The sequence below is a fragment of the Heterodontus francisci genome, chromosome 1, assembly GCF_036365525.1.
Source record: "Heterodontus francisci isolate sHetFra1 chromosome 1, sHetFra1.hap1, whole genome shotgun sequence".
Lineage (NCBI taxonomy): Eukaryota > Metazoa > Chordata > Chondrichthyes > Heterodontiformes > Heterodontidae > Heterodontus > Heterodontus francisci.
In genome coordinates, this window is record NC_090371.1 from 26,597,694 (window position 1) to 26,741,872 (window position 144,179).

The window sequence follows — 144,179 nt, forward strand, 5'->3', positions numbered from 1 at the left end:
GATTGAAATCAGTCTGCATTCTGCTTCACACGTTTGCCATAGGTGGTCAATGCTGAGTCATAGATGGCGCCTCTGATGTGGGCCCACTTGGTCTCTGCATCCCCTGTGTTTTGAAGAGCTTTCAAGTGAAGTTAGAAACTTATGTAACAGCTGTGGATAAGAAACTCTGCTAGTGTTGATGCGCGGGGTATCAATAAACAAATAAATAAATAAGACTAGAGATAGCAGGGCAGGTTTTGTGTCAGAACTTTAGTATATGAGAACTTGTGCCCAGCAAGACTGTCCCAGAATGCCAGATCTGCAGGAAAAGTCTCTGCCTTGACTCACTCTGGCTCAGAGTCTTTGAGTTGGAGTGTGAGCTAGAGAGACAATCCAAAAAATGAAGGAGGCAGAGAAATTTCTGGATCGTTTTATCCAGAAGACCATCACAGTTCAGAGGAAAGCCCAGGTTTAGGAGGAGAGGGCAACTGTATCCATCTGAGGCAGTGGAGAAGGAAGCTGCTCAGCTGCTTTTCTTGGCTCAGAAAAAATGTCCATGCTTCTCTACAGTAAAGGAGGGTGCTGAGAACACAAGCCTGGTACACGTGGTGCTTTGTATTTTCAGTTAGTTTGCTGTTGGTTCACACTCGCCTTCTCAACTTTGGCATGACAGCTGCAGCCTTGGCAATCCTGTTGCTGATTTCGGCACCAAGGGAGAGGTTGATGGTGATTGTTGATCCAAGGTATGTGAAGCTGTCGATGACCTCCAGAGTGAGCCGGTCGATGTTGATGGAAGGTGGAGTCTCTGCGCCCTGGCCCATAACTTTGGTCTTTCTAATGCTGATCATCAGTCCAAACTCCTTGCAGGACCAGGAGAACCAATCTACAAGCGACTGAAAGTGAACTTCATTATGGGATGTCAGCTATCAGCAAACATAAACTTATGGACTAGGACTTTACACACTTTGGTCTTGGCGCGCAGTCATGCCAAGTTTGAACAGCTTGACGTCAGTTCTGGTATACAGATGGGCACCCCCGTTTGAGTCACCAAAAGTGTACAATAGCAGCATGGAGAAGAATATGCCAAAGAGAGTTGGCACCAGGACACAGCCCTGGCCAGAGGAGGTAGGTAAAGGGGATAAGGGAATGGAGTATTTACAATGTATACAGGACTCCTTTCAAACCCAATATGTAAGAAGTCCAACAAGGCTGGATTCGCTACTGGATCTCCTAATGGGGAATGAACCAGAGCAAATAAGAGAAGGAAAAGTAAGGGAACATCTAGGGGTGATTTGATTGAGTTCTTTAGCATTTTAGGAATTGATAAGAGTAGACAGATAAGAAGTTTTTTCGGCTGGCAGGGGAGTCTACGACAAGGGAACATAGCCTTAAAATCAGAATCAGGAGTGAAGGACGATTACAGATCAGCCATGAATAGCGGAACAGGCTCAAGGAGTTTATTGGCCTCTTCCTGTTCCTAAGGAAACATGGAACTACTTTGCGAATGTAATATTGTTTTTATATCACCAACTTTCCAAGTGACTTAAATTGAGTTATTTTAAACAAAATGGAACCATATTTTAAGAAAGACTTTTATCTCCATTAAACTGAATTTACTTTTGACATTGCAGAATTATCTCCCTGAGACTGCAGGTACAAATAGATCATGTATGGTGCACATTCTTCAGTGACCACTAGGTGCTGACCATATATAAATGACCAAGATGCATTGCGACAACCCACCAAGGCTCCTTCAATAGCACCTTCCAAACCCATGACCTGTACCACCTAGAAAGACAAGGGTGGCAGATGCATGGGAACACCACCACCTGCAAGTTCTCCTCCAAGTCACACACCATCTTGACTTGGAACTATATCGCCGTTCCTTCACTGTTGCTGGGTCAAAATCCTGGAACTCTCTCTCCCTAACAGCACTGTGGATTACAGCAGTTCAAGAAGGCAGCTCACCAACAGCTACTCCTGCGCTATGTGGGAAATCAGGGACGCTTCCAGTGTTCCTGATGACCATGTGTGCAGGAAGTGTATCCATCTGCAGCTACTGGCTACCTGCATTACGGAACTGGAGCTGCGGGTGGATTCACTGAGGAGCATCCGCGATGCTGAGGATGTCGTGGATAGCATGTTTAGCGAGGTGGTCACACTGCAGGTAATGGCTGCACAAGCAGAAAAGGGATGGATGACCACCAAGCAGAGGAGTAAGCGCAGGCAGGAAGTGCAGGAGTCCCCTGTGGCCATCCCCCTCTCAAACAGATATGCCACTTTGGATACTGTTGCGGGGGATGGCCTCCCTGAGGAAGGCATCAACAGCCAAGTTCGTGGCATCACGGATGGCTCTACTGCGCAGCAGGGGAGGGAAAAAGACTGGGAGAGCTATAGTGATAGGAGATTCAATTGTGAGGGGAACAGACAGGCATTTCTGTGGCCGCAAACGAGACTCCAGGATGGTATGTTGCCTCCCTGGTGCTAGGGTCAAGGATGTCTCGGAGCGGCTGCAGGACATTCTGAAGGGGGAGGGTGAACAGCCAGTGGTTGTGATGCATGTCGGTACCAAGGGCATAGGTAGAAAAAGGGATGAGGCCCTGCAAGATGAATTTAAGAAGTTAGGAGCTAAATTAAAAAGCAGGACCTCAAAAGGTAGTAATCTCAGGATTAATTCCTGTGCCACATGTTAGTGAGTATAAGAACAGGAGAATAGACCAGATGAATGCGTGGCTGGAGAAATGGTGCAAGAGGGAGGGATTTAGATTCCTGGGACATCGGGACCAGTTCTGGGGAAGGTGGGACCTGTACAAGCAGGGCGGGTTACACACAGGCAGGACCGGAAGCAATGTCCCCGCAGGGGCATTTGCTCGTGCTGTTGGGGAGGATTTAAACTAGAATGGCAGGGGATGGGAACCTGAGTGGGGAAACTGAGGAGGAGGAAACAAAGGAAATAAACGTTCGACAGGAAACAAAAGGCATAGAAATCAAGGGCAAGAAACAAATAGGGCCATTGTGCGAAATAATGCTAAGATGACTAAGAATGGTAAAAAGACAAGCCTGAAGGCATTGTGTCTCAATGCGCGGAGTATTCGCATTAAGGTAGGAGAATTAACCGTGTAAATAGATACATAAGTATATGATATAGTTGCGAGGTGACCAAGGATGGAAACTGAACATCCAAGAGTATTCAATATTTAGGAAGGTCAGGCAAAAAGGGAAAGGAGTTGAAGTAGCGTTGTTAGTAAAAGAGGAAATCAATACAATAGTGAGGAAGGATATTAGCTCAGAGAATCCTGATGTGGAATCTGTATGGGTGGAGCTAAGAAACACCAAAGGGCAGAAAACGTTGGTGAGGGTCGTATTTGGACCCCCAAACAGCAGTGGTGATGTAGAGGATGGCATTGAACAGGAAATTAGACATGCATGCAATAAGGGCGCATATATCTACATATAGATTGGGCAAACCAAATTAGCAATAATACTGTAGAGGAGGAATTCCTGGAGTGTGTAAGTGATGGTTTTTTGGACCAATACATTGAGGAACCAACTAGAGAACAGGCCATCCTAGACTGGGTATTGTGTAATGAGAAAGGATTAGTTAACAATCTTGTTGTGCGGGGTCCCTTGGGGAAGAGTGACCATAACATGATAGGATTCTTCATTAAGATGGAGAGTGAGAGAGTTGATTCCGAGACTAAGGTCCTGAATCTAAATAAAGGAAACTATGAAGGAATGACGCGAAGCCCACAGACAGCAGAGCCTCCCAGTCCTTCCTGTCATCTATCACAGAGGTCTTAGATGACAGCAGGAGGGAGAGACTGGACAAGCCGCTAACTCTGGACGAGCTGACAAAGGCCGTCGAGTTCTTCGAGACGAGTAAAACTCCCGGAAGCGACGGCTTACCGGTCGAGTTGTACTCAGCCCTGTGGGACTGGGTCGGCCCGGACCTGCTGGAAGTATACAAGAGTATGCTCCTGGCCGGCAGCATGTCAGAATCCATGAGGAAAGGCATCATACCCTCATTTACAAGCGGAAGGGGGAGAGGGCAGAAATCAGAAATTGGCAGCCCATCTCACTGCTTAATGTTGACTACAAGATTCTGTCCAAAGTCATAGCCAGTCGAGTCAAGTCTGCTCTGGAGTTGGTGATCCACCCCGATCAGACCTGCACTGTACCCGGCAGGAAGATATCTGATAGTCTCGCGCTACTCAGGGATACGATCGCCTATGTACGGGACAGGAGGGTGGACACCTGCCTCATCAGCTTGGACCAGGAGAAGGCTTTTGACAGGATATCGCACACCTACATGATGGACGTGCTTTCCAAAATGGGGTTTGGGGAGGGAATCTGCAATTGGATCAAACTGCTCTACACAAACATCAGTAGCGCAGTCTCAATCAACGGGTGGGAATCGGAAAGTTTCCCGATCAAATCTGGAGTCAGACAGGGCTGTCCTCTCTCCCCGGTCTTGTTTGTTTGCTGTATTGAACCCTTTGCTGAGTCTATTAGGAAGGATGCGAGCATAAGAGGGGTGACAATCCCAGGCAGCGGAGGCACTCAGGTTAAAACCTCACTGTACATGGATGATGTCGCCGTCTTCTGCTCGGATCCGCTGTCCGTGCGCAAACTGATGAGCATCTGCGATCAGTTCGAACTGGCCTCGGGAGCCAAAGTTAACCACGGAAAGAGCGAGGCCATGTTCTTTGGGAATTGGGCTGACCGATCCTTTGTCCCCTTCACCGTCAGGTCAGATTACCTGAAGGTGCTGGGGATATGGTTCGGAAGGGCCAGGGCGTGCACCAAAACCTGGGAGGAGCAAGTAGCCAAGGTACAACAAAAGTTGAGCATGTGGGGGCAGTGATCTCTCTCCATTGTGGGTAAGAACCTGGTCATCAGGTGTGAGGCGCTCACGTTGTTGCTGTACGTGGCGCAGGTCTGGCCCATTCCCCACTCCTGCGCTGTGGCGGTCACCTGAGCCATTTATCGCTTCATCTGGGGATCTAAAATGGACCGGGTCCGGAGGGACACGATGTTCAAATCTCTGGACTAGGCCGGGAAAAATGTACCCAACGTGGCCCTCATCCTGATGACCACCTTCGTGTGCGGCTGCATCAAGCTGTGTGTAGATCTCCAGTACGCAAACTCCAAGTGTCACTACGTGCTGAGGTTCTATCTGTCCACGGTGTTGCGAAGGATGGGTCTGGTCACATTGCTGCGGAACGCTCCATGCAGTTGGACCGTGCCGTACCACCTATCCTTCGTGGAGCAGTTTCTGCGGGAAAATACCTTTGACCACCGGTCCATCAGGCAGTGGTCTGCACGGAATGTCCTCAAGGCCCTACGGGAAAAGGAGACGGGGGATCCTGTCGGATGGTTCCCCGAGCAGACCGCCAAAGTCATTTGGTGGAATGCTTCATTAGCAGAACTTTCAAACAAGCACCAAGATGTAGCTTGGCTGGTGGTGAGAAGGGCCCTCCCCGTCAGATCCTTCATGCACGCCCGAAATCTCACCCCCTCTGCACAGTGCCCCCGCGGTGGCTGTGGTGGGGAAGAGACGGTTTCCCACCTCCTCCTGGAATGTGTCTTTTGCAAAGCAGGCGTGGAAAGAGATGCAGTGGTTTTTGTTGAGGTTCATCCCAAGCAGCTCTGTAACACAGGAGTCTGTGCTCTATGGGCTGTTCCCAGGGACGCACACCGAGACAAACATCAACTGCTGCTGGAGGACTATCAATTCGGTGAAAGACGCCCTTTGGTCTGCCAGAAACTTGCTGGTCTTCCAGCGCAAAGAGTTGTCCATGACTGAATGTTGCAGACTGGCACATTCCAAGGTCCAGGACTACGTGCTGAGGGACGCACTAAAGCTTGGGGCAGCCACAGCAAAGGCTCAATGGGGAAAGACCACTGTGTAAGGTCCCCCCACCAAGCTGAACGGAGGGGCTGGATTCATGGGAAACCCCTCGAACTGTATCGGGAAAATTTTGTGTGCTGTAAATATAAAGATGTATATGGCATGACAATGAAATGGAAGGGTTGTGAGGCAACTCAAAATTGTATAGAAGGAAACTGATCACCTTTGCACTGTTTGTATTTTTTGACTTGATGCTGTTTTAAACTGTTTGGGAATGTAATTTTTATAGATTTTTAAGAATAAAGTATATTTTGGAAAAAAAAAATGAAGGAATGAGGCGCGAGTTGGCTATGATAGATTGGGGAACGTTACTTAAAGGATTGACAGTGGATGGGCAATGGCTAGTGTTTAAACAGCACCTGGATGAATTACAACAATTGTTCATTCCTGTCTGGCACAAAAATAAAACAAGAAGAAGGGTGGCTCAAACATGGCTTACAAAAGAAATTAGGGACAGTATTAGATCCATGGAGTAGAAATATAAAATGGCCAGAACAAGCAGCAAACCTGAGGATTGGCAGCAGTTTCGAATTCAGCAAAGGAGGACAAAGGGATTGATTAAGAAGGGGAAAATAGAGTATGAGAGTAAACTTGCAGAGAACGTAAAAACTGACTGTAAAAGCTTCTATAGATAAGTGAAGAAAAAAAGATTAGTGAAGACAAATGTGGGTCCCTTACAGTCAGAAATAGAGTAATTTATAATGGGGAACAAAGAAATGGCAGACCAATTAAATACATACTTTGGTTCTGTCTTCACAAAGGAGGACTCAAATTACCTCCCAGAAATGTTGGGGAACATAGGGTCTCGTGAGAAGGAGGAACTGTATGAAATCAGTATTAGTAGGGAAATGGTGTTAGGGAAATTGATAGGATTGAAGGCCAATAAATCCCCAGGGCCTGATAATCTACATCCCAGATTTCTTAAAGAAGTGGCCCTTGAAATACTATATGCATTGCTGGTCTTTTTCAAAATTCTATAGACCCTGGAACAGTTCCAACTGATTGGAGGGTAGCTAATGTAACCCCACTGTTTAAAAAAGGAGGCAGAGAGAAAACAGGGAATTATAGACAAGTCAGCCTGACATCAATAGTGGGGAAAATGCTAGAGTCCATTATAAAAGATGTAATAGCAGGGCACTTGGAAAACAATGACATGATCGAACAAAGTCAACATGGATTTACGAAAGGGAAATTATGCTTGACAAATCTACTGGAATTTTTTGAGGATGTAACGAGTAGAATAGATAAGGGAGAACCAGTGGATGTGGTGTATTTGGACTTTCAGAAGGCTTTCGATAAGCTCCCACATTTGAGATTAGCATGCAAAATTAAAGCACATGGGATTGGGGGTAAGGTACTGACATGGATAGAGAACTGGTTGGCAGACAGCAAACAAAGTGGTTAGCACCGCAGCCTCACAGCTCCAGCAACCAGGGTTCGATTCTGGGTACTGCCTGTGCGGAGTTTGCATGTTCTCCCTGTGACCGCGTGGGTTTCCTCCGGGTGCTCCAGTTTCCTCCCACATGCCAAAGACTTGCGGGTTGATGGGTAAATTGGCCATTGTAAATATTGCCTCTAGTGTAGGTAGGTGGTAGGAGAATTGAGGGAAGGTGGGGATGGGAGAGGGAAAATGGGATTAATGTAGGATTAGTATAAATGGGTGGTTGATGGTCGGTGTGGACTCGGTGGGCCAAAGGGCCTGTTTCGGTGCTGTATGACTCTATAGAGTAGGAATAAACGGGTCTTTTTCCGAGTGGCAGGCAATGACTAGTGGGGTACCGCAGGGATCAGTGCTAGGTCCCCAGTTATTCACAATATATATTAATGGTATAGATGAAGGAATTAAATGTAATATATCCAAGTTTGCAGACAACACAAAGCTGGGTGGGAGTGTGAGCTGTGAGGAGGATGCAGAGAAGCTCCAATGTGATTTGGACAGGTTGAGAGAGTGGGCAAATACATGGCAGATGCAGTATAATGTGGATATATGTGCGGTTATCCACTTTGGTAGCAAAAACAGAAAGGCAGATTATCTGAATGGCGATAGGTTGGGAAAGGGGGAGGTGCAGCGAGACCTGGGTGTCCTTGTGCACCAGTCGTTGTAAGTAAGCATGCAGGTGCAGCATGCAGTTAAGCAAGCAAATAGTATGCTGGGCTTCATAGTGAGAGGATTCGAGTAAGGATGTGTTACTGCAATTATACAAGGCCTTGGTGAGACCACATCTGGAGTACTGTGTGCAGTTTTGGTCTCCTTATCTGTGGAAGGAATTTCTTGCCATGGAGGGAGTGCAGCAAAGGTTCACCAGACTGATTCCTGGGATGGCAGGACTGACGTATGAAGAGAGATTGGGTCGATTAGGCTTGTATTCACTCAGGATGAGAAGAATGAGAGGGGATCTTTAGATTAGATTAGAGATACAGCACTGAAACAGGCCCTTCGGCCCACCGAGTCAGTGCCGACCATCAACCACCCATTTATACTAATCCTACACTAATCCCATATTCCTACCAAACATCCCCACCTGTCCCTATATTTCCCTACCACCTACCTATACTAGTGACAATTTATAATGGCCAATTTACCTACCAACCTGCAAGTCTTTTGGCTTATGGGAGGAAACCGGAGCACCCGGAGAAAACCCACGCAGACACAGGGAGAACTTGCAAACTCCACACAGGCAGTACCCAGAATCGAACCCGGGTCCCTGGAGCTGTGAGGCTGCAGTGCTAACCACTGTGCCACTGTGCCGCCCTCATAGATCTCATAGAAACCTACAAAATTCTAACAGGTCTGGACAGACTAGATGCAGGAAGGATGTTCCTGATGGCGGGGCAGTCCAGGACCAGGGGTCACAATCTAAGCCATTTAGGACTGAGATGAGGAGGGATTTCTTCACCCAGAGAGTGGTGAACCTGTGGAATTCTTTACCACAGAAAGCAGTTGAGGCCAAATCATTAAATATATTCAAGAGTTAGATATAGTTCTTAGGGCTAATGGGATCAAGGGATACAGGGAGAAAGCGGGAACAAGGTACTGAGTTTGGACTATCAGCCATGATCGCATTGAATGGGGGTGCAGGCTCGAAGGGCTGAATGGCCTACTCCTGCTCCTACTTTCTGTTTCTATGTTTCTCAAGGGCAATTAGGGATGGTCAATAAATGCTGTCCTAGCCAGCGATGCCCACATCCCAAGAATGAATGAAAAAAATGTGTAACTTGGAGAGCAACTTGCAGGTGGTGGTGTTCCCAAGCACCTGCTGCCCTTGATGTTCTAGGTGGTAGACATCGTAAGTTTGAAAGGTGCCAAAGGACCCTTGCTGCATTGCATCTTGTAAATGGTACACATTGCAGCCACTATGTGCCGGTGGTGTAGGTAGTGGACGTTGAAGGTGGTTGGATGGGAGTACAGGATGTTGATAGTGGGGGATTCAGCGATGGTAATGCCATTGAATGTCAAGGGGAGATGGTTAGACTCTCTCTTGTTTGAGATGGTCATTGCCTGGCATTTGTGTGGCACGAATAGTGGGGTCAGGTACAGTGCTGGGTACCCGGGCAATGTTCTTCCCTCGCACCCCACTTACTGCTGCTTCCCCGAGTGTCTTGTGGAAGGAGGCAAGAGGATCCCCTCCCTCCAACCTGATTCCCCCTCCAGAGGTAGACGACCTTGGAGCAGCCCCTCATCCTACATCAAATTAAAGACTCTTTAATTTGGCTGTCTCACTGCCAACTTTGGGAGCAACTGTCCTTAAATGTCCTTTGTGCCTTTTCGGGTGTTGCACATTACCACCGCTTACTGCCCTCAGTCTGGTGGGCTCCTTCTTGACAGTGGGAATCCTGCCAGCAGCCCACCATATGTAAGGACTGAGAATGTGTCAGGGTTGGGGCAGCTCTGGTGGGGCAAGGTTTTGTTCCCCAGATGATCTCTGACCCGAAGAGGAAAATCCCTCCATCCTCCCCTTTCACCATCTGCTGCAATAGAACGCAAGAACTTTCATTTATGTAGCGCCTTTCACAACCTCAGGACTTCCCAAAGCATGTTACAGCCAATGAATTACTTTCAAAGCGTAGCCACTGTTGCGATGTAGTATTCAAAGCAGCCAATTTGTGCACAGCAAGATCCCACACACAGCAAAGAGATAATGGCCAGATAATCCGATTTAGTGATGCTAGTTGAGGAATAAATATTGACCAAGACTCTGCTCTTCTTCGAAATAATGCCATGGAATTTTTTTACATCTACCTGCGAGGACAGATGGGGCCTCAGTTTAAGATTTCATCTGGAAAACGGCACCTCTGACACTGTAGCACTCCCTCATTACTGCACTGGGAGGGCGGAACGTTGTGATGCCAGCAGGAATGGAGGTGTGGGGACTGGAGAATAGGGACGGACGTTTTCGCCCAGAAAACTGCTTCGTGATATTGATTCCAGATTTTGTCAGTGGCAGGAAATCTCAAAGGCAGCATCACAGCCCCTACGAGGTGGGACTGCCATTTAAATTGCTGAACAGCTCATTGTAATACATTTAGATGGGAGTGATCGCAATCCAGAGCTGGCGGGCAACCATAAAGGCAGGGCTAAAGCGTGGCGAGTCGGAGAGATTTAGTAGTTGGCAGGAAAAAAGACAGAAGCGCAAGGAGGGAGCCAACTGTTTAACAGCCCCGACAACCAATTTTTCTGCAGCACCTGTGGAAGAGTCTGTCACTCTAGAATTGGCCTTTATAGCCACTCCAGGCGCTGCTTCACAAACCACTGACCACCTCCAGGCGCGTATCCATTGTCTCTCGAGATAAGGAGGCCAAAGAAGAAGAAAGAAGATCACAATTCAATGGGGGTTTGGAATTCAGTCAGCAACAAGTGGGATCATGTGCCTGCTGAGCCCCAGCTGTTGAAAGGTGACGACACCGAGGCAGCCATGGGGAGCAGTGGATAGAAAAAGAGGGGACAGCGGAGGCCATTGTCGGTCTGCAGTGCTGGGCACGCTGCATGGATGGGCATAGTATTGGGTGACAGGGCTGGGTGGGCTCATTCTCAGGTGGGCATCAAAACGGGTGCTGGGCTCTCTGCAGGGGAATTAGTGGGTATTCTGAAGGAAGTAGCAAAGTGAAAGGTGCCAAGGCAAATCCGCCTCTGCAAGACAGCACACTGGAGGATGAATGATCAACTGGCATGGGTTTCGCACCTCGTCTGTTTACCCCATGGTGCGCAGCAGCGGCTCAGATGGGGAGAGGGCCAGGAAGCATCTGCGCCTGCCCGTGAAGGTCCAAGAGGAGAGCAGCAGCAACCAGCCATGCCAAGAAAGGCCCACCTGCGGCAGAGAGTGTACTGGATTCATCTGAGCTGCCTCCAAATGTCCGATCAGCAGTGTCAGTGAAGACTGTGCCGTGCTGCAAGATGACCTGCAACCCAAGGGCTTTGGTGGACACCCAATACCCGTGGGCCTGAAGATCATCATGGCACTCAACTTCTACACCTCTGGATCTTTCCAAGGATCCACTGGGGACATAGTTAAAGGGTTTAAAATTGATAAGGAGGACGTATTAGATAGGCACCAGGACCGAATGAGATGCATCCAAGGATACTGAGGGAAGTGACACTGGAAATTGCGGAGGCACTGGCCATAAGCAGACTGAAGCAACAATCTTCAGCCAGAAGTGCTGAGTGGATGATTCATCTTGGCCTCCTCCTGATGTCCCCAGCATCACAGATTCGATTCACGCCACATGATATCAAGAAATGAATGAAGGCACTGGATACAGCAAAGGATATGGGCCCGGACAACAGTCCGGCAATAGCACTGAAGACTTGTGGTCCAGAACTTGCCACGCACCAAGCCAATCTGTTCCAGTATAGCTACAACACTGGCATCTACCCAGCAATGCTGACATCAAGGCAGCATTTGATTGGGTATGGCATCAAGGAGCCCTAGCAAAACTGGAGTCAATGGGAATCGGGGGGAAAACTCACTGCTGGTTGGAGTCCTATCTAGCGCAAAAGGAAGATGGTTGTGGATGTTGGAGGTCAATCATCTCAGCTCCAGGATATCACTGCAGGAGTTCCTCAGGGTAATGTCCTAGGACCAACCATCTTCATCAATGACCTTCCTTCAATCATAAGGTCAGAAGTGGGGATGTTCGCTGATGATTGCACAATGTTCAGCACCATTTGTGATTCCTCAGATACTGAAGCAGCCCATGTCCATATGCAGCAAGACCGGGACAATATCCAGGCTTGGGCTGATAAGTGGCAAATAACATTTGCGCCACACAAGTGCCAGGCAATGACTATCTCAAATGAGAGAGTATCTAACCATCTCCCCTTGACATTCAATGGCATTACCATCTCTGAATCCCCGACTATCAACATGCTGGGGGTTACCATTGACCAGAAACTGAACTGAAGTAGCCATATAAATACCGTGGTTACAAGAACAGTTCAGAGATTAGGAATCCCGCGGCGAGTAACTCACCTCCTGACGCCCCAAAGCCTGTCCACCATCTACAAGGCACAAGTCAGGAGTGTGATAGAATACTCTCCACTTGCCTGATGGGTGCAGCTCCAACAACACAAGAAGCTCGACACCATCCAGGAATAAGCAGCCCGCTTGATTCGCACCCCATCCACAAACATTCACTCCCTCCACCACCGACGCACAGTGGCAGCAGTGTGCAACATCTACAAGATGCATTGCAGCAATGCGCCAAGGCTCCTTCGACAGCACCTTCCAAACCTGTGACCGCTACCACCTAGAAGGACAAGGGCAGCAGATGTATGGGAACATCACCACCTGCAGTTCTTCTCCAAGCCACACACCATCCTGACTTGGAACTAGGCGGCTGAAACCAACGACCCAGCACCTACCCAGCGCCCGGAAACCCCTCCTCCACAGACAGAATCAATGGAGGAGGAGGCAGCAGATGGACAAACAGGTCAGTGGCAAGTGGTCCAGAGGAAAACCACAAAGAAAAAACATCCCAAAGCCACCACCCAAACCAGTGGCAAGAGGAGGCTCTCTTCTGAATCAGACTGCAACAACTCCTCTTCACTGGACGGGGAAATGCTGGAACGACAGCCCCTTCAAAAGAGGCGGCAGAACTCCGAGATGGATGATAAAGCATCCCAGCCCCCGGGCACTGGAAGCTGTGATGGGCCCGGCGTGCCCCAACCCCAATTCCCCACACGTAACGACGTGGCCAACGCATCTCAGCTCCGGGACACCGGGAGCAAAGACACGTCTGGCGCACCTGAGCTCCGGGAGACCGGGAGCTGTGATGTTTTCGAGGAGGAACAGATGGAAGCAGCTGAGGACAACCCAATCCTCTCTGCCTACAAGACCCCCCCGATGTCACCCGAGCGGCACAAACCCTGCATGAAAAATCAGGAGGGGTTTCTGAGCCCAACCAACGTGAAACTGCTTGCGCATACGATGGGTATGCAGGAACATCCCGAAGGGGAAGGACTGGGACTAGCGAGGACAAATGGTATGGGAAGCAACAACTAATTTTTAGAAAAAAATGGGAGTAAGAATTGCTTCCATTAATGTGCGTAGCATTAAATCGACTACGCGATGTGTTTCAACCTTGGATTACCTTGCCAAGGTCAAAGCTGACCTACTGTTTCTGCAGGAGTGTGGAATACCACACCTCAGCACCTACAGGCAGTGGTCGCGATGGTGGTCCCACGGGCCATCGATCTGGTCGGGGGGTAATGACTGCCGTTCCTCCGGCCTGGGTATTCTGCTGCGGGGAGGTAACTTCACCATCTCCGAAGTTAAGGAGGTGGTGGGCGGCCGCCTCCTCGTAGCAGACGTGATGTACAACAACGCTCCGCTCCGGTTGATCAACGTGTACGCCCCGGTACAACGCAGCGAGCGGCTGACCGTCTTCCAGCAGCTCCCACTGCTGCTGGCGACGTCCAGGCCGGTCATCCTAGGCGGTGACTTCAACTGCATCATCGATGCGGCTGGACGATCCGGCAGTGACGACAGCAAACTGGACGCTACGTCCAGATTCCTAGTAGAAACAGTTAAGCATGCCAAACTGCACGACGTCTTCAGCAAACCTGCAGACGGAGCGCAGCGCAGATACACATGGTCAAGATCGGACGGGTCTGCCCGTTCCAGGATTGACTTCCTGTTTGTGTCCCGTGCTGTCACGGTCGGATCCACCGACGTCAAGCCGGTGTTCTTCTCCGACCACTGCCTCTTACTGGCCGACTGTCACTTACAGGACGACCAGCGGGTTGGCAGAGGGACGTGGAAGCTCAATGCGACACTGCTGACCCCAGAGAACGTTGAGGAACTCAAAAGGGATTACAATGGTTGGAGGACCGTGAAACCCCTCTTTGAGTCTCCAGTTCACTGGTGGGAAGCGATTAAGGAGAACATCAAGAGGTTCTTCATCCACAAAGGTGTTCAGAAGGCGAGAGAGAGACAGAGGGAACTGTCCCGACTCCAGAAAATTATGCAAAATCTACTCCGGTTGCAGTCAATGGGGGTCGAGGTCAAGGAGGACCTCCAAGAGGTGAAGAGCCAGCAGACCTCGCTCTTTGCCAAGGAGGCCTCCAAGATCATCTTCCGGTCCAGAGTCCGCTCCATCGAGCAGGATGAGACGTGCTCGCGTTACTTCTTCCAAAAGGTACACAGAGAGAGCTCTGTTATCAGCAGCCTGAAGGAAGAAGATGGCTCGGTAACGTCTTCGCAGTCCGACATACTAAGGATCAGCAAATCCTTTTATGCTGGGTTGTATGACGCGAAGCCCACAGACAGCAGAGCCTCCCAGTCCTTCCTGTCATCTATCACAGAGGTCTTAGATGACAGCAGGAGGGAGGGACTGGACAAGCCGCTAACTCTGGACGAGCTGACAAAGGCCGTTGAGTCTTTCGAGGCGAGTAAAACTCCCGGGAGCGACGGCTTACCGGTCGAGTTGTACTCGGCCCTGTGGGACTGGGTCGGCCCGGACCTGCTGGAAGTATACGAGAGTATGCTCCTGGCCGGTAGCATGTCAGAATCCATGAGAAAAGGCATCATCACCCTCATTTACAAGCAGAAGGGGGAGAGGGTAGAAATCAGAAATTGGCGGCCCATCTCACTGCTTAATGTCGATTACAAGATTCTGTCCAAAGTCATAGCCAGTCGAGTCAAGTCTGCTCTGCAGCTGGTGATTCACCCCGATCAGACCTGTACTGTACCCGGCAGGAAGATCTCTGATAGCCTCGCGCTACTCAGGGATACGATCGCCTATGTACGGGACAGGACGGTGCACACCTGCCTCATCAGCCTGGACCAGGAGAAGGCTTTTGACAGGATATCGCACACCTACATGATGGACGTGCTTTCCAAAATGGGGTTTGGGGAGGGAATCTGCAATTGGATCCAACTGCTCTACACAAACATCAGTAGCGCAGTGTCAATCAACGGGTGGGAATCTGAAAGTTTCCCGATCAAATCTGGAGTCAGACAGGGCTGCCCTCTGTCCCCGGTCTTGTTTGTTTGCTGTATTGAACCCTTTGCTGAGTCTATTAGGAAGGATGCGAGCATAAGAGGGGTGACAATCCCAGGCAGCGGAGGCACTCAGGTCAAAACCTCCCTGTACATGGATGACGTCGCCGTCTTCTGCTCGGATCCGCTGTCCGTGCGCAGACTGATGAGCATCTGCGACCAGTTCGAACTGGCCTCGGGAGCCAAAGTTAACCACGGCAAGAGCGAGGCCATGTTCTTTGGGAACTGGGCTGACCGATCCTTTGTCCCCTTCACCGTCAGGTCAGATTACCTGAAGGTGCTGGGGATATGGTTCGGAAGTGCCGGGGCGTGCACCAAAACATGGGAGGAGCGAGTAGCCAAGGTACGACAAAGGTTGGGCATGTGGGGGCAGCGATCTCTCTCCATTGTGGGTAAGAACCTGGTCATCAGGTGCGAGGCGCTCACGTTGTTGCTTTACGTGGCGCAGGTCTGGCCCATACCCCACTCCTGCGCCGTGGCAGTCACCCGAGCCATTTTCCGCTTCGTCTGGGGATCTAAAATGGACCGGGTCCGGAGGGACACGATGTTCAAATCTCTGGACATGGGCGGGAAAAATGTACCCAACGTGGCCCTCATCCTGATGACCACCTTCGTGTGCGGCTGCATCAAGCTATGTGTCGATCCCCAGTACGCAAACTCCAAGTGTCACTACGTGCTGAGGTTCTATCTGTCCCCGGTGTTGCGAAGGATGGGCCTGGTCACATTGCCGCGGAACGCACCATGCAGTTGGGCGGCGCCGTACCACCTATCCTTCGTGGAGCAGTTTCTGCGGAAAAACACCTTTGACCACCGGTCCATCAGGCAGTGGTCTGCACGGAATGTCCTCAAGGCCCTACGGGAAAAGGAAACGGTGGATCATGTCGGATGGTTCCCCGAGCAGACCGTCAAAGTCATTTGGCGGAATGCCTCATCACCAGAACTTTCAAACAAGCACCAAGACGTAGCTTGGCTGGTGGTGAGAAGGGCCCTCCCCGTCAGATCCTTCATGCACACCCGAAGTCTCGCCCCCTCCGCACAGTGCCCCCGCGTTGGCTGTGGTGGGGAAGAGACGGTCGCCCACCTCCTCCTGGAATGTGCCTTTGCAAAGCAGGTGTGGAAAGAGATGCAGTGGTTTTTGTCAAGGTTCATCCCAAGCAGCTCTGTAACACAGGAGTCTGTGCTCTCCGGGCTGTTCCCAGGGACGCACACCGAGACAAACATCAACTGCTGCTGGAGGACTATCAATTCGGTGAAAGACGCCCTTTGGTCTGCCCGAAACTTGCTGGTCTTCCAGCGCAAAGAGTTGTCCACCGCCGAATGTTGCAGACTGGCACATTCCAAGGTCCAGGACTACGTGCTGAGGGACGCACTAAAGCTTGGGGCAGCCGCAGCAAAGGCTCAATGGGGAAAGACCACAGTGTAAGGTTCCCCCACCAAGCTGGACTGAGGGGCTGGATCCATGGGAAACCCCTCGAACTGTATCGTTAATATTCTCAATTGCTGTCAATGTAAAACTGTAATTGACATGACAATTGTGAAACGGAAGGGTTGGGAAGAAACTCATGACAGTATTGAAGGAAACTGATCTCCCTTGCAATGTTTGTATTTTTTGGTGCTGTTTGGAAACTGTTTGGCAATGTAATTTTTACAGATTTTTATGAATAAAGTATATTTTGGAAATAAAAAAAAATATCACTGTTCCTTCACTTCGCTGGGTCAAAATCCTGGAACTCCCTTACTAACAGCACTGTTGGTATACCTACACCACATGGACTGCAACGGTTCAAGAAGGCAGCTCACCACCACCTTCTTAAGAGCAATTCGCGATGGACAATAAATGCTGTCCTCGCCACTGACGTCCACGTCCCATGAATGAATTTAAAAAAATCAGTCTTCCTTAGACACAGGGGTGGTGCCAGAGGACTAAGGAATTTTAAATGTTACACCTTTGTTCAAGAAATGATATAAAGATAAGTCCAGCAACTCCATGCCAGTCAGTTTAACTTCGGTTCCGATGAAGGGTCACTGACCTGAAACGTTAACTCTGCTTCTCTTTCCACAGATGCTGCCAGACCTGCTGAGTGATTCCAGCATTTCTTGTTTTTATTTCAGATTTCCAGCATCCGCAGTATTTTGTTTTTAGTTTAACTTCGGTGATGGGGAAGCTTCTAGAAAGAATCATTCAGGACAAGATTAATAGTCAAATGGACAAATGTGGGTTAATTAAAGAAAGCCAGCATGGATTTCTTAAGAGAAAATCATGTTCAACAAACTTGCTGGAGTTTTTTTTGAAGAGGTTGATAAGGGCAATGCAGTTAATGTGGTGTACACGGACTTCCAAAAGGCGTTTGATACAGTGCCACACAACAGACTTGGTGAGCAAAGTTATAGCTCATGGGGTAGAGGGGACGGTAGCAACATAGATACGGAATTGGTTGAGTGACAGGCAACAAAGAGTAGTGGTTATTGGATCTTTATCGGGCTGGAGGAAGGTTTGTAGTGGAGTTCCCCAGGAATCAGTATTTGACCCGTGCTTTTCCTGATATATATTAATGACCAAGACCTTGGTGTAAAAGGCACAATTTCAAAGTTTGCAGATGATACAAAACTTGGAAGCATTGTGAACTGTGAGGAGGATAGTGTAGTACTTCAAAAGGACATGGACAGGTTGGTGGAATAGGCAGACAAGTGGCAGATGAATTTCAATACAGAGAAATGTGAAATGATTCATATTGGTAGGAAGAACATGGAGAGACAATATAAAATAAAGAGCACAATTCTAAAGGGGGTGCAGGAGCAGAGGGACCTGGGTGTACATGTGCATAAGTCATTGAAGGTGGCAGGACACGTTGAGAGAGCAGTTAACAAAACATACAATAGCCTGGGCTTTATTAATAAGGGCATAGAGTACAAGAGCAAGGTGGTTATGTTGAATTTATATAAGACACTAGTTCGACCTCAACTGGAGTACTGTGTCTTTTGGGCACCGTGCTTTCGGAAGGATGCGAGGGCATTGGAGAGAGTACAGAAAAGATTCATAAGGATGATTCCAGGGATGAGGAACTTCAGTTAACTAGATAGATTGGAGAAGTTGGGACTGTTTTCCTCGGAGAAGAGAAGGTTGAGAGGTGATTTGATAGAGGTGTTCAAAATCACGAGGGGTCTGGACAGAATAAACAGAGAGAACAAGAAATGCTGGAACCACTCAGCAGGTCTGGCAGCATCTGTGAAAAGAGAAGCAGAGTTAACGTTTCAGGTCAGTGACCCTTCTTCGGACCCGAAACGTTAACTCTGCTTCTCTTTTCACAGATGCTGCCACACCTGCTGAATGGTTCCAGCATTTCTTGTTTTTATTTCAGATTTCCAGCATCCGCAGTATTTTGCTTTTATATAAATAGAGAGAAACTGTTCCCATTCATGAAAGGATTGAGAATGAGTGGGCACAGATTTAAAGTAATTGGTAAAAGAAGCAATAGCGACATGAGGAAAAAAATTTTCACGCAGCAAGTGGTTAAGGTGTGGAATGCAGTGCCTGAGAATGTGGTGGAGGCAGGTTTAATCAAAACATTCAAAAGGGAATTAGACTGATATATGAAAAGGAAGAATGTTCAGGGTTATGGGGAGAAGGCAGGGGAATGGAGCTAGGTAAATTGCTCACTCGGAGATCTGGTGCGGACACGATGAGCTGAATGGCCTCCTTCTGTGCTGTAACAATTCTGTGATTCTATTAATTCATGATTCTTTTAAACAACAGAATTGGTGCCAGCCTCCAGTTTAAACTCAAGTTACTGGTATGAATGTTGCTCATGACAGTTCAGCAAGTTTATTGAGTGAGTAGCGAACCAAACCAAGGCAAATACTGGCACATCAGACAGACCATAAACTTAGACAATCCATAACCCATAAACAGACAGACTTTGCCACAAACAGACGCAAATTATATTAAAAGATGAGAAGAGATAGGAAGAAACAAAGAGAAAATGAAAACAAAAAATAAGAGTGATGAATGAAGTGCGACAAATTTATTAATGTCATATTTATGCCACACCAAAGGTTGCAGTTTTGCTATATTTCACTGTGATACAAGTGAACGCAATGGGCCCAGATTTTACTACCCTGGTTGTCATGCTAGGCCCCAACCTGCCAAGAATAAGGCACATTAATTTTGTCATGAACATTGATTTTAAATTGTTACTGGAGTGAAGAATAGGATTTCATCCCATTACAGGGCGATGACCAGAACTGGCTCTTTCCTTGTTGGATTTAGAAATATACTGCTCGATGCCATGTTAGCAAGCGGCATAATGCAACACAGCTACACTGCTGTCCAACCTCTCTCCTCCCCCAGCCACCACTCCCCTCGACAATGCCAGGGGCTCGACTGTGGGAAAGTCACTGAGTTTTCTGTTTAATTTTCCACAGAGAACAATCAGGGTTTAAAGCATTCACACATCATCACACATTCCTCCAATAGCTACATATTCATTGTCAGCTTGCATTGAAATGCAAGCTTCAAACATGCAAAGCTTTTACCACAGAATGATTACATTTTAAAAAAGATTCACACTTCAACAAGCAAAAGAAACAGAAAATTGTGAAAAATACTCAACAGCCATGGAGACAGAGAGAGAGATGGAGTTAACCTTTCTTCGCACTTCAGAAAACGATGGCCCAGAAATTGGGTCATGCCACAGCTGGAAAGCAGGTGCTGAAGGGCCCAATGTGGCGAGAGTGCACACTCAGTCCGTACCAGCCAGGCACTGTGTGCCACAGAAAGAAGAAAAACTGGCATTTACATCACGCTTTTCTCAACCCAAAGCTTTTTACAGACAATGAGTACTTTTGAAGTGTTGTAATGTAGAAATCACAGTAGCCAATCATGCATGCAGCAAGCTCCCACAAACAGCACTGTGATTATGACCAGATAAACTGTTTTTGTGATGTTGATTGAGGGATAAATATTGGCCAGGACACCCGGGAAACTCCCTTGCTCTTCAAAACAGTGCAATGGAATCTTTGCCATCCACGTGGAAGGGAGGACAGGGAAACAGTTTAATGCTACATCCTAAAGACAGCACCTCCAACAATGCAGCACTTCCTCCATACTGCCTAGATTTAACACTCAAGTCTCTGGATTGGGGCTTTACCCACAACCTTCTGACTCAGAGAGTGTTACCAACTGAGCAAAGACTGATACCACATTGGTTAGTGCTCCTTGTTGACACACAGGGCATCTGCTGGAAACAAGTGTTAGACCAATTACCGATGCAGATCAGGGGCCTAAAGCCTTTTTCAGGCCCATTCGTGATATTGGTAGGTGTCTGATCATGCCTGATGTGCTCTGTTTTCTCAAAGACCTTCAAAGGGACCGCTGGGTGTTGCTACCAAAAGGGTAAGAAGGTGGAGCCACAATGAACATTCTTCCATTAAAACTGTGGGCCACAGCCAAGGTCGGTCCTGTTCCCAATGTCCTCCCCAACCACCGTCACATGGTTGCTCCAGTGCCAGCTTCCCAGCTGGCTGATCTTTATCCACTCCACGATCGAAGCGCTGCCTCTTGTGTGACAGGCATCCTCAGCACATGTTGCTCATGTTCAAATAATGTGAAAAGACCAATTTCGTGTGTACTACATTGGCTGTTGATCTGGCAAACAACTCAATTTTCCAATTCTCATCCTTGTGTTCAAATCCCTCCTTGGCCTCACCCCTCCTATCTCTGTAACCTCCTCCAGCCCTTCAACTCTCCCAGATTTCTGCATTCCTCCAATTCTGGCCTCTTGCAGTTCCCCAGTTTTAATCACTCCATCATTGGTAGCATGCTTCTAGCTGCCTGGGCTCTTATTCCCTCCCAACGCCTCTCTCTTCACTTGAAACCTACTCCTTTGACAATGCTTTTGGTCACCTGTCCTAATATCTCTTTATGTGGCTTGGTCTCAAATTTTGTTTGATAATGCTTCTGTGAAGGATGTTTTACAATGTTAACAACAACAAAAACTTGTATTTATATAGCACCTATATGTGACTCCAAAGCCACAGCAATGTGGTTGACTCTTAACTGCCCTCTGAAATGGTCGAGCAAGAGTCTTAGTTGTATTCAAGAAAGCAGCTCACTACCCCCTGCTCAAGTGCAATTAGGGACAGGCAATAAATACTGGTCTTGTGATGATGTCCACATCCTATGAATGAATAAAAACAATCCAAAGGAAGCTGAAAGGCGATCCTGATACGATGATGAAATGGACAATAATATGGCAGATAGAATGTGCAAAGTAATAATAATGATATTTTGAATAGAGAGGTTGATGTGGAAGGTCAGAGTGAGGTAGGGGTTGAGTTTCACAAAATATTAAACGCAGAACCTCAAGTGAATAAAACCATTAAAAATACCTAATAGAATACAGGGTTTCATGTTAAGCAGAATATAAAAGTCAAGATGTAATGGTGAATATGTACAAGACATAAGAATAAACAAACTTGCATTTATATAAAAGCAAAATACTGCAGATGCTGGAAATGCTCAGCATTTATAAAACACCTTTCACATCCTCAGGACATCTGAAACACTTTTACAGCTAATAAAGTTCTTTTGAAGTGTAGACAGTGTTGTAATGTTGGGAAATACAGCAATGGGATAAATGACCAGATAACCTGTTTGAGAGTGATGTAAGTTGAGAAATAAATTTTGACCGAGACACCAGGAGAACTCCCATGTTCTTCTTCAAAGCACAATAAAGAACACGGCAGCACATGAGATTAGATAGACTTCAAGAGGGCATAAACAGACTGGTGGAATGGGCAGGCACATGGCAGATGAACTTTAATGCGGAGAAGTGTGAAGTGATATATTTTGGCAGGAAAAGCAGGGAAAGGCAATCTAAAATAAAGGATACAATTATAAAGGGGTGCAGGAGTAGAGGGACCTGGGGGTATATATGCACAAGTCATTGAAGATGGCAGGACAGGTTGAGAAAGCGGTTATTAAGGCATACAGGATCCTGGGTTGTATAAATAGAGGCATAGGGTACAAAAGCAAGGACGTTATGTCGAACCATTATAAAACACTGGTTTGGCCTCAACTGGAGTATTGTGTCCCATTCTGGGCACCACACTTTAGAAAGGATGTGAAGGCTTTAGAAAAGGTGCAGAAAAGTTTCACGAGAACGTTCCGAGGGATGAGAGACTTCAGTTCTGAGGATGAAGTTATGAGGTGAAGCTGGGTTGTTCTCTTGAGAGAAAAGAAGAGTGAGAAGAGATTTGATAGAGGTGTTCAAGATCATGAGGGGTCTGGAAAGAGCAGATAGGAAGAAACTGTTCCCATTGGCGGAAGGATCCAGACCACAGAGGACACGATTTACAGAAGAAATTTGCAGGACTGCAGGGAAATGGCAGGGGAGTGGGACAAGCTGAGTAGCTCTTGCAGAGAGCCGACATGGACATGATGGGCCAAATGGCCTCCTTCTGTGCTGTAACCATTCTATAATGCTATGATTATTGGTGAATAGTTTGCCTGTGTGACGAAGAAACACAAACACAGACTGCTTAAGGGCCCAACACCCTGTTTCCATACTGTAAAGTCTATGTAACATCTCATTCACAAGACAGCAGCTCCAAAAATGTAGCATGCTCTCAATACTGCATTGAAGTATCAACCCAAATAAGGTGCATAAATACTGAAGCGGGGGGTTAGAACCCACAACCTTTTGACCCAGAAGCAAGCGTCAACAAATAAGCCAAGCTGTCACTGTAACTACAGGCCTTGAAAAGTGGTGTTCTGTAAAATGCAGGTAAGAAATGTTAGTGAAAAGAAGGTCATAAATTGAAGTGAAATTCCTGCTGTTTGCTCGTTTGGTGAAGGACCCTTGTTTGTTGAGCATCTGCAAACTACATTACATGTTAGGAAGGGAGCAGGAATCAGCAGCTAGCTGATAAATGGTTCTCTCTTCCTCTTTATGATCCCTGAGAAAACAGCATTCCTGAAATTAGTGAATTGTCAGACAAGTTACACACATCAAGTCAAAGAATGTTCTCAGTGCTAAAACAGTGTATCCTTCTTCACTGACCTGAATGATCAGTAATGAGAAACATCTCATCTCAGTTTCTTGAAATTTTAAAACTTTTTTAAAAAGCATCTTTCTCAGATATTGTTATTCTAAATTGTTGCTTTTATTTATGATTATGGCTTTCTATACCTTTTGAGGTATTTTGGTCAGATTTTATGATCTTCTTCTTCTTTGGCCTCCTTATCTCGAGAGACAATGGATATGCGCCTGGAGGTGGTCAGTGGTGTGTGGAGCAGCGCCTGGAGTGGCTATAAAGGCCAATTCTGGAGTGACAGGCTCTTCCACAGGTGCTGCAGAAAAATTTGTTTGTCGGGGCTGTTACACAGTTGGCTCTCCCCTTGCGCTTCTGTCTTTTTTCCTGCCAACTGCTAAGCCTCTTCGACTCGCCACACTTTAGCCCTGCCTTTATGGCTGCCCGCCAGCTCTGGCGAACGCTGGCAACTGACGCCCACGACTTGTGATTAGTGTCACAGGACTTCATGTCGCGTTTGCAGACGTCTTTAAAGCGGAGACATGGACGGCCGGTGGGTCTGATACCAGTGGCGAGCTCGCTGTACAATGTGTCTTTGGGGATCCTGTCATCTTCCATGCGGCTCACATGGCCAAGCCATCTCAAGCGCCGCTGACTCAGTAGTGTGTATAAGCTGGGGATGTTGGCCGCCTCGAGGACTTCTGTGTTGGAGATACGGTCCTGCCACCTGATGCCAAGTATTCTCCGTAGGCAGCGAAGATGGAATGAATTGAGACATCTCTCTTGGCTGACATACGTGGTCCAGGCCTCGCTGCCATAGAGCAAGGTACTGAGGACACAGGCTTGATACACTCGCACTTTTGTGTTCCGTGTCAGTGCGCCATTTTCCCACACACTCTTGGCCAGTCTGGACATAGCAGTGGAAGCCTTTCCCATGCGTTTGTTGATTTCTGCATCGAGAGACAGGTGACAGGTGATAGTTGAGCCTAGGTAGGTGAACTCTTGAACCACTTCCAGAGCATGGTCGCCAATATTGATGGATGGAGCATTTCTGACGTCCTGTCCCATGATGTTCGTTTTCTTGAGGCTGATGGTTCGGCCAAATTCGTTGCAGGCAGCCTTTCGTTGCAGATTTTATGATATTGTTAGTTATAATATGACTTCTTACATTTAGATGTTGTGGGCACTTAGAAGAGGCTCTCTTTTATTTATTCATGGGATGTGGGCATCGCTGGCCAGGCCAGCATTTATTGCCCATCCCTAATTGCCCTTGAGAAGGTGGTGGTGAGTTGCCATCTTGAACCACTGCAGTCCCTCTGGTGCAGGTACGCCCACATAGCTGTTATGGAGGGAGTTCCAAGGTTTTGACCCAGTGATAGTGAAGTGATGGTGATATACTTCCAGGTCAGGATGGTGACTTGGCTCAGCCATTTACACTTTACATTAATGACTTGGATGAAGAGACAGAGAGTAATGTATCTAAGTTTGCTGATGATACAAAGCTCGGTGGAAAGGTAAGCTGCAGGGAGGACATAGAGAGGCTGCAAAGAGACATAGACAGGCTAAGTGACTGGGCAACAAAATGGCAAATGGAGTATAATGTAGGGAAGTGTGAAGTTGTTCACTTTGGTCGTAAAAATAGTAAAGCAAAATTTTTTTTTAAAACGGTGTGAAGCTGGGAAGTGTTGATGTTCAGAGTGACTTGGGGGTACTCGTACAAGGAAGGCACAAAGTTAACATGCAGGTGCAGCAGGCGATTAGGAAGACAAATGGCATGTTGGCCTTTATTGTAAGGGGATTGGGTACAGGAATAAAGAAGTCTTACTAAAACTGTACAGGACTTTGGTGAGACCGCACCTCGAATGCTGTGTGCAGTTTTGGTCTCCACATTTAAGAAAGGATATACTTGCACTGGAGGTGGTACAGCAAAGATTTACTAAATTGGTCTCTGGGATGAGGGGGTTGTGATATGATGATAGGCTGAGTAAATTGGGCCTATATTCACTGGTGTTTAGAAGAATGAGAGGCGATCTAATTAAGACATACAAGATTCTGAAAGGGCTTGACAGGGTAGAAGCAGAGAGATTATTTCCGCTGGTCGGGGAATTGAGAACACGAGGGCACAGTCTCAGGATAAGGGGCCAATCATTCAGGGCTGAGATGAGGAGAAATTACTTCACTCAAAGGGTTGTGAATCTTTGGAATTCTCTACCCCAGAGGGTTGTGGATGCTCCATCATTGAATACATTTAAGGCTGGGATAGATAGATTTTTGGTCTCGCAGCGAATCAAGGGATATGGGGAGTGGGTAGGAAAGTGGAATTGAAGCCCAGGATCAGCCATGATCGTATTGAATAGTGGAGCAGGCTCAATGGGCCATATGGTCTACTTCTGCTCCTATTTCTTGTGTTCTTGTGTGTGACTTGGAGGGGAGCTTGCAGGTGGTGGTGTTCCCATGTGACTGCTGTCTTTGTCCTTCTAGGTGGAAGACGTTGCAGGTTTGGAAGCTGCTGTCAAAGGAGCCTTAGTGAGTTGCTGCAGTGCATCTTGTATATGGTACACACTGCTACCACTGTGTGTCGGTGGTGGAGGGAGTGAATGTTTAAGGTGGTGGATGGGGTGCTGATCAAGCAGGCTGCTTTGTCCTGGATGGTGTCAAGCTTCCTGAGTATTGTTGGAGCTACACTCATCCAAGCAAGTGGAGGGTATTCCATCACACTCCTGACTGTGCCTTGTAGATGGTGGACAGGCTTTGGGGAGTCAGGAGGTGAATTACTCATCGCAGAATTCCCAGTATCTGTCCTGCTGTTGTAGCCACAGTATTTATATGGCTGCTCCAGTTCAGTTTCTGGTCAATGGTAACCCCCAGGATGTTGATAGTGGGGGATTCAACAATGGTAATGCCATTGAATGGCAAGGGTAGATGGTTAGATTCTCTCTTATTGGAGATCGTCATTGACTGGCACTTAAGTGGCAAACAGCATTCGTGCCACACATCAGCCCAAGCCTGAATGTTGTCCAGGTCTTGCTACATATGCACAAGGACTGCTTCAGTATATGAGGAGTCGCGAATGGAACTGAACATCATACAATCATCAGCGAACATCCCCATTTCTGACCTTATGATGGAGGAAAGATCATTGATGAAGCAGCTGAAGATGGTTGGGCCCAGGACACTACCCTGAGGAAGTCCTGCAGCAAGGTCACCGGGCTGAGATGATTGGCCTCCAACAACCACAACCATCTTCCTTATATCATAGATTACAGAATTGCAGGTCATTCTGTCCATCGCCTCTGTGCCAGCTCTTTACTATAGCAATCTAATACCAATATACAATTTTCCTTATAATTCCTGTAATTTCTTCCGCTACAAGTATTTGTCCACTTTTCTTTTAGAAGATACAACTACTACTAATGGCAAGTATTCAAGTTCCACCAACTGTCTCCAAAAAAAAAAAAATCTTGGTCCTCCTCACTTTTACCTAAAGAAGACGAATGTTTCAGATGGAGGTCCCCTCATCAGAACTTCTACAAAAATGTTTATTTAGAGATACAGCACTGAAATCGGCCCTTTGGCCCACCGCGTCTGTGCCAACCATCAACTACCCATTTATACTAATCCTACATTAATCCCATATTCCTACCACATCCCCACAATTCCCCTACCACCTACCTATACTAGGGGCAATTTACAATGGCCAATTTACCTATCAACCTGCAAGTCTTTGGCTGTGGGAGGAAACTGGAGTACCCGGCGGAAACCCACACGGTCACAGGGAGAACTTGCAAACTCCGCACAGGCAGTACCCAGAATCGAACCCGGGTCGCTGGAGCTGTGAGGCTGCAGTGCTAACCACTGTGCCACCCTGTGTCCTGCAAACATTTTTTTTGAAGTTGGAGGGAGACATAGAAACAGACCTTTGTAGGGAGTTATAGTGTTGTGTATAATTAATTCATATAAAAATATTACTTTTGTTTTATTCCATATTTGTTTTATCAGATATAGTGAAGAAAACAAACTAAGGGTGTAAGGACAGTCCAAGCAACTACAGGCCCGTTAGTTTAACATCAGCAGTGGGTCAAAGGTTTTAGAAACTATAATCAGGGAAAATATCAACGAACACTTAGAGAGGTTCAAGTTAATTAAGGATAGTCAGCATGGATTTGTAAAAGGCAGATCATGCTTGACAAATCTAATTTAATTTTTTGATGAAGTAACAAAGGTGGTTGATGAAGGGAAGGTGTTGAATGTTGTTTACATGGATTTTAGGAAAGCATTTGATAAAGGTACCACATAAAAGGCTGGCTAAAAAAAATTGAAGCTCATGGAATAGGAGGGTCAGTGTACAATTGGATTAAAAAGTTGGCTTAAGGACAGAAAACAATGAGTCATAGTAAATAAAAACAGAAAGTGCTGGAAAAACTCAGTAGGTCTGGCAGCATCAGTGGAGAGAGAAGCAGAGTTAACGTTTCAGGTCAGTGACTCTCAGAACTGGCAGATACAAGAAATGTAAACGATTTTAAGCAAGTAAAGCGGGGGCGGGGCAAGAGATAACAAAGTAGGAGGGGTATTCATAGGACAAGGTCACAGAATAGTTGACCAGAAGGTCATGGAACAAAGGCAAAAAATATGTTATTGGTGTGTTGAAAGACAAAGCATTAGTACAGATAGGATGTTAATGGGCTGAAAACTGAACATCCACAAACACAAACATGAAAAAAAGTGGATATGCACAGTAGAATCAAACTGAACAAACTAAAAGAAAATAAACACAAAAAAGAAAAGAAAAAATAAAAAATAACTAAAGATAAAAGTAAAAAGGGGGGCCTGTCATGCTCTGAAATTATTGAACTCAATGTTCAGTCTGGCAGGCTGTAGTGTGCCTAATTGGTAAATGAGATGCTGCTCCTCGAGCTTGCGTTGATGTTCACTGGAACACTGCAGCAATCCCAGGACAGAGATGTGAGCATGAGAGCAGGGGGTTGTGTTGAAATGGCAAGCACCGGAAGCTTGGGGTCATGCTTTCGGACTGAGCGAAGGTGTTCAGCAAAGCGGAACGGTCACCCAGTCTGCCTTTGGTCTCTCCAATGTAGAGGAGACCACATTTTGAGCAGCGAATACAGCATACTTCATTGAAAGAAGTACAAGTAAATCACTGCTTCACCTGAAAGGAGTGTTTGGGGACTTGGATAGTGAGGAGAGAGGAGGTAAATGGGCAGGTATTATACCTCCTGCGCTTGCAGGGGAAGGTGCCATGGGACGGGGACAAGGTGGTGGGGGTAATGGAGGAGTGGACCAGGGTGTCACGGAGGGAATGATCCCTTCGGAATGCTGACAGGGGAAGGGAGGGGAAGATGTCTTTGGTAGTGGCATCACTCTGGACGTGGCAGAAATGGCGGAGGATGATCCTTTGGCTATGGAGGCTGATGGGGTGGAAAGTGAGGACAAGGGGAACCCTGTCACGGTTCTGGGAGGGAGGGGAAGGGGTGAGGGTAGAGGTGCAGGAAACGGGCCTGACATGGTTGAGTGCCCTGTCAATCACAATGGGGGGGGGGAATCCTCGGTTGAGGAAAAAGGAAGACACATAAGATCAGTCATAGTAAATGGTTGCTTTTCAAACTGGAGGTTGGTAGACATTGGTGTTCCCCAAGGGTCAGTGCTGGGACGATTGCTTTATTTGACATCTATAAATGACTTGGATCTTGGAATACAGAATAGAATCTCAAAATATGCTGACGACGCCAAACCTGGAGGTGCAGCAAAGAGTGAGGATGATATGAATCACCAGCAACAGGACAGATAGGCGAGCAGAATGGGCAGAGAAGTGGCAGATGGAATTTAATACAGAGTAGCGTGAGGTGATGTATTTTGGCAGAAGGAATAGGGAGAGGAAATATAGACTTAATGGCACAGTTCTAAAGAGTGTGCAGGAACAGTGGGACCCGGGAGTGCATGTGCATAGATCTTTGAAGGTGGCAGGACATAATGAGACAGTGGTTAGTGTTGTGTGATTGCCTTCAATAGTGATGTCCCTTTAAGATCTTAGTATTCTAATGAGCCGAGTACCAGGATGCAGTCATGTGAATACATGCCAGTCTCACTCTGTAAGTGTAACACCAAGAGGCAGCTTCTGTAAATAGCTAGCTCCGTGCTGTATATACTTGCTAGCTTTTTAATAAACTTGTTTGAGATTTTCAATCAACTGAACACCACGCATCTCATTTACGTTGCATCAGACAACATAAAAAGCATCTCATTGCATGGTGGTAGTTGTGAAGAGAATCAAAGATTGAAGACCACAAGAAAACAGCTTTCAAAAAGATCTACAGCTAAAAGAGAGAAAGTTAAAAGAAACATTGTCCCAAACAGTGTAAAGAATAAAAAACCCACCTCCTGCTGTAGCAGACAGAGCTGAACGACAGGCTGCAAATCAATCACTGTAATCGGGTGAGTCAATGTGCCATCGGTACAGGAACCCCAGTTTAAAAAAAAACTTCGAGGTGTGTTTTTAAAAAAAAGACTTACTGAAAAAAAAATAGGGAAAACCCTATCCCTATCTCAGGCTGATCGGTTGTTTTCAAAGACTCCCCCAGGCTGATCAGGTTGGCTCCATTACGCAGCTAGAGCTATGAAAAGAAACCATTAAATCACTCGAATGCTGAAGAACTTTCATTTACTCAGTTTTAAAAAACTCACATAACCACTCAAGCATGAGGAATTAGCTATTGATCTGCTGGATAAACAAACTCTAGCAGAGAAAAAAAACACTTGAAATATATATTGCACAGCTGTATAAACGAAAAGTCTACAGTGCTGGAAACTAGATTAACCGACAAGCTGCTTCTGTCAATCAAAGCAGCCAGTCTACAGAAGAGAATTTTTTGAAAGGGAAGCAGTACAGAGTCACAGAGCCAGGTCTTAAAGCACATCTTAAAGAAAAAAGAACAGCAGGAACATGGATATCAAATGCTCTAGCATGAACTGGAAAGCCTTGGCTATCCTATCTGAGTTCAAACTGTTCCAACAGAGAATGCAGTTATGCTTTACAGACCAAGTAATTGTAGAACTAGAAACACAGGCTGTAAAAATAATGATAGTGATTGGAAATGAGGGATTGCACAGAATCAATACTTTCTGGAGGACCAGAAAGATCCCATAAAGATATGGAAAGTACTGCAAGATCAGCTCCAATTACGAGTGAATTTCAGAATTCACCACCTGGAATTGATGTTCTACAGACAACAGCCACAGGAATCAATAGACCAGTTTGTCAGTAGATGCCAAAGCAAGGGCAATGAATGTGATTTTTCAGAAGCTGACCAAATAATGGAATTGGTGATTGTATCAACACCCATTAAAGCGTTTCAGAGGGACATCTTGGAGAAAAAGAAAGGTCACAGCATTGATGCACTGCTGTAAGATGACAGAAAATACGAAGCCATTGTAGCTGGACAACAGCACCTGCAAGCACTAGGTGCAACCAACAGTATCTGAACCATAACAAGGTTGAAAAGAGCAAGCATGCTGTGCGGTAAGTGCGGTCTGTCCCACTGACAGTGTAATTGCCCTGCATTCCGAGACCTGTGCAAGGCATGCGATACAAAAGGCCACTGTGCCCACCTATGCAAGAATTCTGGCTCAAAAGATGTAGCCAGAAGCCATGGTAGGACACAAGCCAACAGAAGACAGGTGCAGCAGCACTGCAACAGCAGCAAGGACAGCGCCAGAGACCTGTATAAATGCAAGCCGATACACGAGGTCCACAGCGAAACAGACATGATACAAGACTCAGACGAGTCAAAAGAAGATGAGCAAGCATTCCACAGAAACTCGAAGCTGTCACCGCTATTAACATCATATGCCCAAAGGAAGCTGGCAAACAACACTCGAGGTCAAGATTGACACCAGCGCTGATGCAAATTTCCTACCAGTCCGGAGTCATTGGAAATCCATGATACAACCAACAACTGCCAAGTTATCTGCATACAATGGATCACCAATCCCTTGCAGTAGCACATTAACAATATAATGCAGATACAGCAAGTCTACGTGGAAACTGCCAACATTCTACCTAGTAGACATGAGTGGACCAGCAGTGGCAGGATTACCAGCATGTAAGGGCCTCAACATCATAACTATTCACCAGGGTCACCAAGGTACTCATTACAGCAGAAGAGACTAAGGGTAACCACATTGAGTTGGCCCATGACCTACAACAAATGTACCCAGACAGGTTCAACGCCATAGGAAATTTCAAAGGTCATGTCGTACTGCACTCAGAGAGTGTGCAACTCCATCAATAGACCCTCCCAGAAAGTGCAGCGTGCACATACAAGAGAAACGTAAACGCGAGTTAGATGACATAGAACACAATGGCATCATCCGTTATGTGCCTCAACACAGACTGGTGCAGCTCAATTACATGCGTACTGAAGAAGGATTGAGCAATCAGGGTATGTCTAGATTCGAGGCGTCTAAACCTCTCCCTAAAGAGATGCCCCTACAAGATTCCGACATTAAAGGTATTGAATTCCACGTTCACAGGAGCCAAATTCTTCTCCAAGTTGGATGCCAAATGTGGATATTGATTGGTACACCTCACTGAGGAATCTCAAGAAGTCACCACATTCAGAACAGCATTTGGAAGATATTACTTCCAGAGACTACCTTTCAGCTTATCAGTCAGTCAAGATCTGTTTCAGCAGCATATGGACAGAATTATAGAAAACATGCTTGGATGCATATGCATTGCTGATGACATTACAGTAATGGGGACAAACCAAAGAAGAACATGATCGAAATCTCCATTCCCTGATGGCAGTAGCTCATCGTGAAGGGCTCGTTTTTAACAGCAAGAAGTGCCAGGTGAATGCAAGTCACATCAATTCCTTTGGCTCCATCTATTCTGGTTGTGGAATCCGTCCTGACCCACGCAAAGTCAAAGTTGGAAGGCATATGCCTATCCCATAGGACAAGGAAGATCTCCAGAGAAGTGTTGGATTTTTCAACTTATTTGACATTGCAAATTTTTCTGATTAAGCATCATCGCTGAGAGAGTTCTTAAAAAAGACATACCATTTCTATGGCAGGAGGACCATCAGCATATGTTTGAGTCTCTCAAACAAGCATTGTCAGCAGAAACCTGCACCCTGCAGTACTACGACCCAAGGAAGAAGATAATCGTGGAAGTTGGCGCCTCACAGAAAGGGCTAGGAGTGTGCATCTTGCAGGATGGAAAACTGATTACATTCGAGTTCAAATGTTTACACTTGCTCTGGTGTTTGGGATCACAAAATCCACACCTCCCTGATTGGCACAAACCACTGGAGATGATCTGGCACAAACCATTGACAAGCGCACCACCTCGACAACAGCGGCTCTTAGTGAAGGTACAGGGGTATGAATTTGACGTCTGCTACAAACCGGCTAAGCAGATTGCCAAACCCAAGCAAGAATGAAGAAGTTCCACTGGATCTACAGGTAAACAACATTGTCATTGAGGTGGAAGATGTGCTCAAAATCGACTCATTGCGAAGGGCCTGTTTCTGTGGTGTATATCTCTCTGACTCTATATCATTTTTGTTGCATCAGACAACATAAAAAAGCTTCTCATTGCAGTTAGTGAAGCATATGGGATCTTGGGCTTCATAGACGGAGGCATTGCGTACAAAAACAGGGAGGTTATGCTGAACCTAAAGCTCTGAATAGGCCCCAACTAGAGTACTGCATCCAGTTCTGGTCACACTTTAGGAAGGATGAGAGTGTCCTTGAAAGGGTGCAGAGGAGATTTACCAGAATGGTTCCAGGAATGGAGGATTTTAGTTACAGGGCCACTCAGCTCCTGACCTCATTACAGCCTTGGTTCAAACATGGACAAAAGAGCTGAACTCAAGAGGTGAGGTGAGAGTGACTGCCCTTGACATCAAGGCAGCATTTGAACGAGTATGGCATCAAGGAGCCCTAGCAAAACTGGAGTCAATGGCAATCAAGGGAAAACTCTCTGCTGGTTGGAGTCATACCTAGTGCAAAGGAAGATGGTTGTGGTTGTTGGAGGTCAATCATCTGAGCTCCAGGACATCACTGCAGGAATTCCTCAGGGTAGTGTCCTAGGCCCAACCATCTTCAGCTGCTTCATCAATGACCTTCCTTCAATCATCAGGTCAGAAGTGGGGATGTTCGCTGATGATTGCACAAGGTTCAGCACCATTCACGACTCCTCAAATACTGAAGCAGTCCGTGTAGAAATGTAGCAAGACCTGGACAATATCCAGGCTTGGGCTGATAAGTGGCAAGTAACATTTGTGCCACACAATTGCCAAGCAATGACCATCTCCAACAAGAGAGAATCTAACCATCTTCCCTTGACATTCAATGGCATTACCATCTCTGAATCCCCCACTATCAACATCCTAGGGGCTACCTTTGACCAGAAACTGAACTAGAGTAGCCATATAAATACCGTGGCTACAAGAGCAGGTCAGAGGCTAGGAATCATGCGGCGAGTAACTCACCTCCTGACTCCCCAAAGCCTGTCCACCATCTACAAGGCATAAGTCAGGAGTGTGATGGAATACTCTCCTCTTGCCTGGATGGGTGCAGCTTCAACAACACTCAAGAAACTCAACACCATCTAGAACAAAGCAGCCTGCTTGATTGGCACCCAATGCACCAACATTCACTCCCTCCACCACCGACACACAGTGGCAGTGTGTGTACCATCTACAAGATGCACTGCAGCAATGCACCAAGACTCCTTAGACAGCACCTTCCAAACCCGCGACCTCTACCACCTCGAAGGACAAGAGCAGCAGATGCATGGGAACATCACCACCTGCAAGTTCCCAGCCAGGTCACACACCATCCTGACTTGGAACTATATCGCCGTTCCTTCACTGTCGCTGGGTCAAAATCCTGGAACTCCCTTCCTAACAGCACTGTGGGTGTACCTACCTCACATGGACTGCAGCGGTTCAAGAAGGCAGCTCACCACCACCTTCTCAAGGGCAATTAGGGATGGGCAATAAATGCTGGCATAGCCAGTGACACCCACATCCCATGAATGAATAAAAAAAAGTTAGTTGGAAAAGCTGGGTTTGTTCTCCTTAGAACAAAGGAGATTGAGGGGAGACTTAATAGAAATATACAAGATTATGACAGGCAATGAAATGTTAGACAAGGAAAAACTGTTCCCATTAACAAATGGTACAAAAATTAAGGGACATAGATTGAAAGGTTTGGGCAAAAGATGCAGGGGGAATGTGAGGAAGCACTTTTTTTTTTAAACGCAGTGAGTGGTAAGGACCTGGAACTCGCTGCCCACAGCGTGGTGGTAGCGGAGATGATCGATGACTTCAAGAGGAGGTCGGATGGTCCCCTGACAGAAACAGACTTGCAGGGCTATGGGGATTAAGCTGGGGAGTGGGACTGACAACATAGCTCTGTGGAGAGCTGGCATGAACTCGATGGACTGAATGGCCTCTTTCTGTGCCGGAAATGACTATGACTAATATTTAAAATATATAAATTGCTTTAAAGTAATGGCTAATAATTACAATAAGTGCAGCTCATTTGAAAATGCAAGAATATGTTTGCAAAGAGTGGGGTATATTTTTAAATAGTGTATTATTGCGTTTAAAACTGCAACTCGTTTAGCAGAAGAATAAAATACTTTTTTTGCACCCAGCACTACGTTCTCCACAGCACTCCGTTAGCTCCAAAAAATGCAAAGCAGATATATGTCTTTAGGCCTGTTGGTGAGGGGAATGGGGACATACTTTTGTTTGTGGGTGGTTTGGGGCGCAAAGTTGTAGGTTGTCGCCTGTCACGCTCTGTTATGTCAAAACCTCCAATTCTCATTGATGCTTCTGAATGGATGGATACAAGTGGGACCACCACTCACTATTTCCACCCCTCCCCCTCTTTTATCCTGTCCCTTTTCCGCCAAAAATAAAATATAAAAAACATTTCAAAGGCTGTTTAAAGTGTACGGAGTATTTGAAAGTCCCAACCCTCCTGCAGAAGAAGACAAACTCGAAAAACATTTCCAAGTAACATATCAACATCGCCCTGAACAGCAGCAGTTTAAAATCTCTGCAACAGCTGTTTCCCGCGAGAAACTCGATACAAAAACCGAAGGCTCCATTCTTAACGGAGGGGTATCCTTTTAATATTAATTTCACTATATTAGAAAATACTTAAAGTCTAACTCCTGTAACTGGACCCGAAAACAATACACAGAAAATACCTCAAGAAACAATTCAATCATTTGTTTGCAGCTCGGTGTAAAAGACGTATTTTTATTTCTTTCGGGGAACGCCCCTCCTTTTCCTTGCCTAATGGTATAAGGACAGCGACCCTTCAATATCGCTTTATGTAACAGCCGTTGCTATTGGTCGACAAGCTGGTCACCGGGCCGATGATCTTATTGGTCATTCTTACTAGTCCCTGGCCACGCCCCTCCGATGAAAAGGGCTGTGATTGGCCGTGCCCCTCACGTGATGCAGCGGAATGGGCGGGGTCAGGCGCGAGTGTTATTTTTCGAAATAAAGGCGGTGGCGCGAGCAGCGGCTGGAGTCTGAGGCCCGGCGTCATGGAGGAGGAGATCGGCCGCTGAAGACCACCCCTCCTCCTGATCCTCATCCTTACCCCCGAGGCCTCTCACGCTGCTCATACTGACTGTCCGGGACCCGGGGGGGGAGGGAGGGGAGAGGAGAGCTGTCTCTCAACTTCACTCATCGCTAGCATCATTAACCCCCTCTAATTCCTGGCTTTTATTTCGCGGCCGATATTTATTTCCTTTCTTAAAGTCACCTCACCCCACAAAGTCCGGCAATGAGCGGACTCGGGGCGCCCAGTCCCTCCAGGCCCAGGCCGCGCAGGAGCCTCGGATCCGACTCTGGGCTGCCGCGCAGGAGCCTCGGATCCGACTCAGGGCCGACGCTCCCGCCACTTCACCTCGAGAAAGGCCGGTCGTGCAAAGCTCTGTTCGCCACGTCCGACACACCGGTGTTGTCTCCCGTCACCAACCTGGCACTCAACATGGTCAAGCTGACAGGCCTGGGCAGGTAAAGGCTGGGGTTGGGGTGGTGGAGGTCTCTGTCTGTCTGGGGTCACCTGTCCTGAGGCTGAGCAGCATTTGCTCCCACGGGGGGGGGGGGGCGGGGGAAACGTGCTTTTCCATTGTAGTTCAATAATCCTTAATAATTGTGGATTCCTTTTAAAATTATCCTTAAAAATATTTTTACTGTTTTCCTATAGCTGCACTATTTTGCATCTGTGTTAGTGCAAACACTGAAGATGAGTTAGTTTGTGCAGATAGTGTGAAAATGAGTTGATATTTGTGCAACTAATTCCCCACGTTACTTTTTAGTATTTTCAATGTTGACGTTTGCTCTCTCTCCAATATAGTAATTGTGACACACCGAAACGCAGGCTAAATGGGACCCCGTTGCTACTTAAAACGCTCTCATCTGAATCTGATGCAGGTTGGTAACACTGATGGGAGCCTGGTGTCGGCCAGAGCGGTGTTTTTTTTTTCCTGCTTGTGGTTCATTCTCTGTGTGCACGCACACAATCAGCTTAAAATATTGCAGGTAGCAATATGGCTTTGTGCAATGGCAGACTGATTTAAAAAAAATAAAATCCCATGGGATCCAGGCAAATGCAGCAAGGAGGATACAAAATTGGCTTAGTGGCAGGAAACAAAGGTGTTTTAGTGACTGGAAGGCTGTTTCCACTGGCATTCCGTAGTGCTAAATACAGGGTCCCCAGCTTTTTGTGGTATAAACGATTTGGATGTAAATGTAAGGGGCATGATCAAGATGTTTGCAGAGGACACAAAGATTGGCTGTGTTGATAGCGAGGAGGATAACTGTAGCCTGCAGGAAGATATTGATGGTCTGGTCAGATGGACAGAAAAGTGGCAAATGGAATTCAACCTCGAAGTGTGAGGGAAGTCAAACAAGGCAAAGGAATTCACAATAAATGGGAAAATACTGAGGTGTAGAGGAAGTGAATGTCCACAGATCCCTGAAGGTAACAGGACAAACTGATAAGATGGTTAAGAAGGCATATGGAATCCTTTCCTTTATTAGCCGAGGTATAGAATATAAATTCAGGGAGGTTATGCTGGAACTGTAGAACTGGTTGGTTAGGCTGCAACTTGAGTACCGTGTGCAATTCTGGTCACCTCATTACAGAAAGGATGTAATTGCGCTTGAGAGGGTACAGAGGAGATTTATGCAGATGTTGCCAGGACTGGAAAAATGCAGCTATGAGGAAAGATTGGATAGGCTGGGGTTGTTCTCCTTTTGAGTAGAGAACGCTGAAGGGAGATCTGATTGAAATGTACAAAATTTTGAGGGGCCTGGATAGTGTGGTGAAGGGTCTATTCATCTGAAGAGAGGTCAGTGACTAGGGGCCATAGATTTAAATTGAGTGGTACAAAAATTAGAGGGGAAATGAGGAAAAGCTTTTATGCCCAGAGAGTGGTGGGGGTCCAGAACTCACTGCCTGAAAGGGTAGTTGAGGCAGAGACCCTCAACTCATTCAAAAGGAGTCTAGATATGGACCTCAAGTGCCGTAATCTGCAGGGCTACGGCCCAAATGCTGGAAGGTGGGATTAGAATAGGTGGATTGTTTTTCAGCCAACACAGACACGATGGGCCAAGTGGTCTCTTTCTGTGCCTTAAACTTTCTATGATTCTACACATGTGCTATTTTAAAAAGTTTGCAAGCTGGAGGGTTGGAGACTGAGAGTGTGAGAGAGGAAAAACAAGATTGTTACTTCTGTGCATCTGACTTGTTTATTTGCTAAACTTTTATTTTGTTCAAGTTACATATCTCAACTTTTAGCAAAGGTGGTGAGTTCCCTAGATGTGGCTGGCAGGTTACTGGTCTGAATTCCCTTTTTTAAAAACTCGAGAATGTGTAAGTTTGTTCTTGATAATACTAGATACTCATGGCACTGTCCAAACAGACCCAAAGAGGAGCTGTATAGTCATTATAAAACACTGGTTTGGCCTCACCTGGGGTATTTTACCCAATTCTGGGTGTTAGAAAGGTTGTAGAAAAGTTTTGAGGATGATTCCATGGATGAGGAACTTCAGTTACATGGATTGATTGGAGAAGCTGGGACTGTTCTCCTTGGAGAAATGGAGGATGAGAGGAGATTTGTTGGAGGTGCTCAAGATATCTCATGATTTTGACAGACTAGATGGAGACCCTTCCTGTTGGTGGAAGGGTTGGGAACCAGAGGACATTGTGCTTTTTGCCAATCGCCTTGAAAATCAATGGCGACATGAGAAAAATCTTTGCAGTGAGTAGTTAGGATTTGAGGTACACCGCTTGAATACAGTGGAGGCAGATTCAGTTGTGGCTTTTAAAAGGAAATTACCTGAAGGGGAAAAAAATTGCAGGGCTACAGGGAAAAGGAGAGAGAGTGGGACTAGCTGAGTTGCTCTTGCAGAGAGCTGGCACAGACGCGACAGGCCAAATGGCCTCCTTCTGTGGCTTAACAGTTCTAGGATTCTATGGTCTGCTGAGTCAGTGGATACCTCCTCCCTGGGTGTCAGTGGCTACTATAGTTAGTTACAAAATGCCTCCAGTGGATTGGGGGGGGGATGGTATGGCGGCCTGAAAAAAAGTGAGTTGGTGGGGAGGTGGAAGGAAGATGTATTATCTTCCATTAGACATCTCCACAACCCTGCATGGATGTGTTGGGCACTGCTGGGGGAGGATGGTTGTTGAAAAAACTACCAGTTTTTGCTGTTGCCAATGGCGAAAGGGGTACTTGGGTGAGCACTTGCTGCTGGTGGTATTGTGCTACCATGCAGCATATGTTGGCAAGTAGGAGGTACAGAGAAGAAATTGCAAGGCAGCTATAGCTCTGGATATCAACTGTTTGGAAGGTCGCTATTGCTTTTTGCTGATATTTACACCTGCAAACTGGTAGTCAATTCCATCTAGTGATTAATCAGAAAGAAGAAATATAAAATTTCTGTATGTATTATATATGCACATCATGCAAGAAAGAAATATTCCAAAGGGAGGACCCACCAACTGTGGTTAACTAATAAAGTTAAAGATAGTATCAAGCTTAAGGCAAAAGTATAATTGTGCAAAGATGGGTGACAGGTCAGAAGATTAGATAGAATATTTAAAAAGCAGCAAAGAATGACTAACAGATTAATGAAGGAAAAATTAGAGTATGAGAGAAAGCTAACTAGAAACATAAAAACATAGCAAGAGTTTCTATAGATATTTACAAATGAAAAGTGTTGTTAAAGTGAGCGTTGGTCCAATAGAAAGTGAGTCTGGGGAATTAATAATGGAACGTACGAACATATGAATTAGGAGCAGGAGTAGGCCACTCGGCCCTTCGAGCCTGCTCTGCCATTCAATAAGTGCATGGCTGAACTGATTACTCCACATTTCCACCTACCCCCAATAACCTTCCACCCCCTTGCTTATCAAGAATCTATCTACTCCTGCCTTAAAAATATTCAGACTCTGCTTCTACCGACTTTTCAGGAAGAGAGTTTCAAAGACTCAAATCCTTGAGAAAAAGATTTCTCCTCATCTGTCTTAAATAGGCGACTCATTTTTAAACAGTGACCCCTAGTTCTAGATTCTCCTACAAGGGGAAACATCCTTTCCACATCAGCCCTGTCGAGACCCTTTCTAGAGTCCTTTCTCAAAGATTTTATAGCAGAACACTTGGAGAACAGTGGTAGAATCGGACAGTCAGCATGGGTTTACAAAAGGGAAATCATGCTTGACAAATCTACTAGAATTCTTTGAGGAAATAACTAGAGTTGATGAGGGGGAGCCAGTGGATGTGGTTTATTTGGACTTTCAGAAGGCTTTCGACAAAGTCCCGCATAAGAGATTAGCATGTAAAATTAAAGCGCATGGGATTGGGGGTAGTGTATTGTGATGGATAGAAAATTGGTTGACGGACAGGAAACAGTAGGGATAAATGGGTCTTTTTCTGAATGGCAGGCAATGACTAGTGGGGTACCGCAGGGATCGGTGCTAAGACCCCAGTTATATACATTAATGATTTAGATGAGGGAACTAAATGTAATATCTCCAAATTTGCAGCTGACACAAAACTGGGTAGGAAGGTGAGTTGTGAGGAGGATGCTGAGAGGCTTCAGGGTGATTTGGACAAGTGAGTGGGCTAATGCATGGCAGATGCAGTATAATGTAGATAAATGTGAGTTTGTCCACTTTGGTAGCAATAACAGGAAGGCAGATTATTATCTGGCTATAAACTGAGAGGGGAATATGCAGTGAGACCTGGGTATTCTCATACACCAGTCGCTGAAGGTAAGCATGCAGGTGCAACAGGCGGTTAAAAAAGGCAAATGGTATGTTGGCCTTCATAGCGAGAGGGTTCGAGTACAGGAGCAGGGATGTCTTGCTGCAGTTATACAGGGCCTTGGTGAGGCCACACCTGGAATATTGTGTGCAGTTTTGGTCTCCTTATCTGAGGAAGGATGTTCTTGCTATGGAGGGAGTGCAGCGAAGGTTTACTCGACTGATTCCTGGGATGGCGGGACTGACCTATGAGGAGAGATTGAGTTGGTTAGGATTATATTCACTGGAGTTCAGAAGAGTGAGGGGGGATCTCATAGAAACCTATAAAATTCTAACAGGACTTGACAGGGTAGATGCAGGAAGGATGTTCCCGATGGTGGTGGAGTCCAGAACCACGGGTCATAGTCTAAGGATACGGCGTAAACTTTTCAGGACTGAGATGAGGAGCAATTTCTTCACCCAGAGAGTGGTGAGCCTGTGGAATTCGCTACCACAGAAAGCAGTTGAGGCCAAAACATTGAATGTTTTCAAGAAGGAGTTAGATGTAGCTCTTGGGTCTAAAGGGATCAAAGGGTATGGGGCAAAAGCCGGAACAGGCTACTGAGTTGGATGATCAGCCATGATAATGAATGGCGGAGCAGGCTTGAAGGGCCAAATGGCCTACTCCTGCTCCTAGTTTCTATGTTTCAATCAAGTCATCTCTTACCCTTTTAAATTCCAGCAGATACAAGCCTAGCCTGTCCAATCTTTCCTTGTAAGACAGCTGCCCATTCCAGGTATTCGTCTAGTAAACCTTCTCTGTACTGCCTCCAATGCATTTACATCCTCCTTTAAATAAGGAGACCAATACTGTACACAGTACTCCAGATGTGGTCTCACCAATGCCCTGTATAGCTGAAGCTTAACCTCCTACTTTTGTATTCAATTCCCCTTGTGATAAACAATAACATTCTATTAGCTTTCCTAATTATGTGCTGTACCTGCATACTAACCTTTTGCAATTCATGCACTAGGACACCCAGATCCCTCTACATCTCAGCTCTGCAGTCTTTCACCATTTAGATATGCTTTTTTATTCTTGCCGAACTGGACCATTTCACACTTTTACACATTATACTCCATTTGTCAAGTCTTTGCCCACTCGCTTAACCTATCTATATAGGTTTGTAGCCCCCCTTAAGTCCTCTTCACAAGTTACTTTCTCACCTACCTTTGTGTCATCAGCAAATTTAGCAACCCTACCTTCGTCCCTTCATCTAAGCCATTTATATAAATTGTAAAAAGTTGAGGCACCAGCAGAGATCCCTGTGGCACACCACTCGTTACATCTTGCCAACCAGAAATGACTCCCTTATGCCTACTTTTTCCTGTTAGCTGGCTAATTTTCTATCCATGCCATTGTTACCCCCTACACCATGAGCTTTTATTTTCTGCATTAACCTTTGATGTGGCACCTTATCAAATGCCTTCTGGAAATCTAAATACAATACATCCACCAGTTCCCCTTTATCCACAGCAGATGTAACTTCCTCAAAGAACTCCAATAAATTGGTTAAACATGATTTCCCTTTCACAAAACCATGTTGACTGCCTGATTACCTTGAATTTTTCTAAATGCCCTGCTATAATGTCTTTAATAGCTTCTAACATTTTTCCTATGACAGATGTTAAGCTAACGGGCCTGTAGTTTCCTACTATCTGTCCCCCTTTTTGAAATAAAGGAGTTAGATTTGCTATTTTCCAATCTAACAGAACCTTCCCCGAATCTAGGGAATTTTGTAAAATTGAAACTAATGCATCAACTATCTCACTAGCCACTTCTTTTAGCACCCGAGGATGAAGTCCATCAGACGCCCGGGGACTTGTCAGCCCGCAGCTCCAACAATTTGTTCAATACCACTTCCCTGGTGATTGTAATTTTCTTGAATTCCTCCCTCCCTTCTATTTCCTGACTTACAGCTGATACTGGGATGTTACTTGTATCTTCAATAGTGAAGACCGATGCAAAATATCTGTTTAATTCATCTGCTATCTCCTTATTAATTCCCCAGACTCACTTTCCATAGGACCAATGCTCACTGCTCCTAATTCGTATGTTCACATTTCCACTCACTGTATAGGATTGTAATGAAGATTCTCATAGTTGAAAGTATGTGGCACTTGCTACCACAGGAAGCGATTGAGGTGAATAGCAGATGCATTTAAGAGGAAGCATGAAGGCAGGAATACAGGGCTCTGTTAGGGTGAGATGAAGTAAATGGGAAAGAGGCTTGTGTGGAAGATGGCCATCATCGAGCAGTTGTGCTGAATGGCCTATTTGTGCTGTAAATTCCGTGCTGCAGTTTGAGATTTTGATGAAGCCTCTTAAAATCGCTAGCAATCTGCCAATTCATTACATCATGCTCTGCTGCAGTGCGTGTTGGAGCAGGTGGGTTCTGTCCTGGCACAGTGCTGCTCGGCTGACGTGCCTCTGTTCCAGCTTACCAGCACAGCTGGAGGCAAATACTTGATGTCAAGTGTCCTGCCTATTTCTTCCCTGTGGTAGAGAGCAACTGTAGTCACAGGTGGATATAAAGGGAGCTTGTAAGCTGGCCATTCAGCTGTTCAATATGCTTGTTCCCAGCAGTAATGGAGATCAGCTGCAATTTATGATGTACAGTAGCTTGAATCTTTTGCTTTACTTCTCTTTTTATAATGGTGAAATTCGCTTAGCTCTTTTATTTTATTTAGAGATACAGCACTGAAACAGGCCCTTCGGCCCACCAAGTCTGTGCCGACCAACAACCACCCATTTATACTAACCCTACAGTAATTCCATATGCCCTACCACCTACCTACACTAGGGGCAATTTGTAACAGCCAATTTACCTATCACCTGCAAGTCTTTTGGTGGTGGGAGGAAACCGGAGCACCCGGAGGAAACCCACGCAGACACAGGGAGAACTTGCAAACTCCACACAGACAGAACCCAGAATTGAACCCAGGTCCCTGGAGCTGTGAGGCTGCGGTGCTAACCACTGTGCCGCCCGTATTTCGTATGTACGCAATCTGACATAGCTAGGGAAAGAGATACTTGCCTAAGAGGAAATGTAAAAAAAAAATTCACTTATTTCTGGAATATGAGGCTGTCTTATGACAGATTGAGTAGAATGGGTCTAATTCTCTGTCATAGAAGAATGAGGTGATCTCATTGAAAGGTATAAAATTCTTGGGCTCAACATGGTAGATGTTGAGGATCTTTCCCTGAGCTGGAGAGCCTGGAACTGCACTGGAGCATGGAAACAGGAGTAGGACATTCAGCCCACTGAGCCTGCCCTGCCATTCAATATGATAATGGCTGATAATCCACTTCAATCCCTTTTTCCCCACAATATCCTCATATCCCCTTATGTCATTTGTATTTAGAAATGTTTAAAGCAGTGATTGACATTTTTAAAAATTCATTTATGGGATGTGGGCGTTGCTGGCTAGGCCAGCATTTATTGTCCATCCCTAATTGCCCTCGAAGGTGGTGAGCTGCCTTCTTGAACAGCTGATGTCCATATGAGATAGGTACACCCACAGTGCTGTTAGCGAGTTCTAGGATTTTGACCCAGCGAGTGAAGGAACAGCGATTATAGTTCCCAGTCAGTGTGGTGAATCTTGGAGGGGAACTTGCAGGTGGTGGTGTTCTCATGCATTTGCTGCCCTTGTCCTTTTAGTTGGTAGAGGTCGCAGATTTGGAAGATGCTGTCTAAGGAGCCTTGGTGTGTTGCTGCAGTGCATCTTGTAGATAGTACACACTGCTGCCACTGTGTTGGTGGTGGAGGGAGTGAATGGCACCCCATCCACAAACAGTCAAGCGGGCTGCTTTATCCTGGGTGGTGTTGAGCTTCTTGAGTGTTGTTGGCGCTGCACCCATCTAGGCAAGTGGAGAGTATTCTATCACACTTGTGCCTTGTAGATGATAGACAGGCTTTTGGGAGTCAGGAGGTGAGTTGATTGCTGCAGGATTCCCAGCCTCTGACCTGCTCTTGTAGCCGCGGTACTTATATGGCTACTCCGGTTCAGTTTCTGGCCAATGGTAGCCCCTACCATGTTGATGGTGGGGGATTCAGCGATGGTAATGCCATTGAATGTCAAGGGGAGATGGTTAGATTCTCTCTTGTTGGAGATGGTCATTGCCTGGCACTTGTGTGGCGCGAATGGTACTTGCCACTTATCAGCCCAAGCCTGGGTATTGTCCAGGTCTTGTTGCATATGGACATGGGCTGCTTCAGTATCTGAGGAGTTGCAAATGGTGCTGAACATCATGCAATCATCAGCGAACATCCCCACTTCTGACCTTCTGATTGACGGAAGGTCATTGATGAAGCAGCTGAAGATGGTCGGCCTAGGACACTACCCTGTGGAATTCCTGCAGTAATGTCCTGGAGCTCAGATGACTGATCTCCAGCGAACATAACCATCTTCCTTTGTGCTAGGTATAACTCCAACCAGCAGAGAGTTTTCCCCCTGATTCCCATTGACCTCAGTTTTGCTAGGGCTCCTTGATGCCATACTCGGTCAAATGCTGCCTTGATGTCAAGGGCAGTCACTCTCACCTCACCTCTTGAGTTCAGCTCTTTTGGTCCATGTTTGAACCAAGGCTGTAATGAGGTCAGGAGCTTTGTGGCCCTGGTGGAACCCAAACATTGTCAATGACTGAGCTTCCACAGCCCTCTGGGGTAGAGAATTCCAAAGATTCACAATCCGCTAAGTAAAGAAATTTTTCCTCCTCTCTGTCCTAAGTGGCTTCTCCCTTATTTTGAAATTGTTGCCTGGTTCTAGACTCTCCAAGCAGGGGAAACATCTTAGCTGCATCTACCCTGTCTATCCCTTTAAGTATTTTGTAGGTTTCAATAAGATCACCTCTCGTTCTCCAAAACTCTAGAAAATGCAGGCCCAGTTTCCCCAGTCTCTTTACATAGGACAGTACTGCCATCCCGCGAACAAGTCTGATGAACCTTCGTCGCACTCCCTCTATGGCAATAATATCCTCCTTTTGGTAAGGGGACCAAAACTGCACACCATACTCCAAGTGCAGTCTAACCAAGCTTCTATACAGTTGAAGCATGACTTCTACTCCTGTACTCTAATCCTCTTGCGATAAAGGCTAACATACCATTAACCTTCCTAATTGCTTGCTGCACCTACATATTAGCTTTCAGTGACTTATTGACATGGACACCCAGGTCCCTTTGTACATCTACACTTTCTAATCTCTTGCTATTTAAGAAATACTCTGCACATCTATTCCTCCTACCAAATTGGATAACCTCACATTTTTCCACATTATATTCCATCTGCCACATTCTTGCCCACTCACTAAGTTTGTCAAAATCCCCTTGAAGCCGCTTTGCATCTTCCTCACAACACATTCCCACCTAGTTTTGTGTCATCCATGAACTTGGAAATACTACATTTGGTCTACACATACAAATCATTGATGTATATTGTGAACAGCTGGGGCCCAAGCACTGATTCCTGTGGAACCCCACTAGTCACAGCCTGCCAACTTGAGAATGACCTGTTTATTCCTACTCTCTGCTTTCTGCCTGTATATTACCTCCTATCCCATGTGCTTTAATTTTGATCAAGTCCCCCACTGGAAGTTGGTTATCAAAGCCTTCTGAAAATCCAAGTACACCATGTCCACTGACACCCCTTTATCAATTCTGTTAGTAACATCCTCAAAAAAAAAACTCCCAACAGGTTTGTCAAATATGATTTCCCATTCATAAATCCATGTTGACTATGCCCAATCATCATTATTATCTAAGTGCCCATTTATCACATCCCTTAGATTCTAGGAGGAGTAGGTCATTCAGTGTCTCAGCCCAGCTCCGCCATTCAGTAGGATTTAATGGCTTTAACTCCACTTTCCTGCCTGCTACCCATAACTCTTGACTCTCTCTTGTCAATTAAAAAACCTTCTAAAACAAGAAATGCTGGAATCACTCAGCAGGTCTGGCAGCATCTGTGGAAATAGAAGCAGCGTTAACGTTTCGGGTCAGTGACATTTCTTCGGAACTGACAAATATAAGAAAAGTCACAGATTATAAGCAAGTGGGGTGGGGCGGGAGATAACAAAGGAGAAGGTGTAGATTGGACCAGGCCACATAGCTGACCAAAAGGTCACGGAGCAAAGGCAAACAATATGTTAATGGTGTGTTGAAAGACAAAGCATTAATACAGATTAGGTGTAAATACACTGAATATTGAACAGCAGCAAGTGCAAACCTGAAAAAAAACAGTGGGTAAGCAAACTGAACAAACTAAGATGAAATGAAATAAATGCAAAAAAAATTGTAAAAAATGTAAAAAAAAAAATGTACAAAAAAGGAAGAAAAAATGACTAAAAATGAAAGTAAAATGGGGGGCTGTCATGCTCTGAAATTATTGAACTCAATGTTCAGTCCGGCAGGCTGTAGTGTACCTAATCGGTAGATGAGATGCTGTTCCTCGAGCTTGCGTTGATGTTCACTGGAACACTGCAGCAATCCCAGAACAGAGATGTGAGCATGAGAGCAGGGGGGAGTGTTGAAATGGCAAGCAACCGGAAGCTCGGTCCTGCTTGCGGACTGAGCGGAGATGTTCCGCAAAGCGGTCACCCAGTCTGCGTTTGGTCTCCCCAGTGTAGAGGAGACCACACGGTGAGCAGCGAATACAGTATACTACATTGAAAGAAGTACAAGTAAATCGCTGCTTCACCTGAAAGGAGTGTTTGGGGCCTGGGATAGTGAGGAGAGAGGAGGTAAATAGGCAGGTATTACACCTCCTGCAAAAACCTTCTAACTCAGCCTTGAATATATTCAATGACCCAGCCACAAGTGCTCACTGGGGAATAGAATTCCAAACATGAACGACTCAGACAAAATTCCTCCTCATCGCCATCTTAAAAGGGAGACCCTTTAATTTGAAACTGTGCCCCCTAGTTCTAGATTCCCCCACGAAGAGAAACATCATCTCAGCATCTACCCTGTTAAGACCCCTCAGAATCTTGTATGTTTCAATAAGATCTATTCTTAACTCCAGTGAGTTTGGGCCATCCTGCTTGACCTTTCTTCATAAAACAAACTCCTCATCCGAGGATAAAAACAGAAAGATCTGGAAATATTCGGCAGATCTCGCAGCACCTGTGGAGAGAGAAGCAGAGTTAACGTTTCAGATCAGTGACTTTTAATCAGAATCAGTTCTGACGAAAGGTCACTGACCTGAAATTTTAACTCTGCTTCTCTTGCCACAGGTGCTGCGAGATCTGCTGAATATTTCCAGATCTTTCTGTTTCAGATTTGCAGTATTTTGCTTTTATCCTCATCCTAGGAATCAGCTTAGTGAACCTTCTCTGAACTTCTTCCAATGTAATTATGTCCTCAAATAAGGTGACCAACACTGCACGTAGTATCCTAGGTGCGATCTCACCAATCCCCTGTACGGTTGAAATAAGACTTTCCTACTTTTATACTCCATCCCCTTGCAATAAAAGCCAACATTCCATTTGCCCTCCTAATTACTTGCTGTCTTTGTGATTCATGTACAAGAACACTTCGATCCCTCTGTACTGCAGCATTCTTCAGTCTCTCTCCATTTAAATAATCTGTTTTTCTATTCCTGCCAAAGTGGACAACCTCGCATTTCTGTGACACTCAGTTTGGGTTCAGTTAGGGCTACTCAGCTCCTGACCTTCATGACAGCCTTGGTTCAAACATTGACAAAAGAGCTGAACTTGAGGTGAGAGTGACTGCACTTGACATCAAGGCAGTATTTGACTAAATATGGCATCAAGGAGCCCCAGCAAAACTGAAGTCAATGGGAATCAGGGGAAAAGACTCTGCTGGTTGGAGTCATACTTAGCGCAAAAGAAGATGATTGTGATTATTGAAGGTCGATCATCTGAGCTCCAGGATGTCACTGCAGGGGTTCCTCTGGGTAGTGTCCGGGGCCCAACCATCTTCAACTGCTTCATCAATGACCTTCCTTCCATCAAGGTCAGAAGTGGGGTTGTTCACTGTCGCAAATGGTGCTGAACCTTGAGCAATCGACTCAGATACTGAAGCAGTCCATGTAGAAATGCAGCAAGACCTGGACAATATCCAGGCTTGGGCTAATGAGTGGCAAGTAACATTTATGCCCCACAAGTGCCAGGCAATGACCATTTCCAACAAGGTGCAGCTCCAACAACACTCAGAATCTCGACGCCATCCCAGGACAAAGCAGCCCGCTTGATTGGCACCCCATCCACAAAACTTCACTCCCTCCACCACCGACTGATCCACACTGCTGCCACTGTGCGTACCATCTACAAGATGCATTGCAGCAACGTACCAAGGCTCCTTAGACAGGACCTTCCAAACCCATGACCTCTATCACCTAGAAGGGCAAGGGCAGCAGATGCATAGGAACATCACCTGCAAGATTCCCTCCAAGCCACACACCATCCTGGCTTGGAACTATTTCTTCGTTCTAGCACTGTGGGTGTACCTACATGGACTGCAGCAGTTCAAGGTGACTCATCACCACCTTTCCCGTGGGCAATTGGGGGTGGGCAATTAATGATGGCCTAGCCAGTGATGCCAACATCCCGTGAATGAATTATATATTTTTTAAAAATTGCCTATTCACTTAACCTATCCCTTTGCAGTCAGTGTCCTCATAGCTTGCGTTCCTGCCTGTCTTTGTATCAAATTTGGCTAGTCTTCGAATAAGTGTCAGTCATTTAGAACTGATGAGAAACTTTTGTCACTTAGAGAATTGTAAATCTTTGGAATTCTCTATCCCAGAGGCATGCACGTGCTCAGTCGTTGAATATTCAAGACCGAGTTGGATAGATGATTGAACAAGAAGGGCATCGCGGGCGAGGGTGGGAATTAGAGTTGAGTTACACGCTCAGCCATGATATTGAATGGCAGAACCAGATCAAGGGGCGAGCTAGCCTACTCGTGCTTCTATTTATGGTCTTACTGAGGCAAGTAACGTCTGATCTTTGAATTGTCCTAATGTTTGTGTCTTACCCAGGGCTTTGTATGGATTCTCCGAGCCCAATGGATGAAAAGGCAATCACTGAAACGTAAGTTTCTATCTACCTTGTTCTTAAGTTAGTGATTATCGCGCATGTGGGTTAAGCAAGATTTGGAACAAATGCAAATGGAATCACAGAATGGTTACAGTACACGAGGCCATTCGGCCTGTCATGTTCATGCTAGCTCTTCACAAGAGCAACTCGACTAGTCTGTTGTAGCCTTGCAATGCTTTTCTCTTCAGATAATTATTCCGTTCCCTTTTGAAAGCCATGATTGAATCTGCCTCCACCACACTTGGGCAATGTCTTCCAGATACTTACCACTCATTGCATTTTATAAAGAGTTTTTTCTCATGATTAAGGATCATTATTGAGGATAATTAAGGGTTAATTTTATCTTCAGTCTAGTCTGTCTTTTATTTAGCAGATTAACTTAACAGTTGCTGTTTGGGTTGGAGGTGGTGAGTTTTAGACCAGCTTTAAACTGAGTTCACTCAGGCTCTGCTTGCAGCTGCACCTTGTTAATTAGAGAATTGGTTTAAACCAGTTTTCAGGGGCTAGAGTCAGTCAGTATAAAAGTGGGCCATCTTACAGTGCTAATGTTAGCACTGGAGTGCTGACTTGGGTTGCATTAGTGTTAAAGTGGAAGTTTGGTGACTGGGGAAGTTCTCAGAATGAGGGGAGCTGAGAGTTTCCATAGAGCTCAGCTGACTGGTGAGTAAGTCCTGGTGGGTATTTTTCAAAGTGGATTGAATGGCAAGTCATTGTTTTAGCAAGACTTAGTTGTTTTTTTAATTATAATCTTCTAAAGTTTTAAATTTAAAGGGTTTAGTCATGGCAGGAGAGCTTGAAGCCGTGGTTTGCTCCTCTTGCTGCATGTGGGAATGCGGGAACATTTCCAGTCCCTGGGACCAGCATGTGTGCAGGAAGTGTGTCCAGCTGCAGCTCCTGGAAGCTCGGGTTTCAGAGCTGGAACGGCGGCTGGAAACACTGGAGCATCCGCGAGTCTGAGAGCATTGTGGATAGCACGTTTAGAGAGGAGTTCCGAAGAAGGGTCACTGACCCGAAACGTTAACTCTGCTTCTCTTTTCACAGATGCTGCCAGGCCTGCTGAATGATTCCAGCATTTCTCGTTTTTATTACGTATAGAGAGGTGGTCACACCGCAGCTGAAGGGACTTGAGGAAGGGAATAGGTGATCACCAGGCAGTCCAAGAGAATCAGGCAGGTAGTTCAGGAGTCCCCTTGGGTCCCGCTTGTAAATTGGTATTCCATTTTGGCGGCTGATGAGGCTGGTTCCTCCAGGGAGTACGGACAGAGCCAAGCTTCTGGCACCACAAGCAGCCTGTCTGCACAGGAAGGGGAAAGAGAGGAAGAGCAATAGTAATAGGGGATTCTATAGTCGGGAACAGATAGGCGCTACTGTGGCCGTCAACGTGACTCCAGGATGGTGTGTTGCCTTCCTGGTGCCAGGGTCCGGGATGTCACTGAACGACTGCAGGGCATCCTGAAGGGGGAGGGTGATAAGGCAGAGGTCATGGTACATATTGGTACCAATGACATAGGTAGAAAGAGGGATGAGGTCTTGCATCAAGAATTCAGGGAGTTAGCCAGTAGACTAAAAAGCAGGACCTCTCGGGTTGTAATCTCTGGATTACTCTCAGTGCCACGTGCTAGTGAGGAAAGAAATAGGAGAATAGCACAGATGAATGCGTGGCTTAAGAGTTGGTGCATGAGGGAGGGTTTTAGATTTCTGGACCACTGGGATCGTTTCTGGGGAAGGTGGGACCTGTACAAGCGGGACGGTCTACATCTGAACCAGAGGGGAACTAACATCCTTGCTGGTGGATTTGCTAGTGCTGTTGGGAGGAGTTTAAACTAATTTGGCAGGGGGAGGGGATGCATACTCCTAGCAGAATAGGGACACAGCTAAACACAGGAAAGCGAACATGTCAGATGGAATACAGCAGAAGTAAGTTTCAAGGGAGTAAGACCAGGATGGAAGGCCTCTACTTTAATGCCAGGAGTATTGCAGGTAAAACGGATGAGTTAAGGGCAATGATTGACACGTGGAATTGTGATAAGTAGCCATCACGGAGACATGGTTGAGGGAGGGGCAGGATTGGCAGCTCAATATCCCGGGATATAGAATCTTCAGGTGAGACAGAGGAGGGGGCATCGCAATATTAGTTAAGGAGTCAGTTACTGCAGTAAGGAGAGATGATATCTTGGAGGGGGCATCAAATGAAGCTTTATGGGTAGAGTTTAGGAATAAAAAAGGGACAGCCACATTGCTAGGTGTTTATTATAGACCCCCCGATAGTCGTCAGGAAATTGAGGAGCAAATATGTGCGCAATTTGCAGAGGTGTGTAAATATAATAGGGTAATTATATTAAGCATTTTGGTGATAGCGACCACAACATGGTACAATTTAAGCTTGTTATGGAGAAAGAAATAAACAATTTGCGAAAAAAGGTTTTGGATTGGGGGAGAGCGAATTTTAGTAAAATAAGGCAGGATCTGGCCAAGGTAGACTGGGAAGAGTTGCTTGTTGGGAAATCTACAGAAGAGCAGTGGGGGGCATTCAAAAAGGAAATGGGGAGGGTACAAGCCCAACATTTTCCCTCTAGGGTAATAGGTAGGAGGAACAAGCCCAGAGAACCATGGATGACCAGAAACATTCAGGGTAAGATGAGAAGGAAAAGAGGCTTTTAGCAAATACAAGGAGAGCAAATCAACGGAAGCATTAGTGGAGTACAGAAAGTGTAGGATGGAGCTCAAGAAAGCAATTAGGAGGGCACAGAGGGGATATGAGAAAGCTCTGGCTGGTAAAAGTAGGGAAAATCCCCAGATATTCTATAAGTATACCAATGGGAAGAGGATAACCAGGGGGAAGTTTGTGGGTGGAGCCAGAGGACATTGGTAGGGTGTTGAACGAATACTTCACATCTGTCTTCAACCAAGAGAAAGAGGATGTAGACATGGAACTGAGAGAGAGAGACTGAGGTTCTTGAGCAAATTGTCATAGGGAGTGACAAGGTATTGAAGGTTTTGGAAGGCTTACAAGTGGACAAATCTCCAGGTCCGGACAATTTGAGTCCCAGGATGCTGTGGGAGGCGAGGGTGGAGATTGCAGGGGCTCTGACCCTAATTTTTAATTCCTCTCTGGCCACAGGGGAGGTGCCAGAGGACTGGAGAACAGCCAATGTGGTCCCACTATTTAAGAAAGGTTGTAGAGATAAGCCAGGGAACTACAGACCAGTGAGTCTCATGTCAGTGGTAGGGAAACTATTGGAGAAAATTCTGAAGGAGAGAATCTATCTCCACTTGGAAAGGCAAAATTTGATTAGGAATAGTCAGCATGGCTTTGTCAGAGGGAGGTCATGCCTAACAAATTTGATTGAGTTTTTTTGAGCATGTGACCAGGTGTGTAGATGAGGATAGTGCAGTTGATGTAGTTTATATGGATTTCAGCAAAGCCTTTGACAAGGTCCCACATGGGAGACTTATCAAGAAAGCAAATGCACATGGGATACAAGGTAACTTGATGAGGTGGATTCAAAATTGGCTTAGCTGCAGGAGACAGAGGGTGATGACAGACGGCTGGTTTAGTGACTGGAAGCCAGTGTCCAGTGACGTACCACAGGGATCTGTGCTGGGTCCCCTATTTGTCATTTATAAAAACGACATGACTATGTGGGGGGTAGGATCAGTAGGTTCGCAGACGACACAAAGTTTGGCCGAGTGGTTAACAGTGAGGTGGAGTGTCTTGGGTTTCAGGAAGATATAGACAGAATGGTCAAATGGGCAGAAAAGTGGCAGATGGAATTTAACGCTGAAAAGTGTGGGTTTTGTGTGCACTTTAGAAGGAGTAATGTGACACGGAAGTATTCAATGAATGGCCTGACACTGGGAAGTTCTGAGGAACAAAGGGACCTTGGCGTGTTTGTCCATAGATCTCTGAAGGCAGAAGGGCAGCTAGGAAGAGAGGTTGGATAGGCTTGAGTTGTTTTCACTGGAACAGAGAAGACTGAGGGGTGACCTGATCGAGGTGTACAAGATTATGCAGGGCATGGATAGGGAGCAGATGTTCACCTTAGTTGAAGGGTCAGTTACGAGCAGTCACAAGTTTAAGGTGAGGGGCAGGAGGTTTAAGGGGGATTTGAGGAATAACTTTTTTACCCAGAGGGTGGTGACGGTCTGGAATGCCCTGCCTGGGAGGGTGGTAGATGCAGGATGCCTCACATCCTTTAAAAAGTACCTGGATGAGCACTTGGCATGTCATAACATTCAAGGCTATGGGCCAAGTGTTGGCAAATGGGATTAGGTAGACAGGTCAGGTGTTTTAATGCATTGGTGCAGACTCGATGGGCCGAAGCACCTCTTCTGCACTGTATTATTCTGTGATTCATGTTGCCTTGCTGTCTCCTTGCTTCTTTTGCTAATTGCCTTAAATTGGTCGTCTCTGGTTCTCAACCCTTCTGCTAACAGTACAGTTTCCCCTGCTGTCCAGATCCCTCATGATTTTTGTGCATCACTATCAAATCTCTTCATCTTTGTTTTTAAGGAGAACAACTGGAGCTTCTCCAATCTAGCCATGTAACTGAAGTGTCTCATCCCTGGAACCATTCCTGTAAATCTTTTTTGCACCCTCTCTAGTACCTTTTTTACATTCTTCCTGAAGTGTGGTGCCCAGAACTGGACACAATACTCCAGTCGAGGCTAAACCAATGTTTTATGAAGGCAAAAGGGTATGCCTCTGCTCTGCTGCTGACTGAGATCCCGGCCATTGTCTTTGAGACACTGCAGCATGTGAAGTATATGATGAAAGCCTGGCCTCCCCATAGCAAAATTCATGTTTCTCCAGTCTAAACTTTCATAATTTTAAAAGCCTCCATTAAATCTCCCCTCTGCTCCATTAGCAATAGTCCTAATATCTGAAATTTTTAACTATAGTCTGTCTTCCTGGCAAATGTTTGTGCTTTTTGTAATGGATAAACTGCACACATCATGCACTATGGCCTGAGTATTGCTGTGTGAACACTTTGCATTAGCTCTTGGTCACTTTTTTATTAAACCCCCAAATGCTACTGCCTTTTTTAATGCTTTATCTATAATTTTAGTTATCACCTAGTTGAACCCCGAAGTCTCTAATTCATGTTCCTTCAACATCTTGTGTGCAAACTCCCATTTACATTTTTCTTACAGAATTTGTTGTTTTGCACTGCCATTCTTCACATTAAGTTCCATTTGTTACCCGCCTGCCCGTTCCACCAACTTGTTTTCCTGAAATCTTTTGTCTCCTTGCTGTGCATATTCTGAAAAATAATGAATGTATCTGAGTCCTGTCTTATTGAATGTAGTGTTGGAGAGGAGTTCTTAAAAGCTCACAGAACTTGGCTGCTGTGAGGTGTAGGGAGTAAGGATGGCTGGTGCACAAAAAATTATGGGAGAATAGTTGGGTATGTATGAGCTGGATAGGCTGTTCATCGGTTACATTCAGGATGAGAAGAGTCAAAATTCCAAGGTGGTGGCTTATTTTTTCACTCCGTGCTAGCCATCCTCAGTGCCTTGCATAAGTACCATCTGAGACCTTGATAGTGTGTGTTGGTAGGATTTTGAATTGGTAACTGTATTAGGAGTCGTCTATTGCCAAGCATCCAGTTGAGCCCTGTCTTGTTTTCACCTGAAGTTCACACATTTGCAACAGAGGTTGCTGGATGGTGATGGGACTGGAGTAAGCCCCCCGCTTCTAGCCATGTCTAGTTGTACCTCTGCTACCACCTAGCTGAGTTTAGTGAACTCTGCAGCCTATGGATCAAAATTTTTATTTTATTATTCATTTATGGGATGTGGGCGTTGCTGGACAGGCTAGCATTTACTGCCCATCCCTATTTGTCCTTGAGAAGGTGATGGTGAGCTGCTGTCTTGAACTGCTGAGGTCCATGTGAGGTAGGCACAGTGCTGTTCAGAAGGGAGTTCCAGGATTTTAGTTCCAAGTCAGGATGGTGTGTGACTTGGAGGGGAACTTGCAGGTGGTGGTGTTCGCATGCATTTGCTGCCCTTGTCCTTCTAGTTGGTAGAGGTCGTGGGTTTGGAAGGTGCTTTCTAAGGAGCATTGGTGCGTTGCTGCAGTGCATCTTGTAGATAGTATACACTGCTGCCATTGTGTGTCGGTGGTGGAGGGAGTGGATGTTTGTGGATGGGGTGCCAGTCAAGTGGGCTGCTTTGTCCTGGATGGTGTTTAGCTTCTTGTGTTGTTGGAGCTGCACCCATCCAGGCAAGTGGAGCGTGTTCCATCACACTCCTAACTTGTGCCTTGTAGATGGTGGACAGGCTTTGGGGAATCAGGAGGTGAGTTACTCGCCGCAGGATTGCTAGCCTCTGGCCTGCTCTTATAAATACCATGGCTACTCCCAGTTCAGTTTCTGGTCAATGGTAGCACCTAGGATGTTGATAGTGGGGGATTCAGTGATGGTAATGCCATTGAATGTCAAGGGGAGATGGTTAGATTCTCTGTTGTTGGATATGGTCATTGCCTGACACTTGTGTGGCGTGAATTTTACTTGCCACTTATCAGCCCAAGCCTGAATATTGTCCAAGTCTTGCTGCATTTCTACACAGACTGCTTCAGTATCTGGGGAGTTGCGAATTGTGCTGAACCTTGTGCAATCATCAGCAAACATCCCCACTTCTGACCTTATGATTGAAGGAGGTCATTGATGAAGCAGCTGAAGATGGTTGGGCCCAGGACACTACCCTGAGGAACTCCTGCAGTGATGTCCTGGAGCTCAGATGACTGATCTCCAACAACCGCAACTGTCTTCCTTTTGTGCTAGGTATGACTCCAACCAGCGGAGAGTTTTCCCCCTGATTCCCATTGACTTCAGTTTTGCTGTTGCTCCTTGATGCCATACTCTGTCAAATGCTGCCTTGATGTCAAGGGCAGTCACTCTCACCTCACCTTTTGAGTTCAGCTCTTTTGGTCCATGTTTGAACCAAGGCTGTAATGGGGTCAGGAGCTGAGTGGCCCTGGCGGAACTCAAACAGAGCATCACTGAGCAGGTTATTGCTACGCAAGTGCCGCTAGATGGCACTGTTGATGACACCTTCCATCACTTTACTGATAATTGAGAGTAGGCTGATGGGGCAGTAATTGGCCGGGTTGGACTTGTCCTGCTTTTCGTGTACAGGACATACCTGGGCAATTTTCCACATTGCAGGGTAGATGCCAGTGGTGTAGCTGTACTGGAACAGCTTGGCTAGAGGTGCAGCAAGTTCTGGAGCACAGGTCTTCAGTACCATTGCTGGAATATTATCAGGGCTCATAGCCTTTGCAGTATCCAGTGCCTTCAGTCGTTTCTTGATATCACGTGGAGTGAATTGAATTGGCTGAAGTCTGGCATCTGTGATGCTGGGGACCTCAGGAGGGGGCAGAGATGGATTATCAACTTGTCACTTCTGGCTAAAGATTGTTGCAAATGTTTCAGCCTTGTATTTCGCACTGATATGCTGGGCTTCCCCCATCACTGAGGATGGGGATATTTGTGGAGCCACCTCCTCCAGTTGGTTGTTTAATTGTCTACCACCATCCACGGCTGGATGTGGCAGGACTGCAGAGCTTAGATCTGATCCGTTGGTTATGGGATCGCTTAGCTCTGTCTATCGCATGCTGCTTAAGCAGTTTGGCACACATATAGTCCTGTGTTGTTACCTCAACATGAGGTATCAACCTGGTGAAGTATGCCTGGTGTTGCTCCTGGCATGCCCTCCTGCACTCTTCATTGGACCAGGGTTGGTCTCCTGGCTTGATGGTAATGGTAGAGTGGGGGGATATGCTGGGCCATGAGGTTACGGATTGTGGTTGAATACAATTCAGCTGCTGATGGCCCACAGCGCCTCATGGATGCCCAATTTTGCATTGCTAAATCTGATCGAAATCTATCCCATTTAGCACGGTGGTAGTGCCACACAACATGATGGAGGGTATCCTCAATGCGAAGGCGGCACCTTTGTCTCTACAAGGACTGTGCGGTGGTCATTCCTACCAATACTGTCATGGACAGATGCATCTGCAGCAGGCAGATTGGTGAGGATGAGGTTAAGTATGTTTTTCCCTCTTGTTTCCTCACCACCTGCCGCATACCCAGTCTAGCAGCTATGTCCTTTTGGACTTGGCCAGTTTGGTCGGTAGTGGTGCTACCAAGACTCTTGGTGATGGACATTGAAGTCCCCCACCCAGAGTACATTCTGTGCCCTTGCCACCCTCAGTGCTTCCTCCAAGTTCAACATTGAGTATTGATTCATCAGCTGAGGGAGGGCAGTAGATGGTAGTCAGCAGGAGGTTTCCTTGTCCATGTTTGACCTAATGACTTGATGCCATGAGACCTCATCGGATCTGGAGTCGGTGTTGAGGACTCCCAGGGCACTCCCTCCTGACTATACCCACTGCTGCCACCTCTGGGTCTGTCCTGCCAGTGGGACAGACATACCCGGGAATGGTGATGGCAATGTCTGGGACATTGCCGGTCAGGTATGATTTGGTGAGTGTGACTGTCAGGCTGTTGCTTGACTAGTCTGTGGGACGGCTCTCCCAACTTTGGCACAAGCACTTAAATTTTAGTAAGGAGGACTTTGCAGGGTCGATAGGGCTGGGTTTGCCATTGTCGATGCCGGGTGGTCCATTGGGCTTCATTTTTTTTTATTGACTTTGTAGCGGTTACATACAACTAAGTGGCTTGCTAGGCCATTTGAGAGGGCGTGTAAGAGTCAACCACATTGCTGTGGGTCTGGAGTCACATGTAGGCCAGACCAAGTAAGGACAGCAGATTTCCTTCTCTAAAGGACATTAGTGAACCAGATGTGTTTTTTACAACGATCGGCAATTGTTTTATGGCCATCTTTAGACTAGCTTTTTAAAAAAAAAAAAAAATTCCAGATTTATTAATTTAATTCAAATTCCACCTTCTGCTGTGGTAGGATTTGAACCCATGTCCCCTGAGCAATGCCCTGGGTCTCTGGGTTACTAGTCCAGTGACAATACCACTACGCAACCACCTTCCCAGAGGCTGAGACAAAGCTGGTATGTTGGCTTACCAGCTGAATCTGGTTGGTGAGCTCATGAACTACTTGTTTGTACCAAACTCATATTTTTAACTACAGTTCACCTATTTCTGCCTTCCTTCTGCTTATGGAAGGAAGCAACTCGAGCGATACCATTAACTGGTATGTTGCATGCCTGTTCCTGTTACTGTATTGGATAGTGGGAGAAAATGTGCAGCAGAGCCATTGCACTCTTGTGCCCTTCTAAATCAGTCATTTGATACTGTTTTGGGACTGTGCAGTAGGTTTGGTTTTCTCCTGTACAGATCTTTGTACCCTAAAACCGCTCGCTGTTGAGTTTACTACCTGTCCTTGTAATGTGTCTCCGGCACTTCTGGGGAAGAAGGCAAACCACTGGCTTGCATTTTGGGATCTGCTTCTGGCCTTGAATCTGGGAGAGAAAAACGATTGAAATGGGATTTAATTACTAGCCCTTTTTTAAAAAAATGGTTTTATTTGTGGAGATGATGTAAAAGGGTTGCTGATTGCCAATCATGATTAAAATAGCAATTCAGCATCTTGCAGTTGGAGCTGTTGCAGCAGCTTCTAACATTCCCCACCAATCTATTCACTTTTTTCCCAGCTTTCTGTAAGGCTGCAGAGGTATGATTTATACTTGCTTTAACTCCACGTTTATTGAATGTTCCAGCTGTCAAGAGGTTCTAAGCCATATAAACAGCAAAGTAACAACTGTACTAAGGAGATCCTAAGGTCACAAGTACAAAATTTGGTAGCCTGTGATAAAGCAGGCAGTTCTTAATTTTGATTTAGTACTGAGGGCACATTGGCCTTTTTTTAATAAATGTCTATCATTACTAGTTGTGCCAGGATTTGTGGCTCAAGTTTATAACCTGAGTTTTGAGAGATTTGGCAGCACCCTATCGTGTTTTATATACTCAAGCCCTGTACTGTTGTTGTTCCAGTCCAAATAAACTTGTCACATTAAAAGCGCAATTGGCCAAAATCTTTAACTTGATTTTTGACAGACTTCCACACTAGTGATTCGAAAGAGTTATGAGGTCATCAAGTTCCTGTTTGCCTTTGTCTTAGTACAATTTATGTGGTTAAGTTCTATATTTGTTTAGTTTACTATTGCACTAATTTAATATACTGAATTGCATTTTGGGTAGCTAACTTTTTTTTTAGAAGGGATCCTGTGGAGTCTTAAGGAGGAGCAAGATTGCCCCTCAAGTTTGAAGAGTTAATTATAAATATTTAGACCCATTGAGGACTGAGACTGGTGTTGCATGAAAGCCTTTTCAGAATGTGGTCTGTTTTGTACAGATGTCACCAGTTAACAATACCCTGATTTCCTTAATGTCTGTGGTTTCAGTGTTGGGGTTTAGATTTCAAACCCATTGGCAGAAAATGATAACACATGTTAATTCCCTTAGTAACCAGGTACTCTTTCTTGTGTCTTGTCAATTAAGATCATCTGGCTGCTTTTAATTTGAACAGCAGCTCTTATGCCCCTGTATCCATGTAGTTTGGGTTCGTTAAAAGGCCGAAGCAGAACTTTAAATTTATAGTTGCAGTAACTCTGCTATATTTGGCGAAGCCGGTAATCAGTTTCTCAAAAATGAATTCCGCAGCCTCTTGCTGTTGTAAGTCTATTGTTTAATCTAGAACCCCTTGTTCCCTGTTCCTCAACTGCTGGAAGCAGTCTTTCTTTCTACCCTGTCCCATCCTTTCTTAATTTTAAGTACTTCTATAATTAATTAAAAAAAAAACTTTCAAGTCTCCTTGTATTTGTATTTCCTCATACCATGAGCATTCTGCAGAATCTGCATTAATCTCTCTCATTCCCACGGTGTTCAGCCCAATATTAAATAACAAGTGAGGTTATCTTGTATAGGCTCATCGTTGCCTCTTACTTTTATATTCACTTGCAAGTTAAAATCTAGAAGTCTCATCAGCCTGAGGTGCTGCTTTTAATATACTTATAAAGCTATGCCCAAATCCCTCTGCTCTGAGTTACATCAGTTCAGTATCTTTTTTTCAAATATTTCACCTCACTTGCTGACGATATCTGCCTCTTTTTTTTTAAGCCCATTTCCCTGCCATCTTATCAAGATCCCATTGCATTGTCCTTTTTATCCGAGTGAATTCTTCCTCCTATTTTGGTGGTATCTGCACATTGACAATTTAATTCCTATATAGATACGTTGCAGTTACACCATTCTGGAAAGCCTACCTTTGCAAATTTTACAATTCTGTCGATTTTAGCTTACAATAAATATTCTAGCTTCTAAATTGCTTAAAACTGGGGGCTTTAACATTTAGCTCCCTGTTTAACGTATTGGAAAACTCATAATTGCAGTTTTAGAATTTCCATTTTAGTGAGCTGTCAAATTTAAGGTGAACAGCATTCTCCAAGACTGATATTTCCATGTTAATGGAGTAAACCTTTCCTAAGAGACTTGCATTTTAATTGTGGGGCAGGTGCATAATTCCATCTGTTGCTTGCTCGCTGACTTAGACTGCTGGATAGGGTAAGTAGCACGTGCTGAAAGGAAAGAGCCTGTCTCTTCTGCCTGACTAGTTCTGTTGTGCTGTTTCTTTGTTATGCCAAGCTTGTGTCTTCCTGATTGTGGCACAGATTAAATGCTGTCAGCTGTAGGGTTAGTGCTATAGGCCTCTCCCAGATGGCATATGGTGATTGAGGACTAATCTCCTTTCCAGACAAAGGGGCTCGTTAGCATACAGGTGGTGCGCAGTGAAACTAAAGGCCAATGCTGTGAAGATAGTAATGGCAATTTTGATCCCTCTCCATCTTGTGGGTGCTTGGAATCCTTATTCTCAGCAGTACTTTGTGTATAGACATTCATTGCACTGCAAGGCTCATATACTAATCATGGACAGATGTGATGCCACCAAATAATTAAGTGTTAAAGGAATGCCGAGAGTTTAAGTACCAGTGAATGTAGTACATTCACAATGTTAAAATTGTGAACTTGCTCTTCCGATGTTCACTGGTTTTTAAATGTCATGCACCTCGAAAGGAACTTTTTCAAAATATCACACTACATCGACATGAAATGTAATTCTTTTGAGATATCTGAGCCACAGAAACCCTTGCTTTTCCATAATCTTAAAACCTGGGCTCAGTGTTGGGTAGTTGTGTGATAACAGTAGAAAGAGCAAGGTAAAGTTGTCATGTGCCTTTATCTCTACATTTAAAAGCTGCTGCTTTCTGATTTAATAGTTTGTACTAGAGTACTGTCTATATTAATGTAGCAACAGGAACTGAAGTTTGTTTCTCTTCAATTTTTTTTTTGCAGGTTTGAAAAAGCAATATTAGAATCTGGAAAAGTGGTTGCTCAGTAAGTAATCCCTGGCCTGTGAGATAACGGGTTTTGTTTAACATATACCAGTCCAGTTGATGCATTGCAAAATAAAGTCTGGTCTATTCTCTGGTGAGAAAGTGTGTTTCCTCTGCTTGCTGACAATTTCAAAACTGTATTCAAATTTTGAGGCTGTTCTTGTATGGTAAGGTGTTGAGTCAATTGACAATTAAACATTAATTTCTTGGCACCCCTTTTTGATTTTGTTGGGTCTTTTTTCTGACGTGGCCACTCTGGCATGCAGGAACTCCTCTTGTGCCTCCCCAAATTGATAAGCCTTTATAAGCAGCTGTTCTCCATGTCTGCAGCAGTTCTGTTCACATTGCCTTAATTTGTTTCTCCTCTCGCCACCCACACTTACGAAGATGCCCAGAAGCATGAATCAGCTTTCAGTTAATTTCCACTCCTTCATTAGCACCGCCATTCCCCCAACCCCAGGCTATCGGTCTCTAACTTGAGTGTTAGATACCAAGATCTGGATGAGTCAAAACTTTCTTGCAGCTTAATGTTGGCAAAATCAAAACCAATGTCTTTCCCTCCAAGCACATCTCCAGTTTCTACTCAGTACCCCCTTGGCACACTAGGCTTAAAAGTAAAAGTGTGGCTTCTCAATAGTTACTTGGCATGAGGCTCATCTTTCTCCTCCCCATCCAATCTCTCAAAACATGTTGTTTTCACCTCCAACATTGCCCATCTTTAGCCCCTACCTCTTTCCCTCACAGCTGTGAAAAGCACTTCTCTGCTATTTTGGCTGAACTTCTCCAGTGTTCATACTGTTCCTCCTACTGCTTATGAGATATACACTACTCCGAATGTGTCCTCGCTACTTTTAAGGCCTGTACCTTGCTAAGGCTATTTGTGTCCTAACAAAATATATTTTCTTGTCTACTCCTTTGAATCCTTCCATAGCCTCACCCTTGCTCACCTTGGATCTTTTGTAAGAACATTTACAAGTATGTATAAAGAATAATAAGTGCAAGTAAGCATACGTCCCTTCGAGGTAGAGGCAGGAGAAATTACAGGAAGAAAGAAATGGTGGACATTAAACTTTTTTTTTAATATAGTGGGACACAATGTACTGGAAATTGTGGAAAGCCAAGTGTGCAATGAGTGAGAAACTTGAAGCAATGATAGAGAAAGTACTATAGAAATTAAAGGGGCTCGAAGCTGACAAATCTTGGGTACCTGATGGCCTGCATCATAGGGTTTCAGAACTGGCTGCAGAGATAGTGTATGAATTGATTTTAATCTTCTAAAATTTAGGGAATTCTCACCGATTTCTGGATTGGAAGAGTAAAAAATGTAAACCTGCTATTCAAGAAATGAGGAAGAGAACTGGGAACTAGGCTAGTTAGCCTGACATCAGTGATAGCAGAGCACTTGAAAAATCACATTATAATTAGGCAAAGTCAACCTGGTTTTATGATGGGAAAATTTGATTTCTTTTGAGGGTGTAACTAGCAGAGTAGCTAAAAGAGAACTATTGGATGTATAAATTGGCCTTTCAGAAGGCATTCAATTAGGTGTTACAAGAATAGGGCTCGTGGGATTGGCAAAAATGTTAGCATGGATTGAAGATTGATTAACGGATAAAATTACAAATAAATGGGTCATTTTGGGGATGGCCAGGTGTAACTAGAGGTGATGCAAAGATCGGTGCTTGGGCCTTGCCTATTTGTAATCTACATCATTGAGTTTGAGGGGACTGAGTGCATTAGCAAACTTGGATATATTACAAGTGAGAAAATAACGAGAACACAAGAATATAGATGGTTAAGTGGACAAGAAGAGGACAGTGGAGTATAACATGCAAGTGTGAAATTTTCTGCTCTGGGAAGAATGGAAAAGCAGAAGGTTTTAAATGAAACTTAAATGTTGAGGGATTTGGGTCCCTCTGTCCCTCTCTTTGGCCTCCTTGTCTCGAGAGACAATAGGTAAGTGCCTGGAGGTGGTCAGTGGTTTGTGAAGCAGCACCTGGAATGGCTATAAAGGCCAATTCTAGAGTGACAGACTCTTCCACAGGTGCTGCAGATAATATTGGTTGTCGGGGCTGTTAAACAGTTGGCTCTCCCCTTTCACTTCTGCCTTTTTTCTTGCCAACTGCTAAGTCTCTTCGACTCGCCACGCTTTAGCCCCGCCTTTATGGTTGCCTGCCAGCTCTGGCGATCGCTGGCAACTGACTCCCACGACTTGTGATCAATGTCACAGGACTTCATGTGTTTGCAGACGTCTAGACGTCTTTAAAGCGGAGACAAGGACGGCCGGTGGGTCTGATACCAGTGACTAGCTCGCTGTACAACGTGTCCTCGGGGATCCTGCCATCTTCCATGCGGCTCACATGGCCAAGCCATCTCAGGCGTCGCTGGCTCAGTAGGCTGGGGATGTTGGCTGCCTTGAGGACTTCTCTGTTGGAGATACAGTCCTGCCACCTGATGCCAAGGATTCTCCAGAGGCAGCGAAGATGGAATGAATTGAGACGTCGCTGTTGGCTGACGTACGTTGTCCAGGCCTCGCTGCCGTAGAGCAAGGTACTGAGGACACGGGCTTGATGCACTTGGACTTTTGTGTTCCGTGTCAGAGCGCCATTTTCCCGCACTCTCTTGGCCAGTCTGGACATAGCAGAGGACGCCTTTCCCATGGGCTTGTTGATTCCTGCATTGAGAGACAGGTTACTGGTGATAGTTGAGCCTAGGCAGGTGAACTCTTGAACCACTTCCAGAGCGTGGTCACTGATATTTATGGATGGGGCATTTCTGATGTCCTGTCCCATGATGTTCGTTTTCTTGAGGCTGATAGTTAGGCCAAATTCGGTGCAGGCAGCTGCAATCCTGTCCGAGTCTCTGCAGACACTCCTCAGTGTGAGATGTTAATGCAGCTTCGTCAGCAAAGAGGAGTTCCCTGATGAGGACTTTCCGTACTTTGGTCTTCACTCTTAGATGGGCAAGGTTGCACAACCAGCCACCTGATCTTGTGTGGAGGAAAATTCCTTCTTCTGAAGACTTGAACGCAGGTGAGAGCAGCTGGGAGAAGATGATCCCAAACAGTGTAGGTGTGAGAACACAAGGCTGTGTTCTCGCACCTACACTGTGGGATCATCATCTCCCTGCTGCTCTCACCTGCGTTCAAGTCTTGTACACAATCACCAAGTTAATTTGCAGTTATAAATTAGGAAGATAAATAGTATGTTGACCTTTGTTGCAAGGGGGTTGGAGTATGAGTAAGGAAGTCTTGCTGCAATTAGAGTTTTGAGACCACACCTAGAGTACTGTGTACAGTTTATACTTGAGGGGTATACTTGCTTTGAGGGTGCAGTAAATTGATTCCTGGGATGGGAGAGCTATCCTATTAGGAGTGTGGGTAGAGTGGAGTTGAGAGGAATGAGCTGTGATGTCATTTAAATGTAAAATTCTTGGAGGGCCTAACAGGGTAGATGCTGAGAGGTTGTTTCCCTTGGCTGGAGAGTCTGGAGCTAGGGGTCATGGCCTGCGGATAAGGGGTTAACCACTGATGACTGAGGTGAGAAATTTCTTCATTCAAGGTTGACTGTTGGAAGTCTCTACCCAGAGGGCTGTGTATCATCTTCTTTGGCCTCCTTGTCTCGAGAGACAATGGGTAAGCGCCTGGAGGTGGTCAGTGGTTTGTGGAGCAGCGCCTGGAGTGGCTTTCAAGGCCAATGTTAGAGTGACAGGCTCTTCCACAGGTGCTGCAGAAGAAATTGTTTGTCGGGGCTGTTACACAGTTGGCTCAGTTGATATGTATGTTTAAGTCTGAAATCCCTTCGATTCTTGCGCACTAAGGGAATTGATGATTAGGGTGGGAAAGTGGAGTTGATGTAGAATATCCATAATAAATGGTAGAGCAGGCTCCATGTGCCATATGGCTGCCTACTTATTTCTCTTCAGATAGTTAACAGTTTCCTTTTAATAGCTTCTGTCTTAACCACATGTGGTAATGCATCCATATTCTAATGACCTCTAAAATCTCCTTGAATTTCCCTCTCGTCATCATTCTGAGTTTTCTCTTTTTCTTTTCTTTCTTTTGGGCCTCCTTATCTCGAGAGACAATGGATACGCGCCTGGAGGTGGTCAGTGGTTTGTGAAGCAGCGCCTGGAGTGGCTATAAAGGCCAATTCTAGAGTGACAGGCTCTTCCACAGGTGCTGCAGAGAAATTTGTTTGTCGGGGCTGTTACACAGTTGGCTCTCCCCTTGCGCCTCTGTCTTTTTTCCTGCCAACTACTAAGTCTCTTCGACTCGCCGCAATTTAGCCCTGTCTTTATGGATGCCCGCCAGCTCTGGCGAATGCTGGCAACTGACTCCCACGACTTGTGATCAATGTCACATGATTTCATGTCGCGTTTGCAGACGTCTTTATAGCGGAGACATGGACGGCCGGTGGGTCTGATACCAGTGGCGAGCTCGCTGTACAATGTGTCTTTGGGGATCCTGCCATCTTCCATGCGGCTGAGTTGTCTGAGTTTATGGTGTATTATTACTGGTTAACTTAAACAGCACAATCAATGGGAGATGTTGCAAAGGTTGTCATTTGACATGGTGACTTTATAGAGCCATAAACTGGTTGTCAACAGCAATTGTCACTGTTCTGAAGTAATGTCAGTATCTGAGCTTATTGACTTTGGGTTGCTTGTAGAATTGGAATTGGGGGTGGACAGGTGGTAGAGAAGGGGGCATCATTGCTGGAGGTTGTATTAAAGTGGTAAAATTCCTTCCTGGTTCTTTCATTTGTTCAATATTTTAGCCACAACTTGACCAGATGTCATTTCATATGCATTCTGGTTGCTGCTGAGTTGCACAGCTTGACTTGTAGAATATTCTCTTCCTCATTCATTTCTCTTCCCTACACTCGGCCTGAGTTTCACTGACTTCTGTATTTCATCTCAACACTGAGTTTAAGTAGGTTTTTTTTTCAGGTGGTTGTTGGGGGGCTGCAGGGTGGTTCCATGATATCCTTACACACGCATTTTCCATTGAAGTTGCTGCAATAATCAGGACTAGTTCCTCTCAACTAAGATGGTGAAAGTGACTGGCAGCATATCTAATCGCCATTGAGAATCAAACTGGGATTTTCCTCATTTGCCTCGAATCCATGTTGGGCTGTGACCATGACTGACTGAGGCATTAGAGGAGCTCCATACTAGTGGGAGTGTTGATTTTAAGGGACAAAGAAAATGAGTGGTAGTTATTTAACTTCAACTTAGTTCTTGGGTGCTTTCGTCCCTGTTCAGATACGTCACGAGCATTTTCCTGTCAAGTCTAGGACCTGATTTATATAAGGGTGTAGTATTAAATGTACTGTTCAGAAACTTAACTGAACCTGTTTGTTTTTTTGGGCACTTTAACCTCCCAATCTACTCAATACCTATTGATTTCCATTTTTGGAAAGTTGTGTTGACTTAGCTGGTAGTTACATCATACCTGTTTCAAGGTCTTTTTAATAACTTGTTCAAATGGTATTAAATGTTGAACTGTTAATATTGGGGGAGAGGAGGAGAAAGAGAAACTTGAGTTGGCCAATTCTGACTCTGAGCTGTTTTGAGTGTTAACGAATCTTTTTTCCTGCTTTTCAGGAAGTTCCCCATAAGAAGAATAAACTCCCTTCCGGTGAGTCTCTTCGCAGAATACTGGTTTCTGTACATCCTTTTTGATCTTGTAGGCTTCCTTAAATTAAAAAAAAAGCCCCACCAGATTTGGTACATTTTAAAGCTTGCAGCATGTGCTGGGGTGGGAGCCGCAAGTTACCAGTCAACGTGTTCATGAATTCCGAACAGCCTGTGGGCAAACACGGCCAGTACAGGATGCTGTCACTGGTGGACTGAATGTAAGCTTGAATGAATGTGTACTTGAAAATACACATTCAGCAGTATTTTTCTGTTCCTCCCAACTTTTGACATCAGCTGGGCGTTCAGTACTGCGGAAACATACTGCTGTGTTTTAAATTCAAACCAAGTTATTTGAGGTCTAGACATGCCAAATTTGTTTGAAGGATCTGAATTCTTCCCTTCCCATGAAGGATACTCCATCTTGTGGCAGAAAATAAATGAGGAAGGCTATTTATCCCATCCTGATTCATCCATTGAGATCCTAATGTACATTTGTTTGTTTCTTCACCCATTCATCTGACTCCCTTCGTAGCATGTAGTTTGTTAAATTATTCTGGAGTATTTGCCTTCGTGACTCTGGAATTCTGCATGTTGATCACTAAAGAATTTCCTGATAGCTTTCAAAATATTTTTGTCCAGTTTGAGCTTTGTGTCCTCGTGCTTCAATTTTTAACTTTTTATTTTAATTTTTTGAATGTGAGCATTGCTGGCAAAGCCAGCATTTAATTGCACAGCTCTAATTGCCCTTGAGAAGGTGGTGGTGAGCTGTCTTCATGAACTGCTGCAGTCTATGTAGTGTAGGTACACTCAGTGCTTTTTTTGTTTCTGTAGTGGTTTGGTCGACCATTTCAGAGGGCAGTTAAGAATCAATTGCATTGCTGTGGGTCTGGAGTCACGTAGGCCAGACTGGGTGCGGGTGGCAGGTTTCCTACCCCGAAGGTCATTCCTGCACCAGATGTATTTTACAACAATCCCCTAATTTCACAATCATTATTAATTAGGCTAGTTTTTTAATAGATTTATTAGTTGAATTTAAATTCCCCTGGCTGCCTGTAATGGGATTTGAACTTGTTTTTTGGAGGATTAGTCCAGTCCTTGATTTACTAGTCCAGTAACATTGCTACGATGCTACCATCCCTTTATTTAATACATTGGTTAACTTTTTCTATGCACAACATTTTGCATTCTCCTGTCACTTGCTTTCCAGTATGAGAAGTTCAAGTTTCTCCAGTCTTTCCTCATGAGCATCTTTACCCCATATGTGCCTTTTGCAGCGGGGATCATTGGATAGTGATAGAAACATAGAAAATAGGAGCAGGAGTAGGCTAGAGATAGAGAGCCAGAATTTATAATTTTTCTTGTAATGCTGCCTTCTCCCATGGGTAAGCTACCTTAGCTGAGGACCCCAACCTGGAATTTTGCTGGATTTCATGGCTGTACTTGAGGGGCACAATTCCCAAGGATCCATCAGCTGTGTGGCATATCTTAATTCTGCAGCTATAAGATGCACAGCTGCTTTTGTTTTTTAATTAATTCATGGGACGTGGGTGTCACTGGCCAGCCAGCATTTATTGCCCATCCATAATTGCCCTTGAGAAGGTGGTGGTGAGCTACCATCTTGAACTGCTGCGGTCCATGTGGGGTAGGTACACCACAGTGCTGTTGGGAAGGGAGTTCCAGAATTTTGACCCAGCAACAGTGAAGGAATGGCGACATAGTCCCAAGTCAGGATGGTGTGTGACTTGGAGGGGAACTTGCAGGTGGTGATGTTCCCGTGCATTTGCTGCCCTTGTCCTTCTAGTTGGTCGAGGTCATGGGTTTGGAAGGTGCTGTCTAAGGAGCGTTGGTGCGTTGCGGCAGTGCATCTTGTAGTTGGTACACACTGCTGCCACTGTGTGTCGGTGGTGGAGGGAGTGAATGTTTGTAGATGGGGTGCCAATCAAGCAGGCTGCTTTGTCCTGGATGCTGTCGAGCTGCTTGTGTTGGAGCTGCATCCATCCAGGCAAGTGGAGAGTATTCCATCACACTCCTGACTTGTGCCTTGTAGATGGTGGACAGGCTTTGGGGAGTCAGGAGGTGAGTTACTCACTGCAGGATTCCTAACCTCTGACCTGCTCTTGTAGCCACAGTATTTATATGGTTACTCCAGTTCAGTTTCTGGTCAATGGTAGCCCCGAGAATGTTGATAGTGGGGGATTCAGTGATGGTAATGCTATTGAATGTCAAGGGGAGATGGTTAGATTCTCTCTTGTTGGAGATGGTCATTGCCCAGCACTTGTGAGGCATGAAAGTTACTTGCCACTTATTAGCCCAAGCCTGGATATTGTTCAGGTCTTGCTGCATTTCTACGCAGACTGCTTCAGTATCTGAGGAGTCATGAATGGTGCTGAACATTGTGCAATCATCAGCGAACATCCCCACTTCTGACCTTATGATTGAAGGAAAGTCATTGATGAAGCAGCTGAAGATGGTTGGGCCTAGGACACTACCCTGAGGAACTCCTGCAGTGATGTGTCAGCTCTGCCAAGTTGTTGATGTAAATGTCCAGCTGCCTGCATACACTGGTTTGAAATGACCTCCAGAAAAACAACGATAAAGACACTAACCCAAAGGAAACATTGAACTTTCATTTTCTGAATGAGTTGGCTTCAACACTTGTAACTGGGTCTTGATGCAAATAATAGCATTGTTTAGTAATATGAAGGGAGCAGTGACAGTGGTTGTTACTGGACTAGTGATCCAGAGGCCTGGACTAATTATCCAGAGATGAGTTCAAATCCCATCACAGCAGCTGGGAATTTTTAAATTCAATTACATAAAACATGGAATAAAAAGCTGTATCTGTTTAATGGTGGCCATGTGAGTTGTTTTTTAAAAGAAAAAATCTAATGTGTTTTTGGGAAAGAAATCTGTCCTATGACTCCAGACCCACAGCAGTGTGATCAACTCTGAGCTGTTCTCTGGAATGGCATAGTAAGCTACGCAGTTCAGGTCAATTATTGATGGACCAGAAATGCTGGCCTTGCCATTCAATCATGGGAGCAGGATGGCACTGAAGAAGTGAAGCTCTAGCAGTTCAATACACTTAAGTCTAATGTGCCAAAAACTATCTCTGGTGATCAAGGTATTGCATTTGTTTTCAAGAGCTGTAAATCCTCTACACTGAGATCAGTGTAAACTAGGCTTGCCTTAGAAATGACTTTTTGCCAATTCTAATGACTTGGAGCTGGATATTTGCATGTAGCATTTGAAAACACTGAAGAGTTAGATGCTCAGTGACTTGATGCTAAGCCATCTACTTTTACGTTTTCTAGATGAGACTTCTAGGATCAAGTCCTGCGCTAAAGTCAAGCCAATGTGCCTCTGCAGATTCAGAGGTGTTTTACGAAGGAAGTGGTAGCATCCTTGCAGCGGAAGGAAACAAAGAAAATGTAAGTTCCTTGCCTATCTGTAGAAGGAATAATCCAGTCTCAACTATGCAAATTGCTTGATATTTTTCACTTTGCTCCAAAATTCCCCTGTCCTTAAATGTTTTACAATCAACTGTCAAGTCAGTAACTTTTCAAAACTAAAGCACATAAATGCCAATGCTGCTCCTGGGAATGCTGAAGATCTTCTGGGAATAAAGGTGACTTGCTAACTTGGTTTCAATCAAGCAACTGAGCTGAAGCCTTTAATGAACAAACTATACCTGTTGTAGAACCATAGAAAAATTGCGGCCATTGAGCCCATGTCTACGCCGGCCCAAAAAAAAAAAAGTGGCCACCCCATCTAATTCCACCTTCCAGCACCTGGTCCGTAGCCTTGCAGGTTACAGCACTTCAGGTATGTCCAGATACCTTTTTTAAATGAGTTGAGGGTTTCTGCCTCTACCACTGATCATGGCAGTGAATTCCAGACGCCCACCACCCTCTGGGTGAAAAAGTTTTCCTTCGTGTCCCCTCTAATCCTTCTACCAGTCACCTTAAATCTGTGCCCCTTGGTAATTGACCTCTGCGCTAGGGGAAACAGCTTCTTCCTGTCTACTCTATCTAGGCCACATGTAATTTTGTGCACAATTAAGTCACCCCTCAGCCGCCTCTGTTCTAAGGAAAACAACTCTGGCCGATCTAGTCTTTCCTCATAGTTACAACTTTTTAAGCCCTGGTAACATTCTTGTAAATCTCCTTTGTGCACTCTCCAGAGCAATGATGTCCTTCCTGTAATGTGGTGACCAGAACTGTACGCATTACTCCAGCTGTGGCCTAACGAGCATTTTATACAGTTCCAGCATTCTATCTCTGCTTTTGTATTCTATACCTCGGCCGATAAAGGAAAGCATTCCATATGCCTTTTTCACCACTTTAGCTACCTGTCCTGCCACCTTCAAGGACCTGTGGACATGCACTCCAAGATCTCTCGCTGCTTCTGCCCCTCTCGATATCCTCCTGTTGTGGATTCCTTTACTTTGTGTTTGCCCCTCCCCAAATGCATTACCTCACACTTGAATTCCATTTGCCACTTTTACGCCCACTCAACCAAACCATTGATATTCTAGTCTGCAGCTCTCCTCTTTACTATCAACTACATGGTCAATTTTTGTGTCATCAAATTTCCCAGTCATGCCTCCCACAGAATCACAGAATAATACAGTGCAGAAGAGGCTCTTCTGCCCATCGAGTCTGCACCGATGCATTAGAACACCTGACCTGTCTACCTAATCCCATTTGCCAGCACTTGGCCCATAGCCTTGAATGTTATGATGTGCCAAGTGCTCATCCAGGTACTTTTTAAAGGATGTGAGGCACCCTGCATCTACCACCCTCCCAGGCAGGGCATTCCAGACCATCACCACCCTCTGGGTAAAAAGTTCTTCCTCAAATCCCCCTTAAACCTCCTGCCCCTCACCTTTAAACTTGTGACCCCTCGTAACTGACCCTTCAACTAAGCCCCTGTCCACGCCCCTCATAATCCTGTACACCTCGATCAGGTCACCCCTCAGTCTTCTCTGCTCCAATGAAAACAGCCCAAGCCTATCGAACCTCTCTTCATAGCTTAAATGTTCCATCCCAGGCAACATCCTGGTGAATCGCCTCTGCACCCCCTCCAATGCAATCACATCCTTCCTATAATGTGGCGACCAGAATTGCCCACAGTACTCCAGCTGTGGCCTTACCAAAGTTCTGTACAACTCCAACATGACCTCCCTGCTTTTGTAATTATGCCTCGATTGATAAAGGCAAGTGTCCCATATTCCTTTTTCACCACCCTATTAACCTGCCCTTCTGCCTTCAGAGATCTATGGACAAACACGCCAAGGTCCCTTTGTTCCTCGGAACTTCCCAGTGTCAGGCCATTTGTTGGAATACTTCCGTGACCCCTTACTCCTTCCAAAGTGTATCACCTCACACTTTTCAGTGTTAAATTCCATCTGCCACTTTTCTGCCATTTGACCATCCCGTCTATATCTTCCTGTAACCTAAGACACTCCACCTCACTGTTAACCACTCGGCCAATCTTTGTGTTATCCCACATTTAAATCCAAATCATTAAAATGTACCACAAACAGTAAGGGACCCAACACTGAGCCCTGTGGAACGCCACTGGAAACCACTTTCCATTCACAAAAATATCCATCAACTACTACCCTTTGTTTCCTGTCACTGAGCTAATATTGGATCCAACCTGCCACATTCCCCTGTATCCCATGGGCTTTCATTTTTTAACCAGTCTGCCATGTGGGACATTGTCAAATGCCTTACTAAAATCCATGTACACCACATCCACTGCACTCCCCTCATCAATCCTCCTTGTTACTTCCTCAAAAAAACTTAATCAAGTTGGTAAGACATGACCTTCCCATAACAAATCCATGCTGACTATCCCTGATTAATCCGTGCCTTTCTAAATGGCAGTTTATCCTGTCCCTCAGAATTAATTCTAATAATTTACCCACCACCAAGGTCAGACTGACTGGCCTATAATTATTTGGCCTATCGCTCGCACCCTTTTTAAACAATGGTATATTTGCAGACCTCCAATCATCTGGCATCTCACCCATATCCAGTGATGATTTGAAGATGATCCTCAGCACATCTGCTTTTTCCTCTCTGGCTTCCTTTTGACAACCTGGGATGCAATCCATCCAGCCCTGGTGATTTATCAACTTTCATGGATATCAGACCCTCTACTACTTCCCCCCCTCAATATGCTTATCGTAGCTAATATTTCACACTCTTCTTTAACTACAATGTCCATATCGAACTTCTCCTTTGTGAAGACAGAGACAAAATTCTCTAAGAACCCTGCCCACATCTTCTGCATCCAATCATAAGTTCCCTTGTGCATCTGAGAAGCCCTACCCTTTTCTTCATTATCATCTTGCTCTTAATGTACTGATATATCTTTGGGTTTTCCTTGATTGATTTTTTTTTTTTACCTGCTGATAATTTTTCATGTCCTCTTTGCTTTTGCACTTTATATACTCCTCCAGGCTTTCTAAACTATTTGTTTTTCTGCTTTAACTTGCCCTGTTCATTGGAATGATTTACTTTTAAACTGAAAGTAAAGATGTAGATGTCATCCCAACACACCAGGTATGTCAGCTCACTCAATGATTCTGGGCCACCTCTGCTTTTGTCTCTGCCTTATATTCTTCGAACTTCACACTTCTCTTGGGGCATCTGTGTACCAGTAGGTTAACTTGCATACTTTGGATTAAGTGAGTTAAAGGGTGTTAGTGGTTAAAATGATGCTTGTGGAATGGTGGCCGACTTTAGTAAATGGCCAAATAGTGCAATAATTTGAAGTGGTTTTCGTCTCTCTGCAACTTGCCCTCCAGCAAATAACACAATGATAAAGAATTGCTTAAGTTGGGCTTCTTGCTTAGTTATTGCACAGCATTCACCGGTTTCTTTCTACCCCTTCGCAGGAAGGATTTGAATTCAAAAAGCCAGTTCATCCCGTTTCTCGAAACCGTCTCTGCAGCTTCTATAGTGGGAGCAGGCAAGATCAGAGGCCGAGTTCTGCACCTGCATTAATGGCGAGTAACTTAAACTTTGACTTAAAGAATTGCTGAAAAGATAAGACATTGTGAGGTGCTCTTGCATTGCAGTGACCTAAATGATGGCTTAAAATCCTTTTCTGTTCCAGTGTGTCAAGCAAGCAGCAAAATACTGGTTTCCAGAACCATTTTCCCCCACTTATATTGTCACTGTAGCTCCTTGGGTACCAGGCAGAATCTAACTGGCTTTTAAGACAAATTTGTGTTTATATAGTGCTTTTTTTATAATGTATAAAATATCCCAAGGTGCTTTATGGGGGACTGCAGACAATGAGTTGTGACAAAAATTACATGCTCAGAAATGACTAGATATGTTCCTTTAATCTTCTCCTTGAGTGGTAATGACTGGTGTGCTGTGATTGCAGTCTGGAGAACTTTGGCCCTTTCTAATTTTGAGCTTGGTTTCAAGTGACCCACCTGACTCTTGCCTATCTTCTTTCCCCCACCCCCCCAAGAAACTCTCAGTTGGCTTTCCAAAGTTAGTAAAAATCCATAGATTTCTACATACATGAAGGATGAGGAAATGCACCATCTTTTTCTGGATCCATCATTTCTGTTTATGTACTTGAGTGCATCTGTATTCCTTTTTATCACCCCTCCTTTTTTCATAAATAACTGCCTTGCTTTTCATCTCCATCCGATCCCAAATCTTTCTGATCTCTTCCAACTACGATGTCATTCCAGTGCCCAATACTATTTCTCCCTGCCCTTTCTGATTTTTGGAGAGAATATTACATTCATGCTTTATTCCTTTTTACTTGTGCAACAGGGGAGCCGGTGGTGGTGTGCTAATGTCACAACTAGTAATCCAGAGGCCCAGGCTAATGCCTTGGACAGGGGTTAAAATCCTCCCATGGCAGATGGTGGAATTGAAATTTAATTCAATTAATTGAAATTTCTAGAATTGATGACTACCTTTGGTCAATTGTTGAAAAAAAACCCATCTGATTCTCTGCTGTCCTTCTAGGGAAGGAAAACTGCCACCCTTACCTGGTCTGGCCTACATGTGATTCTGGATCCACAGCAATGTTCTTGACTTTTAACTGTCCTCTGAAATGGCCTAGTAAGCCAGACAGTTGTCAAGAACAATTAAGGGTGGGCAACAAATGCTGGCCTTGCCAGTGATGCCCATATGCCATGAAGTTACTTTCTACACATTACTTGGGGGTACCAATGGTTCCATCTGAGGTTTGCCTGTACCCTCTAACCTATGCTGCTAGTGTAATTCTCTCTATTGGAGAAAGCCAAACTGAATAATACTGGTCAACTGTTAGTAAAAGTGATCTTCGCTGTGGATTTTGTGTTGGAAGAAAATCTGATCTTTATTTGAAAAGCTGTGTAATATGTTAATTATACTTAATATAGCTTTCGCCATGTGTGGGTGATGGATCAGCTGATGTTGGTAGTCCAATTCTTCTACGTCGATCCTCATTAACCTCGTCTGTTGATGATGAAGATGATGGATTTTTGGAGTTGCTTGATGAAGATATTGAGGTAAAACATTTAGCTGTTTTGGAACCCATTAAATTAGCGTAAAACCCATTGAGATTAAAATTCTGTTGTAAATTTTTGCACTCTATTTTAACTATAAATTGCCCAGACCCATTTATAGTTTTGTCCTTGCAAACTTGAACTGTTTTGAAAGATGCAGCCTCAGGATGACGTACTGATAATGTGCTAGTCATAGTAGCTGGGAACCATTAGAGATGCTAAGTGTCAGTTTTAAGTCACATTGTTTTATGGGCATCAGTTCACTAAGCCTAGTCACAGCACTGCTGTAGAATCCTCAGTGATCAACACTGAAAATACTGCAGTGTGGCATTATATTTTAAAAGGTATGTATGGTTGAAAACTGGGCTTACAGGTGGAGTAGAAGGATCTTGGTTGACCAGCAACTGTCGAACACTAACTGTATCTACTAACTTTTTTTTTTGATTACCTTTAAACTGTGGTAAGTCATGAGATCTAACTTGCCCCAATACTAGGATCATTGTCTTTATTAAAAAAAATGGAAGCTACAGTGCTTGTTAATAGTCATTTGCTTTTGTTTGAAGCATTATCTCGTCTACTAATTTTTTTTTTGACAGAATGATGCTGATGTACCTTCTGGCATGGCCAGTTTGCTGACCGCTCCACTCGTGACTAGAAAGCAAATCACACAGGAAATTGTGAATAATGTAAGTCTTTTTTTTTTGGCAGCTCCGTTCCATTGAGCATTGGCAGATTTTGAATACTTTACGTGCAGTTTGAAGGTAAAATTCCTTTTTGTTTTAGGGAACTCCTAATAAATGGTCCTGTGACGAAAACTTCAAATCTCCCACGTCAGCCCACGAAATGCGATCCATCTTGAAACGGGTGGATCGACCCAAAGATGAAGAGACCCCAGTGAAAAATAAGAGGAGGAGAAGTCTTGCTGGTATAACAGAAGAATCAGGTGCCGAAAAAGCGGTAAGCTTGATTTCTGATAAGAAGTGTGACTGACACTGAATTATAGCAAGAACGCTAATGAGTAGCTTGAGGATCTCTAATTCAATAAGATGTTTGGATCAGTGCCCTGTGAGAGACCATTGAACGGGAGCATTTTCTACAATATGGTGGATTCCAGGGGGTAGCAACTACTGTGGGCTAGCAAGAATTTTATTCTCCACAGCAGATGAACTGTTTGAATCAGTGCACTTGATAGTGCTGTTAGCTGTATGGGGCAGGAGGGATCAAACCATAGAGCCAGCAGCTTTGAATGTGACTGTGGGTTGCAATCCCCAAGTATTTCAGAACCCGTTTGGAAAAACACTCTTGCAGTAAAATGGCAAGCTTCATGCCTTGAGCAGTCAGTGCCGTTCTCTCTACGCACTGCCTTTAAGCTAGACTCTCCATAACACCTGTGTTTTCTGTTGTATGACTGAAGCAGACTCACTTGAAACTCAGTCCAGTTTATTCATTGAAAAAAATCCTTGCCATCAATACTTAAGCTTGATTGACTTCTATATGCAGTCACCAAAATTCTGCTTGCAAACTTGTTTCCTTCCCTCCACCAATGCAATGCGCCATTCTTCCTCCTCTCCTCTTCTGACCTTCCTTTTACCACTTCTGCTGCATCAGCCTGCTGCTTTGTTCCCATTTGATATGGTGCCCCACTTTCTCATTGCTGTTCCAGGTTTAAACACACTTTCATCCCTTGTGAAATGGGAAAAGTTAGCTGGGTGATTTTTATCTGAGAATGTCCAGTTGCTTTTTGTTGTTGGGACTACTTTTTCAATAGTTTGGCAGTAATGTTTTTTTCTCAGTTTGATAACTTTAGCTCCATCACTGTTAAACCTAGAGAAAATGCCCATTCCTAAACTGAACTGAATTTCTACTGTACGTGTCTAGAAGCAGCGTTCTCTATTGCGGTCCAAGTCTTTCTGTGATGCTGCAATTGAGAAAGTGCTCGAAATTGATGACGGCAGACGCATGATTGGAGATTTTACAAAGGTATGGAGTTTCTATAAACTTACCCGTTTTTCCCCCCTCTCTCTTTCTCCCAGATATGTGCAATTTCTCCTTCATGGATCCTGGTTTGGTTGATTCTTGAAGCCTGTTGAGTATAGCAACTGTATGGATGGCTGAAATAAAAACAGAAAATGCTGGAAATACTCAACAGGTCTGGTAGCATCCGTGGAGAGAGAAGCAAAGTTAACGTTTCAGGTCTGTAACCTTTCATCATGAACTCTGCCTCTCTCCACAGATGCTACCAAACCTGTTGAGTATTTCCAGCATTTTCTGTTTTTATTTCAGATTTTCAGCATCGGCAGTATTTTGCTTGTATGGATGGCTGAGATGCTTTTAAAGTTTGAAGAGTTAAGTTGGTCCAAAATCTTCAGTTGCCGATGTAACAACAGATCTTTGTGTACTTGTTTGGAATTTATCCAAGATTCACAGAATAAAAGAGCATCTAGGACTTGGCTGTCTGGGGAGAGCCTGATAACACAGGACTTGAGGATGACATGATGCTGGGGTCACATGTTGGACGCCACCCTGCTCATTTGGGGGGGTGGTGGCTGCACCTTGTAGTCCAGCCTATATGAACTTCACTTCAGCGAGTCATTAGCAGCCAGGAATTGAACCCTGGCTGTTTGTCTCCAACCTGCATTGGTGCCCTGATGTCTTCAACCTTTAGAACTACATAGAAGCAGGCTGTGTTTAGTCAGCATTGGTATTTATTTCTCACACTAGTAGGAATCCTAATGGCATGTGCTTGCCCTTTTCACATATTCCTTGATTCCCCTTTCTTAAACCAATGTGAAGTGGCCTCTGCTTCAATCACCTACTCCAGTAGTATATTCCATACCTTCTCAAACCCAGCTAAACAAGTGTCACCCACTCTATCCCAAGTCTTTTGCATTTAATCTTGATTCTTTGTATCCTCTTTCTAGACCTAGTCAATTACTATGTTCCAAACCTTTGATTTTAAACTACTGTAATCTCCTCTAATGAAAGCAACCAATTTTTAAGATATCCTCCATATGAAACCGTTGCCTTTCCTGGCTTCAAGTACTCAGTACTTCAGGTGGTGTATTGACTGAACCATCAGAGCACTATGGAGAAATGCTATTGAATTACCACAAATGTGGTCTTTAAACAACTTTTAAAAATTGGCGGGTCTTGTCTTTTCAGGGGATTCCCAAAGATTTGAGTGTTCCTAATTTTAAAACTTTAGCTTTCAGTATCTCATACCTCTTGAAACTGGAACATCAAGTGTAGTGTCTGACTGAATTCTAGTTAGATACTCTACCTGTTTGGATTAGTATTGGGTTAACATCTGAAACTCTAGTTAACACAATTCATCTGTAAGCTGATATTGCCTAATTCCCCTGCTCATTTAAGGTTGCTGATTTGTTAATGACCTGAAAAGTACATTATTGCAAGGCATTTCAACCAATTTTTTCCTCCCCTTGCGTGGCAGTGTTTACAATTTTACACTCACATCTAACAAAAGACCATCCTACATCTGAGGCCAGAGTTTTGTTTTTTTTTTTTTGCTGATTATTTGAGCTTGAGAGCACAACCAAACAGCACACTTCAAGATCAAAAATGTAACTGGATACAGAAATGTTAGCTGATTTACCCTGACCAATCTCACCTTGAATAGATGATGGATCAAACCTGTAGCTTAGTTCCATAAAGGGTAGTATGCTGATCTCCATCTGCAATACTGAGTTAAATGTATTGCAAGGATATTGTGCTTCAGTGTGTTGGGTGTAAAAGGTATTAATCTAGATGGAAAACCCTAAAGCTTTCAAGAGCACTTGTTGTTTATCCTTTTCAGAAGTGCACTGAAATTCAGATTGACTTTTTTTTTTAAGTTAATACAATGATCTTGGGCTCAACACACAATGGAAAACTCAAATGGAACTGTTTGAGCTACACCTACAAATGTGGCTAGTGACCTTTTTGAAGTTAGACTCGTGGTGAACCGCAAGTGACTTCTTCCTGTTCCAATAGTGCAGAAGCCAGATTATATGGAAACTTGGACTGACATCACCATGTTAAATGTCAGTGTGTTTGCAGTAAAGGTACTTAATGCTGCAGAATGCCATAAATGCTATGTTTGCAAGATTAGAAAATTTACTATTCGGGCTTTACTTTAGGTAAGCTAATACTGTGAACATCTTTTAGATTTCTGGCTTCAAGCTTTCTGCCGCTTGATGCCTGAACCTAGATGTTGATATGGGCACATTCTTTGGAGTTGCCTGTATTTTCCACGTAGCAACAAACGTAACTGAATTTCAACTACTAAATAACAACATTCTAAATTTTCTTCAACTTTGACTTCTTTCCTGGGATACAGGCCCATAAATGCTGATCACTAGCCATTTTTTTTTGGCCAACTGGCCATTTACATGAGTCTGTACAGATTGTAAATGGGCCTTTTAGCTGTCGGGGTCACCTTGCCAGTCTTCAGTGTCTAAACTTGGATCTGCAGATTAGTAGTGAGAACTGACTCGCTTCCCTCCACCACTACCCCACCAGTCTAAAGATCTGCTAACTCTAGACTGGATTATCATAGTGATTCGGTAACTGCATTTTCCAGCACAATGTCTCCTTTATTGGGGCAGCAAGTGTTGTATCTGAATTTTGAATTTGCTGTCCAGGATTTTGCTATGCTGAATCTTCTATTTTTGTTCTAATATTGTCTTGCAAGCCAATTTTATAACCTAGTTATTACCATACATTTAGCTTTGCTGCTTGTGTGACCTTGTGTGCAAATTTCCTGCCCTATTTGGCATCATTACACCACTGATTACACTTAAAGTAACTTGCAGTCTGAATTCTTTTTATGACATCCTGAGCATGTGAATGGTGCTAATACAATATTGTTCATTCATTCTCTTGACTATTGAACAGCTGAACATTGGATGTTTTATACAATTGCAAATAGTGTGTATACAGAATCAAACTAGCATTTTCTAGCTTGTTCTCTTTAATTCTTTTTTGGGATGTGGGCGTCACTAGCAATTTGTTGCCCGTCCCTAATTGTCTTTGACAACTGAGTGACTTGCTCGGCCTTTTAAGAGGGCAGTTAAGAGTCAATCACATTGCTGTGAGTCTGGAGTTGTATGTAGACTAGACCAGGTAAAGACAGCACATTTCCTTCCCTGAAGGACATTGGTGAACTAAATGGGTTTTTATGGCAATCGATAGTTTCATGGCAACATGCTGAGACTAACTTTCAATTCCAGATTTTTAAAATTTTCTTTTAAAGACTCTCTCTGCATTTGGATGTAATCCAGATTCTCACTGTACAATGACCCGACTTATTTGGGTTCAGAACGTTATAGGGAATTAAGTAATTTATAACACCAGAGAGACTAGGTAGGCTGAATACATGATGGCATAATGTATAGATCTGTCATATATGTCTCCTTGTACTCAATTTGTGAACATTCTCATTGCAGCCATTTATATTGCCTACTGTAGAAGGAAGACACCAAGAGTTACAATATATAACTGCCGAAATGGTAAGTAGTTACAAGTGCCTCTGTCATTTTTTTAATATTTGTTCGTGGGATGTGGATGTTGCTAGCAAGGCCAGCATTTATTGAAATCCCTCATTGCCCTTGAGAAGGTGGTGGTGTGCTATCCTTTGAACTTCAGTCCTTTTGTAGGTACACCAACAGTACTGTTAGGAAGGGAGCTCCAGGATTTTGATCCAGTGACAGTGAAGGAATGGTGAAATAGTTCCAAGACTGGATGGTGTGTGGGTTGGAGGGGAACTTGCAGATGGTGTTCCCATGCATCTGCTGCCCTTGTCCTTCTAGGTGGTAGAGGTCGTGGGTTTGGAACATGCTGTCGAAGGAGCCTTGGATGAGTTGTTTCAGCGCATCATGTAGATTGTACACACTGCTGCAACTGTGCGTCGATGACGAAGGGACTGAATGTTGAAGGTGATGGATAAGATGTCAATCAAGTGGTCTGCTTTGTCCTGAGTGGTGTCAAGCTTGGATAGGTGCAGCTGCAACAACTCTCAAGAAGCAAGTGGCGAATATTCCAATGTAGTGTCAGTCATTTCGAGTCCATGCCAGCTCTCCACGGAGCTATACTGTCAGCCCCACTTCTGACTTGTGCCTTGTAGATGGACAGGCATTGGGGAGACAGGAAATGAATTACTCGCTGCAGATTTCCTAACCTCTGACCTGTTCTTGTAGCTGCAGTATTTGTCGCTGGTCCAGTTCAATTTCTGGTCAGTGGTAACCCCCAGGATGATCGTGGGGGATTCTTAATATGCCAGGGGGTGAAAGGTTATCGGGTAGGTGAAAATGTGGAGTTGCAGTTAGTCAGATCAGCCATGATTTTTTTGAATGGCAGAGTAGGCCTGAAGGGCCGAGTGGCCGACGACTCCTAATTTATATGGTCGTATGATTCGGCAATGGTAATGTCATTCAACATCATTGTTGATGTCAAGGGCATTCACTCTTGCCTTGCCTCCTGGAGTTCTGCTCTTTTTGTCAATGTTTGGACCAAGGCAGTAATGAGATCAGAACTGAATGGCCCTGTTGGAACCCAAACTGAGCGACAGTGAGCAGGTTGTTGCTGAGTAAGTGTAGATTGATCGTATTGTCGACGACCCCTTTCATCACTTTGCTGATCGAGTGTAGACTGATTAGGATGGTAGCTGGCCCAGTTGGATTTGTCCTGCTGTTTGTGGACAGGATATACCTGGGCAATTTTCCACATTGCCGGGTAGATGCCAGTGTTGAGGATGGGGATATTTGTGGAGCCTCCTCCTGTAAGTCCCCACCCAGGATACATCCTGTGCGCTTGCTATCGTCAGTGCTGCTTCCAATTGGTGGTCAACATGGAGAAGCACAGATTAATCAGCCGAGCGAGGAGGGGTGGGAGGCAGCAAGTGGTAGATGCCATGAGACTTCATGGGGTCCCCGGAGTCCATGTTGAGAACCCAGGGAAACTCTAAGCACACATGATTGTACACCACTATGCCATAACCTCTGGTGGGACTGGCGTTCCAGTGGGACAGGACATACCCAGGGATGGTGGTGGTAGTGTCTGGGATGTTGTAAGGTATAATTCCGTGAGGATGACTTGCTTAACAAGTCTGTGAGACAGCTCTCCCAATTTTGGAACTAGCCCCCAGGTGTTAGTAAGGAGCTCGTGAGTGTTTGCATTTGTTGTTTCCGGTGCCTAAATTGATGTTGGGTGGTCCGTCCAGTTTCATTCCTTTTTTGAGACTTTGTAGTGGATTGATGAAACCGAATGGCTTGCTAGGCTATTACAGAAGGCATTTAAGAGTCAACCACTTTGTTTTGAGTCAGGAGTCACTTGTAGGTCAGGGTAGTAGAAGGTAGAAAGGTGTGTTTTTCTCACATTGTGGAACTAACACTAGCTGTCAAGTGTGCAGCTTGACTACTTGCTGCCAACTAATAGAAACATAGAAAATAGGAGCAGGAGTAGGCCCTTCGGGCCTGCACAGCCATTCAGTACAATCATGGCTTATCCTCCAAACTCAGTACCCTGTTCCCGCTTTCTCCCTATATCCCTTGATTCCTTTAGCCCAAAGAACTATATCTCTTCCTTGAATATATTTAATGAATTGGCCTCAACTGCTTTATGTGGTAGAGAATTCCACAGGTTCACCACTCTCCGAGTGAAGAAATCCCTCCTCATCTCAGTCCTAAATGGCTTACCCCTTATCTTTAGATTGTGACCCCAGTCCTGTACTTCCCCGCCATTGGGAACATCCTTCTTGCATCTAGTCTGTCCAGTCCTGTTAGAATTTTGTAGGTTTCTATGAGATCCCCCCTCATTCATCTAATCTCTCGCGAATACAAGCCTAATCGACCCAATCTCTCTCCATACATCAGTCCTGCCATCCCATGAATCAGTCTGGTGAGCCTTCGCTGTGCTCCCTCCGAGGCAAGAACATCTGTCCTCCGATAAGGAGACAAAATATTCCAGATGTGGTCTCACCAAGGCCTTGTATAATTGCAGCAAGACATCCTTCATCCTGTACTCAAATCCTCGCTATGAAGGCCAACATACCATTTGCCGCCTTAACTGCCTGCTGCATCTGCTTGCATACTTTCAGCGACTGGTGCACAAGGACACCTAGGTCTCGCTGCACCTCCCCCTTTCCCAATCTATCACCGTTCAGATAATCTGCCTTTCTGTTTTTGCCACCAAAGTAGATAACCTCACATTTATCCACATTATACTGCATCTGCCATGTATTTGCCCACTCGCTCAACCTGTCCAAATCACACTGGAGCTTCTCTACATCTTCCTCACAGCTCACACTCACCCAGCTTTGTGTCATCTGAAAACTTGGACATATTGCATTTAGATCCCTCATCTCTATCATTTAATATATATTGTGAATAGCTGGGGTCCTAGCACTGATCCCTGCAGTACCCCACTAGTCACTGCCTGCCAGTTGGAAAAAGACCCGTTTATTCCTACTCTTTGTTTCATGTCTGCCAACCAGCTCTCTATCCATGTCAGCACCTTACCCCCAATCCCATGTGCTTTAATTTTGCATGCTAATCCCTTATGTGGGACCTTATCGAAAGCCTTCTGAAAGTCCAAATACACCACATCTACTGGTTCTCCCTCATCTATTGTACTAGTTACATCCTCAAAATTCCAGTAGATTTGTCCAGCATGATTTCCCTTTTGTAAATCCCTGTTGACTTTGTCAGACCATGTCATTGTTTTCCAAGTGCTCTGCTATTACATCTTTTAGAATGGATCCTAGCATTTTCCCTACTACTGATGTCCGGCTAACTGGTCTATAATTCCCTGTTTTCTCTCTGCCTCCTTTTTTAAATAGTGGGGTTACATTAGCTACCCTCCAATCAGTTGCAACTGTTCCAGGGTCTATAGAATTTTGAAAAATGACCAGCAATGCATCTACTATTTCTAGGGCCACTTCCTTAAATGCTCTCTGATGTAGATTATCAGGCCCTGGGGATTTATCAGCCTTCAATCCCATCAATTTCCCTAACACCATTTCCCTACTCATACTGATTTCATACCCCCTTCTCACTAGACCCTATGTTCCTCAACATTTCTGGGAGGTAATTTGTATCCTCCTTTGTAAAGACAGAACCAAAGTATGTATTTAATTGGTCTGCCATTTCTTTGTTCCCCATTATAAATTCCCCCGTTTCTGACTGTAAGTGACCCACATTTGTCTTCACTAATCTTTTTCTCTTCACATATCTATAGAAGCTTCTACAATCAGGTTTTATGTACTCTGCAAGCTTATACTCATACTCTATTTTCCCCTTCTTAATCAATCCCTTAGTCTTCCTTTGAATTCTAAACTGCTCCCAATCCCCAGGTTTGCTGCTTATTCTAGCTATTTTATATTTCTCCTCCTCGGATCTAATACTATCCCTAATTTCTTTTGTAAGCCAAGGTTGAGCCACCCTTCCTGTTTTAATGAACAATTGTTGTAATTCAACCATGTGCTCTTTAAATGCTAGCCATTGCCTATTCACTGTCAACCCTTTAAGTTCCCCAATCTATAATAGCCAACTCGCGCCTCATACATTCCTAGTTTCCTTTTTTAGATTCAGGACCCTAGTCTCAGAATCAACTCTTTCACTCTCCATCTTAATGAAAAATTCTATTATGGTATGGTCACTTTTTTTCCCAAGGGACCCCACACAATAAGTTTGTTAATTAATCCTTTCTCATTGCACAATACCCAGTTTAGGATGGCCTGTTCTCTAGTTGGTTCCTCAACATATTGGTCCAAAAAACCATCACGTACGCACTCCAGGAATTCCTCCTCTACAGTATTATTGCTAATTTGGTTTGCCCAATCTATATGTAGATTAAAGGCACCCATAATTACCGTTGCACCCTTATTGCACGCGCCTCTAGTTTCTTGTTTAATGCTATCCTCTACATCACTGCTGTTTGGGGGTCTATATACAACCCCCACCAACGTTTTTTGCCCCTTGGTGTTTCTTAGCTCCACCCATACAGATTCTACATCAGGATTTTCTAAGCTAATATCCTTACTGACTATTGTTAGTAAAAGAGGAAATCAATACAACGCTACTGTAACTCCTTTTCCTTTGCCTGTCCTTCCTAAATATTGAATACCCTTGGATGTTCAGTTCCCATCCTTGGTCACCCTGCAGCCATGTCTCCATAATCGCAACTATATCGTATCCATTTACATCTATTTGTGCGGTTAATTCACCTACCTTATTGCGGATACTCCGCTCATTGAGACACAATGCCTTTCGGCTTGTCTTTTTAACATTCTTAGTCATCTTAGCATTATTTCGCACTATGGCCCTATTTGTTTTTTGCCCTTGATTTTCTATGCCTTCCACTTTTCCCTTTTTCTTTCCTGTCTTTCGTTTCTTTCCTGGTTTCCTCCTCCTCAGTCTCCCTGCTCAGGTTCCTATTCCCCTGCCATTCTAGTTTAAATCCTCCCCAACAGCACTAGCAAACACCCCCGCGAGGACATTGGTTCCGGTCCTGCCTGCACAGGTCTCTCCTTCCCCAGAGCTGGTCCCGATAACCCAGGAATCTAAATCCCTCCTGCACCAATTCTCTAGCCACGCAGTCATCTGGTCTATTCTCCTGTTCCTATACTCACTAACACATGGCACAGGAAGCAATCCTGAGATTACTACCTTTTTGAGGTCCTGCTTTTTAATTTAGCTCCTAACTCTTCAAATTCATCTTGCAGGACCTTATCTCTTCTTCTACCTATGTCGTTGGTACTGACCTGTACCACGACCACTGGTTGTTCACCCTCCCCCTTCAGAATGTCCTGCAGCCGCTCCAAGACATCCTTGACCCTAGTACCAGGGAGGCAACATACCATCCTGGAGTCTCGTTTGCAGCCACAGAAACTCCTGTCTGTTCCCCTCACAGTTGAATCTCCTCTCACTATGGCTCTCCCAGTCTTTTTCCCTCCTCTGCTGCGCAGTAGAGCCATCCGCTGTGCCACGAGCTTGCCTGTTGCTGCTTTCCCCGGGAGGCCATTCCCCCTGCCCCCCACTAAAGTTAAATTGGTTTGTGTTACTAGGTCTGTGTAGCAGAGGGCACTTTTTTTTAAAAAAAACCTCCGATTAAAGTGTTTACTATGATAATCTGCCAGTACATAACACTAGTGCTAGGAAACTTTTCTCTCCAGTTGCAACTCCATTTTAAAATACAGATGGAGTGGTAGATTCTTCAGTTTAGACATTGGAAAATTTTGAATACGTTCCATTTAACTGGGGTCCTGCTGGCAAAGCAAGTAAAATCTCCTTTGACACTATTGGTTTAAGCCGACTTGAGGGGCTTCAATTCCTGAAGGAAGAATGTTGAGGGGAGCTGCTTGCTCTTCAAGCAGTGCCACTGGATCTGTTGTATCTGCCTGAAGCTTTGGCAGCTTCAGGCCTCTGTTTTTGTCATCTGAAAGCCAGCAACACTCCTTCACTCTGACACTGAAGTGTCTCCCTGGACTGTGCTGAAGTCTTGGGTGGGATCTGAACCCACAAATCATTGACCAAGGTTCATGAAGGTTTTGAAGTCATTTGTTTTCTCTCAGTTTATAGTGTAGTGCTGAAACTCTAACATTTTATGAATAGTTGAAGTGATGCTTTCTTTCCCTAATGCATTTCAGGTAATTCAGTTGGTGAATGGGAAATTTGATAAATTTGTCGAGCGATTCTTGCTCTTTGATTGCCGGTATCCATACGAGTATGAAGGGGGACACATTAAAGTAAGTTTGTATGGTGAACCACCAAAGTACTGCATGCTAATGTCTTTGAAGTGATCCTGTTGAGGCTTAATTTTAGCATCATGACTTTCAAGATGCTATGTTTGAAATTTGCCTAAACAAGGTTTCAGTCAGCAGTGAAGTAAACAAACTAACTGGAGGGCTTGTGTTGCACAATGCATTTTTCTCAGCAGGTTAGCTTCACTGGGTCTAGCAGGCATTCATTACTCCACCTGTTGCTGGCTTTGACAGGAGAGATCCCATCTCAGGCATTGCTATCCTTGCAGTGTACTTTGTAGCAGGTGTCTGCAAACTCATCTCTAATTAGTACTTTCCCCTGCCCTTTTCTCCCTGCCCCACATTTCCCACCCCTCCTAAACAAAAGACTATTTGTAAGCTCCCAGCTGTGCCTTGGCTTTATCAGCACTGACTTGGGAATTGAACCAGTGATCTGCTTTTTGCTACAGTGCATACTAAGCATCAGAGAATCTTTCAGTTTAAAACTAGTAGATCTAACCATTTGGTTCAGTTATCCTGAGATGCTGTTGATTTTTTTGCTCCTTCGAACTATCAAGTGTTAAAGTTTTGATTTGTGCCACGCAATGGTGTTTGTCTTGCACCTCTAAGCTATTAATTTTGCCCACCAATTGAGACGACTCAGTTATTGGCTAGTCTTGCAAAGGGGCAAGAGAATAAGGAAGTGTGGTATTCATTGTTTTGTGTGTTAAATATAACAAAGCACATCTATCACAAGTGACATCAGGAGTCCAAACTTTATCTGTAAATTTCTCTTAAGGGTGCTCTTAATTTGCACATGGAGGACGAGGTGGAGAATTTTCTGCTGAAGAAACCCATTGTTCCAGTTGATGAGGCTAAACGAGTGATTATAATTTTCCACTGCGAGTTCTCATCTGAGCGGGCTCCACGAATGTAAGTTGAACCACCTTGCAATTAGTAGCAAACCTGCTCAACTCGGGAGCCCATCATACTAGTATTTAGAGGAATGTGACTTCCCATAGTTGCTGTTAAGTATATATTAACTTAGAACTTGGGCTGTTAAAGAGTAAATAGAAAAACTAGGATCTTTATGCCAGTGGTCTAAAATTCAGCCAGTGGTTTATCTATGACGACTTGATTTTTAAAAAAAATTAATTTTGTATTCGGGGTTTTTTGGGGGCTATTGACAGTAACTTGAATATATACAAACCAATGGAAATGTTAAATTATATAGAGTAACCTAGACTATTCAGTCTGTCTTGTTCTGCCATTCATTTGGATCATGGCTGATCTGTACCCACCTTTTGTTCCATATCCCTTGATAGCATTGCCTAAGAAACTTCTATCAATCTGGATCTTAAATTTCAATTGATCCAGCAACTACCTCCTTTTGAAGAAACTGAGCTCTATATATATTTCCACCACCTTTTGTGAAAAGTGCTTCCTGATTTCATTCCTAAAATGGCTTCGCACTAATTTTAAGGAATGTTCCCCACTAGAGGCAATAGTTTCTCTATCTGCTTCAAATACTTTAACATTTAAAAAAAAAAAAATCTCAACCAGATCACTCTTCAAACTTCAAATTGTATGGAATACAATCCAAATTTATGCAACTTGATAGTTTATGCCTTTATCATTCTGATGAATCTGCACTGTATCCCTCAGATTCAGTGCCCACAACACCACTGTACTCCAGATGGGACCTGACCACAGTCTTGTACAAATAAAGCATCTCTTCCCCTTGAATTGCAGCCTCTGAGAAACTGGCCATTATTCCATAAGCTCCTTTTTTGTACAAAAACAAAATACTGCAAATGCTGGAAATCTGAAATAAAGTGCTAGAAATACTCTGATCTGGCAACATCTGTGGAGAGGGCAATTTGTTAATATTTCAGGTCTCTGACTTTTCATCAGAACTGGTCCTTTTTGTATCTGCACCAGCTTTTAGGTGATGCTTTATAGTGTGTACCTAGTGTTTTGTCTGAAGACAAAGCATAGTGTTACGACCAGGTGAGAAAGAGGTCTTGGGTTCCCTTTCAGCCTTCACCTGGTCTTACTGTAACAGGGTTTTAATTTTTAAAGTGTTTTTAGCTCCCCCTTGGTGAATCCTTGTTCACCACTTTCCAATTATAAGGCAAAGAAGCCAGCACAAACAGGCATTCTTGGGCTTGAAGAAAAGTTGAAATTTATTAAACTTAAACTCTAATTGGTTTAACGCCTATGAATACATGACACACCCATGCCAGCATGCATATGTGATACAAGTAGATAGGGACAGAAAGAGCAGAAGAATAATCAAGTGGAAAAGTTTGAGGTAGTCTTGGGCTTTTTTTGTTACTGTGCTTTGAGCTTGCTGTAGAGTCATTGATTGTAGGTAGATCTTGCTTTTCGTTGGGGCCCAATATTCTTAAACTTGTTCACTGTAGGAAACTTCTCTCTCTTGGGGTTCATGTGTCTTCACTGGGTTTTGGCATTCCGTGAGAAAGAGATGGGAGCAGACAAGAAAGGTCTTTTCAATCCAGTAGCAAACTGCTTTCTTCAGACTCTGTTCAAACTGTACAATTCAGAAACCCCCAAGTTGCCAAGCAGGTTAGTTCACTGTGGCTAACTGGTCAGACCATGTCTTGGCTCTGTGTATTGTATCATCTTGAGAATGGAATGCACTTCCCTGCCTTCAATGTCTGTTAGTATGTAAATGTTTGTTTTCCAGCCAAGGTCTGGCAGTCCTTGTAATAGGCCTTCTCTTCCCAGCAACAATTTAACATCCATGTGGCAACATTAATATGCCTCATTCTTGGCAGGTGAGGGCCTGCATGACATTACATAAAGTATTGGATGGTGAAGCCTACCTTTGAGACTGAAGGTGAAGAGCTCATTCAAAAACAGGGCATGTTGGTATCTGAGAATCATGCTGCCTAGAGTTGACAGCACAGAACAAGCCATTCAATCCAACTGGTCTCTGCTGGGTGGAATTGGGCGACATCTGCTTGTTTGGCTAAAGCTCAAGTAGAATGATGTATGTTTCTGACTAGTGATCAGACTGCTCAGGTTTAACCATTTCTGCTGGTATTGGTTAAGGACAGGATTTGGTTATTACTCCTGCAGCACAGTCCAGGCAAGCAAAACAAGTGAACCTATTACACAGGTAGACAGGGTGGTGAAGAAGGCGTATGGCATGCTTGCCTTCATTGGCCAAAGCATTGAGTACAAGAGTTGGGACGTCATGTTACAATTGTACATGACGTTGGTTAGGCCGCATTTGGAGTACTGTGTGCAGTTCTGGTCGCCGCACTACAGGAAAGATGTGATTAAGCTAGAGAGGGTGCAGAGAAGATTCACAAGGATGTTGCCTGGTTTGGAGGGTTTGAGTTATAAAGAGAGCTTGGATAGGCTGGGTCTGTTTTCCCTGGAGCGAAGGAGGCTGAGAGGGGACATGATAGAGTTATATAAAATTGAGGGGCATAGATAGGGTAGATAGCCAGAGTCTGTTTCCCATGGTAGGGGTGACTAAAACTAGAGGGCATAGATTTAAGGTGAGAGGGAGGAGGTTTAAAGGGGACCAAAGGGTAAATTTTTCACACAAAGAATAGTGGGTATCTGGAATGAGCTGCCTGAGGAGGTGGTGGAGGCAGGAACAGTAGCAACATTTAAGAGGCATCTGGACAGGTACTTGAATGAGCAAGGCATAGAGGGATATGGAATTAATGCAGGCAGGTGGGATTAGTATAGATAGGCATTATGGTCAGCATGGACGCGGTGGGCCGAAGGGCCTGTTTCTATGCTGTACGACTCTGACTCTATATGAGAGATTTTGGAGTGCATGTGCACAGGTCTCTGAAGGCGGCAGGACTGGTAGATAGAGTGAAGGCATGTGGAATGCTTTCCTTTATTGGCTGAGTTATGGAATACAAATTCAGGGATGCAATGCTGGAACAGTATAAAATGCTGGTTAGGCCACAGTATTGTGTACAGTTCTGGTCACATTACAGGAAGGACGTAATTGCTCTGAAGAGAGTACAAAGGAGATTTATAAGAAGGTTGCCAGGGCTTGAAAGTTGCAGTTAAGAGGAAAAATTGGATCGGCTGGGATTGTTTTCCTTGGAACAGAGGAGGCTGAGGGGTGACTTAATTGAGGGGCCTAGATAGCTTAGACCGGAAGGACCTGTTTTCCCTCGCAGAGGGGTCACTTACCGGGGGCACGGATTTAAGGTGAATGGTAGAAGGATTAGAGGGGGCACGTGAAAAAATGTTTTCACTCAGGTTGGTGGGTGTCTGGAATTTGCTGCCTGGATCAGTGGTGGAGGCAGAAACTCTCAACTCATTTAAAAGGTACCTGGACATGCACCTGAAGTTCTGTAACCTGTAAGGCTGCAGACCAGGTGCTGGAAGGTGGGATCAGATCAGGTGGCTAGTATTTTTTCAGCTGGCGCAGACACAATTGGCTGAATGGCCTCTTCCTGTGCTGTAATTTTGCTATGGTTTGCTATGGTCTTCCCCTACAGTAACCACACTGGTTGACTGGGGCTGAGTTGCTATGACTTGGTGCAGAACGCAATATTTGCATGGTTCAAATATTTTCTTGATGTGGGCAAAATGAGTGTAAAGCAATACATGGTCTTTAACATCGGAAGATAGGAACAGGAGTAGGCCATTCAGCCCCTCGAGCCTGTCCTGCCATTCAGTGAGATCATGGCTGATCAGCAGCCTAACTCCATATAACTGCCTTTGGCCCATATCCATTAATATCTTTGCTTAACAAAAATCTATCTCCGATTTAAAATTAACAACTGTTCCAGCTTTAACTGCTGTTTGTGGGAGAGAGTTCCAAACCTCTACCGACCTTTGCGTGAAGAAGTGCTTCCTAACATATCTCCTGAACTGTCTGGTCCTAGTTTTTGAAACTCCAACCAGTGGAAATAGTTTATCTTTATCTAGCTCTTTTCCTGTTAATATCTTGAAGACTTCGATCAGATCACCCCTTAACCTTCTAAATTCTAGCGAAAACAGGCCTAATGTGTGTAATCTCTCCTCGTAACTTAACCCCTGTAGTCGAGGTATTATTCTTATAAACCTACGTTGCACTCCCTCCAAGGCCAGTATATCCTTCCTAATGGGCGGCGCAGTGGTTAGCACCGCAGCCTCACAGCTCCGGTGACCCGGGTTCAATTCTGGGTACTGCCTGTGTGGAGTTTGCAAGTTCTCCGTGTTTGCGTGGGTTTCCTCCAGGTGCTCCGGTTTCCTCCCACAAGCCAAAGACTTGCAGGTTGATAGGTAAATTGGCTATTAGCAATTGCCCCCAGTGTAGGTAGGTGGTAGGGAAATATAGGGACAGGTGGGGATGTGGTAGGAATATGGGGTTAGTGTAGCATTAGTATAAATGGGTGGTTGATGGTCGGCACAGACTAGGTGGGCCGAAGGGCCTGTTTCAGTGCTGTATCTCTAAACTAAACTGAAGTGTGGTGCCCAGAACTGCTCACAGTACTCCAAGTGGGGTCTAACCAGGGTTTTGTACAGCTGCAGCATAATCTCTGTCTTTATACTCCAATCCTCCAGATATAAAGGCTAGCATTCCATTAGCCTTTTTTGATTATTTTCTGCACTTGCTCGTGGCATTTTAAAGATCTGTGTACCTGAACCCCAAGTCTCTTTAGACATCCCATGTGCTTAACCTCTTCCCATTTAGAAAGTACCCTGCTCTATCCTTTTTTGGTCCAAAATGGATAACCTCACACTTGCCCGCATTGAAATCCATCTGCCACAGTTTTGCCCACTCACCTAGTCTGTCAATATCTCTTTGCAATTTTATGCTATCATCTAGACTGTCTACAATGCCGCCTAACTTTGTATCATCAGCAAATTTGGATATATGACTTACTATGCCATCATCCAAGTCTTTAATGAATAATGTGAATAACCGATCCCTGTGGGACAGCACTAGTTACATCCAGCCAATCAGAGTACTTGCCCATTATCCCCACTCTCTGCTGCTTTAGTCTGAAGTAGCTAGTGATAATGTCATTGGGATGTCAGCTTAAACAATCCATTTTCTGTGTACTTTCCTATATTGAAGGCAAATACTAAACCTCTTGATGTGACTAATTAACCCTTCTTTCCAGGTGCCGTTTCCTACGAGAAAAGGACCGTGAGGTGAATGGCACAGACTACCCAAAACTGCACTACCCAGAGCTATATATCTTGAAGGGTGGCTACAAGGAATTCTTCCCAAAATTTAAAGTAAGGATTATCTTGTATCCACTATAGTGGCTCATGCCCCCACCTTGAGGTGCAAATAGGAATATTGGTCTACTCTTGCCAGCTTCAGGACTGTAGGATAGCTCAAGCTTGTTCTGTGCTTTCGAATGTACAAAATTGCAGGGTTCGTCATCCAAATCTAAGATGGCAAGCTGCGTTTTTTCTGTATTTAAAAGAAAAAAAAATCTATGAATCTTGTAATTTGCATGAACCTTGAATCCAAGTTCCTGTATGATCCTGTGCCTTGAGGTGGCTGCCAGACAATGTTTTTACTCTGTTACAGTTGCTCTAGCAAACCCAAGATTGGCAACACTTAATCACTTGATTTTTGTCTTCCCTCCTATCTTGCACCCAGTAGTTGCAAAAGTGTGATTAACCATGGTTTTGTTTTGTTCCTGGACAATTCATTTTGTCATGTAGGTTTCTTTGTAAAAACACTTCTTGACACTGCATCTCTAGATCTATAAACACGACCAAAAGCATGACATTGCCTTTTTTCTATTCCCTTAGCTCTTCTGTGAGCCGCAGAGTTACCGCCCAATGAATCATGAAGATTTCAAAGAGGATCTTAGGAAATTCCGCTTTAAGAGCAGGACATGGGCAGGTGAACGAAGCAAGAGGGACATGTACAGCCGGCTGAAGAAGTTGTGAAGACCTTTCGCAATGTGTGAAAGGCTTTTCTTTGACCTCCTGGGCTGGTTCCACGATACTGTACAATAATGCCTCAGATCATTGGTTGGCAGTGGATACTGCAGTTAATTGGGATGCAGTGACCAGTTTCAACAGCGTGGTGTTCCATTACCTGTTCTGCACACTACTGCACTAGTGACGTGTGGGCAGGAACCACAGACTTAATAACTTTTTAAAAACTTGTGCCTATATGGAGTAGATAACTTCCTCGACAGTCACTTGAGTGTAAAGCTCATAATGAATAGAAACTGCTGCACAAACTTGTCTAAAAGGTTGATTAACCTAATGGATTTCTAGTTGGCTGTTCTATAGCCATTGTGTGCACCCTGTGACTTACTGGTGCATTGTTAATTCTGCCACCAGCTGAGAGTTTATAATATTTCTGGAGGCTCATGGAGCTTTCTCAATAGACTGGCTAATTACATGAATAATGACTTCAGGAGAAAAAGGAAGGGGTTTCTGTATCATCCACTTGTGATCTTCCATCATGTAAATCTGCCCTGTGAGGTCATAGTGCCAACAAATATTGGGCCTGTAGATGTTTTTCAAAAAACTCACTAAAATGATTTAAGATCACTGCTAATTTACTTCCAATTCTTAATGTAAATTGGGAGTAAATAACTTGAGTTAACTTTTTGTTAATAGGTTGAAGTAATCAGACTAGCTTTCACTCGAGACACTTCTAGCTCAAAAGGTCTGTTCTGTTCATTTATACACCAGCCTATTCCATACTTTTCAAATGAATAGTTCTTAAATTTGTGTTTCGCACACAAGCTGGTTGAACTTTTCTGATCTAACAGTTTTAAAACCACTCTTTCTACATTAACAGAACCTTCACAGCACTTAACATTTGGAATTGGAGCCCAGTTCTCCTGATGTTCTGAACTAGAAAATATTTTGTACACTTACATTTCCAAATAAGTATTTGCATTGTGTTTTTAATAGCCAAAAAAGGTTGCCAACATTTTTCAATTTGTAGTCCACATTTTCTGCTTGGCATTTGTTTTGAAGATTTAATTGTTCAATCAAGTGAATAAGTTTAATGTATGCTGGGGTTTTGCATACAAGTTCCTGGTTTAGCACAAGATGTGCTAAACAGTAGGTGTGCACATTTTGCAAGTTTTAAATGGTAACAAACTTTTTTAACTTGCTATTCCAGAGCCAAGGTGAACCATGGATCTATTGTAGGATTTTACCCTTCCTGGACAATTCTAAATCATTATGAATTTCCATCACTTTACCTTTTTTAACATTATTTTTAAAATTTTACATTCTTTGCATATACTATGTTAGGGAGAAAAGATCATTGGTAAAATGAGACTAGTGACTTTAAGGGGAAGGAAGGCCTTTGGAGTTTTGGCTTTATTCAATACATTGCTGTTTATATGGGGGAGGGGGTGTGGTGTTTATGGCATGCTGTCATAGGGTAGGCTATCTAGGTTGGCTCCAGGGCTTGACTGTGACCATTTCGGGATGCTTACCTGTCGACATATTTGTTCAAGCAACTTTTAGAAAATATGCCAAGTTTTGTTTCCTTTTTAAAATGGGGGAAGTACCTTGAACAAGTAGTCCTTCCTTGCATTTCCTCCCCCTAATTTAAATGAGCCATATCTAACTTCTAGGAGCTTAGTTAAATCATACAAGCTGAATACAGCACAACTTTCAGTGCTGCTAATCAAAACTGCTCTCTTTTAAACTGACTTCAAAGGGTGCAGAGTGCCTGATCCCCACTAAACCAATAGCCAAAGTAACTTTTATTGTTTCTAATAGAGATTACAAATTGTGAGATCTATATGCAGTCGTGAAAGTTGTCATGTGGCTTGTTAGCCTGCCAATCTTGAAGTTCTGTTTACAGCATTCCACATTTGAACCTACAAGGGCATCCTAGTATTTGTACATTTCAGCACACCACTGTTTCTATCTATTTATGGACCAACTTAACTTATTACCTCTAACCATAATGTACATAAGTCTGATACTTGACCAATTGCCCCAACTTGTGCCTTTTTTGAATATTTCAAGTTGTAATTTCCCACCCAAATTGGATCTTGTACTAATCTATCTGTACTGCCTAAAATGATCAACGCAATGTTTATGTTCAATAACCTAAAATCTTGTGAAAACACTTGTATATTGGTCATTACTGCCTTGGAGATTAACAGCAATTGTGAACAGTGTGAAGTGAGTGAGTGGGGAGTTGGTATGGTGTAATGCTTATTTTGCAATGTGGCTGTAATAATGAAAGTATGGTTTAATTGTATGCCGTAGAGATGTACCTACTTTAGCCAAACTGCCTTGAGTGCAGGGTAATAAATGGCTACAAATGGGGAAAATCAAATGCAGTTTTTTCTATCTGACATCACATTCTCAGATAAAATGATGCTCTTTTGTCATTCACATTGAAATTCTTGGAATGCCATGTTAATTTGAGACCAGTGTTGCAGTGTGCACTATGCAATATTTCATGTATAGAAATAATAGGACAGGAGCAGGATTTTGGATCTGTTGAATGCTAGTCCTTCAGCTGGAGCTAATATACTAATTCAAGTCAAATTGCCCTCTGAAACACAACCAACTTCAGTCTCTGAAATTGAAAGCTGAAAAAAATGTCCCCCCAGTCCTCATTCCTCCTGTGAGATAATGGTGATCCAGATGCTACAGCCTTGGTACTAGTTTGCCAACCAGTGGAAACTCTTCTGAAGAGAAACACATAATATGGCTTTTCTTTCATGCTGGTTGATCTTGTTTCCAGCATTTTGCTTTGTAGTTAAACCCCCCTTTCATTCTTTACCCCCTCTTTCCAGTGCTTTTCAATTCTATCCCTCTAGCAATGAGCTTTGCCGGTATAGGGTTTTTCCAACTTGATAACCGCCTCCAAAACCTTATGCAAATTTGCCTTAAAATTGCACCTAATTGTAATATGTTTTGATCTTTGGACAGTATCTCAAGTGAATACCTGCAATCTGACTAAACGATGCCTTTAAGTCAACAGTTCCAATTTGTGATACTTGTTTACTCTTGAAACATTTTAGGCACGTGACAAAGTATGTAAATCTGGTTGCATTTGCATCCTGCAGCAACCAACCATCCCCTGTGATTCTTGACTCCCAAGAGTTCTAGCTCTCTTGACAACCAATGAGCAGATATTTATTAATGTTAAACATCACTGTTTTCGTTGCCAAAATGACAGTTTTCAAAAAAAGTGTGACCAGTGCAAAAAAATGTTATTTGAAACACGTTAACTGCTGTTACCTTCACCAGAATGAATAGCCTTTCTCGTGAAAGATCATTGACCTGAGCTGCTAACTCAGTTTCTCTCTCCACAGGTGTTGCCTGATATGCTGAGTATTTCCAGCATTTTGTTTTTATTTCAAGTTTCCAGCATTCTCTGTATTTTGCTTTTGTATTTCTTTTGACTGTTTTGTACTTCCTCCTCCAATGTCTTTCTGCATTGAGGTTGTCGAAGGTTGAACTAATGTCCCAAAGTACTGCAGAGTCAATGATCATCTTGTCACTGCTGCAGAGAAATGTGTCAGCCATTTTGCACATAGGTCATCTATTGCATTGTTTGGTGAAATGCTGACCACCCTGTTTGTGTTGAATGACCATCTCCAGGTTGACCTGGTCAATATTTGTCTATTCACGTCTCCAACTTCCAGTCTTGGACAAGTATTAGCCCCGGCCTCAAACTTTATTCTCTCACTACCAACTTCATGATTCCTCTGTGCCACTGTCTCAAGCTGAAACAGACAGTTTGCTATCTCAGACTACCTACTCAGTCTACCAGTGTATCTCTACCAACCCATCTCCACTGAAACGCTCATCTGTACCTTTTGTGTTCTCCAAACTCCAGTATCCCCAATGTTCTTTCCTGAGGCAATATTTTTCACACCCCTATATACTTCAGCTTATTTGCTATCCCCATTCAAGTTCTGATGAGAAATAGGTAAGCCTGCATTTTATCCTAATTGTCTCAGCTACGTTTAAGCAACAGTTGCAGTTGTTGTTTGTTACTGGAAAGAGGAACAATACTGGATTGCAGTATTTCTAATAAAAATGGAGTTATGTGGAACAAAGTCTAGAAATTAGTGTTTGCATGAATGGCAAACACATTCCTCTGTTCAAATGTATTTGACCAGTTTCAACAGCAGCATGGTTTTGTACAATAGTGTAAGGCAGCAGTTTTATATGCCCTCCACGCTCGCAGGTAGTAGAAAAGATTCCCACCCATTATTTTATGAACGCAATCATTTAAATTTAAGCATGGAAGGATCTAGGGTTAGAAGAGTGACTGGGCTGCAACATCTGTGTTGATTATCTGATCTGCACCCCATAAATGTCACTTACTGCCAACTTGTCATCTCTGCAACGGTTGGCTTCAGAGTTTTCTCACTGCTGTCGCCCTTTTGCTCGAGAAGCCAGGGTTGGGAGGAGTCACACCCACGCCAATAGGAAGTAACTTATCTTCCACATAAGGTGTCACCATCTCATTGGTGGGTGCAATGATATAAGATCTCCACACCCATCCTACCACAACTATTCCAAATATGTCAACAGCTTTGCAATTTTTTTTGCTGATGTGCATTTAGTATCACTGACGAGTATGGTTCTACATGGTGCAACTGCCCAAGGGCAGAGCAAATTAAAAAGCTGGTAATCTGATAGCAGCTTTCACTTATATCGTGCATTTAACATAGTACAAATGTCCCAGAGACTCTTCACAAGAACATCAAAAAACAAAAACTTGCATTTATATAGTGTCTTTCATGATCTCATAAGGTCCCAAACTGCTTTATAGCCAATGAAGTGCTTCTGAAGTGTAGTGACTGTTGTAATGTAGGAAAAGTGGCAACTAATTTGCATGAAGCAAGATCCCACAAGCAGTAATTTGTTAATGACCAGATAGTCTGTTTTTTGTGATGTTTGAGGGGTAAACATTGGGCAGGCAATCAGGAAGAACACTCCTGCTTTGCTTCAAAATAATGTGCGATCTTTTATGTCTACCTGAGAGGACAGATAAGGTCCTCTGTTTATTGTTGCATCCAAAAAACAGCACCTTGTACAATGCAGCACTCCCGCAGGATTGCACAGGATTTGCTGTGATTCTGGGCACAAGTCTCAGGAGGGGGGCTGGAATCATGACCTGATCCAGAGGTGAGAGTACTACCAACCAGACAAAAATTGATAGAGGATAAAGATGTTGGCATTAAGGACTGTCATAAAGGCAAAAGCAGAAGAAGCACAGCAACTCTGCTATCACCAGTGAAGAGTACAAGATAATCAATTATTAGGGCAGTTATTCACACATGCAGGTACATCTAACTCTCCACATGCCTGACTTGATCTCAACCCATTCTGGTTTTGCCCTTTGACGATTAATTACAGTGTTGACTACTTTCACTTGGTTCCCCCCGACTGGGAGAATTGTGCTGGAGGCTGACAAGTGGTAAACTCCACTCAACTCTGCTCACAGCCCACAAAGGCTCCCCGTTACCAAGGGCAGCTAGTTATGTCATGGCTTGGGTCTGCAGTCATTGCGACTTTATAACCCTTGTGGTTGACTCTGCTTCTCAAGACCGTCACCCTGCTTCACCCCAGTACTATTAGCATCGTTATTTTATTCCCATGATGAACTTAAATCCAGAATTCGCAAGTCTTCAGTTCATTACTTTTATGGAGGCACTGGAAGTGACTGTTTTGCCTGATCTAAAAACCTGCTTGAATTTCACTGTAGCACAGGGATGTGCTACATTAGTGAGAGGAGCTGTCACCTCCTTCCATTCACTGCCTGCCTCTACTCAAGGATCAGGAACCGGAGCTGGCTATTCAGCCGTTCATATCTGCTTAATTAGATCACTTAGATTGTCGCTGATCTGTACCTCAACCCCACCTATCCACCTTTGACCGATATCCTTTCTAAGAAAAATCTATCAAGCTTGGACTCAAATATTTTAATTGTCCCTGCAACCATGCCTTTTTAGGGATGTTTCCAGGTTTCTACCACCCTTTGAAGAGGGATTCCTGATTTCATTCCTGAATACCCTTTGCTCTAATTTTATCATACCCTTTGATCTGAATTCCCCTAAACAGAAAATAATTTCTCTTTATCTATCCTATCAAATCCTCTTAATATTTTAGATCCCACCTCGATCAGATCAGCCTTCAGCCATTTATACTCAAAGGAATACAAACCAACTTTATGCAACCCAGCCTCATAATTTAATCCTTTAGCACTGGTATAATTCTGCCCTACACGCTGTCCAAGACCAATATATCCACAGTATTCCAGCTGGGGTATATACAACTGAAACATCACTTCTTTCCCTTTGTATTTCAGCTTCCTTGAGATAAAGGGCAACATTCCATGAGCCTTTTTGATTACTTATTCCCTCTCCAGGAGGACAGCCTCTCCCCAGAGATGGAGACGGAGAAGTCGAGGAAGGGAAGTGTCGGAGATGGACCATGTAAAGGTGAGGGAAGAGTGGAAATTTGGAAGCAAAGTTAATGAAGTTTTCCAGTTCAGGGCGGGAGCAAGAAGCAGCATCGATACAGTCATCAATGTACCGGAAGAAGAGTTGGGGGAGGGGGCCTGAGTAGGACTGGAATAAGGAATGTTCGAGACACCCCACAAAAAGACAGACATAACTAGGACCCATGCGGGTGTCCATAGTAACAACTTTTATTTGAAGGAAGTGAGTGAAGTTGAAGGAGAAGTTGTTCAATGTGAGAACAAGTTCAGCCAGGCGGAGGAGGGTGGTGGTGGATGGGGACTGGTTGGCTCTCTGTTCAAGGAAGAAGCGGAGAGACCTTAAACCGTCCTGGTGGGGGATGGAGGTGTGGAGGGATTGGACGTCCATAGTGAAGAGGAGGCGGTTGGAGCTAGGAAACTGGAAATTGTCGAAATGACGTAGGGCATCCGAACAGACACGAATGTAGGTTGGAAGAGACTGGACCAGGGGAGAAAAGATAGAGTCAAGATAGGAAGAAATAAGTTCAGTGGGGCAGGAACAGGCTGAAATGATAAGTCTCCCAGGACAGTGCTGTTTGTGGATTTTGAGAAGTAGGTAGAAGCAGGCTGTGATGTAATTGCTGCTTTGTAGTGCCTCTCTGTGCTGATACCTTACCACATGGCATTCTCATAAAAATTCGGTCTGAACAGCAAACTTAGCTTGCATCAGGCGTTGAATCTGGAAACTGCCAGCTCAGGTTGAGTTAAACTGAAGTTTTCCAGAGGTATCTGTGAGATGAGGGTGACCTTTGCTGTTGTTGTTGTTATTCTAGTTGTAGCATAGCTAAGGCATTGTCGATAAAGTCTCGGAGTCTGGATAAGGTCAACTAATAACTCATTATTTACACATCTCTATTTATACTCTTTACAAGTCTCTCTAGTTAGCATCCTTCGTGTTGCTACTCTCTTCTTCCCAAAGCTCATTACCATGTGACTATTATATCATCACTATAGAGGGAGGGGTTGCTCTCACTGTCTCCAGCATTGTCCTTATACTACAACCTTCGGGTCATTCTGGGTGGAGAACTAAGATAGGTTGGATGGGAGCGTCTACAATTATCATGATCTGGGGAGTCTAAAGTAAAGATTTCCAGTGCAGATGGGGTACACTCCCATTACATGTATTAAAATTTTTTAATGATTTGCTCCTGTCTTTCCTTCCTCTCTCTTGAGGTTGACTCTCTCTACGATACTGGACTTGCTTCAGTGCCTTACCCAATGGTCACTGTCCATAGATGACCCGATGCAGTCAGCCCATGAGATAGCTCATACTGGAAAACATTCAATCTTCACTTTGTGCGAACATTCAACCATTCAAGCTGAGGTCGTGGGCTAACTATCATAAATGAGGACTCTGGCCAGTCTTCCCTTTCCAAACCAGAGGTCCTGAAGTAACAGGAGGAGGCCATTTAACTCCTTGAGCCTATTCCGCTAACTGTTCCCTAGCTCCATATATTTGTTTTTGTCCCATATCCTTTGATAGCTTTAGTTAACAAAGATCTACCAATCTCAGATTTAAAATTAACAATCAATCTAGCATCAACTGCCGCTTACAGAAGAGAGTTCCAAAATTCCACCACCTTTTGCATGAAAAATGTTTCACTCCTGAAAGGTCTGGCTCTAATTTTTAGTCCCTAGTTCTGGGCTTCCCAACCAGCGGAAATAGATTCTTCCAATCTACCCTATCTGTTGCCCTTAATATCTTGAAATCAAATCACTCCTTAACCTTCTAAATTCCAGGGAATACAACCCTAATTTGTTCAATCTCTCCTTGTAGCTTAACCCTTGGAGTCCAGGTATCGTTCTAGTAAATCTATGCTGCGCTCCCTCCAAAGCCAATATATCCTCCAAAGGTGCAGAGCCCAGAACTGCTCACAGTACTCCAGGTGTGGTCTACTCATAACTTTATATAGCTGAGCATGACTTCTGCCCTCTTGTATTTTATTCCTCTAAATACAAAGTCCATTAACCTTCTTGAATTTTTTCTGGACCCGTTCATGGCATTTGAATGATCTGTGTACCCGAACCACCAAGTCTCTTTGGACTGTCACTGTTTTTAGCTATTCACCATTTAGAAAGCAGACTGTTCTATCCTTTTTAGGGTCCATTTGCCTACATTGAAATCCATTTGCCACAATTTTCCCATTCATTTAATTTACCAATATCTCTTTATAATTTTGTGCTTCTACTTACACTGCTTACAATGCTGCCTATCTTTGTGTCATTGGCAAATTTGGATATGTGGCTTTCTAGCCCATCATCTAAGTCATTAATGAATACAGTGAACAGTTGAGGCCCCACAGAGATGCTTGTGGGACATCATGAGTGACATCCTGCCAATTAGAGTACATGCCTAATTAGAGTACATCCCCTACTCTCTGTCTCCTTCTGCTCAGCCAATTTTTGAATCAGGTCAATAATTTGGCCTCAATTCCATGAGCTTCAACTTTAGCTAACAGTTTCTTATGAGAGACTTTGTCAAATAACATCCATAGACATTCCACCACTTCAGTCATCTCTTCAAAGGATTCAATCAGATCCATCAGGCATAGTAAAGGCCAGCTACCCGACCCAAGCCCGACGAGACCTGACGACATGTGTCTGGTTCGGGTCGGGTCAGGCCGCTCTTCCAGGTCTTGCTTTCAGGCTCGGGTTGGGTCAGGCCGGCTCCGGATCGGACACACGCAGCAAGAAGTGTTAAAAGTAAAAAAACCTACCTGAGCTGGGAGTCTGGGACATCAAAGAAGGAAACTCTGAGTCTGCACAGTGAGCATGTGAGCGTCTCTGACATCATCATGCTCATGCTGCAACTTCCTGAAGATTGGGAGTCACAAGGTAAGTAAAGTGAAGATTCCGGTCGTTGGGTCGGGTTGGGCTCGGGCTCAGGCTCAGGTCGGGTCGAGTGTGGGAAAAATTGGAGGGACTCGGGCCTGGTTGAGTTCGGGTCCAATGTGGTCCTGTTGGGTTTGGGTCAGGTTTTTTTTCCTGACCTGAGCAGGCCTTTAAGGCATAGCCTGCCCTTTATACATCCATGCTGGCTCTCTCTGATCAGCTGAAAATTTTCAAGGTGTTTTGTCACCCTATCTTTAATTATGGACTCTCGCAATTTCCCCATAACAGATGTTAGACTAACTGTTCTATAATTGCTTGGTTTCCCTTTGTCACCTTTCTTAAATAGTGGAGTGATGTGCAATTTTCCAATCTATAGGAATGGTTCCTGAATCAAGAGAAATTTGGAAGATTATAGTTAAGGCATCTGCAATGTAATACCCTGGGCTGGAAACCGTCTGGTCCTGGGGATTTGTCGCTCTTTAATGCCATTAATTTCTCCAATGCTGTTTTCTTGTTTATGTTAATTTTGTTGAGTCTCTGTCCCTGATGCAAAATAGTTCCCTTGGGATGTCTGGCATGCTGATGGCATCCTCTACTGTAAATACTAAAGCAAAGTAATTATCTAGCATGTCCACCATTTCCTTATCTTCATTGACATCAACATGATCAGTTTTTAAGAGCCCACATTGTTTCTGACCACCATCTGTCTCTTAATGTAATTGTGAAAGTTTTTTGTGTTGATTTTGATATCCCTTGCAAGTTTCTTGTCATACTTCATTTTGTACTTCTTACCATCTGCTTTATTACCCTTTACTGCTCTTTGTATCTTTTCCATTTGCTCGGATCTGAATGTTTTTTGCACTTTTATATGTTTTTTCTTGTAGTTTTATGTGCCGGTCATACAGCACCTAACTATTCTAATCCCATATTCCTGCACTTGGCCCGTAGCCTTGTATGCTATGGCGTTTCAAGTGGTCATCTAAATACTTCTTAAATGTTGTGAGGGTTCCTGCCTCTACCACCTCTTCAGTCAGTGTGTTCCAGATTCCAACCACCCTCTGGGGGAAAAAATGTTTCCTCAAATCCCCTCTAAACCTCCTACCCTAAATCTATGCCCCCTGGTTCTTGACCCCTCCGCTAAGGGAAAAAGTTTCCTCCTATCTAACCTATCAATGCCCCTCATAATCTTGTACACCTCAATCATGTCCCCTCTCAGCCTTCTCTGCTCCAAGGAAAACAACTCTAGACTTTTCAGTCTCTCTTCATAGCTGAAACGCTCCAGCCTAGGCAACATCCTGGTGAATCTCCTCTGCATCCTCTCCAGTGCAATCACATCCTTCCTATAGTGTGGTGACCAGAACTGTACACAGTTCTCCAGCTGTGGCCTAACTAGTGTTTTATATAGCTCCATCATAACCTCCCTGCTCTTATATTCTATGCCTCAGCTAATGAAGGCAAGTATCCCATATACCTTCCGAACCACCTCATCTACCTTTGCTGCTGCCTTCAGTGATCTATGGACAAGTACGCCAAGGTCCTTCTGACTTTCTGTACTTCCTCGTGTCCTACCATCCATTGTGTATTCCCTTGCCTTGTTAGTCCTCCTAAAATGCATTATCTCACGCTTTTCAGTATTAAACTCCATTTGCCATTGCTCTGCCCATCTTACCAGCCCATCTATATCATCCTGTAATGTAAGGATTTCCTTCTTACTATTTATAACACCACCAGTTTTCGTGTCATCTGCGAACATACTGATCATACCTCCGATACTCACGTCTAAATCATTAATGTACACTACAAACAGCAAGGGTCCCAGCACCGATCCCTGTGGTACACCACTGGTCACAGGCTTCCAATCGCAAAAACAGCCCTCGACCATTACCCTCTACTTCCTGCCACTAAGCCAATTTTCAATCCAATTTGCCAAATTGCCCTGGATTCCATGGGTACTTACCCTCTTAACCAATCTCCCATGTGGGACCTGATCAAAAGCCTTACTGAAATCCATGTAGACTACATCTACTGCTTTACCCTCATCAACACATCTAGTCACCTCCTCGAAAAATTCAATCAAGTTAGTTAGACACGATCTCCTCCTGACAAAGCCATGCTGATTATCCCTGATTAATCCCTGCCTCTCCAAGTGGAGATTAATCCTGTCCCTCAGAATTTTTTCCAATATTTTCCCAACCACTGATGTTAGACTCACCTGGTTTATCCCTACTACCCTTCTTAAATAATGGTACCACATTCGCTGTCTTCCAGTCTTCTGGTACCTCTCCTGTGGCCAGAGAGGATTTGAAAATTTGTGTCAAAGCCCCTCCCTTGCCTCACATAACAGCCTGGGATACATCTCACCTGGGCCTGAGGATCTATCCACTTTTAAGCCCACTAAAACAGCTAATAGTTCCTCCCTTTCAATGCTAATTTGTTCAAGTATATCACAATCCCCCTCCCTGATCTCTACACCTACATCGTCCATCTCCATAGTGAACACCGATGAAAAGTAATCATTTAAAACCTCACGTATGTCCTCCGGCTCCACACAAAAATTGCCACGTTGGTCCCTAATGGGCCCTACTCTTTCCCTTGTTGTCCTCTTACCCTTAATATACTTATAAAAGGCCTTGAGATTTTCCTTTATCTTGCTTGCCATTGTTTTTTCATGCCCCCTCTTGGCTCTCCTAATTATTTTTTTAAGTGCCTCCCTACACTTTCTATACTCCTCTAGTGCCTCCGTTGTTTTCAGCGGTTTGGATCTGCCGTAAGCCTTCTTTTTTTTCCTGATCCAATGTTGTATATCCTTTGACATCCAGGGTTCCCTGGGCCTGTTTGTCCTACCCTTCACCTTAACGGGTACATGTTGGCTCTGAACTCTCACTATTTCCTCTTTGAATGACTCCCACTGATGTGATGTAGACTTTCCTACAAGTAGCTGTTCCCAGTCCACTTTTGCCAGATTCTGTTTTATCATATTGAAATCGGCCTTCCCCCAATTCAGTACCTGTATTTCTGGTCCATCTTTGTCCTTTTCCATAACTACCTTAAATCTTAGAGTTATGGTCACTATCTCCGAAATGCTCCCCCACTGACACTTCTACCACTTGATTGGCTTCATTCCCTAGGATTAGGTCCAGTACTGCCCCTTCCCTTGTAGGACTTTCTACATACTGGCTCAAAAGGCTCTCCTGTACGCATTTTAAGAATTCCGCCCTTTTTAAGTCTTTTGGACTAAGACTATCTCAGTTAATGTTGGGGAAGTTGAAATCCCTTACTATTATTACCCTATTATTTGCACACCTCTCAGAGATTTACCCACATATCTGCTCCTCGATCTCTTCCTGACTGTTTGGAGGCCTGTAGTAGACACCCAGCCAAGTGATTGCCCCCTTTTTGTTTTTAAGTTCTACCCAAATTACCTCATTTGAGGAACCTTCTAAGATGTCATCCCTCCTTACTGCAGTAATTGACTCCATGATCAACAGTGTAATGCCACCTCCTCTTTTATCCCCTTCCCTGTCGCGCCTGAAGATTCTATACCCTGGAATGCCAGTCCTGACCCTCCCTCAACAATGTCTCTGTGATAGCAATAATATCATAATCCCATGTGCTAATCAATGCCCTCAATTCATCTGCCTTACTAGTAAGACTCCTTGCATTAAAATAGATGCAATCCAACCTTGCATTTTTCCCTTGTGCCTTACCAGGTCTATATTTGCTCTGCCTTCCAGGCAGACTCACTTTATGTTCTATATTACCCCCTACTGTACCTCCACTCTGTATTCCATCCCCCTGCCAAATTAGTTTAAACCCCCCCACCCCCCCCTCAACAAAACTAGCAAATCTCCCAGCAAGGATGTTGGTCCCATTCCGGTTCAGGTGCAACCCGTCCAACTTGTACAGGTCCCACCTTTGCCAGAAACAGACCCAGTGATCCAGGAAACTAAAGCCCTTCCTCCTACACCATCTCCTCAGCCACACATTCATCTGCTCTATCCTCCTATTTCTAAACTCATCAGCACATGGCACCTGGAGTAATCCAGAATTACAACCTGAGGTCCTGCTTTTTAATCTGCTGCCTAGCTCCCTAAATTCTTGTTGCAGGACCTCATCCCTTTTTCTACCTATGTCATCGGTACCAATGTGTACCACAACCTCTGGCTGCTCACCCTCCCCTTTCAGAATGTCCTCCAGCCGCTCCGTGACATCCTTGACCCTAGCACCAGGGAGGCAACATACCATCCTGAAGTCATGTTTGTGGCCACAGAAATGCCTATCTGCACCCCTTACGATAGAATACCCAATCGCTATAGCTCTTCCACTCCTATTTTCTCCCCTGATGTGCAGCAGAGCCATCCTTGGTGCCACGGACCTGGCTGTTGCTGCTTTCCCCTGGGAGGCCATCCCCCCAACAGTATCAAAAGCGGTATATCTGTTTGAGAGGGGGATGGCCACAGGGGACCCCTGCACTACCTGCCTGCACCTACTACTCCGCCTGGTGGTCACCCATCCCTTTTCTGCCTGTGCAGCCATTACCTGCGGTGTGACCACCTCACTAAACATGCTATCCACGACATCCTCAGCATCACGGATGCTCCACATGAATCCACCCGCAGCTCTAGCTCCATAATGCGGGTAGTCAGTAGCTGCAGATGGATACACTTCCTGCACACATGGTTGTCAGGGACACTAGAAGCATCCCTGATTTTCCACATAGTGCAGGAGGAGCATATCACAGGGCTGAGCTCCCCTGCCATGACTTATTTTTAAATTAATTTAGTTACTCCCTTTAAAAAATACTAATTACACTAGGGGTCTTGTTCTACTCCAAACACTACCCACTACAATCTAATGTCCTTAATATATTACTCTAATTTAAGTAGTACTACTCACCTTATCACTTGAGGTCTTTTTTAAAAAAAAACTTTCCTTTTTAAAGCTATTTAAATGTACTAACCGCTGTTATTTACCCAACCAATCACCTTGCAGAATTCCCGTGATGTCACTAAGTTTTCATTTCCTCTTTTCGAGTCTCAGTGCGCGCTGAGAGAGACAGGGAGACTGCCGCCATTCTGGATCAGCTTCCTCGCAGGTCCGCCAGCTGCCGCTCCGCTCTGCTCCCAGATAAGTGAAAGGGGGCCTCCAGCCCCGCTTTTTATTTACAGCCGCCACTCCAGATCAGGTTCCATGCAGGTCCTCCAGCCGCCGCTCCGCTCCCAGGTAATAATGATCATGAAACGCCTAAATTGTCAGGAAAAACTCATCTGGTTTACTAATGACCTTCAGGGAAGGATATCTACCATACAAGTTAGGAATAGGCTATGCAGCCCTTGAATTTGCTCTACCATTCAATAAGATCATTGCTGATCTATTTATGGCCTCAACTCTACTTTCCTGTCTACCTGCTATAACCTTTGACCCTTGTCATTCAAGAATCTATCTAACTCAGCCTTAAAAATATTCAATGACTCAGCCTCTGCTTCTTTCTGGACTACAGACTAACAATCCTCTGGAAAAATAAGTTCCTCATCTATGTCTTAAATTGGAGACCCCTTATTTTTAAACTGTATCCCCTAGTTTTAGTTTCTCCCGTAAGGGGAAACATCCTCTCAGTATCCACCCTGACAAGTCTCCTCAGGATCTTATATGTTTCAATAAGATCACCTCTCATTCTTCTAAACTCCAATGGATGAAGGCCCAACCTGTCCAACCTTTCCTCATAAGATAACCCCTACATCCCCAGAATCAGTAGGTTGAATCTTCTGAACTGCTTATAATGCAATTACATCCTTTCTTAAGTAAGGAGAACAAAACTGTACACAGTACTCCAGATATGATCTCACCAACCCTATACTGTAGTAAAACTTCCCTACTTTTATATTCCATCCCCTTGCAATAAATGACATTACACTTGCCTTCCTAATCACTTGCTGTACCTGCATACTTTTTGAGAATCATGATACAGATCCCTCTGTACCACAGAGTTTTGCAATCTCTTACCATTTAAATACACTGTTTTTCTATTCTTCCTGCCAAAGTGGACAAGCTCACATTTTCCTACATTATACTCTAGCAGCTTCAAAGGGATTTGGATAGACTTAGTGAGTGGTCAAAATGTGGCAGATGGAATATAATGTGGAAAAATGTGAGGTTATCCACATTGGTAGGAGGAATAGATGTGTAAAGTATTTCTTAAATAGCAAGAGATTAGAAAGTGTAGATGTACAAAGGGACCTGGATGTCCTTGTCAATAAGTCATGAAAGCTAACATGCAGGTGCAGCAAGCAATTAAGAAGGCTAATGGTATGTTGGCCTTTATCGCAAGAGGATTTGAGTACAATAGTGAAGTCTTGCTTCAATTGTATAGAACCTTGGTTAGAGCGCACCTAAGCACAGAAGTACTGTATGCAGTTTTAGTCCCCTTACCTTAGGAAGGATATTATTGCCAAAGAGGGAGTGCAAAGAACGTTCACCAGACTTGTTCCCGGGATGGCGGGACTGTTTTATGAAGAGAGATTGGAGAAACTGGGACTGTATTCTCTCAAGTTTCGAAGAATGAGAGGTGATCTTATTGAAACCTACAAAATACTTAAAGGAATAGACAGGGTAGATGCAGCTAAGATGTTTCCCCTGGTTGGGGAGTCTAGAACCAGGGGACATAATTGCAAAATAAGGGGGAAGCCACTTTGGACAGAGATGAGGAGAAATTTCTTTACTCAGAGGATTGTGAATCTTTGGAATTCTCTACCCCAGAGGGCTGTGGAAGTTCAGTCATTGAGTATGTTTAAAGCAGTGATTGACAGATTTCTAACTGCCAATGACATAAAGGGATATGAGGATAGTGTGGGGGAAAAGGCATTGAAGTGGGTGATCAGCCATGATCACATTGAATGGCGGGGCAGGCTCGATGGGCCGAATGGCCTACTCCTGTTCCTATCTGTCAAATGTTTGCCCATTTACTTGTCTATATCCCTTTGCAGACTCATTATTGTCCTCTTCACAACTTACTCTCCTACCTATCTTTGTGTCATCAGCAAATTTAGCTACCATACATTCTGTCCCTTCATCTAAGTCATCCTTACCCAGTCTGGCCTATACATGACTCCAAATCCACAGCAATGTGGTTTACCCTTAACTGCCCTCTGAAATAGCTGATCAAGCAACTGAATTATATTATACTGCTACAGCACCTGCACTACATAGGGCGGCGCAGTGGTTAGCACCGCAGCCTCACAGCTCCAGTGACCCGGGTTCGATTCCGGGTACTGCCTGTGTGGAGTTTGCAAGTTCTCCCTGTGTCTGCGTGGGTTTTCTCCGGGTGCTCCGGTTTCCTCCCACAAGCCAAAAGACTTGCAGGTTGATAGGTAAATTGGCCATTATAAATTGTCACCAGTATAGGTAGGTGGTAGGGAAATATAGGGACAGGTGGGGATGTTTGGTAGGAATATGTGATTAGTGTAGGATTAGTATAAATGGGTGGTTGATGTTCGGCACAGACTCGGTGGGCTGAAGGGCCTGTTTCAGTGCTGTATCTCTAATCTAATCTAAGCAGTTCAAGAAGGCAGCTCACCCACCCACCCCCCACCTTTCTCAACAGCAATCAGGGATGGGCAATAAAAATGCTGGCCTTGCCAGCAACACTTACGTCCCAAGAATGATTTTTTTTTAAAGTAGAACTCTTGCACTTTAGGGGTATAAATTGGTTCTCGATCACATGAAATTCTTCTTTGAACACCTCCCACTGATCTTCTGTTGTATTACCCATTGAGAGGTTTGTCTAGTTTACTGTGGACAGTCTTCGTCTCATCCCAAAGAAGTCAGCCTTACCTAAATCAAACGTTTTCATAAAAGCAAAATACTGTGGATGCTGGAAATCTGAAATAAAAGCAGTAAGTGCTCCGCGGGTCTGGCAACATCTGTGGAGAGAGAAACAGAGTTCATGTTTCAGGTCTGTGACCTTTCATCAGAACTGCTTCTGATGAAAGGTCACAGACCTCAAATAAAGAACAAAGAAAATTACAGCACAGGAACAGGCCCTTCGGCCCTCCAAGCCTGCACCGATCCAGATCCTCTATCTAAACCTGTCGCCTATTTTCTAAGGGTCTGTATCTCCTTGCTTCCTGCCCATTCATGTATCTGTCTAGATACATCTTAAAAGACGCTATCGTGCCCGCGTCTACCACCTCCGCTGGCAACGCATTCCAGGCACCCACCACCCTCTGCGTAAAGAACTTTCCACGCATATCCCCCCTAAACTTTTCCCCTCTCACTTTGAACTCGTGACCCCTAGGAAGTGAATCCCCCACTCTGGGAAAAAGCTTCTTGCTATCCACCCTGTCTATACCTCTCATGATTTTGTACACCTCAATCAGGTCCCCCCTCAACCTCCGTCTTTCTAATGAAAATAATCTTAATCTACTCAACCTCTCTTCATAGCTAGCGCCCTCCATACCAGGCAACATCCTGGTGAACCTCCTCTGCACCCTCTCCAAAGCATCTACATCCTTTTGGTAATGTGGCGACCAGAACTGCACGCAGTATTCCAAATGTGGCCGAACCAAAGTCCTATACAACTGTAACATGACCTGCCAACTCTTGTACTCAATACCCCGTCCGATGAAGGAAAGCATGCCGTATGCCTTCTTGACCACTCTATTGACCTGCGCTGCCACCTTCAGGGATCAATGGACCTGAACACCGAAATCTCTCTGTACATCAATTTTTCCCAGGACTTTTCCATTTACTGTATAGTTCACTCTTGAATTGGATCTTCCAAAATGCATCACCTCGCATTTTCCCTGATTGAACTCCATCTGCCATTTCTCTGCCCAACTCTCCAATCTATCTATATTCTGCTGTATTCTCTGACAGTCCCCTTCACTATCTGCTGCTCCACCAATCTTAGTGTCGTCTGCAAATGTTAACTCTAGAATTTTTTATTGCTGTTTTGTGTTTCTTCCTTTCAAACAATACATTTAATTCAATCATATTCTGATCACTATTAAATATCATATCGTTAGGCTGTTAACTAAATTTGGCTCATTACTCATTACTAAATGTAATATGGCCTGCCCCCTTGTTGGTTCTATATTGTTTCAGAAAACTATCCTGGAAATGCTCAAGAAATTCACTACCTTTCTGACGTGCTAGTTCGCTCATCCCTAATCTATAGCAAAGTTAAAATCCCACATTTGAACCATTCTGACTGTGCTACATGCTTGTCTAATTTCTGGATTTATACAATCTACTACTTACAGCTACTACCAGATGGCCTATACACAACTCCCACTACAGTCTTAAATCCTTTTCTATTTCATAAAGTCTTCACTGCCTGCTTACCTCACATTATATCTTCCCTTATCATTGAAGTGATTTCATCCTTAATCACTAAGGCTACTCCTCCCCATCTACCATTTTTCACGTCTTTCCTGGTGACCTGATAACCCAGGTACATTTATTTTCCAGTCCTAACTGTCTTGCAGCCATGTCTCTGTAATAGCTACAATGTCATACCTCCCAAGTTTAATTTATGTCTGCAATTCATTCAATTTGTTCCTTATGCTTACGCGCATTTGTATAATGGATGCTTATTTGGGCCACACATCCTAATCTGTCCTTCAGCTCTAATGTTTTATGCAAACGTTTTTTATTTCTCTCTCCTGATTCAGTTGTTTTACATCTTTTAGTTTTCCCTTTATCTGCAGTACCCAACACACAATTTCTGACTGTTAACTCTTCCCTTTTGTTTGTTTTCAAACTATTATCGATTCTACATTTTCCATCCAGGCACTACCACCCCAACACCCCCACATCCAACAACTTACTAATTTAAAGTCCTAATGATTATCCTATTTATCAATTTTGCAAGGACATTTGTCCCAACCTGGTTCAGGTGCAGCCCATCCCAATGGTACCATTCCTTCTCGTCCCAATAGTGGCGCTGTTTTCCCAGAAGGTGGACCCCTTCTTTCGCACACCACTTCTTCAGCCATGTGTTCACCTCCCTAATCTGCTTATCCTTATGCCAATTTGAACATGGCTAGTGATTGTAATCCTTGAGGTCCTGTCCTTTAATTTAGCTCCTAGTTCCTGCTACTCTCCTGTTACGACCAAGTGTGCAATGTGTCTAGGGGTCTTTGGCTGTCTTTACCTGGTCTTATTGTAACAGGGTTTAATTTTAAACACACTTTGTTTTGAGCTCCTTTGTGTGAATCCTTTCACACAAGTTTCCAATTATAAGGCAAAGAAATGAGCACAAACAGGCTTTCTTTCATTTAAAGAAGAAAGATGAAATTTATTAAACCTTAAACTTAAATTCTAATACTGTTCACGCCTATGGATATACGATGCACCCACGCTAGCATGCATATGCGATATAAACATGCAGATAGGGACAGAAAATATCAGAAGAAAAGATAAGTAGAACAGTTTGAGGCAATATCTTGTTACTGTTTCTCGAGTTCGCTGTAGTCCTTGATTGAATATATGGTCTTGCATTTCATTGGGGCCCAGTAGTCTTCTGAAAACCTTGTTCACGTAGAAACCTTTCTTTTTTGAGTCTCACGTGTTTTCACAAGATTTACTCTTTCCTATGTTGTTGGTCCCAACATGGACCACAGTGACTGAAGACCTTGGAGTGTATGTCCACAGGTCCCTAAAGGTGGCAGGACAGGTAGATAAAGTGGTGAAGAAGGCATATGGAATGCTTTCCTTTATTGGCAGAGGTATAGAATACAAAAGCAGGGATGTAATGCTGGAACTGTATCAAAAGCTGGTTCGGCCACAGCTGGAGTTTTGCGTACAGTTCTGGTCACCACATTACAGGAAGGACACAGTTGCTCTAGAGAGAGTGCAGAAAAGATTTACAAGAATGTTGCCAGGACTTGAAAATTGCAGCTATGAGGAAAGATGGGATCGGCTAGGGTTGTTTTCCTTTGAACAGAGGAGGCTGAGGGGTGACTTAATTGAGGTGTACAAAATAAGGAGGGGCCTAGTTAGAGTATACATGTTTCCCCTAGCAGAGAGGTCAATTACCAGAGGGCACAGATTTAAGGTGATTGGTAGAAGGATTTGAGGGGACATGAGGAAAACCTTTTTCACCCAGAGGGTGGTGGGTGTCTGGAATTCACTGCCAGTAATGGTGGTGGATGCAGAAACCCTCATTCTTTTAAAACATACCTGGACATGCACCTGAAGTGCTGTAACCTGCAAGGCTATGGACCAGGTGCTGGAAGGTAGAATTAGATTGAGCGGCTAGTTTTTCAACTGGCACAGACATGACGGGCTGAATGGCCTCCTTCTATGCTGTAATTTTTCTATGGTTCTATGGATCCTTCCCCTCCCTCTCCAAGATCCTTTCAAGCCAGTTTGCAACATCCTTCACCCTGGTACCAGGTAGGCAACAAATCATGTGGGACTCTCAAACCTGCTTACAAAGAATGCTATTGGCCCCTGCCCTACAACTACCACATTAGGTTTCCCCTCCTCCTCCTCCACCTTTGGACAGTCCCTTTGCTGCCATGGTCTACAGTTTGAATGTTCTTCCTGCAGTCTTCTCCAATATCCTCACAGGTAGCAAGTATATTGTATGTACGAAGCAGTGGACGAAAACTTTAAATACTTACTGCCTCAAGCTTCCACTACAAGTATTGGAGGTTAAAAAAAAAAGCAGCACCTCTTTCCCCCCACACCAAATTTCCACCTGCACCAATTTTCTGATGTTAGCTCTCTTAATGTTGCACTCTTCTCACGACCACTCTGTGCTACCCACCTAGAGTAGCATCCCCCCCACCAGGGCGGCACAGTGGTGCAGTGGTTAGCACTGCAACCTCACAGCTCCAGGGACCCGGGTTCGATTCCGGGTACTGCCTGTGTGGAGTTTGCAAGTTCTCCCTGTGTCTGCGTGGGTTTTCTCCGGGTGCTCCGGTTTCCTCCCACAAGCCAAAAGACTTGCAGGTTGATAGGTAAATTGGCCATTATAAATTGTCACTAGTATAGGTAGGTGGTAGGGAAATATAGGGACAGGTGGGGATGTTTGGGAGGAATATGGGATTAGTGTAGGATTAGTATAGATGGGTGGTTGATGTTCGGCACAGACTCGGTGGGCCGAAGGGCCTGTTTCAGTGCTGTATCTCTAATCTAATCTAATCTAATCTAATCTAATAAACCCCAGCTGAGATCAGCTAACGCAGAGTGGACCAGGAGTCGAAGCTGGTACTTTCTATGGTTCATAGACAAGTTATAAAGCCAAGGTTACTATGAATGTACAAGCATGCACACATACACGTGCATACACACACAAATACATATAGCGATGAAGAGTGCAAGAGGGCATGCCAGGAACAGGACCAGGCATACCTAAAAATGAGGTGTCAGCCTGGTGAAGCTACAACCCAGGACTACTTGCATGCCAAACTGCGTAAGCAGCCTGCGATAGACAGAGCTAAGCGATCCCATAACCAACGGATCAGATCTAAGCTCTGCAGTCCTGCCACATCCAGCTGTGAATGGTGGTGGACAATTAAACAACCAACTGGAGGAGGTGGCTCCACAAATATCCCCATCCTCAATGATGGGGGAGCCCAGCACATCAGTGCGAAAGATAAGGCTGAAGCATTTGCAACAATCTTCAGCCAGAAGTGCCGAGTTGATGATCCATCTCGGCCTCCTCCTGAAGTCCCCAGCATCACAGATGTCAAACTTCAGCCAATTCGATTCACGTGATATCAAGAAACGACTGAAGGCACTGGATACTGCAAAAGCTATGGGCCCTGACAATATTCCGGCAATAGTACTGAAGACCTGTGCTCCAGAACTTGCCGCGCCCCTAGCCAAGCTGTTCCAGTACAGCTACAACACTGGCATCTACTCTGTAATGTGGAAAATTGCCCAGGTATGTCCTGTCCACAAAACACAGGACAAATACAATAAAAGCAAAATACTGCGGATGCTGGAAATCTGAAATAAAAACAGAAAGTGCTGGAGAAACTCAGCAGGTCTGGCAGCATCTGTGGAGAGAGAAGCAGAGTTACCGTATCAGGTCAGTGACCCTGCTTCAGAACTGGCAGATATAACAAATGTAAAAGTTTTTAAGCAAGTAAAGGGGGGGGTGGGGCAAGAGATAACAAAAGAGAAGGTATTGCTAGGACAAGGTCTCGGAATAGCTGACCAGAAGGTCATGGAACAAAGGCAAACAATATGTTAATAGTGTGCTGAAAGACAAAGCATTAGTACAGATAGGGTGTTAATGGATGGGAAACTGAACAGCTACAATACAGGACAAATACAACCAGCCAATTACTGCCCCATCAGTCTACTCTTGGTCATCAGCAAAGTCATGGAAGGGGTCGTCGACAGTGCTATTAAGCAGCACTGGCGCAGCAATAACCTGCTCACTGATGCTCAGTTTGGATTCTGCCAGGGCCACTCAGCTCCTGAACTTATTACAGTCTTGGTCTAAACAAGGACAAAAGAGCTAAACTCAAGAGGTGAGGTGAGAATGACTGCCCTCGATATCAAGGCAGCATTTGACCGAGTATGGCATCAAGAAGCCATAGGAAAACTGAAGTCAATGGGAATCGGGGGAAAATTCTCCACTGGTTGGAGACACACCTAGCACAAAGGAAGATGGTTGTGGTTGTTGGAGGTCAATCATCTCAGTCCCAGGACATCACTGCAGGAGTTCCTCAGGGTAGTGTCCTAGGCCCAACCATCTTCAGCCAATTCATCAATGACCTTCTCTCCATCATAAGGTTAGAAGTGGGGATGCTCACTGATGATTACACAATGTTTAGCACCATTTGCGACTACTCAGACTCTGAAGCAGCCCATGTTCAGGTGCAGCAAGACCTGGACAACATTCAGTAACATTCTTGCCACACAAGTGTGTGACCATCTCCTCTTGATGTTCAATGGCATTACCATTGCTGAATCCCCCACTATCAACATCCTGGGGGTTCCCATTAACCAGAAACTGAACTGGGCTAGCCACATAAATGCTGTCGCTACATGAGCAGGTCAGAGGCTGGGAATTCTGCAGCGAGTAGCTCACCTCCTGTCTCCCCAGTGCCTGTCCACAATCCACAAGGCACAAGTCAGGAGTGTGATGGAATACTCTCCACTTGACTGGATGGGTGCATCTCCAACAACACTCAAGAAGTCAAAACCATTTCGGACAAAGCAGCTCACTTGATTGGTACCCCATCCACCACCTTCAACATTCACTCCCTTCACCAAAGACAGACAGTGACAGCAGTGTGTAACATCTACAAGATACACTGCAACAACTCACCAAGGCTCCTTAGACAGGACCTTCCAAACCCGTGACCTCTACCACCTAGAAGGACAAGAACAAAGAACAGTACAGCACAGGAACAGGCCATTCGGCCCTCCAAGCCTACACCGATCTTGATGCCTGCCTAAATTAACACCTTCTGCACTTCTGGGGCCCATATCCCTCTATTCCCTTCCTATTCATGTATTTGTCAAGATGTCTCTGAAACGTCGCTATTGTATCTGCTTCCACCACCTCCCCTGGCAGCAAGTTCCAGGCACTCACCACCCTCTGTGTAAAAAACGTGCCTCGCACATCCCCTCTAAACTTTGCCCCTCGCACCTTAAACCTATGTCCCCTAGTAACTGACTCTTCCACCCTGGGAAAAAGCTTCTGACTATCCACTCTGTCCATGCCGCTCATAACTTTGTAAACCTCTATCATGTCGCCCCTCCACCTCCGTCGTTCCAGTGAAAACAATCCGAGTTTTTCCAACCTCTCCTCATAGCTAATGCCCTCCAGACCAGGCAACATCCTGGTAAACCTCCTCTGTACCCTCTCCAAAGCCTCCACGTCCTTCTGGTAGTGTGGCGACCAGAATTGCACGCAATATTCTAAGTGTGGCCTAACTAAGGTACTGTACAGCTGCAACATGACTTGCCAATTTTTATACTCTATGCCCCGACCGATGAAGGCAAGCATGCCGTATGCCTTCTTGACTAGCTTATCCACCTGCGTTGCCACTTTCAGTGATCTGTGGACCTGTACGCCCAGATCTCTCTGCCTGTCAATACTCCGAAGGGTTCTGCCATTTACTGTAAACCTCCCACCTGCATTAGACGTTCCAAAATGCATGACCTCACATTTGTCCGGATTAAACTGTCTGCCATGTCTCCGTCCAAGACTCCAACCGATCTATATCCTGCTGTATCCTCTGACAATCCTCATCATTATCCGCAACTCCACCAACCTTTGTGTCGTCCGCAAACTTACTAATCAGACCAGCTACATTTTCCTCCAAATCATTTATATATACTACAAGGAGCAAAGGTCCCAGCACTGATCCCTGCGGAACACCACTAGTCACATCCCTCCATTCAGAAAAACACCCATCCACTAATACCCTCTGTCTTCTATGACCGAGCCAGTTCTGTATTCATCTTGCCAGCTCACCTATGATCCCGTGTGACCTCACATTTTGTATCAGTCTGCCATGCGGGACCTTGTCAAAGGCTTTACTAAAGTCCATATAGATAACATCCACTGCCCTTCCTTCATCAATCATCCTCATCACTTCCTCAAAAAACTCAATCAAATTAGTAAGACACGACCCCACCTTCACAAAACCATGCTGTCTCTCGCTAATAAGTTCGTTTGTTTCCAAATGGGAGTAAATCCTGTCCCGAATAATCCTCTCTAATAGTTTCCCTACCACTGACGTAAGGCTCACCGGCCTATAATTTCCTGGATTATCCTTGCCACCCTTCTTAAACAAAGGCACAACATTGGCTATTCTCCAGTCCTCTGGGACCTCACCTGTCGCCAATGAGGATGCAAAGATTTCTGTCAAGGCCCCAGCAATTTCTTCCCTTGCCTCCCTCAGTATTCTAGGGTAGATCCCATCAGGCCCTGGGGACTTATCTACCTTAATGCTTTGCAAGACACCCAACACCTCCTCCTTTTTGATAATGAGATGACTGAGACTATCTGCACTCCCTTCCCTCGGCTCATCATCCACCAAGTCCTTCTCTTTGGTGAATACTGATGCAAAGTACTCATTTAGCACCTCACCCATTTCCTTTGGCTCCACACATAGATTCCCATCTCTGTCCTTGAGTGGGCCAACCCTTTCCCTAGTTACCCTCTTGCTCTTTATATATGTATAAAAAGCCTTGGGATTTTCCTTAATCTTGTTTGTCAATGACTTTTCATGACCCCTTTTAGTCCTCCTAACTCCTTACTTAAGTTCCTTCCTAAACTGTCTTTATATTCCTCAAGTGCTTCATCTGTTCCTAGCCTTCCAGCCCTTACAAATGCTTCCTTTTTCCTTTTGACTAGGCTCACAATATCCCGCGTTATCCAAGCTTCCTGAAACTTGCCAAACTTGTATTTCTTCCTCACAGGAACATGCTGGTCCAATACCAGGTCCAGAATGGCCCCATCCCTAGTTGGACTATCTACATACTGTTTCAAGTAGCCCTCCTGGATGCTCCTCACAAATTCTGCCCCATCCAAGCCCCTAGCACTAAGTGAGTCCCAGTCAATATAGGGGAAGTTAAAATCACCCACCACCACAACCCTGTTACCTTTACATCTTTCCAAAATCTGTCTACATCTCTGCTCCTCTACCTCCTGCTGGCTGTTGGGAGGCCTGTAGTAAACCCCCAACATCGTGACTGCACCTTTCCTATTCCTGAGCTCCACCCATATTGCTTCGCTGCATGACCCCTCTGAGGTGTCCTCCCGCAGTACAGCTGTGATATTCTCCTTAACCAGTAATGCAACTCCCCCACCCCTTTTACATCCCCCTCGATCCCGCCTGAGGCTTCTAAAGCCTGGAACATTTAGCTGCCAATCCTGCCCTTCCTTCAACCAAGTCTCTGTAATAGCAACATCATATTTCCAAGTACTAATCCAAGCTCTAAGTTCATCTGCCTTACCTGTTATACTTCTCGCATTGAAACAAATGCACTTCAGACCACCAGTCCCGCTGTGCTCAGCAACATCTCCCTGCCTGCTCTTCCTCTTAGTCCTACTGGCCTTATTTACTATGTCCTCCTCATTTATTTCACTAGCTGTCCTACTGCTCTGGCTCCCACCCCCCTGCCACACTAGTTTAAACCCTCCCGAGTGACGCTAGCAAACTTTGCAGCCAGGATATTAGTGCCCCTCCAGTTTAGATGCAACCCGTCCTTCTTGTACAGGTCCCATCTGTCCCTGAAGAGAGCCCAATGGTCCAGATATCTGAAACCCTCCCTTCTACACCAGCTGCTCAGCCACATGTTTAGCTGCACTATCTTCCTATTTCTAGCCTCACTGGCACGTGGCACAGGGAGTAATCCAGATATTACAACCCTAGAGGTCCTGTTTTTTAACTTTCTACCTAACTCCCTAAACTCCCCCTGGCAGGACCTCGTCACTCTTCCTGCCTATGTCGTTGGTACCGATGTGTACCACAACCTCTGGCTGTTCACCCTCCCCCTTCAGAATGCCCCCTGTCCGTTCAGAGACATCCTTGACCCTGGCACCAGGGAGGCAACATACCATCCTGGAGTCTCTTTCACGTCCACAGAAGCGCCTATCTGTGCCCCTGACTATAGAGTCCCCTATAACTATTGCTCTTCTGCGCTTTGTCCCTCCCTGCTGAACAGCAGTGCCAGCCGTGGTGCCACTGCTCTGGCTGCTGCTGTTTTCCCCTGATAGGCCTTCCCCCCCAACAGTATCCAAAACGGTATACTTGTTAGAGAGGGGGATAGCCACAGGGGATTCCTGCACTGACTGCCTGCCCCTTCTAGCGGTCACACATCTATCTGCCTGCACCTTGGGTGTAACCACTTCTCTAAAACTCCTGTCTATGACACTTTCCGCCACCTGCATGCTCCTAAGTGCATCCAGTTGCCGCTCCAACCGATCCATGTGGTCTGTGAGGAGCTGCAACTGGGTACACTTCCTGCAGATGTAGTCGCCCGGAACGCTGGAAGCGTCACGGACTTCCCACATCTCACAAGTGAAGCACTTCACCCCTCTAACTGTCATTTCTATCACTAATTAGTTAATTGATATAAAATAAATAAATACTTATTAAATCCTTACTAAATTATGATACACTTAACTATATGGTCCCTGGTGCTAGATTTCTACAATAAATACTAAATGCTAACTAAATACAGTAATCTCCTTCCTCTGGTTTAGTTACTCTACTTATTAATTAGTTAATTAGTGTTTTAATCAATTTTTATCAGTTTTATTGTCAAATTCGGTACAGATTCCCTACCAGCCAATCAGGTCACAGCTTACCTGTGACATCAACTTTTCAGTTTTTTTCCCCCACCCGAGGTAACTTACCGCTCTGGAACTCCGCCCTCCGAGACTGCTCCGAGAATCCCCGAGGTAAGTTTTTTATACTTACCGCTCTGGAACTCCGCCCTCCGAGTCTGCTCCGAGAATCCCCGAGGTAAGTTTTTTTATACTTACCGCTCTGGAACTCCGCCCTCCGAGACTGCTCCGAGAATCCCCGAGGTAAGTTTTTTGTACTTACCGCTCTGGAACTCCGCCCTCCGAGTCTGCAGCAGGACAGCAGATGTATGGGAAGTTTCCCTCCAAGTCACACACCATCCTGCCTTAGAACTATATCGTCATTCCTTCACTGTCACTGGGTCAAGATCCTGGAACTCCCTTCCTAACAGCACTGTGGGTGTACCTATCCCACATGGACTGCAGCAGTTCAAGAAGGCAGCTCACCACCACCTTCTCAAGGGCAGTTAGGGATGGGCAATAAATGTGATAATGGGACAAGTAAAGAAACAAAAGATGGGTTCAGAGGAGCTGTAAATTGGTCCAACAGTAGTGGGGTTCATGTATCTTCAATGGATTCTGAATCTGGTAAGAAAGAGATGAGAGCAGACAGGAGAGAGATGTTCTCAATCCAGGAGCCAAGAGTTTTCTGTCTTCAAACACTGTTTCTCCAATTTAAAACTCTCAGTTCAAAACTCTGCAACTGCCAGTTCGTCATGTGACTAAACTGGTCTGACCACATCTGTTCTGTGTATTGGGAGCAGGGACTGTCCTTTGTTCCAAGCAGTGTCTGCTACTATGCAAAAAATGTCCTTCCGGCCAGGGGTCTGGCAATTTCTTGTAACAGGCCTTTTCTTCTTCCCAGCAACAATTTGAAATTTAATGTCCATGTTGCAAAATTAATGGGCCTGATTCTTGGCAGGTGGGGGCCTGCATGACATCCTTCATCAACCTTCTCTGCTACTTCATCAAAAAATTCAATTAGATTAATCAAGCATGATCTGCCTTTCACAAATCAGTGCTGGCTATCCTTAATTAACTCAAACCTTTCTAAATGCCTGTTGATTTTTTCCCCCTAATTATTGTTTCTAAAACCTTAGCCACCAACAATGTTAAATTAAGGCCTGTAGTTGAAAGGATGGTCCTTACACCCTTTCTTGAATAAGGGTGTCACATTTGCCACCTTCTAATCCTTTGGAACCTCCCCTGTACGTCAGGAAGTTTGGAAGATTATGGCAAGCCCTTCTGCTATCTCCACCCCCACTTCCTTTAGCAGCCTGGGATGCAAACCACCTGGACCAGGTGATTTTTCCAGTCGAAGCATAGCCAGGCTTTCCAGTACATTCTGCCTATTAGTTTTCACCCCATCCATTACCTTTACCATCTCCACTTCTACCGATATTTTATCAGAATCCTCTTCCCCGCCAAGATCACCCCCCACACCTCTGCCCCCCACCCCCCCCATTCGCCACCCCCCCCCAACCCGCAACCCACTTCAGCCCCAAACAACCAGCCTCGGCATCTTTTTGAGAGAGAGAGTTCTAGATTTCTAAGGGGCTTGATAGTGTCGACATTGAGAAGTTGGTATCCTTGGCTGGGGAATCTAGAACATGAGGGCACAGCCTCGGGATAAGGGGTCGATCATTTAGGACTGAGATGAGGAGAAACCTCTTCACTCAGAGGGTTGTGAATCTTTGGAATTCTCTATCCCGGAGGCTTGTGGATGCTCCATCGCTGAGTATATTCAAGGCTGAGATAGACAGATTTTGGTCTCTCTGTGAATCAAGGGATATGGAGAGCAGGCAGGAAAGTGAGTTGAGGCAGATGATCAGCCATGATTGTCCTGAATGGCAAAGCAGGCTTGAGGAGCTGTATGGTCTACTCCTACTATCTTATGTTCTTATTTCGTTTGAAGATATCAGACTAGCTGCTCTATGCCGCCATTTATGCACCACACGAGCCTCCTCCCACTTCTGTTCATATCCTCTATCAGCATATCCTTATATTCCTTTCTCCTTTATGCAGAAAAGTGACCAGGAAGTTGTTCGATTGTTGTAAAAACTCGACTGTTTCCCCAGCGTCCTTTATGGAAGAACCCTGCTGTCCTTACCCAGGTCTGGCCTGCAAAGGGAGATGGTTGTGGCTGTTGGAGGTCAATCATCTCAGCTCCGGAACATCACTGCAGGAGTTCCTCAGGGTAGTGTCCTAGGCACAACCATCTTCAGCTGCTTCATCAATGACCTTCCTTCAATCAGAAGTAGGGATGTTCGCTGATGATTACACAATGTTCAGCACCATTCGCGACTCCTCACATACTGAAGCAGTCAGATAGAAATGCAACAAGATGTGGACAATATCCAGGCCAAGCAAAGACCATCTCCAACAAGAGAGAATCTAACAATCCTGCCTTGACATTCAATGGCATTACAATCACTGAATCCTCCACTATCAATATCCAGGGGATTACCATTGACCAGAAACAGAACTGGAGTAGCCAGCAGGTCAGAGGCTAGAAATCTTGCAGCGAGTAACTCACCTCCTGACTCTCCAAAGCCTGTCCACCATCTACAAGGCACACGTCAGAAGTGTGATGGAATACTGTCCACTTGTCTGGATGGGTGCAGATCCAACAACACTTAAGACGCGCGACACCATTGTCAGGCAAACCCCCCACCTGCCAAGACTAAGGCACACATTATTTCACCACATGAACATTAAAACTTAAAATTGCAAGTCCCTGACTGGAAAGACATTTGAATAGTAACAGAGTTGGAACAATGGGGACCCTGTCGTTGCTTCCCCAACACACAGAAAAAGTGGTCAGACCAGTCATGACTGATTGTTGGAGTTTTTGAATTTGAACTTCCAACAGAGGATTTGAACTCAGAAGGCCATGTGCTCCCAGTTGGAGCAGAACCTTCTCTCCAGTCCTGCCTGCCTCCATCTCTTTCCCATGGAACTGAATCTTGTGAAAATACATGAACCTCAAAGAGAGAAAAGTCTCCTACGTGAACAAGGTTTAAGAAGAACACTGGACCCCGATGAACAGCAAGACTACCTACATTCAAGTGAGCTCGAAGCACAGTAAACAAGAAACTCTTCTGGCATTGCCTCAAACCCCTCTCTACTATATTTTCCTCTCAACTTTTCTGTCCTTATTTGCATGTGTATATCGCGTGTGCATCCAGCGTGGGCACATCGTATATCCATAGGCGTTAACGGTATTACGGTTGAGTTTAAGTTTTAATAAATTTCACTCTTTCTTCTTTAAACCTGAGAAAACCTGGTGTGTTGGTTTCTTTACCTTATAATTGGAAAGCTGTGAACAAGGATTCACAAAAAGGAGAGCTCAAAGCACAGTGTGTTTAAAAATAAAACCGTGTTACAATAAGACCAGGTGAAGATAGTAACAGACCCCTAGACACCTTTCTCACCTAGTCGTAACACCATCCAGGACAATGCAGCCTGCTTGATTGGCACCCCATCCACAAACCTTCACTCCCTCCATCACCGCACACTGTGGCAGCAGTGTGTACCATCTACAAGATGCACTGCAGCAATGAACCAAGGCTCCTTAGACAGCACCTTCCAAATCTGTGACCTCTACCACCGAGAAGGACAAGGGCAGCAGATGCATGGGAACACCACCACCTGCAAGTTCTCCTCCAAGCCACACACCATCCTGACTTGGAACTATATTACCGCTCCTTCACTGTCAAAATCCTGAAACTCCCTTCCTAACAGCACTGTGAGTGCACCTACCCCAGATGGACTGCAGCGGTTCAAGAAGGCAGCTCACCACCACCTTCTCAAGGGCAATTAGGGATGTGCAATAAATGGTGGCCTAGCCAGTGACGCCCATGAATGAATAAAAAAAAAATGTGGCTCCAGTCACACACTCAACATGGCTGACTTTTAATTGCTGTCTAGAGAGCCTGAGCTAAGTCACTCAGTCATTAAAAACCTCAGGTGACTAGGGATGGGCAATAAATGCCAGCTTTGCCAGCGACACTCACATCCCAAGAATAAATCAATAAGATGCATTAAAAAGACCACATTGTGCCAGCTGAGCAAATATTATGTAGTTTCAAATAAAACAATTGCCATGACAAATAGAATGGATCTATAAATAGATCCATAGCTTGGAGTCTGCGGTGCTGAAACCTTAAGAAAATATGTCAAGATGGATCACACTTTCAATAAAACTGAAAGAGATGGAAAGGAACAGAAGAAAGGTCAACGTGGCCATTAGTTGAGCAATAAAGACAGGGAGGCCTCCAGTGTGGGAAAGAAGGTACACACTGCTGCCACTGTGCGTCGGTGGTGGAGGGAGTGGGGTGCTGGAGAAAGACAGCCAGTGAGCGGGGGAAGCGAAATCCCGGTCAAAGCAATGAGGTGGCAGAATGGTTCACCTCCCCAAATTTTCCCTCGGTCTGCACTGTTGCCCCTCCTGATTTTTGGGGTAGGATTACAGAGGAGAATTCATCTCCAACTGCAGGCGTCTGTTGTCATGGCTGTGTTAAAAACCAATGTGGACCTGCATCGCCACCTTGTGGGCACAGAAAGTAACAGCTTTATTGTGTTTCGTCAATTTTATGCCAAAGCCACTGGGAGTGGAATCGGGCTTGATAGTGCCTGTTTTATCGGCCCTACGAGGTCCTGTATGCTTCTAAAATTGTGTCCACAGCGTGCACGCATACTTCTGATGCGAAGCCATATTGGTAAAGGGGTTTGTATTTGCACATTTAACATCTGCCAAAATATGCAGAGCAAGCAGATCATGATGTTGATACCAGTGCTCCATTTTGGACCTCCATGTTCCAGCTAACACACTCTCTCCTAATTTCACAAAGTGGAGCACATGCTAAGCAGCAGGAAGGACCCCATCCCATCAGTGCTATTTAAGGGGCTCATTAATTTATTTTTTTAGAGATACAGCACTGAAACAGGCCCTTCGGCCCACCAAGTCTGTGCTGACCATCAACCACACATTTATACTAATCCTACACTAATTCCATATTCCTACCACATCCCCACCTATACTAGGGGCAATTTATAATGGCCAATTTACCTATCAACCTGCAAGTCTTTGGCTGCGGGAGGAAACCGGAGCACCCGGCAGAAACCCACGCAGTCACAGGGAGAACTTGCAAACTCCACTCAGGCAGTACCCAGAATTGAACCTGGGTCGCTGAAGCTGTGAGGCTGCGGTGCTAACCACTGTGCCACTGATGTATTTCTTTTGGCTAACGCTACAATTCTACATGTTTTTGTTTTCCATAGTTGTTTCATGTTTCAAATATCTACAGGGAGTCAGGTGGAAAGTGCTGAAGGACTTTTTGCTGACTTAAAGGCTTCTGTACTGACCAGTTACTTCCAGACATGGGTGCACTAGTTGGCCTTCCCATGGGCTTTATGAATAAAGGCATAGAATACAAAAGCAAGGAGGTTATGGTAAGCCTTTCAAAACTCTGTTTCCGCCGCGACTGGAGTACTGTGTCCAATTCTGGACACTACAAAGAACAAAAGAACAAAGAACAAAGAAAATTACAGCACAGGAACAGGCCCTTCGGCCCTCCAAGCCTGCGCCGATCCAAATCCGCTATCTAAACATGTCGCCTATTTTCTAAGGGTCTGTATCTCTTTTCTTCCTGCCCATTCATGTATCTGTCTAGATACATCTTAAAAGACGCCATCGTGCCCGCATCTACCACCTCCGCTGGCAACGCGTTCCAGGCACCCACCACCCTCTGCGTAAAGAACTTTCCACGCATATCCCCCCTAAACTTTTCCCCTTTCACTTTGAACTCGTGTCCTCTAGTAATTGAATTCCCCACTCTGGGAAAAAGCCTCTTGCTATCCACCCTGTCTATACCTCTCATGATTTTGTACACCTCAATCAGGTCCCCCCTCAACCTCCGTCTTTCTAATGAAAATAATCCTAATCTACTCAACCTCTCTTCATAGCTAGCGCCCTCCCTACCAGGCAACATCCTGGTGAACCTCCTCTGCACCCTCTCCAAAGCATCCACATCCTTTTGGTAATGTGGCGATCAGAACTGCACGCAGTATTCCAAATGTGGCCGATCCAAAGTCCTATACACTTTAGGAAGGATGTGAAGGCATTAGAAAGATTTGCAAGAATGATGGCAGGGATGAGGAATGTCACTTATGTGGATAGATGAGAGAAGCTGGGGCTGTTCTCCTTAGAGAAGAGAGGAGATTTGATTGAGGTGGTAGGACAGGAAGAGAAAGCGGTTAATAAGGCATACAGGATCTTGGGTTTTATAAATAGAGGCATAGGGTACAAAAGCAAGGAAGTTATGGTGAACCATTATAAAACACTGGTTTAGCCTCAACTGGAGTATTGTCCAATTCTGGGCACCACACATTAGGAGGGATGTGAAGGCTTTAGAGAGGGTGCAGAAAAGATTTACAAGAATGTTCCTGGGGATGAGAGACTTCAGTTATGAGGAAGAGGTTATGAAGTGAAGCTGGGCCGTTCTCTTTAGCGAAAAGAAGAGTGAGAAGAGATTTGATAGAGGTGTTCAAAATCATGAGGGGTCTGGAAAGAGCAGATAGAAGAAACTGTTCCCATTGGTGGAAGGATCCAGATGCAGAGGACACCGATTTAAAGTGAATGGCAAAACAACCAAAGGCATCATGAGGAAAAGCTTTTTTTACATGCCAAGTGGATCTGGAATGCACTGCGTTAGTGTTTGGTGGAGGCAGATCCAATCTTGGCTTTCAAAAGGACATTGGACAATTTTCTGAAGAGGAAACATTTGCAGGGCTACAGGAAATAGGTGGGGACGTGGGACTGGCTGAGTTGCTCTTGCCGGGAGCCTGCATGGATATCATGGCCGAATGGTCTCTTTCTGTGATTCTATTTGCATTTAGGTTCATGTTCTGCACAAAGCCCCATGCCAAGCTGGTGCCGGTCTCCTCCAGGCTCCTTCACATTAAATGCAGGTTTTCTGGTTGGCTTTCCAATGCACCAAGCATTTTTATTTTGCCTGCACCCATCAGTGTTCTTCTGTAGCCTGGCCCATCAAAATACTCATCTGACTCCTCTGCAGCGGACCTCACGTGTGACCTCACCCTCTAGCAGGCTGGTACCTGCGCTATCCTTGCCCCCTGCCCTGGCTGCAGTGCACTTGTGTCTCATCACAGACAGATCCCAGCTCTATCCTATCCTCTCTGCACAGTGCCGACATCTGAGCCAATGGCTGCGAGTATGAAATCAGCTGATGGTATAATCCTGACTTTCTTCTTGCTCTTCCTCCACTGCCTGGGCAGGTTGCAGTTCTTGGGTATCTGAAAGGAAAAAAGGGGCATGAGTTGGGTTATGGTCAGGAGAGAGGAGAAAGTAAGAAGTTTATGCTTTCACCATCTGCAGCTCGTACATCAGAAGAGATTGTGGGATGGACTTCCAAAAGGCATTTGATAAATTGTCACATAACAGGCTTGCCAACAAAGTTGAATCCCATGGAATAAAAGGGGCAGTAACGGCATTGATATGAAGTTGGCTGAGTGACAGGAAACAGAGAGTAGTGGGGAACGGTTGTTTTTTGGACTGGAGGAAGGTATACAGTATGATTCCGTATGGTCCAGTACCAGGACCACTGTTTTTCTTGATATATATTAGACCTAGACTTCAGTGTACAGGATAGTGACAGACTTCAAAAGGACATTGACAGGCTGGTGGAATGGGCAGCCACGTGGCAGATACATTTTAGTAGGAAGAACGAGGAAAGGCAATATAAACTAAAAGGTACATTTCTAAAGGGGGTGCAGGATCAGAGAGACCTGGAGGAAAATGTGCACAAATCATTGAAAGTATCAGGGCAGGTTGAGAAAGCAGTTAATAAAGCATATGGGATCCTGGGCTTCATAAGTAAGGCACAGAGTACATAAGCAAGGAAGTTATGGTGAACCTTTACAAAACACTTAAATAAAAGCAAAATACTGCGGATGCTGGAAATCTGAAATAAAAACAAGAAATGCTGGAATCACTCAGCAGGTCTGGCAGCATCTGTGGAAAGAGAAGCAGAGTTAACGTTTCGGGTCAGTGACCCTTCATCGGAACACTTGTCCAGCCTCAACTGGAGTATTACATCCAATTCTGGGCATCACAGTTTAGGAAGGACGTGAGGCTTTAGAGAGGGTGCAGAAAAGACATATGAGAATGATTCCAAGCGGAACTTTGGAAAGACTGGGGCTGTTCTGCGGAGAGAAGGTTCAGAGGAGATTTGATAGAAGTGAACAAAATCATGAGGAATCTAGTAAACAGAGAGAAACTGTTCCCATTGGCAGAAGGGTCGAGAATCAGAGGACACAGATTTAAGCAAAGAACTAAAGGCAACATGAGGAAAGGTGTTTTTACACAGTGAGTAGTTAGGATCTGGAATGCACTGCCTGAGAGTGTAGTGGAGGCAGGTACAATTGTGGCTTTCAAAAGGAAGTTGGAGGGAAGGGAAAACATTTGCAGGGCTACAAGGGTGGGGAAAGGTACTAGATAAATTGCCCTTGCAGAGAGCCAGCTTGGGCTAGACAGCCTGAATGGCCACTTTCTGTGCTGTAACTATTTTATGATTCTAACATAAGAACATAAGAAATAGGAGCAAGAGTGGACCATTCAGCCCCTCGAGCCTGTTCCGCCATTCAATACAATCATGGTTGATCTTCTGCCTCAACTTCACTTTTCCACCTGCTCCGCCATATCCCTTTGTTCCCTGAGAGACCAAAGCTCCATGTATCTCGGCCTTGAATATACTCAATGATGGAGCATCCACAACCCTCTGGGATAGAGAATTCCAAAGATTCACAACCCATTGTGTGAAGAAATTTCTCCTCATCTCAGTCCTGAATGATCTATTCCTTATCCTGAGGCTGTGGCCCCGTCTTCTAGATTCCCCATCCAGGGGAAACAACCGGTCAGTGGGGGGAGGGGGGGAGCGGAAAGTGAGCTGTGAGGAGGATGCAAAGAAGTCTAAGGTGATTTGGACAAATTGGGTGAGTGGGCAAATGCAGATGCAGTATAAGGTGGATAAATGTGAGGTTATCCACTTTGGTTGTAAGAACGGAAAGGCAGATTATTATCTGCATGGTGATTGATTGGGAAAAGGGGAGGTGCAACAAGACCGGGGCGTCCTTGTACTCCAGTCACTGAAAGCAAGCATTCAGGTGCAGCAAGCAATTAGGAAGGCGAATGGGTATGTTGACCTTCATTGCAAGAGGATTTGAGTACAGGAGCAAGGATGTCTTACTGCAGTTGTACAGGGCTTTGTTGAGACCACATCTGGAGTATTGTGTGCAGTTTTGTTCTCCTTATCAGAGGAAGGATGTTCTTGCCATGGAGGGAGTGCAAAGATGATTTACTAGGCTGATTCCTGGGATGGCAGGATTGACGTATGAGGAGAGATTGGGTCGACTAGGCCTATATTTAGTAGAGTTTAGAAGAATGAGAGGGGATCTCATAGAAACCTATAAAACTCTAACAGGACTAGACAGGCTAGATGCGGGGAGGATGTTCCTGATGGCTGGGGAGTCCAGAACCAGGTGTCACAGTCTCAGGATACGGGGTATGCCATTTAGAACTGAGATGAGGGGAAATTTCTTCACTCAGAGGGTGGTGAACCTGTGGAATTCTCTACCACAGAAGGCAGTGGAGGCCAAGTCATTAAATATATTCAAGAAGGAGATAGATATATCTCTTAGTGCCAAAGGGATCAAGGAATATGGGGAGAAAGCGGGAACAGGGTACTGAATTAGACGATCAGCTATGATCTTTTTTGAATGGCGGAGCAGGCCCAAAGGGCCGAATGGCTTACTCCTGCTCCTATTTTCTATGTTTCCATGTTTTCTATTATTATAATGAGCAGGCAGCATGAAATTGATGTGCTGTCAGCATTGCAATAACCAGACAGTGGAAGGGGAAGGAACTAATAATCCTGTGTTGGGTTACTTAAGCCCATTTCAGGGGTTATCCAGTTTAACCAACATCCTAGGGGTTACTATTGACCAGAAACGGAACTGGAGTAGCCATATAAATACTGTGTCTGCAAGAGCAATCAGAGGCTGGGAATTCTGTGGTGAAGCTCACATCCTGATTCCCCAAAGTCTGTCCACCATCTTCAAGGCACAAGTCAGGAGTGTAATGGAATACTCTCCACTTGGAAATATATCCCTTTTCCTTCACCGTCACTGGATCAAAATCCTGGAACTCCCTCCCTCACAGCACTATGGGTGCACCTACACCCCAACGGCTGCAGCGGTTCAAGAAGGCAGCTCACCACCACCTTCTCAAGGACAATTAGGGATGGGCAATAAATGCTGTCCTTTCCAGTGACACCCACATGAGGAGGAGGAGGGGAAGGAAAAGCAAGAAGGGAGGAGGCAACCTAGACAGGCTCTTTCTGGCCGGATTGTCCATGTGGAGATCATCCGGGTGAGTAACCTGTAAAACCTGTTCCAATTCCGCATTCCCCAACAGTCTCAGACATTAACCTCCCTCTGTCCCTGTCCATTACAGTGCCTGCTTGCCACAATGCAAAAATAAAAGCCATCACAAAATAAACATTTCAAACCCAATTTTAAAGAAACCATGCCATATTGCATGCAAACATCAACGAATCAACCTTGTGCATTCCCTTATTGACTGTCTTCAGTGTGACTTTGTCTGTCCTAGTGCTCCTACGCAGTGCTACCCCAATGCTTGCAGCATGGCTGGTGGGAGGCTGCTGACTTTCACTAGACTTGGAAGACAACATTGAGCAACTCTGGGCCTAGAAGGCCCGGCTTCAGGCTGCAGTATCTCGGCATGGGCAGCAGCATCCTGGGCTGGCTGGCTGAAGACAACAGCAAGGGCACTGGTGGAGTGACAGGGCTGGGAGGATGAATGCTGAGAGAGGACAGCAGGTTCATGTTGCACTGACCCGCTACCACTGCCCCTGGGACAGTATCTCAGCAGTCCTAGTAATGTATTGGAGGACAGATCGCTGGGCAGCTGTGATACCCTTAAAGCACCTTTGAGCATTGCTATCCGTGGCTGAGATGGTAGCTGTCTAAGCTTGCATGACAGGAGTCTGAGCTTCCATTGCAGCACTCAGACATTGGGTGACTGCTGCCTGTGCTGTACTGGAAGCTGCAACATCAGCCATCAGATGCTGCAGCAATGGTTAGGTCCACAATAGTGAAGAATGGAGTTGACCACAACTTTCATGCTGGAAAGATGGGCTCCATATTAATATTAATATACTATCTATATGAATGACTTGGAGGAGGGGGCAGAGTGTAATATATCCAAATTTGCTAACGATACAAAAATAGGTGGGAGGGAATGTGATGAGGACATATGAAATCTGCAAGGGGAGATAGATCGGTTGAGTGAGTGGGCAAAAACTTGAAGATGGAGTTTAATGTAGGAAAGTGTGAGGTCATGCACTTTGGTCGGAAGAATCAAAAGGCAGACGATTATTTAAATGGAGAGAGACTCCAAAAAAGTGCAGCACAGAGGGATCTGGGTGTTCTTGTGCATGAAACACAAAGATAGCATGCAGGTGCAACAAGTAATTAAGAAGGCAAATGGAATTATGGCCTTTATTGTCAGGGGGTTGGAGTTTAAAAATAGCGAAGTCTTGTTACAACTGTACAGGGTGTTGGTGAGGCCACCCTGGAGTACTGCGTACAGTTTTGATCCCCGTATTTAAGGAAAGATATACTGGCATTGGAGGCAGTTCAAAAGAGATTCACTAGGCTGATTCCTGGGATGAAGGTGTTGACTTATCAAGAACGGCTAAACAGGTTATTCATTAGAGTTTAGAAGAATGAGGGGGGATCTTATTGAAACGTCTAAGATTCTGAGAGGGCTTGACAGGGTAGATGTTGAGAAGATGTTTCCACTAGTGGGGGAATCTCAAACTAGGGGACATAGTTACAGAATAAAGGGACACTCATTTAAAACTGAGATGCAAAGGAATTTCTTCTCTCAGAGGGTAGTGAATGTCTGGAATTCTCTACCCCAGAGAGTTATGGAGGGTAGATCACTGAAAGTATTTAAAGAGGAGGTAGATAGATTTTTGAAATATCGGGGAGTTGAGGGCTATGAGGAGCTGGCATGAAAGAGGAGTTGAGGTCTGAGGCAGATCAATCGTGATCTTATTGAATGGGGGGGGCAGGCTTGAGGGGCTGAATGGCCTACTCCTGCTCCTATTTTTTATGTTCTTAAGCTGCAAAGTCCTGGGCCAAGTTGATGTCGGACTCCTCCATGCTCCTTCATATTGCCCGTAGGCTTTATGTCAGGCTTCCCAATGTACCAAATGTTTCCTCTGCATTTTGTCCTCTGGTGAGTTGCCACCTGTGTTATCCTTTGCCCTTTCCCTGGCTGCAGCCCATTGATGCCTGGTGTCTCACCATGCACAGATCCCACCTCTAATCATAAGATCATAAGAACTAAGAGCAGGAGTAGGCCAACCGGCCCCTCGAGCCTGCTCCGCCATTCAATAAGATCATGGCTGATCTTTTCGTGGACTCAGATCCACTTACCCGCGCTCTCACCGTATCCCTTAATTCCTTTATTGTTCAAAAAGATATCTACCTTAGCTTTAAAAACGTTTACTGAAGAAGCGTCAACTACTTCACTGGGCAAGGAATTCCATAGATTAACAACCCTCTGGGTGAAGAAGTTCCTTCTTAATTCAGTCCTAAATCTGCTCCCTCTAATCTTGAGGCTATGCCCTCTTGTCCTAGCTTCACCTGCCAGTGGAAACATCCTCTCTACTTGGATCTTATCTATTCCCTTCAAAATTTCATATGTTTCTTTCAGATCCCCCCTCATTCTTCTGAATTCCAATGAATATAATCCCAATCTACTCAGTCTCTCCTCATAAACCAACCCCCTCAACTCCGGAATCAACCTAGTGAACCTCCTCTGCACCCTCTCCAGTGCCAGTACATCCTTTCTCAAGTAAGGAGACCAAAACTGCACACAGTACTCCAGGTGCGGCCTCACCAGTACCTTATACAGCTGCAACATAACCTCTCTGCGTTTAAACTCAATCCCTTTAGTAATGGGGGACAAAATTCCATTTGCCTTCCTAATTACTTGTTGTACCTGCAGACCAACCTTCTGCAATTCATGCACAAGGACACCCAGGTCCCTCTGCATAGCAGCATGCTGCAACTTTTTACCATTCAAGTAATAATCTTTTTTACTGTTACTCCTACTGAAATGAATGACTTCACATTTATTAACATTGTATTCCATCTGCCAGACTTTTGCCCACTCACTCAATGTATCTATGTTCCTCTGCAAAGTTTCACAGTCATCTGCACACTTTGCTCTGCCACTCATCTTAGTGTCATCTGCAAACTTTGACACCCTACACGTGGTCCCCAACTCCAAATCATCTACATAAATTGTAAATAATTGCGGTCCCAACACCGATCCCTGAGGCACACCACTAGTGACTGATTGCCAACCAGAATAGCACTCATTTATCCCCACTCTCTGCTTCCTGTTAGTCAACCAATCCTCTATCCATGCTAATACTTTACCCCTGACGCCATGCATCCTTATCTTATGCAGCAGCCTCTTGTGCGGCACCTTGTCGAAGGCCTTTTGGAAATCTAGGTACACCACATCCACTGGGTTCCCATTGTCCACCTTGCTCGTAATGTCATCATAGAATTCCAAAAGATTTGTCAAGCATGACCTGCCCTTCATGAACCCATACTGTGTCTGCCCAACGGGACAATTTCTATCGAGATGCCCTGCTATTTCTTCCTTGATAATAGACTCAAGCATCTTCCCCACTACAGAGGTTAAGCTAACCGGTCTATAATTACCCATCTTTTGTCTACCTCCCTTTTTAAACAGTGGCGTCACATCTGCTGAAAGGCACAATTCAACATGGTGGCTCCTCATCAGAGCCCTTTCCTATCCTGAGTGGTGTGAAACAGGGCTGTGTTCTCGCACCCACACTTTTTGGGATTTTCTTCTCCCTGCTGCTTTCACATGCGTTCAAATCCTCTGAAGAAGGAATTTTCCTCCACACAAGATCAGGGGGCAGGTTGTTCAACCTTGCCCGTCTAAGAGCGAAGTCCAAAGTACGGAAAGTCCTCATCAGAGAACTCCTCTTTGCTGACGATGCTGCTTTAACATCTCACACTGAAGAATGCCTGCAGAGTCTCATCGACAGGTTTGCGTCTGCCTGCAATGAATTTGGCCTAACCATCAGCCTCAAGAAAACGAACATCATGGGGCAGGATGTCAGAAATGCTCCATCCATCAATATTGGCGACCACGCTCTGGAAGTGGTTCAAGAGTTCACCTACCTAGGCTCAACTATCACCAGTAACCTGTCTCTAGATGCAGAAATCAACAAGCGCATGGGTAAGGCTTCCACTGCTATGTCCAGACTGGCCAAGAGAGTGTGGGAAAATGGCGCACTGACACGGAACACAAAAGTCCGAGTGTATCAGGCCTGTGTCCTCAGTACCTTGCTCTACGGCAGCGAGGCCTGGACAACGTATGCCAGCCAAGAGCGACGTCTCAATTCATTCCATCTTCGCTGCCTTCGGAGAATACTTGGCATCAGGTGGCAGGACTATATCTCCAACACAGAAGTCCTTGAAGCGGCCAACACCCCCAGCTTATACACACTACTGAGTCAGCGGCGCTTGAGATGGCTTGGCCATGTGAGCCGCATGGAAGATGGCAGGATCCCCAAAGACACATTGTACAGCGAGCTCGCCACTGGTATCAGACCCACCGGCCGTCCATGTCTCCGTTATAAAGACGTCTGCAAACGCGACATGAAATCGTGTGACATTGATCACAAGTCGTGGGAGTCAGTTGCCAGCATTCGCCAGAGCTGGCGGGCAGCCATAAAGACAGGGCTAAATTGTGGCGAGTCGAAGAGACTTAGTAGTTGGCAGGAAAAAAGACAGAGGCGCAAGGGGAGAGCCAACTGTGCAACAGCCCCAACAAACAAATTTCTCTGCAGCACCTGTGGAAGAGCCTGTCACTCCAGAATTGGCCTTTACAGCCACTCCAGGCGCTGCTTCACAAACCACTGACCACCTCCAGGCGCGTATCCATTGTCTCTCGAGATAAGGAGGCCCAAAAGAAGAAGAATATATGTTGTGTTAGTATCTGAGCTGGTGGCTGTGCATGTGAAATCAAATGACAGTACTGTGTCTTCATTATCACTCTCTTTATGGTGTTCCTCCACTGCCCAGCCAGGTTGTACCTCTTGGGTCTCTGAAAGGAAGAAGGCACAAGGGTGTGGTTGAGATGAAGGGAAAGGGAAAAAGATAGAGGGGCAAGCTAACACCATCTGCAGCTTGTAAATTAGAAGAGAGTGTGGGATGAGGGGGAAGTGAGATGCGAGAAGAATGATTAAGTATGAGGACACTGTCAACTTGGATGGTTTCAGCCTCACTGCTGGCAGCCACGGCCTCAGCAATGGGCATACTTATAATGGCTAGCACTATCTTCTCCATAGGGATTAGGACATGCAGGCACACACTAGCTTTAAGTGGGGCTAGAGTGTTACAGTTTTGAGTTCCCTGTTGGTGCTTACAGTCAATGAACAGCGCAGTTAGCATTGGCTGCACACAAACTTCATTCAGGTGAGCAGGCAGCTGAAGTTGGCATGCTTCCTGCAATGCATTGAAAAGGCACGGGTTAATCATGCATCATGATCCCTGCCCATTTTGGGCATTATTCAATTTAGCCCCCGAATGTCTTTAGGACATTTGATTGGGAGCTTGCGTGGACGTGAAAGAGACTCCAGGATGGTATGTTGCCTCCCTGGTGCCAGGGTCAAGGATGTCTCTGAACGGACAGGGGGAATTCTGAAGGGGGAGGGTGAACAGCCAGAGGTTGTGGTAGACATCGGTACCAATGACATAGGCAGAAAGAGTGACGAGGTCCTGCAAGGGGAGTTTAGGGAGTTAGGTAGAAAGATAAAAGACAGGACCTCTAGGGTTGTAATCTTGGGATTACTCCCTGTGCCACATACCAGTGAGGCTAGAAACAGAGGATAGTGCAGCTAAACACGTGGCTGAGCAGCTGGTGTAGAAGGGAGGGTTTCAGATATCTGGACCATTGGGATCTCTTCAGGGATAGATGGGACCTGTACAAGAAGGATGGGTTGCATCTAAACTGGAGGGGCACAAATATCCTGGCTGCGAGGTTTGCTAGCATCACTCAGGAGGGTTTAAACTAGTGTGGCAGGGGGGTGGGAATCAGAGCAGAAGGATAGCAAGTGAAATAAATGAGGGGGAACTAGTAAATAAAGCCAGTAAGACTAAGAGGAAGAGCAGGCAGGGAGATGTTCGGAGAACAGCGGGACTGGTGGTCTGAAGTGCATTTGTTTCAATGCGAGAAGTATAACAGGTAAGGCAGATGAACTTAGAGCTTGGATTAGTACTTGGAACTATGATGTTGTTGCTATTACAGAGACTTGGTTGAGGGAAGGACAGGATTGGCAGCTGAATGTTCCAGGATTTAGAAGCTTCAGGCGGGATAGAGGGGGATGTAAAAGGGGTGGGGGTGTCGCATTACTTGTTAAGGAGAATATCACAGCTGTACTGCGGGAGGACACCTCGGAGGGGTCGTGCAGCGAGGCAATATGGGTGGAGCTCAGGAATAGGAAGGGTGCAGTCACGATGTTGGGGGTTTTCTACAGGCCTCCCAACAGCCAGCAGGAGGTAGAGGAGCAGATATGTAGACAGATTTTGGAAAGATGTGAAGGTAACAGGGTTGTAGTGGTGGGTGATTTTAACTTCCCCTATATTGACTGGGACTCACTTAGTGCTAGGGGCTTGGATGGGGCAGAATTTGTAAGGATCATCCAGGAGGGCTTCTTGAAACAACATGTAGATAGTCCAACTAGGGATGGGGCCGTACTGGACCTGGTATTGGGGAATGAGCCCGGCCAGGTGGTCGAAGTTTCAGTGGGGGAGCATTTCGGGAGCAGTGACCATAATTCCATAAGTTTTAAGGTACTTGGGGATAAGGATAAGAGTAGTCCTCGGGTGAAGGTGCTATATTGGGGGAAGGCTAATTATAACAATATTAGGCAGGAACTGAAGCATTTAGATTGGGGGCGACTGTTTGAGGGTAAATCAACATCTGACATGTGGGAGTCTTTCAAACGTCAGTTGATTAGAATCCAGGACCAGCATGTTCCTGTGAGGAAGAAGGATAAGTTTGGCAAGTTTCGGGAACCTTGGATAAAGCAGGAATAATTCTCCTCGAAGAATTTAAAAATTCACTCCCTCCATTAGTAAGAACTCATGTAGAGAACCCGAAGGTTTCAACAGCCAGACAGGCAGCGGAAATTGCTGATGATGATGAGCTTGTGTATAAGCCCAAACCCTTTGTTCGTCACCCCCAAAAACCTGAGAAGGATAGAAGGTGGGAGGGTGAAAGGAAGGCAAGTAGCCAGGGACAAGAAGGGACAGCTGGGAATGCCCCGGGGTCTCCTCCTCAAGCCAGAAAGGAAGGTGCTGAGGGTGGAAATGAGGTCCGCAAGCTTAAACATTACCATTGTCACAAGGTGGGACATCTTCGTGCAGAATGCTAGAAGTTGTGGGGTAAACCCACGGAACTTATAGGGGTACACAAAGTCAATCCAGAGAAAGGGGCCCTGACCGAGAGTATGACAGATCAGTTGTAGCTCTGACTGCAGCTATAAGGCCAAATACGAAAGCCAATGTGAGGGCAGGGGTTGTGAATAAGATACCTGAGAATTATAGGGAATTCTTGTCGAAAGGAAAAGTAACTCCTTATCGATCAAGTGAGGCAGGTAAACCTATAGTTATACTTAGGGATACAGGAGCCACCCAAACTGTTTTGCTGGGGTAAGTGTCAGGCAAACCCCCCACCTGGCAAGACTGAGGCACACATTATTTCACTACATGGACAAATACTTAAAATTGCAAGCCCTGACTGGAAGGACATTTGTATAGTACCAGACAATGTTGAAACAATAGGAACCCAGTAGTTGCTTCGCCAATACACAGAAGTGGCCAGATCAGTTTTAGTCACATGACTAACTGGCTGTTGCAGAGTTTAGAACTGAGCGTTTTAAATTGGAGAAAACAGGATTTGAACTCAGACAAAGCTGCTCATGGAGTAAAGCTCTCTCATGGAACTGAAGCAAGAAGACCTCTCTCCTGCCTGCTTCCATCTTTTTCCCATGGAACTGAATCTTGTGAAGACACAAAAAAGCAGAGAAAGAAATATCTCCTACGTGAACAAGGTTTAGGAAGTATACTGGGCCCCAATGAAACACAAGACCATATCTTCAATCGAGGACTACAGCAAGCTTGAGAAACGGTAACAAGATATTGCCTCAAACTGTTCTACTTTTCTTTTCTTCTGCTCTTTTCTGTTCCTATTTGCATGTATGTATCGCTATCGTGGGTGTGTCATATTTCCATAGGCGTGAACTGTATTCGAGTTTAAGTTTAAGGTTTAATAAATTTAATCATTCTTCCTTGAACCACAGAAAGCCTGTTTGTACTCATTTCTTTGCCTTATAATTGGAAAGTTGTGAACAAGGATTCACAAAGGGGGAGCTCAAAAACACAGTGTATTTAAAATTAAACCCGATTACAATAAGACCAGGTGAAGATAGTAACAAACCGCTAGACAGCTTTCGCACCTGGTCGTAACAAAAGGCATAACATATCCACCAGAGAGCGCACTGAATGCTAAAGTTTTAGTGAATGGTATTGGCGGGGGTGCACAGAGAATGTGACCTAATGTCTGGAACGGTAACTGTAGAAGTTGTCCATAGTTTGCCAGTAGATGGAGTTGACCTACTCCTGGGGAATGATTTGGCTGGAGCGAAGGTAGTCCAGTAGTCTCCAGTAGTCAGGAAAAACCAAGTGAAGTTAAAGAGACAGAAAAGTTGCAGGAAAAAGTTCCAGGAATTTTTCCTTCACGTGCAGTAACCCAAGCAATGGCTAAACAAGTTCCATTGTCGGAGGTAGAACAGTTTGAGGCAATATCTTGTTACTGTTTCTCAAGCTTGCTGTAATCCTTGATTGAAGATATGGGCTTGTGTGCCATTGGGTCCTGGTATACTTCGTAAACCTTGCTCACAAAGGAGATTTTTCTTTTTCTATGTTTTTGTGTCTTCACAAGATTCAGTTTTCTTTGGGGATTTGGATAATCCAAAGGAAATATTTAATAAATCTTCTCTGATCACGGCTCAGCAAGCTGATCCAGAATTAAACAAAGTGGCACAATCAGCTCTAAAAGAAGCTGAGGCAAAAGGAGTTCCAGAAGGCTATTATATTAAAAATGGGATTCTGATGAGGAAGTGGAGACCTCCTCATAGACCTGAGGACGAAGAATGGATGGTGGTTCATCAGATAGTGGTACCGCAGAAGGATCGCCGGGAAATATTAAGGATAGTGGATGAAATTCCGATAGCGGGACATGTGGGGATCCAGAAGATCAAATTATGTATAAGTCAACATTTTTACTGGCCAGGTCTTTCCAAGGACGTAGTCTTTGTCTGTCTTTGGCCTCCTTGTCTCGAGAGACAATACGTGCCAGTTTGTGGGAAAACTTCAACCTGCCAGAAAACCGGCACCTCTAATTCCCATATGAGTTAAAATCATAGAGTCATCGAGTTATACAGCACAGAACCAGGCCCTTTGGCCCATCGTGTCCATGCCGGCCATCAAGCACCTATCTACTGCAATCCCATTTTCCAGCACTTGGCCCGTAGCCTTGTATGCCATGACATTTCAAGTGCTCATCTATATACTTCTTAAATATTTTGAGGGTTCCTGCCCCTACCACCTCTCCAGGCAGTACGTTCCAGATTCCAAACACCCTCTGGTGAAAAAATATTTCCTCAAATCCCCTCTAAACCTCCAACCCCTTACCTTAAATCTATGTCCCCTGGTGATTGACACCTCTGCTAAGGGAAACAGTTTCTTCCTATCTAACCTATTAATGCCCCTCATAATTTTGTATACCTCAATCAGGTCCCCCCTCAGCCTTCTCTGCTCCAAGGAAAACAACCCTAGCCTTTTCAGTTTCTCTTCATAGCTGAAATGCTCCAACTCAGGAAACATCCTGGTGAATCTCCTCTGCACCCTCTCCAGTGCAATCACATCCTTCCTATAGTGTGGTGCCCAGAACTGTACACAGTACTTCAGCTGTGGCCTAACTAGCATTTTATACAGCTCCATCATAACCTCCCTGCTCTTATATTCTATGCCTCGGCTGATAAAGGCAAGTATCCCATATGCCTTCCCAACCACCTTATCTACCATTGCTGCTGCCTTCAGTGATCTATGGACAAGTACGCCAAGGCCCCTCTGACCCTCTGTACTTCCTAGGGTCCTACCATCAATTGTATATTCCCTTGCCTTGTTAGTCCTCCCAAAATGCATCACCTCACACTTCTCAGGATAAAATTCCATTTGCCACTGCTCCGCCCATCTTACCAGCCCATCTATATCGTTCTGTAATTTAAGGCTTTCCTCCTCACTATTTCTGACACCACCAATTTTCGTGTCATCTGCGAACTTAGTGACCATACCTCCTATATTCACGTCTAAATCATTAATGTACAAACAGTAAGGGTCCCAGCACTGATCCCTGCAGTACGCCACTGGTCACAGGCTTCCACTCGCAAAAACAACCCTCGACCATCACCCTCTGCCTCCTGCCACGTAGCTAATTTTGGATACACTTTGCCAAATTGCCCTGGATTCCATGGGCTATTACCTTCTTAACCAATCTCCCATGCGGGACCTTACTAAAAGCCTTACTGAAGTCCATGTAGACTACGTCAACTGCTTTACCCTCATCTACACATCTAGTCACCGTCTCGAAAAAATCAATCAAGTTAGTTAGACACAATCTCCCCCTGACAAAACCATGCTGACTATCCCTGATTAATCCATGCCTCACCAAATGAAGATTAATCCTGTCCTTCAGAATTTTTTCCAATAGTTTCCCAACCACTTATGTTGGACTCACCGGCCTGTAATTACCTGGTTTATCCCTGCTACCCTTCTTGAATAATGGTATCACATTCGCTGACCTCCAGTCCTCTGGTACCTCTCCTGTAGCCAGAGAGGATCTGAAAAGTTGTGTTAGAGCCCCTGCTATCTCCTCCCTTGCCTCACATAACAGCCTGGGATACATCTCATCTGGGCCTGGGGATTTATCCACTTTTAAGCCTGCTAAAACAGCTAATACTTCCTCCCTTTCAATGCTAATTTGTTCAAGTATATCACAATCCCTCTCCCTGATCTCTGCACCGACATTGTCCTTCTCCATCATGAACACAGATAAGAAGTAATCATTTAAAACTTCACCTATATCCTCCGGCTCCACACACAGATTGGCACTTTGGTCCCTAATGGGCCCTACTCTTTCCCTGGTTATCCTCTTGCCCTTAATATACTTAAAAAATGTCTTAGGATTTTCCTTTATCTTGCCTGCCAGTGCT

At 44.8% G+C, this 144,179-nt stretch overlaps 1 protein-coding gene across 1 annotated transcript; it reads left to right on the forward strand.

The window, feature by feature from the left end:
* The first annotated feature begins 35,957 nt into the window (after positions 1-35,957).
* Positions 35,958-99,129, forward strand: cdc25b (cell division cycle 25B). Its single transcript, XM_068028736.1, has 16 exons — positions 35,958-36,482; positions 36,826-36,902; positions 49,777-49,828; positions 62,164-62,205; positions 67,812-67,845; positions 71,159-71,275; positions 74,755-74,865; positions 76,252-76,380; positions 76,974-77,063; positions 77,161-77,334; positions 78,256-78,357; positions 81,822-81,884; positions 88,019-88,117; positions 88,911-89,044; positions 94,228-94,345; positions 94,874-99,129. Exons 1-16 carry the CDS (start codon positions 36,250-36,252, stop codon positions 95,012-95,014), a joined length of 1,716 nt encoding a protein of 571 aa, XP_067884837.1. The 5' UTR covers positions 35,958-36,249; the 3' UTR covers positions 95,015-99,129.
* Positions 99,130-144,179: the final 45,050 nt, after the last annotated feature.

Bases quoted from the DNA above. Each gene is read 5' to 3' on its own strand.
- cdc25b (XM_068028736.1), top strand. From the start codon at position 36,250: ATGAGCGGACTCGGGGCGCCCAGTCCCTCCAGGCCCAGGCCGCGCAGG. The intron at 77,335-78,255 runs GTAAGCTTGATT...GTACGTGTCTAG, and splicing joins AATCAGGTGCCGAAAAAGCG to AAGCAGCGTTCTCTATTGCG. The intron at 81,885-88,018 runs GTAAGTAGTTAC...AATGCATTTCAG, and splicing joins AATATATAACTGCCGAAATG to GTAATTCAGTTGGTGAATGG.